Source organism: Apodemus sylvaticus, chromosome 5 (assembly GCF_947179515.1).
Source record: "Apodemus sylvaticus chromosome 5, mApoSyl1.1, whole genome shotgun sequence".
NCBI lineage: Eukaryota > Metazoa > Chordata > Mammalia > Rodentia > Muridae > Apodemus > Apodemus sylvaticus.
The window spans coordinates 146,118,689-146,240,584 of record NC_067476.1 but is presented as its reverse complement, the minus strand read 5'-3'; the positions used below and the strand labels follow the sequence as shown (position 1 = coordinate 146,240,584).

At 40.5% G+C, this 121,896-nt stretch overlaps 1 protein-coding gene and 1 long non-coding RNA gene across 2 annotated transcripts; one reads left to right on the top strand and one right to left on the bottom strand.

Moving 5' to 3' along the window:
* Positions 1 to 2,190: 2,190 nt before the first annotated feature.
* Top1 (DNA topoisomerase I) lies at positions 2,191 to 82,938 on the bottom strand. Its single transcript, XM_052184172.1, has 21 exons — positions 82,532 to 82,938; positions 82,181 to 82,205; positions 57,023 to 57,125; positions 47,259 to 47,382; positions 45,747 to 45,802; positions 42,967 to 43,062; positions 40,320 to 40,395; positions 33,165 to 33,271; positions 28,109 to 28,224; positions 23,733 to 23,854; positions 22,806 to 22,928; positions 21,539 to 21,726; positions 21,170 to 21,314; positions 13,272 to 13,415; positions 12,355 to 12,540; positions 11,523 to 11,591; positions 10,778 to 10,892; positions 9,032 to 9,159; positions 5,889 to 5,983; positions 5,448 to 5,597; positions 2,191 to 3,504 (listed from the first exon to the last, which is right to left on the bottom strand). Exons 1-21 carry the CDS (start codon positions 82,562 to 82,564, stop codon positions 3,402 to 3,404), a joined length of 2,304 nt encoding a protein of 767 aa, XP_052040132.1. The 5' UTR covers positions 82,565 to 82,938; the 3' UTR covers positions 2,191 to 3,401.
* A 16,699-nt stretch (positions 82,939 to 99,637) lies between these two features.
* LOC127686193 (uncharacterized) lies at positions 99,638 to 115,086 on the top strand. Its single transcript, XR_007978004.1, has 3 exons — positions 99,638 to 99,750; positions 111,200 to 111,374; positions 112,586 to 115,086. It is a non-coding gene; the product is annotated as an uncharacterized LOC127686193 (long non-coding RNA).
* The last annotated feature ends 6,810 nt before the right edge of the window (positions 115,087 to 121,896 follow it).

Here is a 121,896-nt window from a genome sequence, read left to right as displayed (position 1 = left end):
TCAAAGTTGACAGATTAGTAGACATGAGATTGGAAGACAGGAACCAAAGGCTGAGACTACCTGGTTCAGTAAATGTGGTGCTTTTCACACACAGGAAACCCAGGCCCCCACAGACTTAGAATAGCAAGTCCTGAGCTGTCCTCCAGGGGTTTCTGTGGATATCCTGCAGAAGTGTGTGGCTGACAGTGAAGCAGAGCTCAGGAGTGACTAACAACCAAAGCAGCTACAGACCTTACATTAAAGGTATCAGCAAATAGCCTGACAGAAATCAGAGTGAAACTGGGCAACATTATAGGAGCCAGAGAGGCATTTTTAGGAGTGGTCCTATACTGAGTCCTTTCAAATAAAATGTCCCTAAGACATGTTTAGAGAGTAAACCTTAGAGACTGGTGAAGAATACATATGGGAGTGCAGATTAACTGCAAATGAGTGTGAGGGATGAAAGGTGATCTAAAACTGACCCATGATGATGGATGAACGTGTCAGCAGTTACTAAAAATCACTTATTAGGATGCTGGGTTTATGGCATATAAAGATGCCATATACAGAAGCATCATTCAATCCCGCCTAAAGACGGCTTAAGCAAAATGGTTAATGAAGAACTGCACTTCTCTCCTTGTTGCTTGGTCATTGGTGACCAGGGTTAGGTCAGGGAGGGACTGAGGTAGACACTGGACGCAGAGGGTGGGGGAATGACAGTGCTGTGGGTGACTCATAGCAGGAACTTGATTGTGAAACTAGGGGAAGAGGGGGGGTGGCTGGAAAGGCTGGGGGTGTGAAGTGTCTCTTTTCATTGTTGGTTGTTAGGTCCCAGCTTTTGGAAAGGACGGTGCACTTGCTGCACAGATGCCAAGAGTGTGGGGGATGCAGAGCTTGGGTGCCACATACAAACCTCCCCTTTGCCCACAGAAAGGGATTTCTCAAATGCTGCCCATCTGGCTTCTGCTCTTGCATATGGATGGGACTGGGATGTGCCCGGTCAAGGATGACAGGTTTACTCCCATTCTCCAAGCACAAGCATCTTTTAGAGCATTATTTACTTCTACCACTCATCAGCTCCCCTACAGCCCACTGCTGCCCCAAGCTTGGCAGCCTCTTCTCAGTCCCAGTCAGGATCAGCTGAAATCCCTGCTCTGTAGCTTTCCTTAGTAGAGGCCTGACATCACTGCCTGGAATGCACTTTGCTATTTGCTGTGTTATCTTGAGCAACACATACTTGCTCTTATCAGAGAAGACCTGGCAGGTGGGGCTTACCAGAGGTAGGCACTATTTTCTGCTCTATATCTGCCTAGTGTTGGCAACCTAGTTGTTATCAGGTCCCAAAACCAAGGTTCATTTCTTACCAGCTAGAGTATCGGTTGGTTACCAAAGACGTACTGTTTTAACATTCCATCTGGCTAACGCAGCACTATAGAATTCAGAAACACCTAGCTAGAATGTTCTTGGTTCCAAACAGTGATGGATATACTGTTTTTATTCTCAGGAGTAAGTGCTGCCTTCAATGGCCAATGAAGTTCAAGCTTCAAGGAACCAAGAGTTTGCTGCTGTGGTCCCAGCATCAGCGACAGCTGAGACCATTAAGGAAGGTGGTTCTAAATAGACTGCTTATGCCAGCAAGCTCAGGTGTAGGCTCTTCAATTGGTGACCCATTCATACCTGTAGTTCACCTTTTCATCTTGAATTTCAGATTTAGGGTAACAGAAGGAACACTTGGTAGGGATTGTGGCTACTTTGGGGTATCCAGAGGTCTGAGCTGGTTATGGTTAACAGTTTACTCCTTCAACCAATCAATGTAGAGTCTTCATTCCATCTAAGAGGCTTCTGAGATCTGGTACAGACTGGAGGCTTCACCACGAAAGAAAGCTCTGCTTCTGTTCAGTACACATGGAAAGCCCTCTACAATTGTTTCCCAAATAAACGAGGCCGTCCTGCTGCCAACACTGGGCTTAGGCAGCTCTTACAGGGTTAATATACATCCCTCACTTTCCGGGACTATCTTTAGGGATGGAGACTCTGATACTCTATTTCACATCAGGACAGATGTACTTCCAGGTCAAGCCTATACCATCTCCCCACTGGGAGGGACCGACTCTTGCTGACCTAAATGAACAGACCATGAACTGCACTAAATCTCAGTAGCGAGCCTTTACTCTGGCCTGGGGCCTCATTCACAAACAGGCAGACGCTAAGTTTCCGTTAAGTTGTAGGAGTTTATTTTAAATAACCTACAGTTGATTAAAAGGGAATTCATGATAAAAATAGAAGATACTTGAGGAAAGATGTGGGAATGGACTCTGCACACACACTAAACTAACAATGCCTCTAAAACTAATGATTATAGCAAAAAAAAAGTCTTCACATTAAAATTTTCCTTTTTATGTTTTTTTCCCATTTTTTACACAATTACAAAAGAAAAAATAAAAGCCCTAAAAATCTTGATTATTTTTCCTTTTTGTTTTGTTTTGTTTTTGTTTTTCTTGGACCAAATGCTCATTTTCCTCTAAATTTATTGACCTGTGGAAGTTTTTATACAATAAAATCTTTCAAATGAAAGACTGGGGTTTCCAAAGAAAAAGATGGATCTCTTAAAGGGTACAAAGAATGGTCAGAACAAAGGATGATGGGAAAATGGTTTCAGTCACTGATTATTTCATTATCCTCAGACTCACTCGCCCTTCATCCCTCCCCAACCCCAAGCTACACGATCTTTAAGATCAAGAAGAAGGCTTAAATATTTTAAAATAATTAAAACGAAATAAAAATTCACATTTAAAAAGGAACACTCAAGTCAGGAAATATTTTCCCATCATGCTTTTCTGTGAATAGGTGTCTGAACCAAAACACTGCCGATGTCACAACTGCTTCAAGTTTAATGAAAACTGATTCCCATGACGATAGAATGACAGCTGTAATAGGTGCGCTGGGTTTTTGTTTTGTTCTACTTAATTTTAAATTCCTGAAATAGGGGAGAGGAGGGAGTTTAGGAATTTGTTTCTATTAAAATATAGAAGTTATTGCAAAACCCTAACTGTAAAAACGCACCAATATAATCAGACTTCCGCATACAGTAGCTGAGAGAATCCAAACATTGCAGCAAAACTGAATTTGCCTGGCAGGATGCTGACAAATTCCCATCCACTTGCTCTCTTGAAAATAAAAACAAAATTCAAAACAAATCATACAGCTAGAATTTTGATATCTGAAATATTTTTAAATAAGTTGTCCATAGGACAACTGGCTCAGCTCTCCCTTATAGTATCTCCAGGTCTATCTTTTTGCAAAGATGTTGGTTTGTTAAGACTTGCGGCCTCTCCCTCGGTGTGAGGGCAAGTGAGGCTCAGTTTATCTCCATCTTTCCCAAACCACACTGTTCCTTTTCACAGAAGCCCTGCCGAGACCGGTCAAAACTCATAGTCCTCATCAGTCATATCAATGGCCCAAGCAAACTTCTCCCTCTGGGTTTTGTTGTAAATCTTCTCAATTGGGACCCCCCATTTTTTGCACCTGCAAAAAATAAAAAAAATAAACAAATAAGTAAATATGGAGACAACAAAGGAGATTAGTCTAGCTCAGTGATAACCCAGAAGGGGTCCAGAGTTTTCTGATGCACCAAAATATTCAAAGGACTTTTTTTATCACCTCATTTTTTATCTCAACAGAGATCTCTAAAGGAGGCATTACTACTTTGATATACAAACAAGGTAGACTTTAGGTGACAACCATGCAGAGATGGTAAAAAGCAGTGGCCTTGTGCCACTAGAAAGTGCAGCTGGAATTTTACACTATGCAGTTTGGTCTGAAGCCCATACTTTTGACCACCCCCATCACACTGCTTCTCAAATCTAGGGAATGGTAAGATGCCTCTGTAGGTGACCTGCTGTTGTTCAACTTGACACAGCTACAGTTATTGGGGAAAGGGAATCTCAGTCTAGAAAATGCCTATATTAAATTGCCTGTGAGAAGGTCAACAGAGCATTTTCTTGACTAACTGATGTGAGAAGTTCCAACCCAGCAAGCCAGTAACCAATATTCCTTTGTGGTGGTCAATTTCATTTCTTGACTCCATATACATGTTTTAAGTTCCTACCCTGACTCCCCTCAGTAACCAGAGAGTTGTAAGCTGAAACAAACACCTTCTTCCCAAAGTTGCTTTTAGGTCATGGTTTTTTATCACAGCAATAGAAACACCAACCAGAACAGCAAGCTTTACTACCAAGACTGAAGACCAAGTATGATCCTCAGGACCCACATGATGGAAGGAGAAAATCTACTAACTCTTGCCAAACTGTCTGCAAATGCCTCATATACACTGTGGTATGAATAAGTGTACACACACACATACACTCTAGTGAAAAAGCAACACAAGCACAAAGGTAGGTCTCTGGTCTAGAATTCAATGACTTGAGCTAATTAAACCTCTTTAGAAATGATCCACTTGCTTGGATGCTACTGTGTGGGGCCATGGAAAGCAAGCCTGGAGCAAGAGTAGGGTTGAGGTGTGTCCAAACCCTGAATTCTCATCCTGAGATTGACAATGCTATTTCACTCCCCCATCCTTCCCCTTTGCTTCACCAGATGTGGTTATGTAACTGGTAGCCATGTTAAACTTTTTTTCCCCTTAAAAGGTCATGTTCAGTAGCATCTGGATTTCTTCTTCATACAACGAATCACCCTGGCACTGGCCAGTGATGTACACTCTTTGATAGCCCCTACTTACCCACCAAAGGTTTAAATAACCTCTGTTCTCCCCAATGAACTGAACCAGTTCTCTAAAGCTGTCCCCAGGTGTGTGTAAGCTTCCCTTCCTTTAGTCCAGCCTGATGATGTGCAATGGGACCTGCTACATGGAGAGGGAGAAGCAGAAATAGGGAGGATATATGTGTATGTGTGTATGTGTGTGTGTGTGTGTATGTGTGTGTGTGTGTGTGTGTGTGTGTGTGTGTGTGTGTGTGTGTGTGTGTGAAAGAAAAAGGGAGTGAGGGAACTTTGTATCTATGCACAATAGAGAATCTACGTGCCTTTGTAGATGCCTTTCTTCCTTCTTTGTGTTTTTTGGAACTTGTTCTTATTTTATTTATTTCTGAACAGAGTCTTTTAATTTAAACTTAGCTTCAAACTTGCATTGATAATCTTGCTTTTGCCTCCTAAGTACTGGGTTATAGGCATGCACTACCAAGACCAGGTTACTTTGTGATTAGACATGTGACTTAGGAGAGTACCAGATGTACTCCTCTGGCTTCTGCAGGCATGGGCTCCTACACTAATGTGTCCATGAGGCACCTAGGACATTTCATTGTACCTGTAGACAGGGCTCAGCAACCAGAGCTACAGGCTCTCCTAGAAGAAATGTGAACTTAGACATGGCCTGAGGGAGCTGGCAATACTCCCAAAGACTTTCTGCTTTTCCTTAACCAACAGTAGGAACTCTACACAGGCCTAATGCTTACCAAGCCACTGTGATCCTAGGGTCCAGGTAATTGAGTTTGGAGGTCCCCAAGGCAATTTGTTTGTTCTCCTCACGATCTGTGGCTTGAACCTCCAGCTTCATCAGCTGCTCTTCTAGTCTCTGTACAGCCTTCTTTTTTGACTCTACTACCCTGGAAGAATGGCAGAATCATTATACATTAAGACTGACCTATGGATAAGAAGAAACAAGTATCTTCATATACTGCTTAAAGGAAAAAAAATCATGGAAAATTTCCTCAAGAAATCTTTGAAAAACAGCTGAGTATGGTGGTTTATCCTGGAGTCAAGAGGACCGTAACATCAAAGATAGCCAAGGCTACATAATGAGACCATGTGAGCTAGGCCACCCACTCAGGCCTCTGAGCGATGATACCAACTGCTCTCTTTCTTACCCAGCCCTTGGTACAGTATCAGATACATACTTCTTGGTCTTTGCATCCTTCATGACTTTGGCATCAGCCTTAGCACTTTTTAGGTCCCTTCGAGCATCTGCTAGCTGATCTTTCTTGGCATCAATCTAGACAGAGAAAAACGGCAGTACAGTTAGGAATAAAATGAGCTGGAGAGGGAAAAGGGCTCTGGGAACCGTCAGTGTTTTCTAGTACAAAAAGGCTTTATGAAAACAACGATGGATAGTGACTGCAGAAAACAATCCAGCTGCTGTCTGCTGCTCATTTACGTTCTTCAGTGAACTTTAAACAATATAAGGTTCTGTAAGAGTAACCTGGAAATCTGGTTGTAACCTCTCAGGAAAACACTCTGGCTTTAGAGTCTAAACAGAGAGGAGGACCCAGATGACAGCTGTTTTCAAATGAATCCTATGCCAGGCTTTAGTATTTGTTAGTTAGCTAGTTAGTTTGGAAGAGACAGGGTAGCCAGGAGGTGGTGGCGCACGCCTATAATCCCAGCACTCTGGGAAGCAGAGGCAGGTGGATTTCTGAGTTCGAGGCCAGCCTGGTCTACAGAGTGAGTTCCAGGACAGTCAGGGCTACACAGAGAAACCCTGTCTCAAAAAAACAAAACAAAAACAAAAAACAAAACAAAACAAAAAACATTAAAGAGACAGGGTCTGACTATGTAGCCTTGCTAGACTAGAACTCACTCTGTAGACCAATCTGGCCTTAAACTCACAGAGATCTGCCTGCCCCTGACTCTCAAATGCTGAAATTATAGGCATGGACACCACTCTGGGCCCTTAGCATTCCTTCTGAGACTATTATAAGAGATACACATATTTGCTAAGCAAGCCCAGATCATTTCCCACAGTCTGCCAAATCTGTCTGGGAAAGAATTGCCAGCTTTGGGAAAGGATATACGAAAGAGGATATCCCAGTAAATTAAAAACTGGCAAGTAGGCATCAATTAAGAATTGCCTCAACATGGCTTACTATTTTAGAAAGTAGAGAAATCTAAAGTGAGAAGAAAATTAGTCATCATTCAATAAGAGCATCAATTGAAGTTTTTTCCCTCCCCAAAGGAAATCTTATGGAATCCATAGCTACAAGAAAGAGATAGAACACTTCCATCATCCTTCCTGCTTGTTGAAGCCTTGAAAACCTAAGTTCTGCTTTGGGTGTGGCTTAAAAACAGCAATATGATAATCCTGGAGCTAATTAATACTGGTGAGTTTGTGCTGCTGGATTCTAAAGAATCCCATCCTTGTCAGTGCCCTGATGACCTATGAGTTCAAGAGAATATGCCAGAGTAAATAGATGTTGACTTACACACATTGGGACTTTGTTGACTAAGCCTAAAAATTGTTAGACAAACACCACACCCATTGCCACCCTCTACCCTGCCAGGGGAAAAAAAAAACAAAACACATAAAATGCAGCCCAAGATTAGAAACAATTCACCATTGTGAGAGAATCATGAAATGTTTACTGTTAGTGGCTTCCTTCCAATATCTGTGTTGTTCAAAATTACTGGAACTGGCTTTTCACACAAAAGTACTGGAGCCCCCACAGGCAGATGCTTCTTAGGCCAGAAATGCAGCACATCATGGTCTCAACCATTTCTGTGAATGCTAAACTGGCAAGCTCTGTCAAATTCTCTCAAAGACTCCATTGACTGATTAGGCAACTGGGCGTGTGTTGACTTTGTGGACACCCAGGAGAAGGCTCCTACACGTGGAGGGCTTCTTTGGCAGGCAGCCTGAGCTGTTCAAACAGTGGTTCCAGAACAAGCACAACAATGACCTCCTCATTCTCCAGGATGGGTCTCCTGAACTGGGTAAACAGAACCTGGTACTCAAATTTATTTATTCTGGGCTTGGAATGACAACACATGAAGAAAGTAAACAGTATCAGGATCTCCATCCATCAGGGGAAAGCAAGGGCACATGCTAAAGTGGGCATTCTGTGGTGTGTTCTCAGCTTGCTGACTCTGCACAGATTAGAGAGGTCTGTGATCGACATTCACTCACTGTGGATCTGGAGATCCTTTCAGGCCGGGTAAATCAAAGCCTCTAGGTTGTAGCTATAGGTTAATATATATTATGCCTGTGTTCTCATCTTGTAGAAATCTCAAAAGGAGAATATTCTGAGCCTGAAAATATGTGTTAAGTTTCACTGCAAAGCAGTTTCTAAAAGTAAATGTCCAAGTATAGAGTTCCATAAATTTGGATTAAAAAATATATCTGTACTTTGGTCACTCTCTAGTTGACAATTATTATTTCCTCTTTAATTAACTGTGGGCAAGAACCCGAACCCAAAGAAATATAACTTATCCTGTGACTATTGCCAACAGATGTTGAATACTTTCTTGTTATGCATTACAGTGTTGTAGAACTCTTGAAATGAGACTTTTATTATCACTGTCTTAAACTTCATAATTATTAGGACCATCTCAAGATCTTAAATGAGGATACTTATACCCATGCCACAGACTGTCTTTAAATATAAATGTTTTGCATTGTAACCCTGTGTGCCTGTTTTAACATGAATATGTGCACTGTGCTGAGTGAGGAAGAAGAGTTGCACAGCAGTGAACAACATCAACTTGTTCTTGTATCAGTCTCTCCCAATAGGGCACGACCCTGACACAGTCAGATATGACACACATCAACAGAGGTAAACAGTTGCTCTAGGATCAGGAGACTGGGAATGTCACTGCTTCACCATCTTTTAAACATTAAACATAATACACCACTGAGGTGTATCTTCCTGTCATGCTTTTTAGCCAGATCACTGAGACTATTTTTGTCATGCTAGGGATAGAGCCGGAGCATGCTGTACACAAGGCAAACATTCTACCATGAAGCTGCACTCTTATTTCCATTTCGTCAAGTATAACAGGGACAACAATTAGCAATTCAGTGGTACATGGAAGTTAGCACTTCAAAACAGAAACTGGTTCATACAGAACTTGTGTCTCCAGCACAAATATTTTGGGATAAAACAACAAACACTATGATACTATCAAATTATTTCCATCCGTTACTTGTAGAAAAAAAAATTCTTTCTTTCCAAACAGACCCAGATTAGCCTGCTGTTTTCTCAGGCCACACTAAGTCAGATTCCAGAAGCCTCTCATTTTCAGAAGATATCACACATGACCACCATACCTTAGACTGCAAGTTCATCATTGACTTCTCAAAGGTCTTTGGTGGCGCCCTCTGGTGGTTACAAAGAATTGCAACAGCTCGATTGGCACGGTTATAAGACAGAATTTTCGCTGGTACATTCTCATCAGCTACAAAGAAATATGATAGTAACAGGGTCAATTTGTATACCAAGAATATACACATGAAATGTCTTCTAAGGACTTCATCTCTGTGATGTTTATACAGACCTTTAGCTTATCAAAATCAAGTTTCTCTGAAGGCAGAAGGTCAACATTTGAGTCAAAGGCAGTAAATTCTACATAAGCCTGAATGAGTTTCTGTCACAAGAGGAATTCTGAGCCTCTTTTTTTTTCTTTAACCTTACTGGATTTTGTGTCCAGGTCTCATTATGAAGTCCAGGTGGTCTCTAAACTACTAGGTTCCTAAATATCTATAACTACTGTACCCAGTTTGTCTATAACATTACAGGGAAATCTACATTTTTGGTTGTTTCTTAAAAACCTCGTAAGTAGGGGGCTGGAGAGATGGTTCAGCTGTTAAGAGCATTGACTACTTTCCAGAAGGTTGTAAGTTCAATTCCCAGCAACCACACAGTGCCTCATAATCATCTGTAATGGGATCCAATACCCTCTTCTGGTGTGTCTGAAGACAGCGACAGTGTATTCACACAAAACAAATAAATCTTAAAAATATCAAAAACAAAAAACCAAACCTCAGACCCTTATGGTGCTTTCCTTATTCCCTGTCTTCCACTTACCTGCAAGGTGTAGCCTACAGAAAAAAGCTGTACTAGAAGAAATGACTATAGGAGAATGAGATGAAGGGTTCCTAAGCTATATTGCAGGGGCTGCAGAGAAGGCTCAGTGGTTAAAAATACCTGCTGCTCATGCCGAGGCCCTGTGTCTGGTTTCTACTACTCGTGTATTGGCTCACAACCACCTATAACTCTAGTTCTAGGGATCTGACTTTTTTTTTATTGGAAGGCAGGTCGAGGGAGACAGGGTCCTGGAACTTGCTCTATAGTCCAGGCAAGCTTCAAACTTAAGAGATTTGCTTGCCTCTGCTTCCCAAGCGCTGGGCTGCCTCCACCTCATACAGGCTTTTTAGCCACTATTTAAACCAATCCTAAATTACTGAACTCCAGCATACCATCTCTGGCTCTTCTAAGACTATTTGATATATTTGCAGAAGACAGTGGAAATTCAGGTGGCAGGAGCCAGGAAGGGTGGCTCTTGCCTATAATCTCAGCTATGGGGAGGTTGAAGCAGAAGGTTCACTAGCTTGGACAACATAATGAATTATGGCCAGCCTTTAGCTACAGTGTGAGAATTTGTTTTAAATGGAGAGGAAAAGAAGTCCTAAGGTCCCAGAGGTAATTAGTACATACTTTTATGAAGACAAAAAACAAAACAAACAAAAAACAAAAAGAAAACAAAACAAAAAACCCAACAACGACAACTTGGAAAAAGATTTACTACTACATTTTTCTGGTAACCATGACAAGTTTACCCTCCCCAATTTAACAGCACTGTCTATACCCTGTGAGCTTGTAAGTAACACAGATAAAACACAAACATTTTTATAGCAGATGCAAAGCTGGTCAGTATCCTATGAGATTAATCTAGAATCTGCGGCTGCAGTGGGAAGAAAAGCCTTAGTTTTTCTTAGATAGCTAAGCCTCTACAAAAGAATGAAGAGAAGGACTCTGGCACCACCCTAAGGACAGCCCTACAGAGTATTACTTACGGGCCGTGAGCTCTTTAAGCTGCTGCTGTAGCGTGATAGAGGCATTGTAGGTACGGAACACCTTGGCAGTCAAGCCCTCCATGAGATCCTGAAGATGCTTATTTAGAATACCAGTCTGCAAAAAACCAAGGCAACAAAGAGGATATTGGAACTGAGGTAAACGCCAAATCACCTTTTTCCTTACAGTGAGCACTAGGAGTCACTGTGCCAGTGCTGCCACCATCTGTCAGTTACTGTTCTATCGTTCAAGGAGGAACTTAGCAAAGAGGGAAAATAGTTCCAGAATACAGGACTGTACAGTGCCTTTCTATAAAGTACTTTAATCTTAAGTTCAAAACAACAAATTTGTTCTTTCTTATAAATATCTCTCCTAGTAAAGAAAGCAAGTGAAAGTCTTAGGTCTGTAGCAGAGGCAATGAAGCATTTCACGAAAGGAAGGAAGAAAGAGGGAAAGGTACATGGAAAGCTCAAGTCTCTCTGGCTTTGGTAGTAATCCACAGCACTGCCCACAGGGGGCAGGGCAGGGAGGGGAGAGGAGGGAGGGAGTAAGGGAGGGAGGGAGGGAAAGAGGGAGGGAGGGTCTGCTTCTGGTTACAGGTGTCTGAGTGCCCCAAGGGAGGAAGGATATATAGAATGTCACAGGACAAGCTGGACTGAATGGACAATCCAAATATCCTTTGACAGCTCTTAACACCAGGAGCTTGAGATTGACTTGGACTCAGCCTAGTGCCCTGTGTTTACTCACATTAAGTCGATCGAAAAGATCATCCTCAGGCTGCTTGTTCTCCATAAATAGTTGTAAGTTTTTAAAAACCTAAAAAGTCAAATTATTATTTTAAAAAATTTTAGAAATAATTTCAAACTCATAGTAACTTTTAAAATAGAGAAAAGGCATAAAGGCAACCTATATGTATTATACCCAAATTCTTGCTCTGTATGTGTAAATTTACATAAATACCTAAGTATCAGTTCTGAGCCATTTATGGTACATATTGTAGCCCTTCAGCACCAAATATCCTGGCATCTACTTCCTAAGAACAAAAACACTCCCTTATAGCCAACCTATACTTCCTCTAGTTGCTCAATTTAACTGGTACCCACTGTTATCTAATGGGCTAAAGTAGTAAGTACCTATATGCGCATCTCATGGGCCTACAGAGATGGGCTCAGAGACTGAGAACTGAAAGATTACCATTTTATTCAGTTGGGAAATGGCCTGGGGCTAAGAAAATGCACAAGATGACAAGTGCACAACATAACCAGCAGCTGTTGTGATGTGCTTAAGTCACTAAAGTGGCTGGGTTCAATCTTAACATTGAGTTTGATGTAAAGGCTAACTCTCTGCAGACTCTCTGTTTCCAGAGATGGCCACACATTCCCAGCAATGTAGCAGAGGTTGCCGGGCAGTGCCAAAATGAGGCACACAATACACCAAGCAGTATCTCTCTTCTTTCTTTGAGATCAATTTTACTAGAACCCATCAAAATGCAGAGCATACAAAAGCCCTCAATAAATATTTGCTGAACAAACAAACAAGTAAAAAGAGCCAGCCAGAAGCACAGGCCACATGAACTTACTCGTTTCTCAACTGGGACTTTGTTATAGTATCTGATTGAGTCCTTCCCAGGAAAGTCAAATTCCACCACATACTCCTGTCCATCCAACTCTGGGTGTAGATTGATGTGCTCCACCCTAAGTGAACAGCAACCCACAGTGTCTGCTGTCTCTCCTTCCTCCTTCTCATTGCCTGCTCTCAGAGCGAGCTGTGTAGGAAAGGGAATAGGGATGTTCAGAAAGAGATGAGCATCAGTGAAGAAACATAGACCACATATATGATCTTAAGGAAACCCTAAGCCAGAAGCCTTTAATTCTGTGGATGGAGCATCAGTCTATATAACCTAGAAACTCAGATTCTACAATGTTAGTCCAAGTTCCTCTACTCTATCCTTACAGTAGAGCTATAAAGAAAAAAAAAATTATAACAAGGCAACAAATGAGAACATGTTTTCATGAGAACAGTCAGATTAAAAACTATTATCAATTTTGTGTGAATTCAAACCCTAGTTAAAATATGTGTAAAATGAAAAAAAAAAATCTTTGAGCACTAAAAAACTGACCTCTATAGCAATTTTTCAAACTGCAATTGTCATAAACCACACTTTTGTGCAACTTCTGACTTAATTTTATATAAATTAATCTGTTATGCTGGATTTTACATAAAATAAGTACTTTTGCAGTATAGACTCTGGTCAAAAAGCTTGAGCATCACAGTTATTTAAAAAAAGAACAAACAAACCAATAATGTTCAGTTTATGCAGATCCTCCTGTTACAGAGACTGCTCAATAGCAAACATGCCTCTTTCTTTGTATCCACATCTACTTTTCTTACTGGGCTAAATTTGATTATAAGTCACACAGCACCTATACACTCCTGATCTCTACCCTACACCTGTAAACAGAACTATCCAATGTGGATAAAGAAACCTGTCCCCACCTTATCAATGAAGTACAATGCTACAGCTCTCTGCCGAACTTTCATCTCTTTGGACTTCCAGTCTTCACGATACTGATTTCGGATCTTGTCCACACACTTCTTCAGACGCCGAGCAGTCTCATACTTCTGCCAGTCTTTCTCGCCCTGCAGTGAAGCAACACAATGAATATTCAGAGCTCTGAACCCAAGAACAGGAACCTAAACTTAACCAAAGCTGGAAAAGCATAGAACTAAGAGAAAGTCTAGGGCAGTTAGATAGATAAGAATACGTGCTATTCTACTTTCACATAACTGATTCCTTCCTAATTGCTAAGAAAGCTTTCCAATCTAAAAAGAGGTTCACACTATTGTGAGAATCCCACCAAACATGCCCTAAAACTGACTTCTATCAACATAAAGGATGTAAGCATCCCCATTGCTTCATGAGCACCAGAGCCTTGCTGTGTAATGTATGCTCCATTACCAGTTTTCTGCTATCACAAATACCAGTTTCTGCAAGCACTGAATTCCATTAAATTCAAGACAACCATAGAGTTTCATGGACTTATCAAAGAAACAGAACCCAAGACTACAACATGTAATTACCAAGGAACAGAAAAGCTTCCATGAGTAGGTGTAATTATTCACCATTTTCTCACTTCTGCATTTAAAAATTATCTCTGATTTGACAGAGGGGGAAAATGTTTCTGGGAACACCTTTCTTCCTTTTCTTCTCTTTGGTTTTTCAGGACAGGGGGTTCTCTGTGTAGCCCTAACTGTCCTAGAGCTAACTCCGTAGATTAAGCTGCCTTGAACTGAGAGATCTGCTGGCCTCTGCCTCTAAATGTTGGGATTAAAGGTGTACAAGACATGGTTTCTTTAAAAACAAAACAAAACAAAACGGCTTTTGGCATAAAGTTTGAGCTCTAATCCTAAAGCCCATGAAGTGTCATGAAAATGTTACACATTCTTGGTCTTATAAACCTAACTGAGAACCTAGAGCTGGAGAGCTCACAGGTCTGATGGGTAAAAGAAAGCACTAATGTGATGCTAAGTGGACACAGCATCAGGCCACATATCTCTACACCCCAGACACGGTCCTCATCAGCAGAGTTGTGCAATAGATACCAAGGCTGCAACTGGTTGAAGTACAGAGAACAGAATGTCTGTGAAATATTCAGGCATGAATGGGATCTCTACATCACACAGTCTGACCTCAAGGTTCAGGAAAAGCATGTGATGGAAAGACTTAAAGAGGTACAAGCAGGAAGGACTGGGGTCAAGGTATCTTCTGAACATGGTAAAGCCATTGTACTCAGAACTGCTCTAGTTGCCTGCACAGTATCAAACCAGTCAACATTCCATCATGAAGTGGGGAGGGATACACAAGCCCCAACTCCTAGCTGAGGAGCTATTAACATTTGGGGGCTGCTAGTATGTATTTGTAGTGTTTTCTTTTGAAGTGTGGTACCTGGTAGCTTTCCTATGCCCCATTGGACAGCCCCCACCTATGCATATATGGACACCATGAATTCAACTTAGTGGGTTACTAAAAAGTAAAGACACAAAGTTGAGAAAATGATATGTGTGTGCAGGGAATCTGGTAGTACAGATCTGGAAGGCAGGGAATTGTACATTGAAGGAAATTTAGAAAGACTAAATAAAAAATATTATTAAAACAAAGACAGAAGATCCGGGCGGTGGTGGTGCACGCCTGTAATTCCAGCACTCTGGGAGGCAGAGGCAGGCAGATTACTGAGTTCGAGGCCAGCCTGGTCTATAGAGTGAGCTCTAGGACAGCCAGGGCTATACAGAGAAACCCTGTCTCGGGGAAAAAAAAATACAAAACAAACAACAACAACAACAACAACAACAACAAAAAAAAAAACAAAACAGAAGATTTCTGTTACCACCCTGAGTAGAAACAGACTCAAAAGCAAGGATTAATAATGTCAAGTGAGAGAGATCAGAAAATTCCTCAAGGTGCAAAACTGACCACATAAGAACCTAAAACTCTGGGGCTGGAGAGAGCTCCTGCTGCTCTCTTCTAGAAGATTTGAGCTCAATACCCATATCAGAAGTGACCTGTGACTCCAGCTCCAGGGGAATTTGATGCCTCTCACACTTCAGGACTCAATGCACATGCCACTACATAGACACATGGGATTTAAAGAAAGAGAAATAACCCAAGAATTTCTACTCTTAATTCTTTGATCCTACAACAAAGGATAGGAAGCGATAGTGATTTCTTTTTGTATATTCTTGGTTTCCACCTGAGAAAAAAGGACCTGACCCATGGGACCACATAAAGGCATGGGGGGGTGCATAGAACAAAAAGGCTTACCTCCAGATCTTAACAAATTCTCAGAAAGCAATACTTTTCTGGATGTGCTAAAAAGTTGTCAACATTTCCTCAGACTGTGTGTATACTATTTGTATGGGCTTGTTTGACTTTAAAACAAGAGGTTCAATAACTTATACTTGTCTCATTTTCCAGGAAGCTGGAAATTCTTCTCTAAGTACATCTTGACATTTAAGAGAACAAATCAGAAAAAGTACAATAAAAGCTATCCACCTGATACAAAACAATAATGCACCTCTATCACAATTTCGTACATAAACCACAGCCTCACCTGAAAGACTCACCAAAATACACTACCTAGCCAGTAGTAGACTCCTTTCCCTTCACATGATTGACCTCCTGGAACAAATCAAAGTTTTCTCTAGAACACTAGGATGGGAATCAAGAACAGAAGACACCCTGTGAAGAGCTAATAGGCAAGGGCTAGCCTCCAAATATACTTGTCCTAGTTGCTTTTCAGGGCTAATGAACAGAGCCTATAAAATGATAATAACTTAAAAGCTTTTTGGATTGCTTCTAAAAAATATCCACCTAGGTCTTCTAGGGTGTCACATCAAAACCATCATAGAAGGTCCTTTCCTAACACTGGCAGAGATGTGCTCCCTTAAATTCTATTACAACATCAACACATTACTAATGTGGAGTAGGAAATCAGTTTGGTAACACAAAGGCAGATACTGTAGGACTCCCTTTTCTCTTTCCCTAGTTGGCAACTTCTCCATAATGGAGAGAAAACTAGTTAGTGACAGTTATAAACCAGTGGCCACCATACTTCTTTGAAATGTAGATACTTTTCCACTCAATAATACGGGCAAATGGAGTCAGGGCTGCAGAGCAGCAGGAAATGAGAGTTGTCTTTTAACTCTTCTCAGGATCTGTACTGGGGAGGATACCATTTGCTTCTATACTTTCAATGCGTGAATTAAGACAAACTCAGGCTAGTTGCTCAGACTCACCACTTAGGCCAGACTGTAGGACAAGCCAGGCCCAGCGATCCCTCCTGTCTCCACCTTCCCAGTGCTGGATTTACTAGCAAGTACTACCATGCCCAGCTTTTTAAAAATAATTTGAATTGGCTAAGCAGTTAAAAGCACTAACTACTCTTCCAAAGGATCTAAGTTCAAACCCCAGCAACCACATTGTAGCTCACAATTATCTGTAAAAAGATCTGACACCCTCTTCTTTTAGTGTGTCTGAAGACAGCAACAGCGTACTTACATATAACAATGAACAACTCTTTGGGCCGGAGCAATCAGAGGTCCTGAGTTCAATTCACATGAAGGCTCACAACACTCTGTACAGCTACAGCGTACTTATATACATTCAATAAATCAATAAATCTTTAATAAAAAATAATTTGAATCCCTACATCTTTACTTTTAAATTTTCATACATTTATATAAAAAAAAAATCTATCTTCCATTTTTCCTCAAGCCCTCCCCACATACCTCACCACTTCAAGTTTTTGGTTTTATGATAACTCAGAACAGTTAGTGCCACCCATAAATCCTCCATGTGTGCACTGGCATGGTAGTACTCATTGGAGCATGTGAAATTTATCAGAATCTAGAAAGAAAACAAGGCCTGCAGAGTAGCTCTTGCTAGCTTGGAACTACACTCAGAGATTCTTCTGAGTGTAAAGGCTGTGCCCCCATAGTAGTATTTTAATTAAATGATTGAGTATATTGGACATAGTACTAAGATCTGACAATGCCAGACAAGAATTTATTATACATCTATTCTTATATATTTGAATTATTTCATTAAAATAAAACTCAGAGCTGGAAAAATTGTTCAGCGGTTAAGTGTACTTTCCGCCCTTACTGAGGAAAGAGTTTTGGTTCCTAGCACCCATAAACAGCTCACAACTGTCCCTAACTACCTCTGGTTCAGGGGATCTGAAACCTTTTATTGAACTCTGCAGATCCAAGGCACAAACAAAATATACATGCATTATGCAGGCAAATACAAATACACATAAAATAAAATAAACCTAAAACAACAATAGCACCAACAACCCCCTCCCCTCCAAATCCTACAGCTTGAACCTATGTCTTTATTTAAGAAAGGAATACTTCTCTGGGTAGCAGTACTACCCAGTATTCATGGTGCTGTCAGACTCTTCCCTCTGAAGCCACTGCTGTTCTGCTAGATAATGGAGCCTACAAGACTGCGAGCAACCAACCTCAAGAAGCCACAGGCACTGCCTTCACCACAGGTTGCCAGCAGTCTGACTTCCCAGACCTGTAATTACTACTCTTGGGATCTCATCCCAGTTGTCTCAAGTCAAGCATTCTATCATGAGGTGATTCTAAAGTTTTTCTACTCTATCTTGCAGAAACCTAGAAAAATCCTTACTATGCAGTTATCTAGTTACTGTCTACACTAAGACTGGCTGACAGCTCTGCTCTTGAGGTGCTGCCCTAGCTTGCCTAGCAGGGATCTATCTCACTCTTGTGAGAACTAGTTTCCTGTAATTTTTGCCTACAGGGGGACACCACAACCACATACTTAAAATCTACTCTTTCCTCCACTTTCACTGCCATCACCTACCTTGGTCACTATAGTTCTATAGAAGAACAGCTATCTAGAGGCCTTCTAACTTCCTATTTGTATCCAATACAGGCTGTACCAAGTAGTAGTCAAAACTATCAATTATGTCACCAGTCCAGTCTTGTTTTCTTCTTTACATCTAGGTCAGTAGCTTCCTTTTAGACTTATTTAAAAAAAAAAAAAGAAAGAAAAAGAAAAAAGTTGGAGCTGAAGTCCTGGCCTGTCTGCTTCCACAGGGCCTTTTTCATGTCTCTTACTGCTCAAAGCACTCTGTTTCCCAAACGTGTGAGTTCTTCCTCATGGCAGAAATTTCAAAAGGTCCCATTCTCTCTGTGGAATGCTAATTCCCTTTGTTTTTCTTTCTAGTGGCAAATGAGATTTCTATTCATCTCAGAAATCTAACCTTAAATATTATCTCTGTGGAAAAGCCTTCCTTGAAACTGAGCCAAGATTGAGCCCTGAGGTATACTCTTAAATAGCACTTATACTTCTGTGAAGCAGCATTTATCACTCTTTATATTTATTGGTGTGATAACTGTCATGCTTGCTAATCTTGCTGAAATTGGTAACCTATGTTTAAGACAGCCTTCTATTCAAAGTCCTTAAATGGTTCTCTTCTTGGAACAGAACACAGTCTTCTTTGGCATGTTATTTGAGACTGGCCACAATTTGACAGCAGGATGTCATGGGATTGCATGAGACTGGCAATCTAAATTACATTCTAAGAAGACTGATAGTGTTAACAGCAATCTGATATAGGACTTTTTTAAAAAAAAATTCCCACAGATTAAATTTATTCATGAATATATGCCTATACTGGTTATTAAATGCCAACTTACGTGAAAAAGCTTTTTAACACTAAAATAATACTCATCACAGATTGACAATATTCTGACTATGGTGAATATACAGAGCATATACCATTAATGTGACATTTAGTATATTAACAATATTTTAGAACCACCACTACTTATAAGTTGCCATGTATGTGGTACATGCACATTACAGGGTGTGGTGTGTGTGTGTGTGTGTGTGTGTGTAGGCACACATCTCTGTATAAGCATGAGGAGACTCTCTAGTTTTATTTATTTATTTATTTTTTCCGAGACAGGGTTTCTCTGTGTAGCCCAGGCTGTCCTGGAACTCACTCTGTAGACCAGACCTTGAACTCAGAAATCTGCCTGCCTCTGCCTCCCAAGTGCTGGGATTACAGGTGTGCGCCACCACTGCTCGGCTTCTAGCTTTATTTTTAAAAGATTTTTACTTTATGTTTATAGGTATTTTGCCTGGCTGTGTACCACATACATGCAGAGCCCAAGGACAGAAGAGGGCGTCAGATCCCTTTAGAACTGAGTTGTTCTATGTATGGGTGTTAAGAATATCAAACACTGGCCATCTGGAAAAACAGCCAGTACTCTTAACCATTAAGTCATCTCTTTAGCCCCTCCACCTGATTCAGAAGCTGAAGACCACAATCTCAGCTCAGCTGGCTGGCCAGGGGCTCCTAGTATCTGACTGTATATGTTCCCAACACTGAAGTCACAGGTACGCATGGCTACGTCTAGCTTCATGTCGGTGGAGTAGATAGATGTGAACTCAGGTCACATCTTCTTGCTTTTACAAAAAGTGTTCTTATTTATTAAGCCTCCTCCCCTAGTCTTATTTGACACTTTCTGTGTTACTTTTCACGTCCCTATACCCTCCTCTTTTGGCCATAAGCACCCAAGTCTATTGAGAAGACCTCTTTTAAGTGCTAATTTTAATTTGATTTCCTTTAAAAAAAAAAAAAGTCCATTATGGTGTTAAGAATAACTACTGTATTAAAGGAACAATTACCTTTCTTTTAACACAACTGGATCCTTACACAATTTGCCCACCAAACTACAGATCCATAAAGGAATAAAACCATGGTTTCTTTATCCAGTTCTGTAGTTCGGTAAATTACTCATGGAAGAAAGGAATAATATCTGGATGGTATTTTTATTAAGACACATACATGTCAGACCACAGGGTATAAGCTAGAAAGCATGCAAAATTTACATAGCTTTTTCATCTGTGACTCTCGGATCTTAACAGAAGCTAAATCCTTATAAACAAGGGTTTCAAAAGTCTTTAGCTTCAGACTCTAAAATGGAAAACAGTTCTATAGACTACACAGAGCCAATTTTCTTGGCTGTTTTTGTGAACCTAACGTCTCTTTTGGTTGTAGTTCACATATCCATAGAGTCTGATGGAAGAAGCTTATAAAACTCGTAAGAGCACAGAGTATATAGCTACCTGGATCCCAAGACAGTCCCTCTCAGTAAATGTAACAACTGAAAACAACTGAGTATGTAATATGCACATGGTGGGCTGGCAATATTTCAATCACAAAGTAAAGGAAGCTACTCTGATGAGACATCAGAAAACAAAGTATATAAAGCTCTAGGTTTTATAGTTTGTTTCTATATTTAGAGAAAAATAGTTTCTACATTTTTCACATAAGCCTACTAACCACGTCATCACATCCCGACCTCCAGATAGTAGCACTGACAGTGTAGGCAAGAGCTGCACCTGCGTAATCACTATTACCATATGCACTCACTCAGAACATAATGGGATATCAGAAAATTTCCACAGGTAAGATTACAATAGGACACAAACATAAAACATCTTTTTTTTTTTTTTTGAATTTGGGTTTTCCAAGACAGGGTTTCTCTGTGTAGCTCTGGCTGTCCTGGAACTCACTCTGTAGACCAGACTGGCCTCAAACTCAGAAATCCGCCTGCCTCTGCCTCCCAGAGTACTGGGATTACAGGCATGTGCCACCACTGCCCGGCCATAAAACATCTTTAAATATGAGTTTACCAACCAAGTAATGCTAACCATGAAAGCACTTGCCCTTTAAGGGAAAGGGAAGGCTTTTGATTTGGTAAAATGAGTCTAGAAAGCACATCACAATACAACCAAAGGAAAGATTATTATGTTAGCCCCACCAGTGGGCGTGGCCTATACTTATGCTCACCTTGATTCGTGAACTGGGATTCAGCATGATATATTTGATAGAACCTTGGATATTCTCTGTCCAGGAGACCAGCCAAGTAACCTTATTATCATGTCGGACTTCCTTCCATTTATGTCCAGAAGGAGGAGAAGGAACCTTTGCATCTCTATGAAAAATAATCATGCGAAAAGAAAAGTGAAATGAAAAGTGACAAACCATGTCCCCTCTCATCCTGTCCTCAATTCCGAACAAAAACTTGGGAGACCTACCCATGCAAGCACTACACTGCTCTCACAGATCACTCGTAACACTATGAATAGTCCAAACCACCAGCCACAAGGACACAGCCATGCACCCACTTCTCCCCTACAGATGAACTGTTGTGCTCACTTGCTACAGTTGATGATGATGTCCTCGGGCATGATCCTTCTCTTCAGCATACCCATCTTGGGGTGGTTACCTCGGCCTCGGAAAAGCCCTGGAGGCTCTATCTTGAAGTTGGCAATCCGCTCTCTATGATTATCCATTACACAAAAACCATATTCTTTCAATAATTTTTCATTTTCTTCTTTGATTTTCTAAAATAGACCAAAGAAGTATACAAAATGGATTCAAACTCCTGCATGCTAAGAATTGCATATTTTTATCTCTTACAGAAGAAAAGTCTACAGTAAAGTCTAAAAATCACTCAGAAATGAACTCAAATATAGGAAAAAGTCTAGTGGATTTTAAACATATAAAATAAATTGAAAAAAGATCTATCAAGAATAACTAACTTTAAATAATTAACAGATTCTAAACTTTTGTCTTTTGGAGAACTGCAAACAGAACTGTGAATACCAGTAAACTAAAGCTTCAAAACTTAATCTTCTATTATAAAGGGTATAGATTTATAAACATCATTTATTTTTAGCTTAGCTTAGTTTCAACGATTTAGTCTCATGGATCCCCAGATGTCTTCAAATTCTCTATGTAACTGAGAGTGCCACTGAATTTCTGACAAGAAGTTGTCTCCACTTCCCAAGGGCTGATATTCTAGACATGTACTACCATCACACATGGTTTTATGCAGTGCTGGGGGGTAAATTCATGGTCTCAAATACATTAGGAAAGCCCTGTACCAACTGAGCTACTGTAGCCCCAGTCCTACCTAGGTATTTTTAAATGTGAGCCTTATAAAGGAGAGAAGCCAGGCAGTGGTGGCTCACACCTTTAATCCTAGCACTTGGGAGGAACAGGCAGGCAGATTTCTGAGTTCAAGGCCAGCCTGGTCTACAGAGTGAGTCCCAGGACAGTCAGGACTATACAGAGAAACCCTATCTTGAAAAACAAACAAACAAACAAACAAAAAACCAAAAAAAGTCTAATGCAATATTTTTGTTTGTTTTGTGAAGACATCACAGTTCTTGCTTCCATCACAGAATGGAACTTAATTTGCAGTAATCTGCTTGCCTCATGTCTAGATGCTGAGATTACAGGCATGTACCAACAGATACCTGCCAGTTAGCATAACTCATAAACATATTTAGACTTTACTAAGTAAATCTTTAACACAGAAAAATATAAAATTAATGAATTCAATCTGTGTCACAAGAACCAAAATATTAGACAAAGAACCACTATCCAAGATTTTCTACTTCAGTAGATTCTATCATACCAATTTTTCTTCCTTGCTCATCTGTTTCCGAGCTTCTGATTGCGCTTTGAAATACTGGCTCATCTGTGTAAAGTCGCATTTGCTTAGGTTGGTAATTGTATTTTTTTCGTCATTAGTCATTTCCTAATTGAATGAAAAGGTAAAAAAAAATTAAATATATTAATAAGTCTTCCTATTTCTTCAAAATTAAATCTTTTTTTTCCCCTTTAATCAAAGGTATCTAGAAGATTAGCCAACCTCAGTGACCTTTTCTTCTGGGAAGAGGGGTTTTTCTGTTATAATATTATTTTAATATAAAAATATTTTTAGTGATTTATCATAGAGAAAAATTACTTTCCTTTTTTGGCAATCTTTGACAAAAATACACTCACAAGGATATAAATAAACACCAATGCAAGAGACATATATTAATCAATTACTTTAGCAATAAAGAGTAATACTTTACTATTCCCATGGAGAACAACTACTACTGCTCTTATTAAATCTGACTTTACAATGTCTTAGATGATGCATTTTGATTCAGCCTTTATTCACAACTATCCAAATGGAGAACAATGGTATTTTTTATATAGGCTAACATAGTATAGGTAGGTCACCAGGGATCAAGACAGAATAGGTGGTCAGACTAACCCTGTGCAAAGGCATCAGAGGACAATCCCTTCAGAAACAATGTTTCCTTTTCGCAACTGGAATTGAGGTTTTCTGTTTAACCTAATCTGATAAACTCCTTCCTGCAGTCACATGAAAGCTGAGAGAAAGGATATATTCTTGTTTAACAAAAACCCCACTAAAATATTAAGGGACAAAAGATATACATTAAATTATATTTTGCATTTTCTAAAACAATGAAGACATTAACAAATGGGCTACACCTCCCAGTTAGCACTTTTGTAAACTATTAAGATATGAACTCATGGACCACAATACCTTTCTCCAATCTTTAAAGAAATTTTTCCTGAATATTTCCTTAGTAGTATATTCATGGTCAAGCATTTTTGCAAAGAATGTAGCTACTTCTTCTGCTTTGGGACTCAGCTTCATAACTTTACCTGAAGGAAAAAAACGGTTCCAAGGAGTGAGGCACAATATTCACATTCTATGTGCATTGAATCCTGGAGAGGTCATTGCTGATGGCTTACCTTTCCAAGGTGTACAAAGGTCTGTTGACACACAGTTATAACAACAGAGTCACATACTGTTATATAACTACTTATAAAATTTCTCCTTCTCTTTAGTAGATATTTACCTGGGTCTTTTTTTGGAGACTATGCCAGTTAATTGTTCCCAGGTGCCTGCTCAGGACAGGGATGACCTGGGGAAGGCCCAGCCACTCTTCCTTTTCCTTTCAGCAAGCAGGGTCCTTTACACCTCTTCAATGGTTTTTAAAAATCAAATCCTCAGGACTCCTGCCACTGCTAAGCTAAGCAGCCTCTGTTCAAGAAGGGGAGGAAAGGATAGGGGCAGGGAGTGGAAGAAAGGAATTGTGGGGAAAAGAAATAGGCATCTTTCTTCTTCAAAGTTACGTGGGTGGAATATGAATAAAAATAAATATTCATAGCAGGCAAGCCCAGATTTCCCATATAAAAAGCCTAAATAAAACCTTCTCTAGAACCTTGCTACTCAAGAAGTGTACACACCAAAAGCATCACAAGCAAATTTGTTATAAATACCAAGTTTTGGGCCTCAATCCTATACCTAGAATCAAAAACTGCATTGTGTGTATATGTGTGGGGTTGTATGTGTGCAACAGTGCCCACGTAAGGTCAGATTCTTAGGTGGCAGTCCTTGCCTTCCATCTTATTTTAAGATAAGGTCTTTTTGTTCACTGCTATATATATATATAGTAGCTGGCACAGACTCATCCAATTCTCATTTCCACTTTCCCTCTCACCATAGGGACGGGCTACAACTACAGACAAGTATGCTACTTTAATGTGGTTCTAAGGAAACAACCTTAAGTCATCAGGCAGGTTCAGAAAGTACTTTACCCACTGAGCCATCTTCACAGCCAGAAAAAGCACTTTTGGAGCACTAGTGTATGCAGAGTGAAATACAGGTACACATAAGAGTGCATCCGAAACAATGGAAACAGCACCAGGAACTCACTTCTTTCAGGAAAGTCCAATCAGTCCACAGCATGAAGTGAGAGTGGATCTGTCTGGACAGCATGTACATATATGTAAAGACTGCTCTAAAAAAACCATTCACAAGGAAAGCCACTAAACTGATTTAATAAATCCTTGGAGGTGATCTTGTGTTCCTCAGACAGATCATAACTGGCAGTGAAAAGTACTTAATATACCAAATATTCAAAGAGAATATTGCATTCCTAGGGGCTATTCCTATCTTTTCTCAAAAAACCAACTTTACAATATTATACGGAAAACAATTTATGCCATAATAGCATTTAGCTGTATTCTAAATGAGATTAATATAATCTCACAGCACAATTATGTAAGTACTAATAGTAATTCAAAAGGATTCACATTTATTACAGAAATCTAAAATTTAACCAGAAGCCTACTCATTGTAAAATGGCATCTTATCTTATAATGGGTAGTATTGCTCAACCAGACTGTATAAAACATAGGGAATTCCTCACAAAACTGACACTTGTGCTATAGGCAGATAATCAGCCTGGAAGACACAACTGGTGGTGTAGCTCTTCCTCAGCCCATTCAAGATTCTAAGTAAGATGTTTCCTGCTTCTCCCCATCCCCACTCAGGTCTGGACAAGAGTTGCCAGCAAAACAGCAACATGATTCAAATATAATGGAGAATATAATCAAACAAACAAAGGGACAAGGTAGAACTAGCTTATAATTATAGCATTCAGAAAGCTGAGAAAGGATTGTGCATTTGAAGCTATAGGCTACAAAATCAGCATCTCAAAACCAAACAAAAAATAAAAATAGATAAGGAAATTTAAATGAATGTGTTCCCTGGTATATTTCACATCAACTGAATATTCAGTAGTGTTCTTATTTGGGGTGGGATGCCTCCAGACTGCAGTGGCTTTACCCCACCCAGTAAAGCTACTTGATTTGTTTTAAATGGGCTGTGGAAGGATGAAGTAACAGCTCCTACAGCAGGAGTGGAGGAGGGTTCCCAGCAATAGTAGTACTTTATGGAAAAGGCTGAGCTCCTAGAAATGGAAAGAAACTGTTGAGTCAGAGTTGAAATGGCAGGTCCTTAGCAGAGGCTGCAATTCTGTGTTTCAGCCAACTCGTGTCCTATGCAGAGGTGGCCGGAGGGGGGAACTCCAGGGCAAGGCCTGCCTACAGGTACTTACTTACCAGTTTGCACTAGTAAGTCAAACACTATTGACTTATTGTGCCTGAATTTTATAATCAAAGGGAGTAAATCCCAGGAGGAACAACAGAGAAAAGAAAATAAAGGAAGGGACCACAGTCAACAATAAACTCTTTTCCAGGCATTAGTTTCCTATACTGAAAAATAACAGAATCCCCATGATAAAAAAATCTACTTTCTATTATCACCTTGACTTTCACAGTGAGGCTTTTCCACAAAGTGCTCTAAAGTTAATGAGACCAGATCAGGCTACAGAATACAGCAGTTGTCTTTTTCAGGGTCTTAGGCCTCTTCTCTTCACCAGGAAGTTTAAATTCAGTATTTTCATAAGTCTCCAGAAATGGCCCAGTATGTAAGGTGTCTTATACTTTCTGATCAAACTGCTTAGCTAATCTAAACATTTGCCAGTCAGACCACCAAGTGGTTTAAGTCACTTCCTATTTAAGTGGTTTAAGACTTCCTAAATAGATTAAATCAGTAGTCTCTATCTGTCTGGGACTTGGGTGTCTAAACACAAGCATATTCAATATAAACACATTTTCCTGACTTACAGAATGAGCCTTTTGGAAAATACTAGTTGAACATCACTTTTCCAAACATGTGAAACCAAAAGTGCTTAGATTTTCATTTTTTTCACCTGAAGATCTTGGAGAAAACTACATGTGTGTGCATGTTCATCTGTGTGTGTGTATGTGTAAAAACAATGTATCAGGTTGGATATGATTAATAAGGTAATCAGTGCCCCATCACTCAGGAGGCAGAGACAAGTGGATCTCTGAGTTCAAAGCCAGCTAAGACTATATGATGAGACCTTATCTCAAAAAAAAAAAAAAAAAAAAAGAGAGAGAGAGAGAAAGAGAAAGAAAATATCTTAAAGGATGAGACCCAGGTCAAAATTCATTTGTTTCATATACATATTTCAATTATTAGATGCTAATAAACCTATCTCATCCTAAACCCACAGATATCTATGCTCCTAAAGCCATTGCTAGTGGTCAAAGAGATGCACCAAATAGCTCTGAATGGTTGCTACCAGCTACTTCCCAGTAGCTTTGCTGTACAGTGTTAGTTCCTGTTAGAAAATACATTCATTTGATTCAGAAGCACCCAGTCCTACTTCTCATCTATTAAACTGCTGGATCTTAAATACATATAGGGTTTGAGAAACAACTCTAGCATCTCTGGACAGAACTCTAGGAATAAAGGAATTAGTTGGACATTACTACTTGATACACTGTCAGTCAAAGAATTGTGAGAGACTACTCTCAAATCCCTCAACCCAAGGACAAAAACACAGATGTGTAACTCTCAGACATTTTGGAAAGTTCCAAGAGACTCAGGGAGGCCAGATAAGGTGACATATGCCTCAGGAGCAGACAGGTACATCTACTGAATTCAAGGACAGCTGATCTACATTATCAAGTTACAGGCCAGGCAGGGCTACACAGTTAAAAATATCTCAAAAAATAAAAATAAGAGACCTAGGCAGAGCAATTCTTTAAAATTCACCTATTACAGGAACAGTTACACTACATACAGTGACACAGCTTATGATTCCTGCCTAGAGGCTGAATGACGGCAGCTAATCCTTTGCTAATAGTGATCTAATGATAAGCAGCTTGCTGGCATATGGTATTATCACTAAGTGCTACTGTTTGAATGAGAACAACCCCACAGAACAGAACAGAACAGCTTCCTACTGAGTGCAGATAAAAACCTTCGGTGTGTAGGCTATAGGCAGCTGTGAGCCACATAAAGTAACCTTTTTAGGACTATAGATAAGACATTAACATCCACCTTTTTCATATTTTTCAAGCAGCAAAGGGGTCCTTTATGATTTAAACACGAGATTCCTTTTCCCAAACCACACATAGACAATAAAATAAAGTAACTAGATAGGACTGTACAATACAGGCAGTGTCCTCATTTTCTATCCCTGAATAGAAACAAACCTTTCTTAGCCAAAATTCAAACAACCTGAAACAACTCACCATCATAGTAAAACTTGACACCCTCTGGCAGAGGCTCATATGGTGGAGCAAAGACAGGTCCTTTATGTTCTAGGAATTTCCATTTGATGCCTTCTGGATAGCGTTCTTCTTCCCACCTTTCAAAAACAAGGCACAAGCTCATTAAGAGATCACCTTGCTTAATAAAAAGATCCTCACTTATTAAATGCCAAAATAATTAACTAGCCAATTGGTGGTACGCATTCAAAGGCTGTGTTTCACTGAAAAAGGGAGCAATTTCAAGCAAGATGAAAGAATATGGTAACTAAAAAGAATTTCCTTTCAACAGTTTCAGTTTAGAGATACTAAGTATTAAAAGAACATGGCAATAACTATGGAATATAAAAATTGGGATAATTGTTCTACTTTGGTACGCTAACAATATGCCATAGTGGTACACGTGAAAGAGGCATTACTAAACTGATGGCATGAGGGTAAAAATTAAGGAGAAAGCAGCCCTATTTGAAAGTACAAAGCACAACCAGACAGGGCTCCTTTAGTTCCAGCATTCAGAAGTCAGAGGCCAGCAAAAGCCCGAGTTCTAGAACAGCCAAGGCTACATAGTAAGACCTTGTCTCAAGAAAACAAGACAAAGACAAACAAGCAAACAAAAGAATTGCAAAAGGACTGAGAATAGTCTGAGATACACTAAGTTTAAGGCACTTCTGAAATACACAGATCTAGTAGACATTTGACAAAAATCTAAATAAACTGCAGAGTAAATAGCTTTCTAAAACATTTTATTTAAAAAAACTGAGCATAAAAAAACATTTAACTGCAGAGATATATATATTTATTATATTTCTATTTCTACTCATCACTTCAAAGTTGTGGATGTGAAAGTTCAATACATATTTCAGCAATTATCTTTATAAAATTGATTTTATATGTAACTATAACACATTATCAGTTCTAAAAAAACCTAATTTTTAGTGTCATTTTAGTATTTACTCTGATTATAACTTCACCAATGAGATCCAGTATTTTACAGGTACAGATCTACTGAAGGATTGGTCATTGCATTTGGATGTTTCTAACACACCCTTTACACTGATAAACAGACCTTAACACCCCCTCAGAGTTTGAACTGAATCCATTTGATATACAAACTACTTTTATATTTCTCAAACTCTATCTTTACTGCTACTTCTAAACAAAGGGAATTTTATGGATTCCTGTTCTGGTTTGGGTTTGTAGTTGTCTTATGAGACAGGGTTTCTCTATGTAGCCCTGGCTGTCCTGGAAATAACTCTGTAGACCACACTGGCCTTGAACTCAAGAGATCTGACTGCCTCGGCCTGAGTGCTGGGATTGTTGTGATATGTTCTGCTATTAATTAGTTCCATTAATTCCATGTCCCATATTTTAAACATTCAGAATCAGAATAAGAATTAAATGAATCCTTTAAACTGTAACAATACTGTTATATAAAACTATAGTCAACATATATTGGCAAGTCATTTTTAACAAGAATTATGATCATTTTATGGTTAGAGATGACAGATTTTCAGCCCTGGAGTTTGCAGAAAATGATAATGGGCAAGTCCTTTATACTATTTACAAAAGTTAACTCAATATGAACCAGAAAATTAAAATTCTAAATATAAAAGCTAAAGCTCATTTGGACATTAGGAGAAAATAAAGGGGAACAGGTTCATAACATTGAATTTGGCAGTGATTCCTTGGATACAATAAATATAAAACAGCAGCAAAACCACATATAAGTTGGGCTAAATAAAAATTTTAAAAAATACCTGTGGATCAAATAGAATATTCAAGAAATAAGAGAGAATAAACTCATGAAGAAAGAAAATAGCTCAAAGTTAAAAATCTTATAAAGGGCTAATATAATACACAAAGAATTTCTTATTGGGCATAATGGAATTGGCTTACAGTTCCAGTAACTTGGGAGGCTAAAGAAACAAACAAACAAAAAAACTTGAGCCAGGAACCCAAGGCCAGCCTGCAGTAAGGACAAACAAACAGAAGAAAGCTGAGTATTGGCAGAGGCACCTTCCTGTCTTCTACAAGGGATATACCATTCTCTTCAAGTATACAAAGATTCCAATTTCTCTATTTCTGCCCCCACCAACACTTCTTTTTGTTGCCATCTTAATGGATGTGTATCTCATTACAGCTTATTTATTAATAAGACGACAATTTTTATGTATATTTTAAATATATATTTAAATTACATTGTAAGTACTTAATATTTTCTTTTTTTTTAGGTAAAGATTTTATAAAGTCTGAGACCTAGGGGGAACAATAAAACTTTCTATAATCAACAACCACTTTACAGATAGAACGTTACTATACTAGCTAATGACAAAGGCCCAGATGCAGAAACTACCTGATCATCAAATCTACTACTCTCCAATCAGAGAAAATGTTTGCAAGCATGTGAAAGCCTCTGCAAGTGACCCATCTGTTTTAACAGTCACAGCATAACTGTGGAGGAGTCAAAATACCATGTTTCCCCTTATATTCTTGCCATCAACTCCATTGTTTTGAAATTAAGATTTCAAACCATGTCTTAACAATTTCTTCAAATTCAACATGGTTTTTCTTCAGGACAAATAACAACTTCCTTACCATTTAAGCCAATTAAAAGATTCAATGACTCACTAAACATAAAACTTCAGTTTAAACAGAAAAATGTAAACTATCCAAATATATTAGTATTATTGGAGTCACAGGTATTACCATACAAATAAAATTGTAGTGTTAGCCTTCTAACACTCCAACACCAGCACCAATTAAGAGGGCTAGGCTTATAAAGTTAGGTTGTTTTATTTTTAAAAAAAAAAACAAAAACAAAAACAAAAAAAAAAAAACCATTTCCTTGGAGAAAGTTCAACAGTCTAAAAATGAATATAAGCAGAAAAGTAGGCCTACATGCTTTCTCAAGTCAAGGTCTCCTGGTATTAGCAGGTATCTTACAATAGACTATAAGATTTATGAAAAATAATGATTTGTAGATAAAAATCTAAAAATCTGGAAGCTGTCTAGAATGAAGATTAAACTCTGATTTTTTGGTTTGGTTTTATTTTTGAGGCAGGGAGTAGTCTTAGCTGTCTGGAAACTAACTATGTAGAGCAGAATGGCCTCTAACTCACAAAGATCCTCCTACCTTACTCAATATTGACTCTCCACCTAGTTTTTGAGACAGTTTTTCTCATTGGAAGCTGGAATCCAATGACTGATATAAACAGGAGTCAGGGAGCCCTAAAAATGTACCCTTCTCAGCCTTCCCAGCACAAGAATTTTGAGCACACAGGTGACAGGAATCAAGCTCAAGATCTTGAGCAAGTACTTTATCAACTGACTCCTAGCCTGAATTTTATAAGAATTTATTATCTATTTGTCTGTGCAAGTATGGGAAGGAGAGGGGCAAGAGTGTCCACAAAGGCCAGAAACACTGGATCCCCTTAAACTGGAGTCACAGGAGACTGTTGTGTGTCTGATGTGGCTGAGAACTGATCTCTTCTCTGTAAGAACAGCATTATTCATCTGAGCCATCTATCCAGCCCTAGTTTATTTTTTAATTGCATAAAACTGTCTTGTGTAGAGCACTTTAGGTTTCAAACACAAACATTTATCAGCTTGTGTGTGTGCATGCACAGAGCCACAGTACACAAGAGGCAGTCAGAAGACAATTTGCAGGAGTTGGTTCCCTTTCTACCATATGTAGATCACTCAGGTGATCTGGCCTGGCAACAGGTGCCCTTAACCATTGAACCAATGAGCAATCTCACTGCCTTAAAATTTCCAACTTAAAAAAAAAAAAAAAAAATCAAATTAACAAAAACTGTCTGGGACATGTTAATGGCCCAGAAACTAAAGGTAATTTTTTGTTGATGTTGTTGTTTGGTAAACCTGGCAACCAGAGTTTGATCTCTAGCATCTACATATAGGGGGTAGGAAGGAGAAGAACAATTCCAAAAAAGGTTGTCCTGTGACCTTCACACACTCAACCCACATACATTATTGTTTTTTTACCCCCTCAATAAAATTTTAACTGTTTACAGATATGTTTTTGGGAAAGTATGGGATCACATGCGTGTATTCTCATGGTAGTGCACATGCTTGTGCACCCACACGTGTTTATGTGTGTCTATGCAAGAGATAGATGGTTAAGGGTCTTCCTCATTGCTGTCTACCTTATTTTTAATAATAAACAGGTTCTTTAACTGAACACAGGATTCATGAATCTAGCTAGGCTGTCTGGCCAGCAAAGCTTCAGAAATCTGGCTGTCTCTGCCTCCTCAGCACAAGGATTACAGATGTGTCCTGCTGTGCTCTGCTTTTTACTTGGGTGCTGGGGATCTTAACTCAAGACCTCATACATGTACAGCAAGCAACTGGTCTGTTACTCCAGCCTAAAATTTTCAATTTTGACATGTCAAGTTAGTCTTTTCATTATATTTGTTATATTTTGCTTCAAAAGATCCCTGCTTTTTTTTTTACAATTACACAAGCATTCACCAAGAATGTACCTTTGCTGTTGCTTTAACAAATTGGCAGTTTTATGAACATGATTTATAGAAAAAGAAAAATAGAACTCCTTATGTAGTAAATACATTTTTAACAGCAATAATGAACTGAGCACTTCAAAAAAACATAGGGAAGTATGCTGGTAATTCTCAACATAAGGACAGAATGTATGATGAAGATAGGTACACTTAGCCTGATTTAAACATTACATAGAGTATATATACATTGATATACATACTACTACTACATTGATATTATACTACTACTAGGTACAATTTGAATTGAATGAATGAATGCATTTAAGTCCCTTCTATATATAGGCTAATTCTACATCAATTCTATTCAAGGAGAAGAAACTAGTTTTGAGATCCACTAGACTTAGAGCTAGTAAATTACTAGAATCTGAAAACTTATCTGCTCTTCTAAAGAGTCTGTAAGTACTTCTCCATCAAATGTCAGGCAATTAACCTTAATATTTCAACTCTTGTTTAATTGGGCTGCACAATGAAAGTGCTGCTATCTTAACCCAGTGCTGAGATGTTACCATTTCCACTTCTGTTCCTCTTCCTTTTTCGGCTTCTTTTTCTTATTATCTGGCTCAGCAACTTTTTTATCTTTATCTTTAATCTTGGGCTTTTTAAGTTTGCCATCCTACAAAGAAACAGACAGAAAGCACTTAAGTCAGAACTGATTACACACCTGGATGCTGTTTTTGAAAGCCGCTAGGAAGAAAAACTATTAACAAAAAAGGCTGGAACTGGAGAAAATCTCATATCTAATTCCTCCTCGCCATCAAGGAAAAAATTTATAAATTTTACAATTGAGTCAATACTCCCCCCAATCCCTCTAGCAAACAATTCTTCAGGAATACCACATGGGGAAAGCCTGGGGAACTAACAGTAATCCCAGGGTATTTTCCTCATTTACTTTAATATGTGTACATCTTTAATCTCTACAAATCTAATAAAGTATAGAAGACATGCAATAAAGTTTTAGTATTTGATCTGAAAGGGAATTCTGTGACTCAGTTACTATTGCTTATATACACAAAGAGAGTATTCTCAACTGGGAACTGTTCACAGTGGCAAGATGAAAGAACACCAGTCAAGCATGATGGTGCACAACTATTGATTCTAGCACTAAGGAAGCTGTAGCAGGACTGTCACCATGCATAGAAAGAGCATACAAAAAAAAAAAAAAAAAAAAGCCAGGCATAGTGGTGACTCACACCTTTAATCCCAGTAACAGGGAGGCAGAGGCAGGTGGACCTCTTGAATTTGAGGTCAGCCTGATCTACAGAGTGCCAGGACAGCCAGGGCTAACACAGAGAAACCCTGTCTTAAAAAAAAAAATCAAAAGAAACAAACTTTACTTTGATTATTTTACTTTACTGTTAGATTAGAGTCTGTTTACTTCAAGGATTCAGGTCCTGAGAGGCTAAATATGCTCCACACCCACAGTCATGCTCTAAGGAAATACTAAAATGACTCAGTGGATTAAAGCAACAATATATGAGAGGCAAGGCTAGGAGAGAGGTAGGACAGGAATTGGTAGAAAGGGAACAAGGGATGAAGTTTGAGGTTGAGAGTACCCTGTCTTTGTGTGTCTAAACAGCAGTAACTTAGTGACAGGAGTTCAAGGCCAGACTGCGTCACAAAGTGAGATTCCATCTTAAAAATACAAAATAGGCTGGGGGTAGCATATACCTTCACTCTTAGTATCAGGAGACAGAGGCAGAGGGATTGTTTTGAGTTTGAGATCAACCGTGGGTATGTTATGTGTATATGTATGAAACTCTAAAACAAACTAACAAAAAAGCTTCAAACCTAAGATTAAAATTTACCATCAAAAAAGACAAATCCAAAACACACATCCCAGGAAAAAATGTGACTCAACACATGAAGAGCCAGACTCAACAGAATCTAATTTCTTCTAGAGAATTTCTACTTTGATCTACATTTTCAGCATCGCATGAGGCTTTACTTGGTAAGTTTTATATAGCAATGAAAGATGACTTATGGAATGGCACAGCTAGAAACTATTTGGTTTCCTCTCTTCCAGCCATAATCAAGATAGTTCTGAAATCAGTTTGACATTTGATCAAGGTTATATAGCTGTTGCTGAGCATAATGAAACCCTAATATGATACCCTAAGTATATTTTGAAATCAATCAAACAAACAAAAACCAACAGAATAAGATGAGTGAAAATAGCTAGAGAACAACATCCTGTGAGCCTGTAATAATATAGTAATCAAAGCAAAGATAAACAGGTCTTTAAGCTACAATTTTAAGGACAAAATGCAAATGCTATACTATTAGATTATAAGTAGCTATGAGGAATACAAGTGTGCAAGCAGAAGAACAGCAGTGGTGGCTTCTGTCTAAAAATCCCTGTAGTCAAGGGTGAGGTAGGAAGAAGGCTTGCCAGGAGGCTGGCAAGGCCAGCCTGTGTCACAGAGTAAAGCCTACAAAAGTAGGCTGGGGGTAGTATACACCTTTAATCTTGATTGGGTGGCAGAGGCGCAGAGATCTTTTTGAGTCTGAAACCAATCTGGTCTACACAGGAATCTCCAATTTTGCCAGGACTACACAGAGTGACCCATCTCAAACAAAACAAAAATAAGAAACTAGAGAGGTGGCTCAGCACTTAAGAGCACTGACTCTTCTTGCAGAGGCTATTTGGTTTGGTTTGCCGCATTCATAGTAGTTCACAATCATCTGAAACTCTAATTTCAGAGAGCTGATGTTCTCTTCTAAGTTCTGCAGGCACCCAACACACACATGGTACACGTGGGCAAAATCTCATTCACAAAGTTTTAAAATCTTAACAAAAAGAAAAGAAAAAGGGGGGGGGGCAGATGTTAATAGCACTTGTTATTGCAGAGGGGACTAGGTTTGGTTCCCAGAATCTATATGGTGGCTTAAAACCAACTAATTCCAGTTCCAGGGGATTGATGCCCTCTTTCTGGTTCATGTGAGCCATGCATGTGGTGAACACACATATTCATAGGAAAAATACATACATAAAATAAAAATAAATCTGTAATAAAAGTAAAAGTAAATAAAAATGTTTCATATGCTTTGATGGTTAATCTTCATACTCAACTGCAAAGGCTTGTGGAACCACAGGAACACAGCTCTGAGCCATGATGGTAGAATGCATTTTGCTAGAAATGCTTAACTGAAGATGGACAATCTGGAAACTCAGACTGAATTGGGGAGGGGGGTTAATAGAATAAGAGCAATTCACTACTCTATTCCCTAAGACCATCTACGTCATAATCTTGATACCATACATGTATACCCTGAAAGATTATAGCCTCAAACCGTAGTCAAAAAAATGAGCCTTTTTCCTAGAAGTTGATTTTGTTACAAAATTTGTCACAACAATAAGTAACTACTACAAGAAATTTGTACTGAGAAGTGGAGCTGCTGCTCCACCCAGCCAGGTGGTTTGTAAAACTGTTGAACAGCTTTATGGATCCATTTGAATATAGAAGTTTCAGGCCTGTGAAATGGACAAGCCCTAGAATGCTGTAAATAAAGATTGATGGGCCATACTGGTGGGAATGCGGAAGACAAATGCTGACAGAAATACAACTTGTGAGGGGCATAAGATTACATGAGGGACTAGATAAGCATCTGTTACTATCATATTTAGGAAAATAATCTGGCTATATTCTGCCTGCCTTCTGAAAACATCAGTAAGGTCAAGTAAAAAATAATAGGATAGGGTTTTGGTAGAAGAAATTTCAAAACAGTATAAAAAGAAACTACGGCATCATTCCCACTTACTGCTTAGTCAGCAGGGAAAAAAAATGTGTAATTTCACCCACAAAGTAGAATGATCAAAAATGTTAAGTTGCAGCTAGAGGAGGTGCAGTCAAAGTAACTAACCAGTAAGAAGATGACACCATATAGGAGAAATCTACTACTTTGCACAGGAACAGTATCAGTTTCCCTCTTAAAAACAACTGTACCAGACTCAGCAACACAGAGGCCTAACAAATGTGTAGAAGGGTCCAGATTCTACAGTTTGAAGCAGAGCCTGCCAATTTTGTGGGAGTGCAAAAATCCAAGTCACAACATCATAAAGGCTTACACCAAGGGCCCAGAAACTAAGGCCAATATATAGCAGGGTTGGATTCCTTAGAAAGCTCTAAAAAACATTAAGTGAAACCATAAAAGTAAAGCCCAAGACTTAATGCAGCCTTAGGATATTGGAGATGCTAGAATCATAGGGCCTCCACTGAAAAAGGTGCAGGCACAGAGTAGGTAGCCAAGAGACAGTCTATATGTGCTGCAGGTTACAGTACAAGAGAGATGAGGGTACCCAAGCCTACTGGAGTCTGCTTGCTACTAAAAACGGCGGATGACAGACATGGAGCTGTATATGCTTTGGTGTTTGCTTTGCTATACTTCACTCTTGCTTCCATCTGATCTTTCCTTGCTCTGTCCTATTTCTCTATTTTGAAAAGGTACTGTTTACTTTGTGCGCTTGTAATTTGAGTGTAATTTATTTTTGATTTCACAGGAACTCAGAATTAGATTTCCTTGAATCATAGCAGAGACAAGACTTTCAGTGTTGAAACTGTTGAGATAATCAGGACTTTGAATTAGAGTAAATGTATTTTGCAAAATGAGATGGCCATAAGCCAATGAAGACACAGATGAAATATTAGGAGGAAAGTTCTGTGTTTTTGTATCAAATTAAGGAGGGTGAACTTGTGACAGTTAATCTTCACAGTCTACTTGGCTAAAATCTAAGAAGACATCTGTCATGCCTGTGAGACTATTACCAAAGAAATATTTCAAAGGTTAACTGTAGGCAGCAGCATCCCAGAGACTGAAGACCCAGATGAATCAAGTCTTTCCTGGCTGTTTGTGCAGCATGACCAGACACTTCACTCCTCCCACCATAATAGAATATATTTCTTCAAGCTGTAAGCCAAAATAAGCTTGTCCTAAAATTGCTTTTGCCAGGTATGTCCCAGGAAACAAAATAACATTTACAAAAAAAACAAAAACAAAAACCCAAAAACTAAAACAAAAAAACTTACTACCTCACTAATATGTAAAACATTCCTATTTTTATATTATCATTTTAAAATGATCCATCAGGGAAACTACTATCCACAAAACAATCCCAGAGACAAATTAAAAATAAGAAGCAAATGCTAGTGAGTGAAGTTTTAATGATTACTTCTAACACCTGGGGCCCCTACCATAAGAAAACTGTGCATCAATATTTAGTCTTTCAGACTATATTTTTCTACAGGGAGAAGGATGCTACACAAAAACATTAAAAATAAAGTCAAAAGCTGTCCCTTTTCCAATCTGTTTAACATAAAGTGGAGCCATTTTACATAAAGACAAAGCAATGGACTGCAAGAAGAACTTGACTTCTACTAGTCTGTAATGATTATGAGTGGCTGCGTTACTGTAACAGCTATTCAACATTTCACTATCAGTTCCATAAACTAGTTCTCATTAACTTGAACTTCTGCTAAGCAGACACCAATGATCTGAAAAGCTACATCCTTCTAACAGCAGAACTTGATTTAGCTCACCATGCCCAAGAACATTTTAAAACATGATCTCATTAAAAACCTTTCTTCCTTCTTGTGAAATAAAGGACCAGCCTACTCTCACAGTAGGAGGTAGGATAAGATAGATAGCAGCTAGTATGCTGGCTCTAGACCCAATGTTTGAGAACAAATTCTAGTTATACAATTCAGTAGCTATATAACCTCTAATAGCCAATCCCTCTAAACCCCAAGTTTAGGCATCTGCCAATAAAAGGGGAGTCATATTACTTTTTGTGGCTATCATAAGAATTAAAAAACAGATTATGTAGAAAACTGATTAGATGAAGTAACTATCTAAAGTTAATGCTCATTTAAATATGGATATCAAGTTTTGTTTTGTTTTTAATGTAATGAGCTGTCTTCAGACAGCTACCAGAAGAGGGCATCAGATCCCTTTATGAATGATTGTGAGCCACCATGTGGTTGTTGGGAATAGAACTCTGAATCTCTGAAAGAGCAAGCAGTCAATGCTCTTAACTACTGAGCCATCTCTCCAGCCTGCATATCAAGTTCTTAACACTGTGATAAATGGTATTTTTAGTAGTCACTGTGTAGCCCAGGCTAGACTTTAATCTCATAATTCTCCCACCCCAGTCTTCAAAGTGCTGCGATTACAATTTTGCAGTCACCATACACCATACACAATCAAATTACTTTCTCTGTGCCCCCTGAATGCAAGGTCTCACTATGTATCTATCCCCAGGTAGCCTCACACTCTGTATATATTCCCGTCTCTGCCTCCTGAGTGCTGGGGTTAAAGCTTCATGCCACCATCCTCAACCTTAGATAACAATCTTAAAAGCCCCCTCCTCCCTGCCCCCACTATTACTATCATTACTGCTGGTACTTTTTAACCTATCCACATTTAAGCCCATTTTGTCCACAACATTGACTAACCTCACAGAAAGAGCATTAAAGTTAAGAACTCTACTTAAGAGCCTAAGGAACTGCTGACATCTTTCTTAAAAAGTTCTTGCTAACAACTCTTTAGTACAAGAAATTAAAAAGAAAAAGGAAAGAAAAGAACTACATTACTCTATTTATATCTACCACAAGCACCAAATAGGATCCTTAGAAAAAGCACTTGAACTAAAGTTAAAAAATTAAGGAAGATTATAAAACAGTAGAAAGGAGGAAATAATGTGTGTTCCAGACAGAAGAACAGCATGTACTACACACAGAACTCTGAAGTACACAATCTGTGTGAAAAACAAACAGAGGTAGCCAGTATGGTCAGAGCAAGGTAAGCTCAGGAGGAACAAAATGAAGCAAGGCACAAGATGCAGAGGCCAGACTGAGGAGTGGTGCTCCAGAGCTTACATTTCATCCTACAACCAAGAGGGCACTCATTAAAAGGACTTTAAATTGGGGCAGTTATTTAAAATTAGGAAAAGAGTATGTTTTACTACACAAAAAAGGATATGAAATATTAAGACAGAATCTTCAAAGGTCTTTTTCTTTTTAAGAAATTGTTTTTATTTATTTTATGTATACACTGTAGCTGTCAGACACAACAGAAGAGGGTGTCAGATCCCATTACAGATGGTTGTTAGCCACCATGTGTCTACTGGAATTTGAACTCAGAACCTTTGGAAGAGCAGTAAGTGAGTGCTCTTAAACACTGAGCCATCTCTTCAGCCCCGGTTGTTTCTTATGTATGTTTTTCTGCATACCTACAGGTAGCTTACTTTATCACTATCAGCACAAGCTATGAATAGACAAAGAGTAGACTCAAGGGTGGCTGATACACTGGATATCTCAAAATCTTGGCACACTCAGTGTCACAGCCACAACTTGTTTGCAAAACTTTCCCCCACTCTTACTACTATAACAAACCAAAAAATTTCTAAAGTTTATTTGACCTCAAGAGCTATTTTAAGACCCATGAGATGATGACCTAGCAGTTAAAGGTACTTGCTGTCAAACCTAATAACCCCAGTTCAATTTCCAGGAGAATCGTCTTCTCGAAGTTGTCATCTGAGTTTCATATGTGCATCACACACACACACACACACACACACACACACACACACACACTCTTTAAAAAAAAAACCACAAGTTTTTTAAGGCTGTTTTATACAAATGTAAGCCTCAAAAACTTTTACTAACCTCTTCTTCTTCTAGTTTTCTTTTCTTCTCCTTCTTGATATCTTCTGTCTTAATTTTCTTAGGTTTATAATCAGCACTAGAAAGGGGAACGTGAATATGCAGTTAATGCAGCTATGACTCAAGAGTTCTCACCTACAGGACTAGGATCACCCAACTCTGAAAAAAGTGTCCATGGCAGGTATGATTGCTGTAATTCTTGATGGGCATTCTACAGTAGTAAAGACAAGATTAAGGTCTGGAGAAATGCTCAAGATGCTAAGACTACTGGCTGTTCTTGCAGAACCTCGGCTAACTTACCAGCACCCACATGGGACAGCTCACAACAATCTGTAACTCCAGTTCTAGAGGATCTGATAAAGAACACTTTAGGCTTCTATGGATAGCAGGCATGCATGTGGTACACATATAAATGCTCAGGATCATGACATAAGATAAAAAATGAAATAAATCTAAAAGACAGAAACAGAATAGAGGCCAATAGTAACGCTATAGAGCTGCTTGATATGGATGCTGGCAAACAAACTGTTCTCCCGAATAGCAAGCACTCTTAACCACTGAACTATAGTTGTAGCAAATATACTTGATTTCTAAATGTTATATGCACGTATGTCTAAGTGCTCATATTCATGTGGAGGCCAGTGGACAACTTGTACTGTCCTCCTAAAGAACACTCTCAATCTCCTTTGAGACATGGTTTCTCAGGATCATGGAGCTTAGGAATTAAGCTAAACTAAATGACCAGCAAGTCCTAGGAATTCTCCTGTCTCCGCCTTTCCCAGCCTTAGCATGCTCCACCACACCTGAAATTTATATATGTGCTCTGGACCAATTCAGATCCTCATGCTTGCAAGGTAAGCACTTTATCAACTGTGCTACAGGCTCAGCCATTCTATCTTAAATCCTGTGACTATTCATAGAATATAGTAAACTATATACTCAAACTAGTAAAGCAGAATACATTATCATTGGATCAATCTAGGAAAGAGGTAAATGCAAGCCTTAAATCACAATATCAACTTCACTATCTCTGTACACTAAAGGTTCCCTTATATATCAAAAGGCATAAATCCTAGAAGAAAAAAGAACTGAAGTAGAGCCTCATGTAGCCCAAGCTAGCCTCAAATACACTATATAGTCAGGAATGACTGAGTTTCTGATCTTCTTGCCTCCTCTTCCCAAATGGTGGTATATGAGGTGTGTACCATACCCAGTTTTATGAGGTGCTGGGATCAACCTATGACTTTCTGTGTGGTAGACAAGCACACTACCAACTGAGCTATATCCCAAACCCAATATTTCTCAATTTACTTGTTCAAAATTGAAAAACTTCCAAGGGACTAAAATAATTTACCCTTCACTAATTGTGTATGTTCTGAAATGTCTATACTAAATATGCATTATTTTTAATAAGAAAAATCACATTACATATAACCCATAAATTAATTTGCTTAGCAAACCCACTTCTTATAGATCAGTCTATTAACCACAAATACCAATTAATATATTTTTATTCATTATATATACATATTTATTCTTAAAACAGCCTTTTCCTTTTGTTTTTCTTTTTTTGTTTTTTTTTTTTTTAAAGACAGGATTTCTGTGAGTAGCCCTGGCTGTCTTGAATTTAAGAGACCCACCTGCCTCTGCCTCTTGAGTACTAGGATTAAAGGTGGTTACCATCATGCCTGGCTTTGGCCTTTTCTCTTAAAAATTGTTGAAGTATCTCTACTCTCTTATAATTCATTTTTTAATGTTTTATAAACTTTATATATATAAACTATTCCAAATTACCAGACTAAAACTAACCAGATCTAGCTCAATGAACATCTATATTTAGAATAGGCACTCAGAATAAAGTTGTACAACTTTGTTCAATTTTACATTTTCAGTACTGAATGTAGTTTATGCCCTTATTTACCACCAAAAGGGGGAGTGGGGGAAAAAGAAAAAAGAGAATCCACAATAAGTCAGAAGTAGAAAAACAATTAGCTTTGTATTCTCTTTCATAATGTATTCAATACTTTCACATCCCTTTCAATTATTTAGCCTTTCCTATTCTCTTCCTCTGAAGTATTAGTATATTACAGGAGAGAATGTGGGTTTTTTTTTTCTTTCTGAGATTATATGACCTTGCTTAGTATCATGTATTTTAAATCTATCCATATTACTACAGAACTATTAATTTGATTTTTCTTTAGAGCTAAGTAGTACATATCAAATGTTCATTATCCATTCATTTGTTGATGAACAAGGTTGATTCCAATTTTTGTGACTGTTAATAAGGCAGCAACTTCCATGATAATCTTCAATTCTGATGTTTTTCTACATTTTTCTATAATTTTATCAGAAATATTTTCCACGTAAATCTTCAACTCTATCATAAAATGTTTCTATTCCATATTTCAATTAATTTAGCAATGTTTTACATGTCTACCACTTTACTCTTTAATTTTCCATGAATATTTTCAATTTTAATGTGTTTATCTGAAATATTTTCCATGTAAATCTTTAATTTTATCATAAAGTGTTTTTACTTCCCTTTTTAATAAAAAAAAAAAAACAGGAAAAATAATAAGCAACAAACACTCTTTTCAAGTTGAAATTTCTTTAAATGTTCCACTTTAATCTAAAAGGAAGAAATACTTACTCATCTTCATCTCGAGGCCTCTTCAGTGGCTTTATATCCTCTTTTGGAGGAACAAAATAACCATCATCTTCAGGTTCATCTTTAATTCGTGGTGGACTAAAGAGAAAACAAAACAGCTAGTTAATGATTACTAGAATGTTAGAATTGTGTTAAATAACAAAGTAGGAACCCTGCCTAATTTTATGTCCACATGAATGACACAAGCTACATCTGAAAGGAGGGGACCTCAACTGAGAAAATGCCTCCCTAAAGACACAATTGTAGGGCATTTACTTAATTACTGGTTGATGTGGGACGGCTCAGTCCATTATATGTAGGACCACCCCTGGGCTGCTGGTCCTGAGTACTATAAGAGCGCAGGCTGAGCAAGCCATGACAGGCAAGCCAGTAAGCAGCACCCTTCCATGACCACTGCACCAGCTCTTAGCTCCAGGTTCCTGCCATGAATTCCTTTAGTGATAAACAATAATGTGAAAAAATGCTAATGAGGATATAAACTAGTACAGCCACTATGAATATCCTATAAAGGACTATACCTAAGAACAGATCATGATATGACCCAGTTATACCACTCGTGGGTGCATACCTAAGAGAAGCTTCGCCAGTATACCATACAACATGGATCTCTGTAAATCCACAATAGTCTAAATCCAGAACCAGTGTGGATGCTAATCAGTAGATGAATGCATAAAGAAAATATGGTATATGCACAATGGAATTATATTCAGGCATAAATAATAAAATTGCATTATTTGCAAGGAAAAACAGAAAAACAAATACCATGTTTTCTCTCTTATGCAAAAAAACAAAAAAACAAAAACAAAAAAGTAAAAAACACCTCAATTTTTAAAAATCTGGCATGAAAGGGAATGGAGAGATGGCACAATGGTTAGGAATACTTGTTAATCTTCCAGAAAGCATGAGTTCAATAGCATGAGTTCAATTATTAGCACCCACATGGTAGTTCACAACCATCTGTTAACTCAAGTTCCAGGAGAGCCAATGTTCTCTTCAGACTTCTATAGTGACTAGGGACAGGCATGGTGTATAGAAAAACATGAGGGTAATATGCTCATATACATAAAATAAAAAAAAACAAAAGATCTTAAAATTTTCATGAAAATAGAGTATGAAGGAGAGAAATTTAAGGCAAGGGAGAAAAAAGAATGTTACATTCTGTTTCCATATATATATATATAAAATTTATGAGCAAAGTACAATGACATTATGAAACCTGTACTAACTAGAAAGAGTAAGCTGGGGATCTGGAGAGATGTCTCAGAACTTATAAAGAGCACTTGTTCTTGTAAGAGACCCAGATTTATCTAACACTCACGAGGAAGCTCACAACCATCTATAACTCAAGTTCCAGGAAATCCAACATCTTATATTACCTCCATGGAAATCAGGCATGCACATAGTGCACAGATATGAACAAAACATTCATTCATAAACATTGAATTTAAAACTTTTTTTAAAATTAAGTTGGGTACAGTTGCACACATCTGTAATTTCAACACTTCCAACAATTAAGGAACAAGAATCAAGGTCAGTCTTGGTTATATATAATGGTTCAAGCCACTCTGAACTTCAGAAGACTCCGCATTCACAAATGATGAGATAGGGGATCATATAGGTCAACTATCTTATAATGATGATGATGTGGTGGTGGTGGTGGTGGTGGTGGTAGTGAAGATGATGATGAAGAAAGGGGAGAAGGAGGGAGATGAGGAGGGGAATCGCTGACGACAGGGTCACAACACTCAGGAATCTTAGAATGTTCTTTTCCTAGCCTGGCTTGGTACATCTCTTCAAATTAGACCTTACTGACTCAGTAAAGAAAATGGTCTCCCAAAATAAACCGGCCATTTATGAAGTGGTGGAACTGAAGAATAAGTATCTAGTCTCAACTGTAAAATATATTCACAGCATGAAGTATAGAAAATGTATCCTCCTTTCTTTCTAAAAGCATTACATCCATTTTGCTTACAACAAAATCTGAATGTTTAAAGATATTAGCTCTCCTTATTCCAGCACATTTCCCCCAATCTCCAAATGTCACTACTACAGCTGTTTCTCCTTCTATTCCCAATCAATTATAAAGCCCTGGAGATCCAGAAAAGACACAACATCCACTGGTTCAAAGTTAATGCTCCATCCTAAGTGTCACGTGTGAAAGCAAGTAGTGAGTTACCACACTTCAAAGATGTTCATTAAAAACAAAAACAAAAAACAAAGATGAAGTTTTCTGGGAGGCAGAGGCAGGAGGATTTCTGAGTTCAAGGCCAGCCTGGTCTACAGAGTGAGTTCCAGGACAGCCAGGGCTATACAGAGAAACCCTGTCTCTAAAATAACCAAATCCAAAAAAAAAAAAAAAAACAAAAAAACAAAAAAACAAAAAAACAAAAAAACAAAAAAACAAAAAGAAATATTGGGGAATAGTAAGATGAATACTATAAAAGCCCATAAGCTATATAATATATATTCTAAGATGTCAAATTTTGTGGTATGTAAATACCTCAACTTTAAAAAATCTTATTCTGTTAGCCTTCTCCATTTCTAGTAAATTTCTGGATAAATGCTATTCAGCCTCACTAACTAGAACTATTTAAAAACAAAACAAAACAAAACAAAGTTGGCCTAGGTCAAGTACTCAATACTGACTTTTTTTGAACAGTCAAGGTGGCTAGTTCAGTTCATGTTGGAAAAGCTTAGACATCACCATGCAGAGTCACCCTCCTCCCCCTCAAACAAAAAGCTACCATAGCAAAAGGTCTTACCTAGAGAAGCCATTTTCTTTTTCCTTCTTTATTTTTGCATCCCCAGCAGCTCTAATCTGCAAGGTAAAACCACAGACACTTAGTAAGTGCTTCGAAAGTATTTAACACTAAAACAAAACAAAAATCTCTTATTCAAGAATATTATCATCAATTTTGGAGACTTTAAATTTATTAGCATACACTGATGAGGTTCTCTGATCTACCTGCTACTCATCTCCCATTCCTAATGATCCCCTACCTAATCAGTCTCTTCCACTGCCATGACTTGTCTTTTTGGATGTCCCACTGATTTGAATCAGAATTGCTTATAGGAGTATGGATAGGCACCTTACCAGTGATTGTACCACTTGGGGAACTCACTCCTTCCTCTAATAACCATTAATGGATGGTAGTCTTAAAGGAAGAGACCTCTGAGTCTCTACCCTTCTCCAAAACAGAATGTTGACAGGCTCAATACTGTTCATGTCTTGTGCTGATTATCAATTCCTCAAAACAGCAACTCTTAACAGTATATTTCATCTCCCCAATAAATATATCCATTACTCAAAAATGTGCCGCTAGCAGCAGAAGGGAAAAAAAAAACATAAAATAGACTAGTCTATTTCCTGCCCTCTCCTCTGTGTGTGTGTGTGTGTGTGTGTGTGTGTGTGTGTGTGTTTCCCCATCTATAACTTTCTAGAAAAAACAAATCATTAAAAAACCTTAACATGTACATACAAAGGGCTGTACCCAACTCCCTATCTATGGGGTCTCTGAAAAGACACAAAATGATCAGTGCATTGGCTAACTCAGAGAAAGAAGGGGACTGCAAGTCAAAAGTATAAACAAGATGTCTTGTTCCACAGTCTCTATTCCCCAGTGTCTGAGTTTTTCATTCAAGAATCTTCTTTCTTTCTTGAAGATAGGGTAAACATCCCATATTGGGGATTAGCTTGAACTCACTTTGTAGCCCAAGATGACCTTGAGTTTCTACTCCTCCTATCTCTTCACCTCCCAAGTGTTGGGGTAACAGGCATGCACAAACACAACTGGTTTAGGTAGTGCTGGAAATTATAAGACTTCCTGCATGCTAATCAAACTTAGTCTATCAACTAAGTGCAGACCTAGCCCCAGAATCTTCAATCTTTTCATCAAAAGAGACCCAGTAAAGCTTTAGGCCTTCTTCCAAAACCAAAACTTTCCCTAAAACAGAAAAGATGTTTCCAGAAACATTATAATCACATTGTTGTATAAAATAAACAGACTTACTGTATTGTGAAAGACATGGTGTTAAATAATTTGGTTACCATAGTTTCAGACAGGTTGAATCTCAAGTCTTTTTTGATGGAGGAATGGGGAGTTTTTGTTTTAGCCTGCTTTGTACTGCCTGCTAACTCTGAAGTCTTCTACAGACCTTTTTACTTCCAAGGCCGAGGGTAGATATAACAAAGTTACTTTCATTATGCTTCTAAAGTAATCAAAATAAAAGCACATCTTAACTCTTTTGTTCCCCCTTAAGGGAAAGTTCCTTACCTTTTCCTCCTTTCGTTTTTCCTTGTCTCTGTCTTTATGTTTGTCTTTATGTTTTTCTGAGCTTCCATCTTTGTGTTTGTTTTTTTCTTTCTCTTTGTGTTTCTTTTCAGAATCTTTATGCTCACTATTAAAAATAAGACATTAAAAAGTTAGCTAAGAGTAAGAACCACAAGATTAACTAAAAAAGACATACACCATGAAAACTTATAATGCTTACACAGTCCTGACAAAAGGTTCAAAAACTGCAGGCTGTATCAGAGGGGACCTCCTGGGTTAAATTCACCAAGGGTAACCAGAAAATACCAAAAGTCATCAGGATTCTGTTTTGATGTCCCTTTAGCTCTTAAGTACAGCTGATGCTGGGACAGGAGCCCATGTTGAATCAGGAGCAACAAGGGAATGTACCCAGTGTGTAACTGCACTGCTGTATTAGGTACACAAGAACAACTAGAAATAGAAAATATTCTGTGGCATAACCTTGCTTCATGACCCTTAATGAGGGTGTCACAAGCCAAATGAGACCCAGGGGAAAGTGGCCCTTTAAGTGTTTGTTGATTCAACAGTCAATCAAGTCCATTAGAGATAAAGTTGCTAAAGTCCTGAACATGGTCACTTGTTTCCTATCCTAACAGGAGCTTCTTCAGGATGCCTTCATAGTTGCCTAATTATTACATGGGAATTTGGAGTTCCCACTTTGGAGTTCTTACTCTCATTATCAAAAGAACTTAGAAAGAGATTCAGATGGAAGTTTAGGGCACACAGGTGGAAATCTTAGTACCTGCCCGAGGAAAAGAGAGAGAAAAGAGGAAGACAAAAAAATAAAATAAAATAAAATAAAAATCCATGCTGTTGAATTAGGCCAGCATGTTCAGCAATGGAGGTCCCCAAATAGCCACTTAGCAAACAAGCAGCTACATGGCAGAAGGGATATTGAGAGCTGTCTTAGAGAACAGTGAGAAGGCAAGTGTTAGACAAAGTATATCCATGCTTTTTGGCCCTCATATCAAAAGAAAAAGAGATAAAAAAAAATAAAAAAGAACAAGTTAAGCTTCCAGATTAGGTCTCACAGAAGCAGGTAGATAAGCAGATAAACTCTACAGCACTACATAATGGAAGCTCTGCAGTGACTGACTCCAGAACATTCTTTAAAGGTAACAGAATATACAGCAGGCCTAGTTTGATTGCTGCCACTTTTTTTTTTCTTTGTAGCCCTGGCTGTCCTGGAACTCACTCTGTAGTTGGCCTCGAATTCAGAAATCTGCCTGCCTCTGCCTCCTAAGTGCTGGGATTAAAACCATGCGTCACCACTGCCCTGAATTTCTGTAACTTTCTAACTTTCTAACAATAAAAAATACAGTGAATGTTCTATCTCCAATAGTCACAACTGATGTAAGAGGATTCAATCCAACTGACCTCAAAAAGTATTTGTTGGCTGTGCCAGACTCAAGACAAAACATTGTAAAGTGAATGGCCCAACAAACTAAAAGCTTTCCCACTAACTTTAACTAGAAAGAAATAGTTACTTCTAGATGAAGTTTGTAGATCCTGCAGGCTTCTTCCTCAAAATAAGAAAAGACTCACCTAGAAGCAAGGACAAGGTCTGTGTTCACTATTTCTAAGTCTTACTTTGAAAGAGGTATGTGATCATATTAATAGCCCTGTAAAAGTACATTTCTTATTTTGGAAAGCAAAATATTACATCACAAGGCAAGAATCATTAAAATGATCATACATGTTCATATAAGATTTTCTAGAAATTTATCATAGGGAAGCAACGTTACACACTAAGTTGTTTATTTTGGTACTTACCATAATACCCAAAAGGAAAAAGAAAATGAGAAAATGGAAACAATCTAAATGATTACCCAGAGAGGAAATTGTGTTATATCAAATCATGTAACTATTAAGGAATATTTATTATTTTAAGTACACATTCATAATACTCCTGACAGTGCCAACAAGACTATGTAAAATGCCTTTACTGTAAATGTAGACAAAGACAAGAAACTAGCAGCAAAAGCCACATACTGCAGAACAATGTGGATAGTTCTTTTTTTGGTGGATAGGGCTAAACAGTTAAAGCACTTGCTCCCTGCTGGACTATTCCACAGCTAAGCAAAACAGAACTCAAGCTTAAGTGGTCTGAATTAGGGGTTTATCCTAGGAGCAGGAGTGCTAACTGTAAGCCCAACTAATAGAGACAGTCAGGACTTTTAAGATTAATCAGCTCATTTGCCACTTGTTTTACTCAGGGCAGAAAAAAAAGCAGGCCTCACTGGCAATGATCTCAAGAGACCCAAGAAGTCTCCCCTAAACACTGTTTCCTAAAACGGTGTTTGTCTATAAAGAAGATAAAAACAAGACAAAAAGTAATGGCATTTAATTAAGCCAAGCCACAGAACACAAGTCAAATAAACTATTTTTACACTTGCCTCTATGTACAAAAGTAGCCATAACTAAGACAGGCATCTGGATTATAAGTACAAACTCTAAGAAAATTAACCAGAAGGTAAAGACTAGTAGATACAGGACTACAGGTTTAGGAGGATGCAGGCACAATCACAGATGGGAGGAAATGCCCATTTTGCATTGCTTACATACTCCCTCATTTCCATTCTCCTCCAGCACTCATTAGCTGTTTTTTACATGAGCCATACATTAAAGGGCAAGCTTCCACAGCAGGCCTTTCAGCTCATTGAGGCTGAATGGCACATGGAATGCTAATGGCACACACAGAGACCACATTTCACGAACAGTACATCACTCTACTCATTGTTTTCTCATGATGTGCTTCTATTCAAATACAATGTTTTATCAAAAACCTTATCATATAACTAGTATAAAAGAATCAATCCTTTATATAGTGCAAAGACTAAAACTAGACTCAGTATGTATCATACATATAATAATATGCATAGTTTTGATATTACTATGTTCAGATTCTTTTATAAAAGTACTTAAAAAAAGTAATTAAAAAGGAACCTATAACAAACAAAAAAAACCTTAGTCTTCTACACAAATTTTACATAAAATAAACTGAGCCGGGCATGGTGGCACATGCCTGTAATCCCAGCACTTTGGGAGGCAGAGGCAGGTGGATTTCTGAGTTTGAGGCCAGCCTGGTCTACAGAGTGAGTTCCAGAACAGCCAGGGCTATAGAGAGAAACCCTGTCTCGAAAAAAAAACCCAAAAAATCCAAAAAAACAAACAAAAACCTCTGTAAACAATCACAGGCATCTTAATGATGAACATATCTTCTCCCTACATCATCCTCTAACCAAGTGTTACACTTGGTTTTTGATACACAAAGTGTTATGTATGGGCTAGCATGTGTAGCGTATGCATTTGCATGTGCTTTGGTTTCTTTGCTTGTCTTTGAGATGGGGGTCTTAATATGTAGCCCTGACTAGCCTGTAACTCACTATATAGACCAGGCTATCTTTAAGCTCACAGGGATCTGCTGGCCACTGCTGGGATTAAAGGTGTGAGTGACACCTGGCTGGCTATACTTAGTTTTACAACCCTTATTTTGCTCAATTCTGTAATAATTCTGAAAGGTTTTATTTTTTTTTAGACTAATTTATATACAGAGGAAATGGGCATTTAAAAAACTAATGCAAATTCTGTTACAGAGGAGCAATGCTAGGATTAAATTTAGTATTTCCATTTAGAAGTTTGGAGCACCTGTTCATTGTTATAACATTTCCACTTAAATCATTTTTAAAACATTTGTTTACTTATTTGTTTATTGTGTATGGGTGTTTTGCCTGCATGTATGTATGCACTGGGTATCTGAGGAAGACAGAGGGTGCCAGATCCCCTGGGGCTAGGGTTACAGAAAGTTGTGAGCTGGCATGTGGGTGCAAGTAATTGAAATGGGGTACTCTTGAAGAGTAGCAAGTACTCTTATTAACTGCTAAACTATCTCTTGAACCCAAGATATAACATTTTCAATTAAGGAAGACTGGTGTTGTATTGAAAGTCTAAGATTTGACATATTTAAGGTCATTAATATCTTGCCACCAAGTAGATATTTTCTAAATATTTGAAAAGATAAAACGTTTGTGATTACTTCCTATGAAAATATAAATGGCTAATTAAAAAATACCTCAGACTCTGGTTTCCTTTAGATATTATACCACTTTTCTCAATTCTCTTTCTTAAAGTTATTAGAAAACTAAGCTGCCTCAGTGGAAAAAAATCACCTTTTGGCAATCAGAGGATGGGAACCTATGAGTCTCTAGATTTCAGTTTTGTTATTCATTAGGACATCAAACTAGAAGAAAGTGGTAATGGCATATCAAGACCACTCTGGGAAGTCGGGCAGTGGTGGCACACGCCTTTAATTCCAGCACTTTGGAGGCAGAAGCAGATGGATTTCTGAGTTTGAGGCCAGCCTGGACTGCAGAGCGAGTTCCAGGACAGTCAGGGCTATACAGAGAAACCCTGTCTTGAAAAACAAACAAACAAACAAACACACACACAAAAGATAAACACATATATTTAAAAAAAAAAAATGCTGAAGACCTAGATAGATATTCTGTGATAGTTACACTTTTGGATGAAATATAAAATTACCCCCACAGCTATGAGGCATTCTGAGAGGAAAAAAAAATTCCTAATGGCTATGAACAGAGGTTGACTCCTTGATTCACTCATGTTCCTCTGTAAGATTGTACCACACGAGCTGAATAAGCAAAGCCATGTTTAAGAAAGTAAACAGATGGGCTGGAGAGATAGCTCAATGGTTAAGAGCACTGGCTGCTCTTCCAGAGGTCCTGAGTTCAAATCCCAGCAACCACATGGTAGCTCATAACCATCTGTAATGAGATCTGATGCCCTCTTTTGGGTGTCTAAAAACAGCTACAGTGTACAGTTTTTTAAAAAAAGAAAGAAAGTAAATAGATAGCACACCTAGCCCTAAATGGAATGAACACACACACACACACTGCATCCCCTCCTTTTAAAATCTCAGGGTCACTTTCAGAAGAGAGGACAGAAAAGAGGTAGGGTGGTAGATGATGTCTTCTAAAAAGCAAATCCTGTAAGAATAATTTTAAAAAAGATAATGAAAAGACTTAAAGCCTTTTCATAATGTGCATGCTTGTCTTATGCTTCAAACAACCGAATTCCAATGATGATGATCATGAAGGAGGAAGAGGAAAAGGAAGAGGAAGTAAAGGAAGAGGAGGAGGAAAAGAAGGAGGAAAAGGAAGGGGAGGAAGAAGAGTTAGAAGAAGAGAAGAAGTAGAGGGGAAGGGGAGGAGAAGAAGGAGGAAGAGAAGAAGAAACAACTAATGATGAAGAGGAGGAGGAAGAGAAGAAACAACAACTAATGATAACGATGAGGAGGAGGAAGAGGAGGAGGAAGGAAGAGGAAGAAGAAGAGGAGGAAGAAGAAGAAATAACAACAACAACTAATAAAAATGAAGATGATGTCATGGGAGAAAATAGCCCTGCTATTTCTAAGGTGACAATTATGAGACCTCTGAGAAAATTGACCAGGGTTTCTTTAAAGACCTTAGATTAACAGAAGGAAAACAAGAGAAAGGACAAGCAAGGGAGGGCAATAAACTGGGAAGGTAAAGCATTTCTGTTTTTCCCACGGAAAATGATGAAAAGAGGGTAGTAGAACTCCTGCAAAACCCAGAGTCTGATATTCTGGGAGGATAGATGTTGGCTATGGGAAACCATCAAAATCTATACTTTATTTTATGGCCAATTAAAGTATTTAGCAAATAGCAAAGATATTACCATCTAATTTTAGCTATATCTTACTTCAACAAAACCCTGAAATGAGTACTGGTATCTAAACTTTGCACATTTGGAAATTAAAGCACTTGCTCAGAGAGAATCATTTAATGAGAAGGAATGAGGATTTCAACACAGGCAGTTTGTCTCCAGTCATGAAATTAGCCATTCTATTACTTCCCAAACAAAGCAAACAAAAACAAAACATTATTAGATTGAAAGAAATCTGCTCATCTTCTGAGAAGATGACTACGCCACTAATATTTGCCAACTATGCAAAGCAGCAGACACTGAAGGTGACAGACAATGGAATCTTGGGCACTCCTATAAGAGAATGAATAGGCTTCAAAGATACAGAAGGAAAGAAATTAATGGCTTTACAAGGAAAGCAGGCATCAAAATAAAGCTTAAATGTTTTAAATAAAAGAATTCCAGGTAACTTTAAATTGTCTCCCAGAATCGCTTCTCGGCCTTTTGGCTAAGATCAAGTGTAAATTGTCTCCCAGAAAATAGTACAGCAGCTAGTTATAAAAAGGCTCTAAAGCACAGTGGCTGCTGAATGTCCATCATCATTAGGTTACTAAGCAAAATCACAAGGACTCTGCTCTATTGAATTACCACAGTTGCCCACCTTGAATGAGTACCCAACACCAGATAGTACCCAATTCTATATACAAGGGCGGAGTGGGGGTCAGTGTTCCTTATACCAGCATACCTACTCTAAAATTCGATCTATAAATTAGTTATAAGGGATTAATACCAACAGTCATCATTTTTCTGTAGCTCTCAACACAATCATTCATCCTCTCCTTAGAGAACTTTTGCTTTCCACTTACAAAGAAACACTTTGCTGCTTGCTTTGGTACATCCTAATTGCTACATCACCACCCTCATACTTTGAAGGTATTAATAAAGGTAAAATGTCCACAACTTTCAAACTCAATTATGACTGACAAACAGGATGAAAATGTTAAGTATTGTGAATATACTAGACAGAGAGATGAAATCATGTCTCAGGGGTGTATTTCCTGAGGGTGCTCAGGAAGTCATAAAATTTGAAACTTATATCCATGCATATATAATCCCAACAAGAAGATCTCCTTTTATTAAAGCCAGCCTGGGTAACCATCTCACTAGCAATTTTCCATTAGGTTAGTTTGGACTTGCTGTCTGAAGAAAATCATTGCAACTTGTGCCAAGGAAGGAATACTGTATGCAATTACAGAAAATTCATGTAGAATAGATATTCCTTTGTTTGCAGGCTGGAGAAAATAAAAGGATGTTCCCAAAGATGCCCAAATCAATGTACCTTCTAAACTTCTATTCCTCCTCCATTTAAGTTCTTTATCCATTTCATTCTGGTTTACAGCTTAGCCTTTACCTATATTAATAAAGAGCTGTCCAATTATCCAAAACAAGAACTTTTTCTGTATTATAAATTCCCCTTTCTAAACTGTTTCCAGTAGCTTCCTCCTCCCTTTAAATCAAGTTCTTCTTTAAATTAAAGAAATTTCTTTAAACAGTTTTCAGCAGGTAATTTATCTCAAGACAACATTTTGGACCTCATTTCTGTCCTACCCTTTGTAACTAAAGTATCCACCTAATTGGATCCCTTCTGGAACAAAATACATGCTACAACAGTAACATGGCTTGTTTATGTTTTGTTCCTTGTGAAATATTCTGTTTCAATAAACAAACAAATATGAAAAACAAATGAGTAGCCAGGCGGTGATGGCGCACGCCTATAATCCCAGCACTCTGGGAGGCAGAGGCAGGCATATTTCTGAGTTCCAGGCCAGCCTGGTCTACAGAGTGAGTTCCAGGACAGCCAGGGCTATACAGAGAAACCCTGTCTCGGGAAAAAAAAAAAAAATCCAAAAAACAAACAAACAAAAAAAAAAGCAAAAAAAAAGAGAAAAAAACCAAACAAACAAAAAAATTAACTACTGAGATTCCACTACAAAAACTGACAGCTGTAATTTATCTACATGATCTTGTATTAGGTTTTGTAGTAATTGCCATCATCACCATTATTATCTAAATTACTTAGCACGAAGTCAAATAAAAATGAAAAGGAAACAAAGAAGGTAAGATGCTTAGATCAGAATACAGCTTGTAAATGGCAGAACTTGACCTTTTGTTTTATAGAGCCTTTCCATATTACACCTAAAATTAAAGAAAATCTGATTAAGAATGATTAAGAGAGCTGCTTGGTCACACTAAAAGCCCAGTAATTCCTGCAGAGATAGAAAAACAGTCCTTTTGTTTCAAAGTGTTTTTTAAAAAAATCTCATCTGTCAAATGTTACTGCTCAAGATGGGCGGTGGTGGCGCATGCCTGTAATCCCAGCACTTGGGAGGCAGAGGCAGGAGAATTTCTGAGTCTGAGGCCAGCCTAGTCTACAGAGTGAGTTCCAGGACAGCCAGGGCTATACAGAGAAACCCTGTCTTAGGGGTGGGGGGAGGTACTGCTCTGTCCTAATTTACTTTCCATTGTTCTGATAAAACACTGATCAAAAGGAACATGGGGAATCTCTAGTAGGAGAAAGGGAATAGGAAGTGGAGAGCAAGAGAGTATTCTACAAACAGCCATAGGATATTTTAAGGCCTAGTGCTATCAGAAACATGTTGTATCTAAGAAATTTAAAAGAAGTTTACAAGTCTTAATAAGCAGTGTAAGGTAAAGGCAAATGACAAGGGAAATGCAGCAGAGGAAGGCACCCAAAGCCTGCTGGAGAAGCACTATGCACATCAGAAGGAAATGAAATAGTGGCAAAGAAAGATGAAGCAGCATGGAGGAGTGAACAGGATGATTTTAAAAGAGGCAAGCTAAGAACATGATTTATCTCAGCAACCACTTGAACACAGGTCTAAGGTTTCAGTGTCACCATTCTGCAAATGTCAATTAAGTCAAGTTGTGCAACACTGCACTTTATTATTTTTATTTTTGTTTGTGTAAGTTAGTGTCTTGCACCACTTAGCCTAGATATGGCCTCAATCTTCTGGTTATCCAACCTTAGCACTCAGAATGCTAAGGTTACAGGTGTGAGGCAACCATGCTCAGCTACTGTTTGATGTTATTTAACCCTCCCTTAGCCTTGGAGATTTTTAACAAGCACTAATAACAATTATTGAAAACAAAAGAATAAAATCATTAGCTACAATTATGAATTCTCTTCACAATTCTAATAGTTTCTGTGTGCGCATATGTTGAGGCTCTGATAAACACATATTTAATGTCCTTTGTATTATCATGAAATGAGTTTATTGTTGGCAGTGTTCTTTGCTCTTGTCTATTTTGGTAGATAATACTATTAGCTAGACAAATGTAAATTGAGGAAGACAAGGTGCACAAAAAGCAAAACTTGACTCAAGTGCTGAGATTAATATTAAGAATAAATAAAATGGAAACTAAGTTGTAAGAAATGACTATCTGATAGAAAAAACAGGAGGGGTACAAGATTTGAGAAGAAATGTCCTAAGAGAAAATTAAACCGGATAGTGGTAGCACACACCTTTAATCCTAGCATTCAAAAGGCAGAGGCAACTGATCTACAGAGCTAGTTCCAGGACAGCCAAGGCTATATGCAAAGAAACCAGGTCTCAAAAAACCAATGAAACAAAACAGCAAGCACAATTATTACAAAAGGATAGAAAATTTCTCTTTAATTTGTCTGCTGACAAAATATAGCTTTAAAATCTAAGAAACAATGGCATCAAATCACTTTTTACCAAGGTAAGCTCTGCATGTTTGATTAGGCAGCCTGTTAAAATAGATCTATACTTTAGTTATTATGAAATGCTTATTAAAAGAAAACTCACTGTGTTTGCTCTGTACATCTAAATCTAAACAATAACTTCCTAAGTGAGACCTGAATTCTCAAAGCATTCTCTTCCATAACTACAGCAGATACAATCTCTTACTTTGCTACTTACCTCAAGCAGATACCTATCCATGGAAGCCAAGAATGCCAACTCCCTGTTGAATGAGGAACCCTGTTGGTCAATCCTTACCTGTTGCTATGCTTAGACTTTTCCCGGTCCTTATCCTTATCCTTCTTGTGCTCCTTATGCCGATGTTCTCGATCCTTGTGTTTATCTTTGTGTTTGTGAGAATCTGCAATCACAAGAGACAAGTCAGTCACAAGGAATCATAAGTTATCTTTTGCCTGCCTACCGTAACAAATACCTTTAGAAGCAGAAGTCAAATGGCAAAGTGGCCATAAAATCATATCCTACTGGTAGAAAGACTTCATAAAGAACACCCCATTGCCTACCTCAAATCCAGTAACTTATAAATAAGCAAGCACTGTTCCAGTAAGCTTCCTCCTTCACAGCTCACATGTTGATGAACCTTTGCTTCTAAATGAAGTAAAACTGCTAGTTCATATAAAAAATGCAACTCTATATTCCTAAGTAGCATGTTGACATATATTTCCATGAATAATTACTTACTCTGAGCTACTACAAATCATTAACAACATCTAGAATTACCAGTCTTGGCCTTTTTTGCTTGTTTTTCTTTAAGGCAAACTCCTGCTATAAAGCTCTGGCAGGCATGGGATTTTGTATGTCCATCAGACTGGCCTCAAACTGAGAGTCCCACCCACCTCTGCCTCCTGAGTACATTACAATGCTGTCTAACAGCATTTACTGTCTTAATTTTTGCTACTCTAAAAGGTATATTATGGTGGTTTGAGTAAAAATGACCCCCCCCAATAGTATCATATATGAATGCTTAGTCATCAAGTAGTGGCATTGTTTCAAAGTTAGGAGTTGTGGCCTTATTAGAGAAAGTATGTCACTGGGAGTGGGCTTTGAGGTTTCAAAACCCAAAACCAGGCCTAGGGGCCTCTTGGACAGTGAATTGGAATCAGGATGTAGCTCTTAGCTACTTCTCCAGCACCGTGCCTGCTTCCTGCTGCCATGCTCCTAAACATGATAATGGACTAAACTCTGCTGAAACTGTAAGTAAGCCCCCAGTTAAATGCTTTCCTTTATAAGAGTTGCTTTGGCTGGGCGGTGGTGGTGCGTGCCTATAATCCCAGCACTCTGGGAGGCAGAGGCAGGCGGATTTCTGAGTTCGAGGCCAGCCTGGTCTACAGAGTGAGTTCCAGGACAGCCAGGGCTACACAGAGAAACCCTGTCTCAGAAAAACCAAATCCAAAAAAAAAAAAAAAAAAAAAAGAGTTGCTTTGGTCCTGATGTCTCTTTACAGCAATAGTGACTAATACATATATAATGCACACATATATATTATGCACATTATATATATATATATATAAATGCACACTAGCCAGCTTTTTTTGTTGTTGTTTTTAAGAATTTTTAAACCTTTATACATGAGTGTTTTGTGTGTTTCTGTGTGCTGGGTTCCAGTGGAGGCCATAAGAGTATTGGATCCTTTGGAACTGGAGTTGCAGATAAGCCACTATGAGTGCTGGTAGCCAAATCTAGGTCCTCTACAAGAGCAAGGGCTCTTAAACACTGAGCCAGCCATCTCACTGTGGATAAAATTCTTGATTTTCTAATGATTAAATGATGATCATTGAAGACTATTTGTGCTTATTGACTATTCACATACTTTAAGTATCTATTGCAATTTCTCCCTCTACAGTATTTGTGTGTTTGTGTATACACCATATAACTGAGTTATATAAGTCCTTCCTCCTAACCCCTGGTTTTTTTGGGACAAGGTTTCTCTGTCCTTGAACTCAGAGATCCACCTCCCTCTATAAGATCTTTATATATTTCTGGGTTGTAATTTTTTTGGCCACATATATTATGATACTATGAATCTGTTCTTTTAGTCACTGACTAGCTATATACCCTTCAAACAGATACCCAAGTATTAGGAATTACAAAAGTGAACAAACAGGCTTTTTACAAAAACAATGATTTCATTTATGTATATGGGTATTTTGTTTGTCTTTGCTATTATTATGAATGTCTGTGTACCATGTGTATGCAATGGCTTGGAAGCCAGAAGAGGACATCAGATTCTCTAGAACTGGAACTGTAGATGGTTGTGAGCCTCCAAGTGGGTGTTGAGAGTCAAACCCCATTCTCTGGAAGAACAACAGCCAGTGCTCCTAACTGCTAAGTTATCTCTACAGACACCATGACCAGGCATGCATAAATAAATAAATAAATAAACAAACAAACAAATAAATAAATTCTTAAAGGTGTTTTCAAAGAGTCTAAGTTTTAAAATTTAGTAATTTATTTAATAAATTTTTCTCTTGATTTGAGCTTTGCTTACCAAAACATCAGTTGATCTCCCCCATCCTCACCCCCACCCAGTTATCTTAGAGGAAAGGGTCAGGATTCTTTGTTCTGATATTCTGATATTGTTCAATGTGATATATTGATTTTATTAAATAGTGGGTTCCATTAATACATTGTCTCCTCCCCACTTTTTGCTAGTACTAGGAAAACTACCACAGAGCTACATCCTAGGCCTTATTAACATTTAATAGCCGGGTAGTGGTGGCGTACGCCTCTAATCCCAGCACTCTGGGAGGCAGAGGCAGGCAGATTTCTGAGTTCGAGGCCAGCCTGGTCTACAGAGTGAGTTCCAGGACAGCCAACGCTATACCGAGAAACCCTGTCTGGAAAAAAACCAAAATCTAAAAAACAAACAAACAAAACATTTAATATACATATAAATGTACTTTAATAATATCCCCTCTATTACTCAGACTTATCCCACTCTCACTGACTCCCTATTCTCATTTACTGTGGTGCCATTTTAAGAACACAGGAGTGAAACACAGTGCTATAAGAATCTCTGATTCTTGCTTATTGTTGTGTACCTATATGCCAGCTCTGGGGAGACAGAGACAGACTTCTGGAACTCCCAGTTCAGTAAGAGATTCTATCTACAAAAAGGGAAAGAAAAAAAAGGAAAGAAAAGTGAAAAGAGGCTGGAGAAAAGTTTCAGTAGTTAAAAAAAGTACTTGCTGCTCTTTCGGATAGATAACGTAAATTCAGTTCACAGCATCCACGTTAGGGGCAACTCACAACCTGTCATACCTCAAGATCTAATACCCTCTCCTAGCCTCCAGGGGCATCTATACTCATACATACCCATGAACAAGTAATAAAATAAATCTTTAAAAAATAAGGCAGAAAGAGCCTGAAGACTTCTGATGCTGCCTGGCAAATGCACACGCACCTTCTCTTGCACTTCTACAAGTAAATATCAGTACAGCACCCAACACTCACTCATAAAGGCACTGGGACTTCCCATTTGCTCTCTCCTTGTTCTAGTTAAAAAAAAAAAAAAATCAGCTAACACACTAGCAGCACACTCAAGATACATGTGTTGAGAAACAGATACTTCCTTCTAACAGCCAAGTGAAAAAATTATCTTGGAAGCGAATACCCCACAGCCCAATTTAGCCCAATTTAGCTTCAGATGACTGTAATTCTGGGTGACATGCAATTTTTTTATGAAAGACTTTGGTTTTTTAATGAATTCTTACATTCAACTAGTCTCCTAAGAACTTGTGACTAAAACGAATGTGACACTTGTACCCAACTTAAATCAACTAAATTTGAAGTAGCATGTTTCACAGTAAAAAGATTACATATAAATTAAATATTGCTGACCTGCAGCAACGGAAGTAATACTAGGTATAACTGAGTGTCTATTCTAGACCAGACCACAAGGATATTTGTAAGATCATGCTCCTGGTTCTAAGAAATTTCCATCCCACAGAGAATAATAAAGCACATAGTGTTGGAAGACTGAACTCAGATATTTCATGCACTGTACAGAACCCACTGACTTCTAAGTCTCCAGTCTAAAGTCTTGATTGCTAAGTCAATCAGGATAAAGCTGGTGACCTTTACTTCATGTCATAAAAATGACAATGCATGCACCAAGACTACAACCTGAAATAAAGCATGTGTTATTTTGTTTATAGTTAGAAATCAGCAAATGAGCTTCAGAATGTTTAACATTAATATTTACTGTTATGGTTCAAAGGCATGACAAGGAAATAATATCTGAGAGAGGGGAGAAAAAGAGCACCACTATATGTAATTCAACAAATCCATGACCACATATAAAAAAAAAGACTGGCAGACATACATTTAAAAAGAAAAAAAAAATTAATCCCAGCACTTGGAAGGCAGAGGCAGGTTGATTTCTGAGTTCGAAGCCAGCCTGGTCTACAGAGTGAGTTTCAGGACATCCAGGACTACACAGAGAAACCCTGTCTCAGAAAAAAAAAAAAATTAGTAATTTTAAAATTTAGAAATTTTATGATTTGAGTTTTAGAATGTGTTTCATCTTATTTTCCATAATGAACTACTTTACAATATAGTTAAAAATTAGCAAACTTTAAAATTCATTTTGAATCCAGACCTGTTAGTACATACCTTTAATCTCAACACTCAGGAGGCAAAGGCAGACAGATCTCGAGTTCAAGGCCAGCCTGGTCTACACAAAGAGATCCAGGACAGCCAGGGTTATAGAGAGATCCAGTCTAAATAAACAAATTTATTTTTGTCAAATACACGTAAAAGTCACTAAAAAGCACTAAACTTTAAAAAACTGAAATACAAATTCAGAGTAGTTCCTATTAGATTTCACATATATTATCTTCCTGAAATATATAAATTTTCAAAATGAAATTTAAAACCAGGTCCCAAGACTTTGAAAACAAATGGTATCTAAAAAAGTAAAAATTCAACTATCCAGACAGAAATTAGGGCTAAATTAGGTAAATAATTCCAGAGACACAAGATCTTGGCCAATAATATGAACTCAAAGACCTTACCTGTCTAGTACATTCTCAAACTGTGCTACAAATGCCGTGACAGATTTTAAATTATAAATAAGTAAATAAATAAATGACAAAGTTCTTAATTAAAATCTCTATGGCTGGCGAGGTAGCTCAGGCTGTAAGTACCTGATGCCAAACTGGACAATTATATACAATCTCCAGAAATCTACATGGCAGAGAAATGACTTCCACAGGTTGTCTTCTGACCAGAACATGTGTTTCATAACCTTGTATGCCCACCAACCTCTACATACAATTTAATTTAAGTGTAATAGGAGATATGAATATCTGTTGAATTCTGTAAATCTATACAGTTCTACACGGCAGGCTTCTATATCTGAGGAAAAATGATACAGTTAAATCACTATACAAGTTGCCCATAAAGAAATCGTTTAACATTTAAAAAACTTAATAATCTACTAACTTAACTGTACAGGTATCCTGTATACTAGTAGGTAAACTGATAGATTAAAACCTTTACCCAGCAGTGGTAGCACACACAACTGCCCAGCCTAAAGATTAATACTTAAAAAAATATTTGAGTAAATTAGTGTTGGAATCAAGAATTATTGCCAGGCAGTGGTGGTGCATGCCTTTAGTCCCAGCACTTGGGAAGAAGGCAGATTTCTGAGTTCGAGGTCAGCCTGGTCTACAGAATGAGTTCCAGGATAGCCAGGGCTATACAGAGAAACCCTGTCTCAAAAACCCAAAAGAATTATAAAGACAGATAAAACAACACTAGCAAAAAAAGTTGCCAGTTACTACTGTTACACACATGCATCCTTGAAACTTTTTACATTTACAAAATGAACATGATCTCTAAGCATCTTCCTTCCCAATTATTTTTTATTATGTAAAAGAAAAAATAAGCATAATTCAAAAAGAATATGTATGAAGGAGACAAAAAATAAAAAACAATTTGGACTTTTGGATCAAATCCTAAGTCCTGTTCTACAGTAGAAACCAGTTTCTTAGTGAATATTCCCAGCCCTTGGGTTTTGAAACAAGAGCTTGTTAAGCTGTCTATAGAACTCAATATCCCCCTGCCTCTACCTCCTAAGTACTGGGATAACAGACCTTTGCCACCACAGTAGGTGCCAAAAGATAAATTTTAATAGATAAAGTTAGCCCTGGGTCAGAGTGTTCTACTCTAGGATGACAGCTACTTACATCTGAAAAAGATCAAAAATCATATTTAAGGGGAGGGGAAAAAAACCCCAGAAGACAATGACAGCAAAAAGACTAAGAACAATGGGGAAAAATTCAAGAAAATAGAAGCGAAACCCAGTTCTAGGAACTCATTGTGAAAAAGTGTATAGAGGAAGACAGAAGCGTAAAGGATTGTCTTGAGATCCTAGTAGCTGGAAGAACCAAGAGTCCCTAGTAAAACAAAAGCTGTACACAAATACTAAGACTTTATTTGTCTAACTGAAGCCAAGTATATAAGCCAGTAGGGGGGGCACCTGATCTAGACAGTACAAAGGAAGAGGCAGTAAGCAAAAGGTAAAACCCACTAAAAGCACACAGAACTCTATCATGCATGCTGAAAATGCTTGTTTCTAGAGAATATATCAGTGGCTTTAAAGATTAAGTATACCTCCTGGAATTTGTCAAAACGTAGATATTGTTAAAATATTTGTAAAAACAATTGTGACACTGCAAGAATCTATCAAACGCAAAAAGAACTGTAAAAAACTTGACTGTTGGCAAAGAAATGAAGTGTGCAAACCACTGTGTACTATATCACCATACTATCACTGAATATCTGATGGCTCTTAGACTTTCTGCTTGAGCCCATGCACTATCTCACACAGAAAGACACACACACACAAACAATAATTGTTTCAATTCTTAACATTTGAACTCTAGATGGGGGCTGGGAAGATGGCTCAGTAGTGGTTAAGTGTACATGACAGCTTTTAATTGTCAGTAACTCTGTGATCTAACACTCTCACATAGACATTCACCCAGGCAAAACATCAATGCAAATATATACATTTACATATAAATATATAATATACATTTATAAATACTATATATTTTATATATAAATATATATTATTTGTATATACATATTTTTAAATATATACATGTATTTAAAAAAAAAAAACTCTAGATGAGACCACAGGAAGAATGCTAAAGTCTTTGAAAAGACAAGTAGAGCTGGGCGGTGGTGGCTCAGGCCTGTAATCCCAGCACTCTGGGAGGCAGAGGCAGGTGGATTTCTGAGTTCAAGGCCAGCCTGGTCTACAGAGTGAGTAGAGTGAGTTCCAGGACAGCCAGGGACATACAGAGAAACCCTGTCTGGAAAAAAACAAATACAAAAACACAAAAACAAAAACAAAAAAAAAAATAGGCAACAAACTTTTGAGTGTCATTTAAATAAAATTACTTCAGAAACATACATAAGTAAATGAATAAATAGAAAATACCAGAAATCAACATCTTTTTGTTATTATTACCCAAAGTATTCTTCCTTAAAGTTAAAAGGGCTTTTAAATAAAGAAATCTCCAGGTCCTGAGTTCAGTTCCTAACACTTAATGTTGGGTGAACTCACAAATACCTATAACTCCATCTCTGGATTCCAAGGGCACAGACATACACACATTTAAAAACAAAGCAGAAAAAAAACTTTCAAATTATGAAGCGCCTCCATCTTTTTCTCTCACTGTAGGAGCAATTTCTAGTTAGCATTACACAGGATCTGATGGTTAACAGGCGCAAGAAAAGGCATCCCTATATTAGCAAATACAGGATTATACTCTGAGGGCTATTTAATTTAGAACCATTATATCACTCAGGTCCCAAGCACCTTACTAAAGACAGGTCAGACAAGGACTCTGTCCTTTAAAATCAAATCATATAAATTAATAAATGAACCTGAACAGCCATTACACAGGCGCACTAGAGAATGGACATTAAAATAGGAGCCAGCAACATGTAGACTCTTAACATGTGGCCATTTTAATGAAAAGGAAATATACACAATTCAAAGATAACAGCTATTCTTTACTCAATGTGCAGTTTGTTTTATATTTTTTTAAAATAAGATATACCTAGTTGAAAATATAATTCTTATTATTATTATTATTATTATTATTATTATTATTATTATTATTGGTTTTTTCGAGACAGGGTTTCTCTGTGTAGCCCTGGCTGTCTTGGAACTCACTCTGTACACTAGACTAGACTTGAACTCAGAAATCCACCTGCCTCTGCCTCCCAAGTGCTGGGATTAAAGGCATGCACCACCAATGCTGGGTGAAAAATATAATTCTTGAGGCAGGAGAATTCCACAATGTCTAATCAAGTAACTAAATCTTGTGTTCAATCTCTCCTCTGACCCACCAGTGCTACACCTAGGAATTTACCCTGAAGACAAACCTCCAAGGTGTCTCTAGAGTCTAGAAACAGGATGAATAGAAGAGGAAAAACTTCTGAACAAGTGACAGATAAAGGATTAAGAAAAACAATGAGGAAATTAAGACTATTCTGAAAAATTATAACAGAATTGCTATATTACCAACCTTCAAAGAATAATTGTATTAATGCTATTGTTTAAATGTTGTGCTACTATTATTTTTCTACATTTATTTATTTTATGTTTATAAAATACTTCTATCTTACGAAATGAGTCTCAGAGATTGGACTCAGGTGAAAAAAGCAGTTTGGGCTACTTTTACTAGGAGCTGAGGAAATTAAGAATCTCTGGCAGATGGACTACCTACTGCAAGAAATAATCAACAGCCTAGGTAGTGGTGGTGCATGCCTTTAATCTCAGGAGTCAGAGCCTGGTCTACAGAAGGAGCTCCAAGACAGTCAGGGCTACACAGAGACACCCTGTCTTGCGTTTACTGGGTGTGTGGGGAGCGTGTGGGAGGAAGGGGAGGGAGGGAAGGAGTAGGAGGAAGAGGCGGTGAGCAACAGCAGCTAGCCACTACTATCATTGCTGAAAATTTCATCCTCATGACTGATCAAAATTAAGTAAAATGTACTTTTTGACAGCGAGGAAATGATGAAGTTGATTCTCATCAGGTATAGATTAAAAAATAAAGTTTAATATATGATCCAGAACCTAGGTTCAAAACCTAGCACTACAAATTAATTATTTTTGTTTATCTCTCTAAAGCTATTTGGTCCCCAGATATTTCTTTTTTAAAAAGTTATAGAAGGGTTGGAGAGATGGCTCCAAGAGCAAGAGCACTGACTGCTCTTCCAGAGGTCCTGAGGTCAATTCCCAGCAAACACATGGTGGCTCACAACCATCTGTAATGTGATACGATGCCCTCCTCTGGTGTGTCTGAAGACACCTACAGTGTACTCATATATATATATATAAATCTTTTTTTTTAAGTTATAGAAATACTCATTTTTCTTGTAGTTCTAGAGTCCTCTTCTTAAAAAGTAAACAAAGTATCTAGAAATAAATATCTGCAACAAACAAGTCTGACAAAATTTAGTCTGTTGAAAAAGAAAATCTCTCAGTCTGGTCCTGAGTTCAATTCCCAGCAAACACATGGTGGCTCACAATCATTTATAGTGGAATATGATGCCCTCTTCTGTCTGATGCTCTCCTGTCATGCAGGCATACAGGTAAACAGAGTGCTCATATACATAAGTAAATACATATTTAAAAAAAAGAAAAATCTCTCAAAACTGACCTACTCTCAAGAATAACAATGGAGGTGGGGTCTCTTGTATCTGCTGCTAACTCCTCATGCAGTGCATGTCTGCATTATTTAGTAGGTGGCCACCTAACAAAGTAGACAAGTCTATTCCTCTTTAAATGCAGTCAAAAGACAATCCAAACACAAACATTTACACTTTCTAAGAGGAAACATGGGCTGGGGCTGTGATATGGGCTCAATGGTATTGCATTTGCCTAGCAAAACAATTCCATCTTGTGGAGGAGAGACACTAAAGAATCAACAAACACTAACAATTATAAAACAGTTTCACAATCTTCAAGATTTAAAGTAATCAAATCAAGGCATGAGAAAGAGTCCTTTGCTTCCATAAAAAAAACAAAGGCAAAAAGAACTTTCTGGTACAAAAAGGGAGCTCTGAGTTTGGAGTCAGATTCTTTTTTTTTTTGTTATTGTTGTTTTTGTTTTTGTATTTGGTTTTTTTCAAGACAGGGTTTCTCTGTATAGCCCTGGTTATCCTGAAACACTCTCTGTAGACCAGGCTGGCCTCAAACTCAGAAATCCAATAGAGTACTCACAGATATAGTATTCACAAGTTATACTATGCTTAGCTGCCTTCCAAGATACGCACACACAGTACAACTTTCGTCAAAGAAAATCTCTATTCCTCTCTGACTTACAAATACATAACCAGTTCACAAAATGGATATTGGAACCACTTGTGATGGCCCTTAAGTGTAATCTCAGGAGGCAGAGACAAGTGGACTGGGCACTGGAGGCCAGCTTGTGATATTTAACAATACCTTGTCTCAAAAAAAGACAATACACTGTGCTTGGTGGCATATACCTTTAAAACAAGGGGATCTCTGTGTTGGAAACTAGCTTCATCTACATAATGAATTCCATGCTAGTTGGGGCTAGATAGCAAGAACTTTTCTCCAAAAAAATTCATCATAAAATAAAAACAAAGGCTATAGCAGTAGTTTTCAATCTGTGTGTACAATCCTTGTACAGGGGTTACATATCAGATATTTATTTTACAATAAATTATAAATTTGAAGAAGCAAAATTACAATTATGAAGGAACAGACAGTGGTGGCACATGCCTTTGATCCCAGCACTTGGGAGGCAGAGGCAGGAGGATTTCTGAGTTTGAGGCCAGCGTGGTCTATAGAGTGAGTTCCAGGACAGCCAGGGCTACACAGAGAAACCCTGTCTGGGGGGGGGGGGGAGATTTATGGTTGGGGTCATCACAACCTGAGGAACTGTATTAAAGTGTCCCAGCAATAGACCTGGCTTAGAATGCAGCTCAGTGGCACAGAATTTGCCTCCCACGTACAAGGCCTTAAGTTTGCTTTCCAGAACCACAAAATAACATAATAAACCATCAGACAGAATGGACTAATTAACATAATTTTTGTTTTGTTTTGTTTTTTGTTAGTTTGTTTTTTGAGACAGGGTTTCTCTGTGTAGCCCTGGCATGCACCACCATGCCCGGACAGAAAACCTCATTATTATAAAGCTTACTGACACCTTGCATCTTGGTGCAATAGAACCACATTCCCAAAACTGGAATTTACACAAAATCAACATTATACTTAATACTATGCTCTTATATTTTCTAATGTTTTAAAAGGCTGCTTTTGTTTAGGACAGATAATGAACTGGTCTCTAGTGATAAAGTTCAACATCCAAGTGTACCCATGTACTAGGAACATGTGAATCTCTCCAGCAACTAAACAAGCCTGAAAGCTTACTGTCATTAAAAGTAAAGAACAGTGAAAAAATTCCATTCCCTCTTTCCAGCTGTTTAAATTCATACTTTTATTATTAAAAGTATTAAAAGTATAAAAGTATTAAATGTGTTAATTTACTCTCAGTCTAGGTCCATTTTAATGGTGGCTTCTATACAAAAGTAGTTATTTTACAATAATTCCCATTGAGAATGTTTTTAAAATTTTAAAACATAATTAATAAATCTTTCAAAGTCAGGAGATACAAGGAGTTCCTAGCTGAAAGCTCTTAAGAATTCTGAAATTGAAAAAGATAGGAAAAAAGTTGTAAGAATTCACTCTAAAGCAAATCATGGGCTGGGGTTGTGGTTCAACGGCAGAGCACTTGTGTAGCAAATATGGGTAAAAGCCCTGGAGGTTCAATCCTTAGCACTATAAAATAAACAAAGAATCCAGGAGTAGTGGTGCAAGCCTTTAATAACAGCAAAGGCAGACAGTGCTGTTATTTCCCAGAGAGGCTGGTCTACATAGTGAGTTCCACATAGCAAGAAGCCCTGTCTTAAAAAAAAAAAGAAGGTGGAGCTGAAGCTGAAGAGATGACTGGTAAGAGATGGCTGCTCTTTCAGGGGACCACCGCCACCACCACTCCCCAACCCACCCCAATTCAATTCCTAGCAGCTCGCACCAGTCGGTAACACCAGTTCCAGGGCTTTTGACACTCTTACACAGACATAAATGCAAATAAAACATCAATCAACATTAAAAAGCCCAGTATCAATCTACTTAAGATCCATCACAAATAGTACCACAGTCTGGTAGATATTTAACTACTCCCATGATATCCTGGGGTGTCACTCAGGCTCCCCTTCACCTTGTTCTGTTTAACTCAGTCTGTGGCATCAATCAAACAGTGGATTAAACTCCTTGCTTTATAGTTTAGTTAAAAATTACACAACTGTGAGCTAATTAACATCTGAGCCTAAATTTCTAAAGTGAAAATAGTGACAGGTGAAATTACAGAGCCTTTTAGACATTGCTAGAACAATAGTAATGGATTAAATTTCTGCTATTCTTTTCACCTCTAAGCATTTCCTTCGCTACTCTCTAGAAACTTGATTATATTCAAAGCTCAACCTAGAGGAAACTGGTTCTATTTCTAATCTCTACATAATTTACTCAAGTTGTTAAGATCTTAAATATCTATTGTCAGTGTTCCCAGAAGCCAAGGCTATAATACCATTTTGTCTCAGATTAATTAATGTCTTAGATCATTGTGAACGCAATTATTTATAAGCTGCAGCATACACTCAACATAGGCATGCAAGTGAGAAAACAAGCCTGACAGGGATGGGAAAGAATAGTTCTAATCTGCTTTCACTAAAAGTTAATGTACCAGATTCTCTATAATTTATTAACTGTAACTTAATTAAAGTAAACTTGATATAGGTAACATGCTAGAAACCTGGAATTTCAAATGAAGTTTTAAGCAAACAGTAACCATTTTAAAGGATACTGATCCATGAAATTGTGTAAATTTAAGCCAACCTACTTTGCCAAATATAGACATAAACTACTTCATAGAGGCATTGAGATAAAATAAGAACTCATTCTATTCAAAGGACTTTAACTTTTCTCTTGTTTAGCACTAGAGAGGTCAAGTAAAACAGAGCCTACCTGAACTTCTAAGTGGTAAGTTCTATTAGCACTTTATCTAGAATAAAGCAATGTAAACATATAGGTGGAAAATTCATTCAAACTTGCAACACACTATCCACACAAGAGCCCCAAACATCTATTCCAACCCAAATATAAACCTTAATCTCTTCGGGTTGTATCTACATTTTAAAGTTATGCTGTCTAGTAAGAAAGCAATCAGTCACAAGTGACAAAAAAAAAAAATTCAGTAAAATTGGCTGTAGTTGTTGGGGGATGGTTCTGTGCAATGTATTCAGATGCTGATGGATCTGCCAGCAGTCTGGAGGTTGGCATTGTCATGATATTTGGAGCATCTCCTGTCTCAATGATGTGTAAAAATTCTTTTCTATCACCTCTGATTGGATAATAAAAGCTGATTCAGCCTATAGCTGGACAGAAGAGAATAGGGTGGAACTTCTGATGAGAGAGAGAGAGAGAGAGAGAGAGAGAGAGAGAGAGAGAGAGAAAGAGAAGAAGAAGAAGAAGAGGAAGAGGAGGAGGAGGAGGAGGAGGAGGAGGAGGAGGAGGAGGAGGAGGAGGAAGAGAGCAACCTGGGGAAGGACCAAGAGGATTGGCTGGGAGCAAGCAGATCAGCAGGGAGTTGCCAAGAGGACATGGCGTGGAAAAGAGCACGAGGCAGGGTAAGAAGACTCAGACTGCAGGTAAAGAACCACGTGGCTGGGAAGTAGGCAGCCAGCGGGCTAGAATTGGAAGAGTATCTGGCCAGAATAGTGTCTGCAGTTTGTTAATAACTTTATTAGTTCCCAGTGTCATTTACTCAGGAACTAAAATGGACTATAGTCATACAAATGCCCTGTTGTTAACTGGGAACAAAACAGGCAAAGAAAAGCCCTCAGAATTCCAGTTACAGAAGGTAGGGTTGGGGAGGGAGGTAGCACTACCTTTCATGTTGGTGTCTTGCAACACTGTAGCTGTTCCTTCCTGGGCATCTGCTGTACCAGTTAACAGCTGCCATGAGCCAGTCTGGTAGGCTACACTAGCCAAATTCTGAGCATGAACTATGAGCAGCTCCATGCCAGTGAAATCCAGGTGCCCAGGCACAGATGGAGTTCTCACAAGCTCTGACATGACACACTATTCAGTATAAATATTTTTTACCACAATAAAGCAGCAGGTACAGCTGCTGCACTTGAGCTCTGCTAGATGTCTTTGTGCACTTAGGGAGCACAACTGTGTGGAGCCTAATGGTGTCATGGCCCTGGGGCCTCCCATTATAGTGCATGACCATGATGGTCCAAGGAGTCCTGTTGAAAATAGTGTCATCTACTAGGATGGACAAAGGGATGCATTAGATGGCACAATGTCCCATGTCACAGTTGGGACTAGTTATCATGTAACAAAAGGTGAGAGGGCTCAAGAAAATTACTCATGCTGGGAAAATAAAGAATTTGGCTAATGACTAGAGAAGAGACTAAAGAAACCTGTGGCTGTAGACAAGCTGATAAGAAGCCAAAAATCCCCTTAGGAAAACAACCCCCAAATCACTGTGACAAACTAGGACCCCAAGGAAGAGGTGCTCATCTCAGCTGATCATCTAAAGATACCTCAAAAAAAAAAAAAATCTACTCTGGTTCTAAGGGATAATCCATACCGGTGCCCTTTACTCCTCAAAACTATTGATCAAGGTAGTTATATTTGGGGTATATTTTCTACCTCTTATAAGCTATGGCAAAGAGCTACCATAGTGGACATACAGAATTGGATTTTGCTAATCTAGAAACTTGGGATCAAAACATTCTACTATATTATATGACCTCCTCTGCATAGCAGCAATCCTGAGAATCCCTTTGTCCTGACTCCATACCTAGCATTCTGACCCACCCATGAAACTGAAACATTTCCCACATGGCATGCTCTACAGAAGTGGGCCATCATAAGTAGACTGCTTCTAAACAATGTCCCTAGAAAGTCAAAGCCCGAGTTTGCAGAGGATATTCAACAGAAGCATTCATTCAGGAGGAAGAGAAACAAGTCTTATTTGTACTAACTCATCTTTTAAGGACAATACTTAAAAGTTAGAATGCTTTATTCTTGCCTACATAAGTCTCTGTAGTACTCATTTTCACAAGGACATCCCATAGCTGCAATGCTTCTTTCCCAGGAGGTAGACTAACCTAAACCTGAACATGTACCTTCTCAGGTCTTTTCAATTAGATTAAGACCATTCCTGCAGTCTTGTCCTCTTTCACTTCCATTAACCGAGCTCTTAAGGCCTGAGTAACAGAGAAGTAAATTCCAACCTGCCTATATTATACAGGTGTTCACAGGTCAGTCCAATGGTCAGGGGCCTCAAAAGACCACAAATTTGTATTATGTCTGGCCATAAAGGTATGTTAATGTGATTCAGGGTGTTAATGTGATTCTTCATTTATCCCATTGCCGATTCTACCAAGAGGTCTTTCTTTGAGGAATTATGACTGACCATTCTATGGACCACTAATGAATTATAGCAAGAAACTGGAACACATTCCTGAAATTCTTTGTGTTCTAGAGAGCCCCCTCCTTATTAGGAATTATTCAATATCACAACCTTAAGGAATCACAAACACTGCCCAAGTAATAAGCCCCAACCTTGGAGCTTTTTGGGGTTGGGGGAAGAGAAAATATAGCCTTACCCTGCCAAGTTACCCCAAAAATAAAACTAGGCTTTGTACAAATAAATGTCAGGATTATAGTACCAGCACCTACTTTAATTCTGTAGTCTTTGCCTATTGTAATGACCTTCTTGATCAATGGTGTAAGATTTATTCTAAGATTTATTAGGTTTAGTCTAATGGACACCAGTGAAGCATTCCTAAGTGGCTTTTATTTTCTTCAAGTGATAGTTTAAAGATAACAAATTCAAGACAATTGAATATTTAGCATTAACTAGACTTATGAGCCCCTGAGGAAGTTTCTAACTACATACTTCTTTTCACTGTCTCACAAATACCTATCCTCTCATACAACTATTAACATGCACTTTGCTACCAATTTTTAATATAAGCTTTAATTTAGGGATTGCTTTTGTAGTACTACCGATCAAACCTAGAGCACTACATATAGTTAAGTACTCTACTCTGAGTTGTATTGACCACCATTTTTAATAGACAGGAAGCAACTTTGGAATGAAAATTACAAGACCAGCTAACAGTGTACAGGGAACACTGTAAGGTGAGTGGAATATTTATAGCACGTAGTAGCACAAGATTACCTTATGAGGAACAAGGTATGTTTCTCTCCAAATCATGTGGGGATAAAGGGAGTGAATGAGCAGAGAAAGGAAATCTGGAAGAATGAAAGAAGGAACAGCTGCTACCACCATGTGATATTCTGAGCCATGAGGCTTAAATCCTTATATCTGAGCAATGTGGTTGTCTCTGACCACAGAGGTATTCTGACTAAAGACCACAGGAGAATGGCTAGAGGTAATTTGCATGTAGAGGTGCCCTCATCCTTATTGGTGAAACTGACTGAGAAGACCTTGATGTGCTTGTTGGTGAGGCTGGTCTGGAAGTGGTATATGTGCTTGAGCAACCCCACAGCGCAAATAGAGAACATGCATCTTTGTCTTGTATGTCAGACTGAACACATACTAGATCAGACAAAGGTTCTTTATCACCAAGTAGGCACCTTTTCCCCTTCAGCATACCACCAAAACTGCCGGCAGAACAGCAAAGCTGATGGCTTGATTGGTGTTGATCATCCTCTTGCCTCAGCCTTCTACGAGGCTAGGAATACAGGCCTGAGCTTACCTGGATACTCTCCTTTCCCTAAATTACTATTTCACAGGAGGCTGTTGGCCTCCTCAAGAAAGATGTAGAATTAATAAGGATTAAGTAATTCTCTGGTGTCTTTAGTCTTCCAATTTAAAAATGTTTTGGGGCCTTTGAAAAAACATGCTGATAAGACGTTGACTTTCATGGTTTTAAAAAAAACACTCTGGCCTTTTATTTATTAAATGTATCCAAAAGATGGGCATCTTTAATTGAAAACCCACAATTCGGGACTGGAGAGATGGCTCAGCGGTTAAGAGCACTGACTGCTTTTCCAGAGGTCTTGAGTTCAAATCCCAGCAACCATATGGTAGCTCACAACCATCCATAACAAGATCTGTCGCCCTCTTCTGGAGTGTCTGGAGACAGCTACAGTGTACTTAAACATAATAAATAAATCTTTTTTTTAAAAAAAAAAACACAGTTCTAGTAAAGACTAGGAAATTAGTTGCATTGATAGTCTTCGTTTTTAAGTCTTCTCAATTGCTAAGAAACTAATTAGGTCTTAAACTTATTCTTAGAAAAGTAGTAATCGGTGGGTAGAAAGATGATTCAGTAGTTAAAAGCATAGACTGCTCTTGCAGAGAAGACCTGAGTTTGAATCCTGGTACCCACATCAGGTGACTTACTAGCTCAGGGAGGATGCAATGCTTCTGGATTCCACTGGCACCTGCACTCATATGCACACACCAACACACAAATATACACATAATCAGAAATTTAAAATACTTTAAAGGAAAAAAAGAAAAGTAGGAACACAATAAATACATACTTGGGTCCTGTTTAGTCCAAACCTTGATATGGAGACCCTTTTATTTTATAGTGAGTGACTGCTTTTACAATAAGAAGATAGGAATAGAACAGGCAGCTCAATTAAGAAAAAAGACAAAACCAATTCTAGTTATAAGCTACAATTTATTGTGTAAATGTTAGGAAGATTTAAAGCATTAACAGGAAATACTAGTGAGGGATAATCCCAATACCAGCACTACTTCAAATCTAACATCAATAAAGATCTGCTTGAGTGTGGTGGCACATGCCATTAATCACAGCACTCAAGAGGAAGAGGCAACGCAACCTGTTCTACATGGTGAGTTCTGAGTCAGCCAGGGCTACATAGTGAGACCCTATCTCAAACAAAAACAAAAGAAGAAAATAAAGATCCATTTTAGAATACATGCAGTCTCACTGAAATTTAAATATTATGTGGACAGAGAGGAACCTTCACATACTCATATAATCCTTAATAGTTTATGAAACAAAAAATGTTGGGCTGGAGAGATGGCTCAGTGGTCACTGAATGCTCTTCCGAAGGTCCTGAGTTCAAATCCCAGCAACTACATAGTGGCTCACAATCATCTGTAATGAGATCTGATGCCCTCTTCTGGAATGTCAGGAGACAGTTACAGTGTACTTACATATAATAAATAAATCTTAAAAAAAAAAAAAAAAAAAGAAAGAAACAAAATGTCTAAGCCAGGCAGTAGTGGCACATACCTTTAATCCTAGCACTTAGGAGGCAGAGGCAGGCAAATTTCTGAGTTTGAGGCCAGCCTGGTCTACACAATGAGTTCCAGGACAGCCAAGGCTACACAGAGAAAGAAAAACCAAAAAAGAAGAAAATGTCTAGCTGAGAAAATCAGAGGCCAGGACAAGTTTCAGAGTGAGAACAAGTTCCTAGTAAACTTCTGAATTCTCCAATCTCTTTCTATGGCAGCTCCCTATTCACCAACCCAATACCTAAGTCTGATTCCAGCCTTAGTACTAAAGAATCTCTTATATACCTAACAGTCCAACTGCATGGGTTCCAGGCTACATATTTACCAGCAGATAGTAAACAACAGTCTGTGACATGTACTAGGAAGCTTACTGATTACAACCTAAATTTCTAGAATCTGCACCAAGGCAATATGATATCAAAATGGGGAGGAGAGAATGGAAAAAGTAGAAATTAAGTTTTTTTCCTGGCCTCCAGTTCACCATAAACCTACATAATCTCCAATACTCCCATTCAATTCAGATTTAATAAAAAGTGTTTGGTAAGAATTTTAAATTAGTTCCCCTCCCACTTCTACTTCTGCCACTAATCAAGAGCAACTAGCCAACTACAAAGAAATATGGGAACTACCAGAGAGATGGGTAAATTTAGTTGTTTTATTGTTGGTGGTATTTGAGACAGGGTTTCTCTGTGGAGATCTGACTGTCCTGGAACTCACTCTGTAAACCAGTCTGACCTCAAATTCAGAGATCCACCTGCCTCTGCCAACAAGTGCTGGGATTAAAGGCATGTGCTACCATGCCTGGCTAAATTAAATGGTCTTAAGCAGTTGACACAAATCTGCCAGATAAGTCTCCTGCCAATCAGTAACACTCCTATAAAGTATTACTGGGTATTTCAAAGATGGTAAGCAATTGCTACCAAGTCTCAAAAAGGTGTGTTAGTCTAGTGTAGTTCAAGTGTGGTAAAGACAGGAGAATCTTAGTTTAAGGCCAGCTGTGCAGCCAAGCTTCACAACTGAGTCCACATGGTGGAAGAACTGCGTCTGGCAAGTTGTTGTCTTCTGACTACATGTCACATTATGACTGTGAGCTCTACACACACCACTCATGTATGCAAGAACCCACTCAAAGCAAATAAATAATTATAAAAACAAAGACAAGATTAGGAAGCTGTCATATCTAAAAGTATTTTGTTCTTACGTATATAACAAAAGCAGATAACACTGTCTGTTTTAACACCATTCCTTGTATTTGTCTACATGAATCTCTGGTTGCTTCCATCCACAAAATATTAATTTAAAATGGGAGGGGCAGGGTGGTACACAACAAAAATAAATAGGGATTGATATCCTGGCAGAAAAGCTATGAGAAATACTCTGTTTCAGAAAGTGTCAGGGATGGTATATAGAGGTGAAATGGTAGAAAAGTGAATGTATCTAAAAACAGGGCAACAAATTAAAAATGAGTACCTACTAAAAAAGAAATAAAAACTAAAGTTGCCACTTTACCAAAATTTTGAGACAGTAACAGACAAGTTAACTCACATTTGAAATGGGCAATCCAAGTCAGTACTATTATAATCTGTCCACACTCCAGAATTACCAGAACTATTACCCCAAATAAGTGATACTGCTATTAGAAAACACATGGAACAGATGTCATGTTAAATAATGCCTACTTGCAAACTATGAAACATTTTCTCTAGCATCACCAAAATACTATAATATCTAAACAGATTTCTGCTTTAGACGTTTGCTTTCCTTTATTTTTTAGGGGGGTGGGGGGGTGGGGGGTGGGAGGGGTGGGGGGATGGGGATGTGGGGGTTGGGGGGGGTCAGGGTAGGTTCTCTGTGTAGCCCTGGCTGTCCTGGAACTCACTCTGTAGACCAAGCTGGCCTCAAACTCAGAAATCCGCCTGCCTCTGCCTCCCAAGTGCTGGGATTAAAGGCGCGCACCGCAGCCCAGCAGAATTGCTTTCCTAATCATGCCTATGCCACAGTGCTGGTGCCCTCCACCCTTCTTTCTTTGTTCCCTTCTAAAGTGCCCAGGCCCACACTTATCAGCACAGCACACTGCCAGCACCTAGATAGTCAAGGAGGTATGAGAAGAAGGCGTTTGAAAAAAAAGCTAATTCTTCCAAACTGATGTATTTGGTTTTAGAATCCCTATTTTAGCTATACCTGAAGCCACAAAAATAGAAAGGTGTTTCTCAAACTTCAAACTTACAAAGAATGAAAAAGAGACAACACCCCCACTTACTACATAAGGTGAATACCACATAAAATATAATCTGAAATCTTCCCTTAAAAACAGTACTCCTTGACCAAGTCTGGAACTTCTATCCTAAACTCTATACCTTAAGAAGGTGAATTCTCAATTGTTTGCCCAAATAACTTTGATTTGTAAATTCTGTAGATTAAAAGCAATCAAGGGATAATCATATAATTTAAACCACAGGAAAAAAAATTTCACTCAAAGACTCCCACTTCTAAACACCATTCCTTTAAGCTGTTTGATTCTTTTAAAACAAACAAAAACCTTCTGGGTTTAACACCAAATATCACTAGCATTTTGCAGTCTCAAGATAAACTACACCTACATTCAAAGTATTTACACTTGGAATTAATTTCAAAGTGAACTTTAAAATTTGAATTCATCATAGTTTCATAGGAGAAAACTTAATCCCTCACACAACATATTTCTGGGGAAATGACTGGGTTTGGGTTTGAAGAAAGCCAATTTTACTCAGCATCAGATAAAAGTTATTGAAGATCTGTAATATATGCTATACACTCATGCCCAAATATGAATAATATGGTCTTCTAAAATGACACATATTCAGAAGTGACAAAAATTATTTTCCATGTCACAATCAACATAAAACAACTGTTGCTATAATATAGTTTTTCTAACATATTTACAAATTTAAAAAGCAGACTTTTTTAAACTTTCCTATGTCACACACACTGAAAAGAAAAAAATCTTAAATTCTAATTTTGGTAAATTATCCTTAAAATAGGTTAACTATAAAGATTCCTGACACTCATAAAAAAATGGCTATTATACTTCACTATACCCTGAATAAATCAGTATCTTTCAAACTCTCAAAATCCATAATTTTTATGCTGACAGGAAAAAGACTCTTACTTTCCTGCCCCTATGCTACTGGTTGACATAAGATTTGGGAACTAGCTGGGCAGTGGTGGTGCATGCCTTTAATCCCAGCACTTGGGAGGCAGAGGCAGGCAGATTTCTGAGTTCGAGGCCAGCCTGGTCTACAGAGTGAGTTCCAGGACAGCCAGGACTACACAGAGAAACCCTGTCTCGAAAAACAAAAACAAACAAAGATTTGGGAACCAACTCAAGGTCCCACACTACCTGCTTACCAAAGAAAAATCAACGTTAAAGGCTTAGAAATATTACCCCATTTGTCTTTTAAAATATGAGGGTTTTTTTTTTTTCTGATTTCTTTAGTAAATCCTAGATTTTGTTTTACTAGAAATAGCCAGGCTGAAATCCGTTTGAGAGATCTGATATGCTCCAAGGTATCAGCAATTTACTAATTTCAAAAAGTCCATCAAGGAGTCTGCCTCTAAAGGGTAAAAAGAGACTCCACTGGAATATAATACTACTTACATTCGTCCAGACTAAATCTAAAGATTTCCATATTTCCTTTGGAGAGACCACCAGTTTTCAGGTTTAAAGCCACATCATGTCTATCTCTGTGCCTATCACAACTCACATAAACAGCCTGCAAGCACAAAAGCACAACCATTACAGTCATAACAATTCCTGTCATCCAAACTAAATCCATTAAACCTACCCATAATCTACACATTGTCAAAGTATAATATAATGAAGTTGAGTGTTCTACTTTGCTGTGGGAGAGGAGGAAGCTCTATAATTACAGTAGAACAGATAGTAACTTAAAAGTTCTTGAAACAGAAAAGGATTACCAGCACCTTAAACTGATGTTCTCAACTGTACAGCTAGGCATCCTGAGCACTACTGTAATAATCATTCTGCCTCACTATGGTTAGTGCTACTGACAAAGGGAATCTTATTCAGGCGAAAGGGATGTATGAAGTATGGGCCATGTTTCTGAAATGACTAGCGCATTGCTAATATCTTAAATATAAATATACCATACAAAAAATATTTTCACAGCAGTTGAGTATGACCCATAATGTTCTAAATTTCACATAAAAGACTGTAAATGTTAAGTACTAATAAAAAAATTTTTAAAAAAGCTCCACAGTTGGGAATCTTTTACATCTTAGAGGATTTGAGCAAGTGAACTCAGGGATATTTGGTTTTACTTCGTGAATGTGATTGTTCAGGCTCACTTAAAACCATGTTTAAGAAATTATCTTCTCACTATAAAGATCAATTAAGAAGCCTGGGTATTAAAACTAGTTTTAATTTTTAAAATTGTTTTTTATACTTTATCAATCACTAGTTAACAGTGTATACTTGATAGAACTGTTACTGATACTAATATTTAGACAATAACCACAAAGACAATCACTACAGCATCAAAACCTTAAGGTAGTAGGTACACAAAACTGCTTTTCTCTTCAAGATTGTGGTAAATAGTAACTGGCATGCCATCACTCACTATTTCCCTCTCCCTCGAAACTGCCCTACAGAAAACAGGAAACATCATTTCTTCATACCAGCATCATCCTTTTGCACAGAGGTTAGGTTCCTAGCTTTAGAGTACACTCGGTTTCATCACAAATGGAAGTAACAGTAACTAACTCCTAAGGGTTCTTCCAAAGAGTAAATCAGGTGAGTTGAGATTCAAGCCTGACAAACAGGTGCTCAATAAATACTAAATATCATTGTTGGAAAATGGAAATACAGTCTAAAAGTTAACACAGGCAGTTTAATTCACTCTATAAAAAGGCAAAGATAACATAGCCAGCCCATAATTATGCATATATTCAATAGCTCCTTTGTATTTAGATGAGAACAATAGAAGTTAAACTTAAGAGGAAAAAAGACTCAATTTTGTTTCATTGCTAAATACATCACGTACTAGGCCCAACTAAGAAGCAAATACTTTTTCTATATTAAATCCCTACCTTCCTTCAGAGAGCTTAAAACCATTTTACATCCACACCTACCACATCCTTTCATTATCCCCTTTCCAAAGAAGCATATCTACATGCTTGATGGTCTCATCTCCCTCTTTTAAAAGCCTGATAGGATGGACAAATACTCCTAAATAATCCCACCTGACAATTCTCAGCACCTAGTCTTATACAACACCCTGTTCAGTCACCTCTGAGAAATTTCCCCACCCCCAGATAAAATTAAGCCCTTTATGCTCCCAAAGCATTTTGGGTACACATATACTCCAACACCTACCTTGTAATTAACTAATATGACTCCCCCAATAGGCTGAGTTGAACAAAGACAGATGTGGTGACAAGTTCAATTCTAGCACTAAGCAGAGTATCTGGCATATATAAGGTACTCAAGAAAAGCTAAGCTTTACCTAGATAGATTCTCTAACTCAGTGTCAGCTCTCTTTGGATAACCCATTTCAAAATATAAGCGTGCTCTCAGTTAGCTGGGCAGGCCAGTACCATGGACTGCTGCACCAGAAAACCTACTCAATGGCTTCTCTCACTCAGTTAGTTCCCCAGAACCCAAATTCAACTGAACTCGATCATATACCATAAGAATCTGTGGAATTTCCATGCACTACAATGGGATTGCAGGAAAATCCATAAATGTGAGCTTCTTACTGGGGTGGTGGGAGACACCCACCAACATTCTTCTCTAGGTAACTTTAGTGGAAATATTTAAAAAAGCAAATGACTAGAAAGAGCTCAAAAGCCTAAGGATGTGGGGAAAGCTAGTTAACTCTTGATTCCTGAAAAAAGAGCAGCTCCTGAGAAGAATGAGGAAGAAGACAGGAGTCAGGGCTGGCCATTCTACTTCAATAAATAAAACCTTTTTTAAAACTCCCTATGGCCCCAAAAGGCCAGCACATCATGTCCAAATGAGTAGCTCAGAACCTTTCCTCAGGACAAGCACACTACACTGTGTCTCAAAAAACAAAAACAACAACAACAAAAACCCCCAAAAACAACAACAACAACAAAAACCCCAAAAAACAGCCTGGGGAACTCTAGCCACAAGAAGATGTTCTAGTCATTAATACTTCTAATTTTTTAAAAGAAAATATGCTCAAGTCCAACACTCACACTAGGTGACACACAACTTGAAAACTTTTTTAAAGGAGTTATCTTTGCAAAGAACACAACTTGGGAAAACAGTCCCAAAATACAAAGAACTCCACGAAAGATAGCTTTAGTTTTAAGAACTGTAATTGCTATCATAAACATCTCACCATTTAAAAAAATAAATTGAAAAGACGAAATAAAAAAACATAAAACCCAACAGCTGCCTAAGGGAATCTTTCACTCTGGAAGCCCCCAAAAAAAGGGGGAGGAGGGAAAAAAGGAAAGAAAAAAAAAGCAAATATGAAGCAGAAAGCAAGTAACTTCCAAAATAAAGTTCTATTAAGAAAAAATAAAAGAGAATCCCGTCTCTAAGCCTTCCTTCTCTGGTGAAGTCTGTGATTTATATGGCTCTGCTCTGCAGAAAGCTTTCTGGACAGCTCAAGGAAGGAGCCGAGGGAGGGAGAGAAAGACACAGGCACAGAAAGGAGAGGAGAGAGAAAAAGAAAATGGCGCAGAGACTAAGTCCCGACCGTCGACAAGGCGACTTTCCCGGGAAGAATTCCGGCGGAGAAAGGCCACCCGAGACCCAGCGACGGCCGACGCGGGGTCTCCGGTGCCCCCTCTGGGGAAGGCCGTGATCTGGGGATGCTGGGACCCCGGGAAAGGGGGTCCAGAGGCGGCCCGATGGGAACAATGGGGCCGGTGAGCGAGGAGCCGGGACTTAGTCTCTGGGACGCCATGTCTGTCCTCTGCCCGGCTCCGGCCCGGCGCGGGGGAGGCAGCCAGCAGCGTGTGGGGACACTTGGGGCGGGGCGGGGGGCACACTCACCATTCAATCGGAAATCCGCTTCGATCTGAGAAAAGAAAAGGAGGGAAGATGAAACAACCGGCACATGAAGCCCCGGGGCGGCGGGCGAGAGCGCGCAGCCGGGGGCCGGGGCTGGGGCCCACCCGGCGCCCCGGAACCCAGAGGCCCGCGAATGGCCTACCCGGGGCTGCCATCCCCCCCAAACTCCAACTTGACGGCTCCGCCCGGGGCCCGGCCATCCAAGCGACTCCAGCCGGCCGCCCCTCACCGCGGACTCGGGCCTGTCAACCCGGCGCGGCCGGCCGGGGCCGGGGCCGGGGCTAGGGCCGGAACCCGGCGGCCGGGGGCGAGGCGGGGGCCGGCGGGTCGCACCTGGGAGTCGTTGTGGAGATGGTCTCCGCTCATGTCGGCTGGCGTGCGAACACTGCGGGCTCAGAAGCAGCGCGGGGGAGAAAGGCGGACGGTAGGGACGGCCTGAACAGGCGGACGGAGCTCCTGGGAGGCACGAACAGACGGCGACAGCAACCACAGGCCCGAGACTCCCGGGACAGCTGAGGAGGCAGCGGCGGCAGGGACGCTGCTGACAGACTGCCGGGCGGGCGGGCGGGCGGGCAGAGAGAACAGACCCCAGCAGTTGTGTAACAGCCTAAGTTCGCATTTCCCCTCACTGCGCCTGCGCGGCCGCTTTTAAATGGGACGTCGTCTACGTCAGCGCTCGTGGAAAGAGGCTGAGGGTTGCTGCGGGTCTCTTAGAGGTCCGGGAGACAGAGCTGGTTTTGCCTTGCAAGTTCCGCCCTTTTATTAGCATACGGGCTCGACTCCGCCCATCCTATGCTTTCTGCCTTGCTGCAGGGCTGGTGTTCTCAGAGGTGGTACACCGGCTCTAGGCAGTGCGCAGGCGCAGCTTGGACACCGCCTCTGGACCCTGGACACCCGTGCGGCCACGTGGTAGGCCTTTAAAGGCCGCGGCGGGACCCAGCTAGGCTGGGCAGGGACCTAGTCTCCAGCTTCTGCATCTCTAGAGCCAGACAAGTTTGATCCGCGCATACCTTGGCTGCCGGGATCTTAGTTCACCAGCAGCCCTAAGGCATTTAGCTGGCTGGAGTCTTCTCACAGCCTTTGTCCAGATCTCAGACTTCTGGAATACTTCACATCCATTTTTTTTTAATTATTTTAGTTTTTCGGTCAGGTTTAGCTCCAGTTTACAGACATGTAGCCCTGTGTCACAGAACCCTACTGCATTTGTTCTTTTTACAAATATTTATTAAGCACCTACTGTGAACCAGGAGTTATGTTGATGTGAGAAGAGGCTGATGTTTCAGATCAGAGGGAATTGGACCCTCGGTAAATGGGTCCTGGTTCTATCCAGGACTGAACCCGGAGAGAACTATTATTTAGGGAGCACCATACTACTATAAGGTCTGCCCTGAATCTTCACGGTACTAGGTCCTAGGTGTGGACCATCTACCACTATCGAGCTCTCTTGAGGGATTAATGACATCAGCACTTGGATTCGCAAGAACATCCCAGGCTGGAATTCATCTCCACTCTGGTCCAATCCCACCCCATCCCCCATAAGTTAAAATATAAATAAATTCAGAAAATGTTCATAAACATATTAAGTGATAAACACTGGGGATTAATTCTTGTCAATCCTTCAAAACTCAATCCAAATATCACTTTCTGGAAGTGCTGCACACCCCTTTCCACATGCTGATCCCTTGTGCCTCTCTCTTTTATAAAAGTTACCACAATCCATAAGTTACCCATAAGGGAGCTAGTGACTTCTTGTCTGACTCCTCAATGTAATTCGAGGTCAGTGAGGATGAGGACTTCTCCATCTTGTCCAGCACTTAGACCCCATGGTTTCATCAACAGGTCCTCCGACAGAAGAGTTCAAAAAACTAAGGCAAACACAGCAATGTAGTGGCTAAGGCTTGGAAGTTGGCTTCCACATTTGGAAGTTGGCTTCCACACTTGGAGGTCAACTTTTTAAATTCTGCTTTCCTATGCAGAATTTTCCTATTCTGTATGTCCTTGGACAAGTTGTTTAACCACTCTGAGTCCCAGTTTCTTCTTCTGGACAACGTGATAATTGTGTTTAATAGACTATCCCAAACAAACAAAAAGACTTTGTTTGAGGGCCCGTAGATAATATGTATCATCTAATGTTTAGGTCTGCCTGACTCCAATGTTCCTTCTCTGCAGCCAAAAGCCAGAGCCAGTTTTGCCTGGTTTAGTGTCTCTCTTCAAGAGCCTTCCCGTGTCAAAAGCAATCCCAGGCCAGCAGGTGAAGCATCTGGCTCCCAGCCGTTTACTGCAGGTAGGCTGAAATAACTCGGCCTTCAAGAAAAATAGTTACTCCGGGCGGTGGTGTCGCACGCCTTTAATCCCAGCGCTTGGGAGGCAGAGGCAGGCAGATTTCTGAGTTCGAGGCCAGCCTGGTCTACAGAGTGAGTTCCAGGACAGCCAGGGCTACACAGAGAAACCCTGTCTCGAAAAAACCAAAATAAATAAATAAATACAAAGAAAAATAGTGCCATCTTCCTCTGCTTTAACTTCAGGCCCCTGGTGACTTGGGATAGTCATCATTTGCTTTCCTGGTCGCTCCCAGGAAGACCAGCCAGACAAGGAAACAGAATGCAGGCCCCAGAATGATATCTCAAATGTGGCATTCTAGGCTCAACCATGGTCACCCATCACCCAGACTTAGACTAAACGCCTCTGGCTCTGTGTTTGGCTTGCCATGTCTACCTGGTCATGCTGTCTTCTCCAACCAAAGATCCCACACATAGTCATAAGCTCTTGAGAGGACTTTTGGTCCTACACAGACAGACTTTTATATATATATATATTTTTACTTCTGTGTATCTATTTCAATGTGTATGATGGAAAAATTTTAACTACTGCATAAAACCCATGGTAATAACTGTTTAAGTTAAAGGTTTTTTTTAGATGTTGGGTGATTAATTTTAAATAAAAATATTCAGCTGGGTGTGGTAGCCCATATAAGTCACTACTCCACAGGCAGAAACAAGAGAATCTTTGTGAGTTTGAGGACAGCCTAGCATAGTGAGTTTCAGGCTAACCAGGGTTACATAATAAGACCGCTTTTACTGAAAAAAAAAAATCCAGGAATAGTACAGAAAGGGAATAGAAGACATACTCCAGGAAGGTCAAAAGCAAATATATCAGGTATGTAAAATACTATTTTAACTCAAGACTATTCACTGCTGGACCATCTCAGCCTTTACAAAAGTAACTAGATGATGATGGATGCCTGTCTCCAAAGCACGACTGGTAAAAGGTGGATATATGTAGTTGTTACACAAAAAGGAGCACTCCACACACAAATACATACATCACTATGATTTAAAGTTAAACAGAGCTTTTCTTGGAGTCCTGTTTAGAATCTTCAATATGCTGATACTTGTACGATGGGTTTCCGTTATCTTTCTCATCCTGCCTTAACCTCCCAAAGTACTGAGATTACAGGCCAACCCCTCTGTTGTCTTCCTTCCACAAGACACCCCTGTTGTGATAAGAATATTTACTCATTCAACCATTATTCCCCACGGAATGTGAGAATAGTTGATACCATGGGGTAGATAGGTCCCATGCTAAGCCAAGTAAATACAGATACAAACAAGATCTAATCTTCATTTTGGAAAAATTCTCAATCTAATAATGAGAAAGTCACATTCCTCAACTGTTACCCTAAGATACAAGGAACAATAAGGGGAGAGGTGACAAAGTACCAATTACTATGGAAACTCTGCAATGGAGGCATATCCGACTCATGGGGAAATTTTAGAGGGACAATATCAGTGGAGACAAAACCATCTAGGTCCACATCATTTTTGAAAGATGAGGAATGGAATGTCTGAGGAAGAGAAGATAGTACAAGAAAAGCTGGAAGGTGGAAAAAGAAGAGAGTTATGGGCATAAATGACTGTAGAGCATGATGGTAGATAAAGTCTGTGTAAGCCTGTGGCCTACTAGATTGAGGCTGGGAAGGTGAGAAGGCCCTTCCCATAAAGATGGAGCTACAGCAAGGTAAGCTAGATTTAAATGATATCTGAAAACCACTGAGTACCAGAGAAGGGACAGAGGCCAGTTCATGGTGGGCTGACAATGGAGAAGGGGAGGTTTGCTAAGAGGTCATCACACTAACCACAGCGGGCTGGTTGGAATGGGGATGGAGATGTGAGTTATAAAAGAGACAAGAGGATTTTAACCCATCTAGAGTGGAGCAGAGGGGACTGGTGTGACAGCAGCTTTTGCTGACTCTCCTCAAAGGGTGTGGCATCCCAGTGGTGCTGTTTGAGTCTTAACTGCTTCTGACTAGAGAAGCAGCAGGCACCTGGATTCCAGAAAAACACCCAAAGATCCTGGGAACTAGGGAAGCCCTGAGCTGACTCAGTGTTACTCCTTAGGAACAAAGGAGGAGAGAGAGTGAGAGAGAGACAGAGAGATAGAGAGACAGAGAGACAGAGAGACAGAGACAGAGAGACAGAGAGACAGAGACAGAGAGACATCCTCACTGAACCAGATGGAGACAGCTAAGCCAGGGTCAGGTTTTGAAAGTATCACCCTTTCCCATTTCCCTGCTACAAACCCCTGAGTTTTCTATTATCCTTCCTCTGCCCTGCCAGGAGCTTGGTTACTATGAGGGACATCTTTTCCTGCAGAAGTCCCTGTAGCATGGGCTTCACATGCTCTCCTCTCCCTGGTGCCCTCATGGCTTCTTTAAAAACAAGTTTTCAGAAACCAGGCATGGGGGTGCGGGCCTTTAATCTCAGCATTTGGCAGGTAGACGCAGGTAGAGCTCTGTTAGTTCTAGGTCAGCCTGGTCTACATAGGGAATGCTAGGCCAGTCAATGTTACAAAGTAAATCTCTGTCTTAACAACAAGCAAAACAAACCCCGAAACTGCCTGCTTGCAGCTCTTTCCTGTGCTATGTGCTTCTGAGAGTTTGTCTTCTTTAATCCTTTTAATCGTTGGGAATAGTCACTAGTGCTCCCTTTGTTTTATGGGCAAGGATGGCTAAGTAAGTTAAGCCAGCCATGATGCCAGGCACCGAATACCTTCCCTGATCTCCCAAGTTGTCTTTTGATGCTAGATGGGAAGCAGAGGCAGGCTCTGGTATTCTAAGTCTTCCCCCAGGTCCAGCATTTCTGTGGGTTCTGGGCATCCAAATTCAGGTCTTCACGCATATGGGGCACCATCCTACCAGCTGGGTCATCTTCCCAGCTTCCCAGAAGCACTCTCTTCTCTGGATTTCCCTCTTTGTAGCTTTATAGTTCCCAAGTTGACTCCCACAGACAGCCTCTCAAATGCACGTCTCTAATCCCCATTCCTTTTGAAATGGTTACTCATATGTCACGTGCCTTTCTCTCATTCTCTCGAGTCCATTTGATGATACCACAGCCCTCAGGTTCTGAGGTCAGCTTTCTCCCAGAGCTTCTTTATCCCTTCTGTTGACCCTGCCCAGTGCTCAGGCTCAAACCCTTAGATCCTCTTGAGTTAAACCTTGGCCCTGCTCTCCACATCCTATTTGTAGCTATTACTTCTGTGGAATTTACCAAGGTCTCTGAACTCGAGGCTAGCCTGGTCTACAAGTTCCAGGACAAACCAGGGTTACATAGAGAAAACCTGTCTCAAAAGAAAAAGTGCAGCAGTGGCAGCACAGACGTTTAGTCCCTTTGGGCTTGTGTGTCCTCACACACACACACACACACACACTTTTTTTTTTTTTTCAATATAGGGTTTCTCTGTGTAGCCCTGGCTGTCCTGGAACTCACTCTGTAGACCAGGCTAGCCTTGAACTCAGAAATCCACCTCCTTCTGCTCTGCCTCCAGAGTGCTGGAATTAAAGGTGTGCACTACCTCTGCCCAGCTTTTTTCTTTGTTTCTTTTTTCTTTTTGGTTGAGACATTTTCTCAGTTGAATGAAGATCAAGTTGACGTAAAACTAGCCAGGACATTTGAGAAAAAAGATGACGAATTCAGCTCCTACTGTACAGAGCCTAAAGTGTTTGTGTTTTAGCTGAGTCAGGGTGTCTGGTAGGCAATGGGGCACATAGCTTTGGAGCTTAGGGAAAGGACTAGAAGTTGTCAGAGGTGAAGTAATACCTGAAGTAATTCGAGTAGATGAGGTCATTGGGAGGGCCTGGACGCAAGGCCTCATTTTAGGGATGGGCCTGGGTTGGTAAGTTAGTAGAAGATCAGGAAGTAGAGGTAGCAAGTTTAAACAAGTAGTTCAGAGGTTTCACTATAAACAGGGAGGAATGTAATGCAACTGGAGTAGCCTGAGGCTAAGAGAGGGTGTGTGTGATGTTGTTGATGATGATGGTGGCAGTGCTGGTGGTGACAATAGAGGGGACACACTCATGTCTAATAATAAACAGGGTCTACCGACTTCTAGTTCAGGGTTATTGGATCATCCCAACCTCCTTGACAAAGTGCTAGTCCAGTAAATATCAGGAATTCTGGGTCAGACAGAGACATAGTCTTTTGGAGGAGACAGACTTCTTTGTCGATAAAAAGCCACAGGCTGCTCCCAGCCACTCATGGTGACTCTGCGCCTCTGCCCCCAGGAAATCACTTAAGGACTGACTCAGAGGACAAGTTTTTCAGGGTGGCTTATCTTTTAGGGCCCTAAAGATATTTTTCTCCCAATGGGCCTGCAGGAGCCCTCTCTCTCTCTCTCTCTCTCTCTCTCTCTCTCTCTCTCTCTCTCTCTCTCTCTCTTTCTCTTTTTCTTCAGGACTCTGCTGTGATTACCTGAAAGGGGCTCTGGCAGGGAAGCTGGAGAAACACTCAGAACCCAAGAAGACAGAGACAGATGTTCCTCATCAGCTTCTGCAATGCAGTTAAGTTACGCTGACATTGCTCCATGCCTGTTTGATGTCCGGCCCTGCTAGAACAACTGTGGGTCAGAGTTCACCACTGTCTCCCTCCACCTGGAGACAGAGAAGATAGAAGGAATGACCTACCAATGACAACACAGACTTCTGGAATCATGTAAGAGAGGCCCCAGGACAGGGAATCCAGGAGAACTTTAGGGGAGCCCCGCATTACATACTTAATGGAAAAGAAAAAGATAATGCTATGATTTCCAGACACCCTCAATCACCCCTAATGATTCTGGGCATAGGTCTTCTGCTCTTTCTTTCTTTCTTTCTGTCTTTCTTTCTTCCTTCCTTCCTTCCTTCCTTCCTTCCTTCCTTCCTTCCTTTTTAATGGAAACACAATTTATTTAAAATGAATTTCTTTTCTTAAGCATTTGTTTCAGAATCAGGAGACAGAATGCTAGGAGTATATTTGCACAAATCTTTGCAGAATGTCTACTTCTGGGAGCAAATTAAAAACAAATGTGGCTGGAGAGATGACTCAGTGGTTAAGAGCACTGACTGCTCTTCCAGAGGTCCTGAGTTCAAATCCCAGCATCCACATGGTGGCTCACAACCATCTGTAATGGGATCTGATGCCCTCTCCTGGTGTGCCTGAAGACAGTGACACTGTACTCATAAAAGAGAGAGAGAGAGAGAGAGAGAGAGAGAGAGAGAGAGAGAGAGAGAGAGATAAATAAAAAACAAACAAACAAAAAAACAAATGTGGCTTCCTCTCAAAACCTAGAGCTAGCCGCAGTGCTTGCTGATAACACATCCATCGGCAAAGTGCGTTCATCTCGCCCTCAAATGCTCAGCACCTCTCGGCACTGCCTTTGCTTCCACACTAACCTAACTCCCCATCACCTTCACCTGATGTAACTAACCCAGGAGCCTTTGGTGATGTACTACAGTGCTTCTGTCTTTCCTCCCACTGGGCCATGCCACACCCAGAACAAGCGGTCCTTTGAATCAGAGCGATTTTTTCTGAATGCAGCTATGCCAAGTGCCAAGTACTGCTATGCCAAGTACTGCCAGTGGTTCCGTCTCACTTAGAGCAAGGTCAAAGTCTTTATGGCAGTCTTCCAGACCCACTCTGCTTGCTTCCCTCTCTGCCTTCTTTGACACTGCTCATCTGCTGACACTGTCTGCTAGCCACCCGGATCTCTGTGGGATGCTCTCCAACACGCTCGTCCACTAGCCCAGACCCTTTGTATTTGAGGATACTTCCCCCCATCCCCAGCTTCTTTCCCTCAGCTGTCTCCACCACCCAGTCCCCTTTCTCTTTCATCTCCCTCTCAGTACTCTGAGATTATAACCCCTCCAATTAGCTCTTCCCACCCATCGCTCCTTTGTTGTCTCTCCAAGTACTTAAATAGATCTATTTTTCAGTTATTACTTTTCAGACGCTCTCCCATTCTGTTTGTTTTTGAGACACAGTCTCACTATGTAGCCCTAGCTGATTTAGAACTCACTAAGTTTAACCAGATTGGCCTGAGGCTCACAGAGATCAGCCGGTCTCTAGCTCTGCCTCTCTAGAGCCCTAGGCTTAAAAGTGGATCTGCCCTGCTTGGCTATAGGATGTTATCTTGATGAAGACAGAGGTTTTGTTTTCCAGGCTGGCCTCAAACACAAGAGATCTGCCTGCCTCTGCCAATGGAGTGCTGGGATTTGTTGCCATTGAATTGCACTTATTTAGTCTGTGACTGGCTTCTTTCTCTGAGCATAGTGTGCCACCTTTAATCGTTTCCTGTGTGTGCTTTCTGATGTGTCAAGGGCAGAAAGAGAAACACAGCCAGGGTCTTTATTACCATTCCTGCCTTAGTTCTCCAGCTTCGTACCTGTCCACTAACTCACTCAAATTTTAGTCAAAAGCCCCTCCAGCCCCTTCCCCTGCCGTGAACCTTCTCTGGGCTCCATGACAGCTGAGCTAACTCCTATCCCATCCCCCTGTAAGCTTGCTTGTTTCTCTAAGCCTTCTGTTTCCCTTGTCCTGGGTTCTCAGACTTAGCTATTTCCATCCATGCTTGAGTGTGGGCCTCTTGTCTCATCTGCTTCCCTTTTTTTTTTTTTTTTTTTTTTTTTTGGCTAAGTAATTTTAAGGTGTGTACATATACGCGTACCATCAGGTTCTCTGATAATGTGATATGCTATGGGCCATCTTCCTCCCAGATCATGATATGCCTAACCATAGCACTTTGCATACACATACATGTGCTTTTGGAGTCAGAGGCCCTTCTCTGAGATGGGGGTGTCTCTCCTGTTTCTCTCCTGGCTGGATTTCTGGTTGTTGCTGGCTCTCCAGATAGTCTTCCTCCGCTCCTTTCAGAAGCCAAAAGTTTCTTCTTCTCATATTATCAACATTTATTTGCAAGCAAACTATAATGGTTTTTTTTGTGATGGGCTTCTCGCTCTGCCAATCAAGCTGGCTGTGCGATTCTCCTGTTTCAGGCTCCTTAGTAGCCGTGCACCTGGCTACACTCAGCTGTACATATTTTATGCATCAGTTAACTTGACCCCAAGAGGAAGGAACTATTACAGACCCAATCTTACAGATGAGAGAACTATGGGCTACTTGCTTTGCTGGTACCTACTAGTTCCAATCAACAGTTTCTTTCCTCTGAACAATGGATGTGACCTATTAACGGTTGTTTTCTGAGACCTCTCAATTCTACCTCTTGAAACCTGCCTTCTCCCTGCCCTAGCCCCTCACCCTATGAGGTCATCCTCATTATTTTTAACTGTTATTTGTGATTGCTCCTGTGTCCACCACCTGAAATCTATGGTCTTTACCCACCCCACCCCCATTGTTCTAGCATCCTCTCTTTACCCAAGCCACGTCAGTCAACTGACCACAGGTGGCTTTTTTGCTTGAGCACGTATGAGCTGCAGCAGGGTTTCATTTCCCCTTCCATTCTCAGCCCAGCTTTGCTGGCCTTTGTGATTCTTGCTGGCCCTAACTGGGACATAGTCGACCTTCTCATCATGGGCCTAGGCATTTCTGGTTCTCAGATCACAACTGAAGTCCAAGAAGGAAGAAGACTGCTAACCAAATGCCTTATTCTGTTCTAGAGCCTATGATAGTCATAGTGACACAGAACAGAATTCCTTCCCCCCCCCCCCCCGCCGAAGATTTATTTATTTATTTATTTATTATATGTAAGTACACTACAGCTGTCTTCAGATACTCCAGAAGAGGGTGTCAGATCTCGTGACGGATGGTTGTGAGGCACCACGTGGTTGCTGGAATTTGAACTCAGGACCTTATTGACCTGTCTTTTCTGGTCAATGCTCTTAACCACCGAGCCATCTCTCCAGCCCCCATAGAAGGCAATTCTGAAAGAGCTCAGCTTCTAGGCGCATCCCAGTGCCCTTCTTATGGGCTCCTGGTGTTGTAAGGTAACTGGTTTAATTCCTTCCTCTCTCTGGATTTTGATGATTGAGGACCTTTCTGCAGAAAAACTGACCTTTAGCTGCCCTTTGGCCAGCAGCATACTGCTCAGACTCTGTATGGGAACAACACCTGCCCTGCGATTAACCACGTCTTCCCCAGCTCAAATCTCAGACTAGCCTGAAAAGTTTTATTTGGGTTTATCACCCACGATTTTTTTCCTCTTAGCTGGATAGTGCCGTATATCAGCGCAAAAGCAATTTATGAAAGTCTATCAACACATAATATGAAAAATGCAAATAAAAGTGGGATCCAGATGGGGAGATGATCTGGTGGCCTTAACTCAATCCCTGCTGCTCACACAAAAAAGCCAGATGAGACCTTTTAATCCCAGCACTCTGTAGAGACAGGAGAATCTCTATGATTTTGAGGGAGCCTGGTCTATATAGCGAATTCTAGGACAGCCAGGACTATACAGAGAGACCCAGTCTCAACAAAAGAAAAATAACAAAGCCAGATGTAATGGTCCACATAGGTTATGCCCACTGTAAGTGGGAGAATCAAACAGCTCTCAGGCCAGTGTGCAGCCCGGAGTCAGAAATAATCAAGAGAGACCCTGCCTTAAAAGCAAAGTAGATGGGTGGTGATGGCTCACATCTTTAATCCAGCACTTGGGAGGCAGAGGCAAATGGATCTTGGAGTTTGAGGCCATCAAGATCTACAGAGTGAATTCCAGACAGCCAGGGCTATACAAAGAAACCCTGTCTCAAAAAAATAAATAAATAAATAAATAAATAAATAAATAAAGGAAAGAACTAAGACCCTGAAAGCTGATCTCTGACCTCTACATGGATGCTGGGTCACACATGTCTATACCTACACACACGCACACACATATAATGTCTGATAAATTCAACAAACTGAATACTCCTGTATGACCTTAACATAATCAAAAAGTTAAACATTGCCAGCACTTAGAACCCTGCCCCCAACCCCACCCCACCCCCACTTCCTCCTACAACAAAACTCCAAAGGTGGACACTCTTCTGATGATTCCCAAGGTAAAGATGATTTGGTCCCACCAATGCAATTTCAAGAGAAACATCATCTTGACCACCAGCCTCTTGGTGTATTGCTTTGTTTTTGTTTTTGTTTTTTTAGGCAAGGCTCTATATAACTCTGACTGTCCTGGAACTCAGTCTGTAGACCTGGCTGCCTCAAAAATCTATCTGCTTCTGTTTTCTGAGTGCGCAGATTAAAGACATGTACCTCCACACCCAACACATACTGTGTTCTTAAGAAAGGATCCAGGTTCGAGGCCAGCCTGGTTTACAGAGTGAGTTCCAGGACAGCCAGGGGTATACAAAGAAACCTTGTCTCGAAAACACACACACACACACACACACACACACACACCAGAAAGGTCCCAGGCTACCTCTGATCACTTCCTCTGATGTTGAAGCTCTTCCCACTACTGCTTTTATTCCCCACCCAAGAGAAACTAGAGACTCTGGGAAGAACTTCCTACCTACCTGACCGGGCACTTAGGCCTTGACTACTCTTTTTTTTTTTTTTTTTTTTTTAATGTGTATGAGTACATTGTATCTGTACTGATGGTTGTGAGCCATCATGTGGTTGCTGGGAATGAAGGTTGCTTGCTCCAGTCAGCCCCTCTTGCTCTGGTCTTTATTTATTATTATATCTAAGTACACTGTAGCTGTCTTCAGACACCCCAGAAGAGGGCATCAGATCTCATTATGGATGGTTGTAAGCCACCATGTGGTTGCTGGGATTTGAACTCAGGACCTTCAGAAGAGTAGTCAGTGCTCTTAACCACTGAGCCACCTCTCCAGCCCCAGGCCTTGACTACTCTTTTTTTTTTTTCTCTCACACTTATGCAGTCAGCCCTTTATCCCTTTTACTTTAAAATATCCTATCACTAGGGCTGTCTCCTTAGCCTCTCATTTTAGTTTTAAACAATTTAAATGTGCGCGCGCACGCGCACACACACCCACACACACCAGTAGCAACAGCACATGCACCCCTTTCTTGTCCTTGTTGTTGTTGGTTTATTTGTTGTTTGTTTGTTTGTTTCAGGCACAGAGTTTCTCTGTATACAACCCGAGCTGTTCAGGAACTCATTCTGTAGACTAGATTGGCCTCAAACTCACAGAGATCTAAGTGCTGTAATTAGAGTGATTAAAAGCATGCTACCACACCTGGACCTCTCTCTCCCTCCCTCTCCTCCCCCTCTCCTCTCCCCTTTCTTTTTTTCTCTTTCTTTTTTTCCCCTTTTCTTCTTCTTCTTTTTTTTATATTTATATATATATATATATTTTGAGACAGGTTTCTCTGTATAGCCCTGCCTGGCTGTCCTGGAACTCACTGGGTAGACCAGGCTGGCCTCGAACTCAGAAATCCGCCTGCCTCTGCCTCCCAGAGTGCTGGGATTACAGGCGTGTGCCACCACCGCCCGGCTTATTTTGTTTTTTTGAGACATGGTTTCTCTGTATAGCCCTGACTGTCCTGGAACTCACTCTGTAGACCAGGCTGGCCTGGAACTCAGAAATCCGTCTGCCTCTGCCTCCTAAGTGCTGGGATTAAAGGCGTGTACCACCACCGCAGGCTTCTTCCTTCCTTCCTTCCTTCCTTCCTTCCTTCCTTCCTTCCTTCCTTCCTTCCTTCCTTCCTCCCTCCCTCCCTCCCTCCCTCCCTCCCTCCCTCCCTCCCTCTCTCTCTCTCTCTCTCTCTCTCTCTCTCTCTCTCTCTTTCTCTCTTTCTTTCTTTCTTTCTGCTATCCAGTTCCAATCCTGTCCTCTTTATCTTCCCAGAGTATGTCAATGCAGTAGCCATGTTTCAAGTACTGAGATACAGAGGTTTCCGAGTCCCAAGTTCTTACTGTGGGGATCCTCAGACCTTCTGTGAGAAGGATGTGTCCCAAACATTTGCAACAGTGTGTTCCTCTGGACACCAGTTGTTTTCTGAAAGCTGAGCTCTGAGCTCAGATAAGTTGAGGGAAATGCTACATTATTTCCATCCTGTTTCTAGTATCACGTTGTACATGAGCACAGAGCGGACTCTGGGAGAGCCTTAAAGTAAAACAAACTTAGTTTCACTTTACTATTTTCAATACTTATTTGACTTAAGCTACTTTTTCTCCCTGCAGAATATCTAGAATTTTTCTCAGATTTACAGTCCCAAGAACAGGAAAGAGCTTTAAATATTCTTTAAAGATGCATTGTTAAATCTGGGGGCCATTGACTCCTGGTGTTTGTTACTAGATTGTCCGAATCAAAATGGGCTATGAATATAAGGTACACACTAGATTTCCATGTCTTAGTATAAAAATAAAGTGTCAATAATGTTTAAAAGATTTATTTGTTTTTATTGTATGTATGTGGCTGATTTGCCTGCATATGACTATGTTCTATGTACGTGCAGTCTCTGAAGAGGCTGGAAGAGAGTATAGCATCCTTTGGAACTGGGGGAGTTATAGACGGTTGTGATCTGTCATGCGGGTTCTAGAAATTAAACCCAAGTCCTTTGTAAGAACAGCATGTCTCCAGCCCCAAAATGTCAACTTTTGCATTCATTACATGTTGAAATAATAACATTTTTTTGAAATTTTGGGTTTAAATGTTATTAAAATTAATTTCACTAACATGAATAATGAGTTATACCACAAATCTTAGAGCAAAGAAAGGCCAGTGGCTGGGAGAGAGTCAGAGGTTGGACTTGTGGTCCAGGCTGTTACGTGGAGATGGGCAGATGAAGGCTGATGATCTTGGCTCTGAATCTGAAAGCTGTGATTAGGAACCAAAAATTTAGCAGGGCGGTGGTGGTGCACACCTTTAATCCAAGCACTTGGGAGGCAGAAGTTGGTGGGTTTCTGAGTTCAAGGCCAGCCTCCGGTCTACAGAGTGAGTTCCAGGACCGCCAAGGCTGCACAGAGAAACCCTGTCTTGAAAAAACAAAACAACAAAACAAAACAAAAAGGACCAAAAATCTGTGGGAGGAGAAGATGCTAAGTTCTGGACAGCTCAGAGTTTCAGAAATATGAGGGCCCTCAAATAGGCATGCCCAAGATAAAGTGGCTAGCCTGGTCTGGGGCTTGGGAGACAGTTATGGGTAGAGTTGAAAAGGAAACTGTTTCCTCCAGATGACTCATCTATAAAATGGGGGTGTAATCTTCTTGGGGTTAGTGAGATGATAGGGTGACATTACAGGTTAAAAGTGTCTGGCACTGCACAGACATGCAGTAGGTGCTTGGGAGGTGTTAATTCTCAGATAGTCTCCTCACTGTGATGGTTAATTTCAGTTGTTATCTTGATTCGATCTAGAATTCATTTAGAGACAGGCCTCTGGGCACGCTTGGGAGGGATTATCTTGATTTGGTTAACTGAGTGGGGAGGTACCGTGGTCGGGAATGGGATCCTGGACAATATTAAAAGGAGAAAGAGAAAAACAGAAGCATTCATCTCTGCCTTTCGACTGCCGATACAATGTATCCAGCTGCCTTACTCTTCTGCTATAGGATTTTCCCTGATACTATGGACTGTGTACCCTCAAACTGTGAGCCCCCAACAAAGCAAACCCTTTCTTCTTTAAGTTGGTTTTTTCAGGATCTATTATCATAACAGGAAATAAAAGAAGGGGAAAAAACCAGCTGAAGTCTTTGTACTAATGTCTTTACAGCCACGGTGTCCTCTTCCAGTGCCTCTGGGATCCATCCATACCTGTGCTCTAAAGTCCCCAGTGCAGGCAAGGGCAGTTGTTTCTGGAAGAATTTGTGGGGGCTGAGGAGAGAAGGCTGCTCTGTCCTGAAGAGAGGGTGAGCAGCTAAGTATATGCAGTCCACAGTCCCCCAGTACTACTACACCCCCCAGCCCTGCCAGGGAGGCCATCAGTAAACCTTGCTTCATTCTAAACCTCAGCTTCTGTGCTAGCTGGGCTCTTGTCTGTTTTTGTTTTTGCCATCTTCTCCCTTCCAGAAAACTGCTTGCTTTCTCTTGACCCACAAAAGACATCACTTCCTTGAAGACTTGGCTCATGATAAGCCTCCTGGCGGCTCCTTCCTGGGGCAGAGGGCCAAAGTCCTGACAAGACTAAGATGAGGTTTTGGAACCAGGCCAAGCTGGAAAAACAGGAAAGATGACGAACCAAGCCGCCTCCTTTCTGGGGACTGTTTATCCCACTGTTCCTTCAATTGAGTTTTGTGGGCATTTTTCAACCCTTGACATTTCTCCTAGTGCATGTCTCTGGCCTTTTCCTGCCCCTACCCGACCTACCCCAGCACCTCACTAGTTATAGAGACTGTTGAATGGATCCACTCCCGGAACCCACTTGGCCGGCTGCACCCAGTTCCTAGAAACCAGGAAGCACACACAGACATATCTTAAATGACTGCCTATCATGTTTAGGAGGAGGAGCCATTTTCTAAAACAAGCCCCTCTATAACTTCTTAGGGTAAGGAATGTTCCTCTTTGATGCCATGAAAACGGAAGGCTCAGAGTGGCTTCCCCCCAAGTCACCAGCATGCAAGTGTAGCCTCCAGAAATGAGGAAGGCTGGCAGAGAGAAGGGGTGACTATGTATTCAGGGCAGAGTCTTGTGTGGTCATAGGCATTTCTGCTGTGATTTCTCACTCCACCACTTCCTGGTCCAGGAATGTGGGTAAGTTCCTAACAGCAGGCAGTGTAGGGAAGCAGTTTAAAGCACAGGCCTGGGAGTCCAATGTCAGCGCTGCCATCTGCTAGAGATGTGACCTTGGGCAACTTCCTTTGCCTCTCTGCACTTTGGTTTCCACAGCTAGAAAGCAGGGTAATAATAGCACCTACCTCATCAACTTGTTGCATGGATTAAACGCGATAATCCACAGGGAGCACTTAGCACGCTGTCTGGCTCATGGTCCGGTGCCATCTATGTCAACTATGGGATGAATGTGAGCCTAGCCAACTTTGGCCACCACCTGTCACCCTGGGTGGCTCTTGCACAGCACTTGGCACAGGGTAGGCACTTGCTGCCTTAGCCACTGAAGGAGCGGTTAGAAATTGACTCAGTGTTTCTGAAAACAGGCCTCGGGCAAATGTGTAGGAGGAGATTCTGGAGGAGGAGGATTTTCAAGAGTTTCCCAACCAACTAGCAAGTAATTGCTCTTTGCACGCTAGTATAAACTTGAAAATATTTCCAGATGGGAAATACCCATTGGATCCATCCGTCACACCCATTTCCAATGGCAGCCCGAGCGAGCAGAAACATTCCTGTATTCACACCTATAGAAGCAAGCTATATTCACTTAGCTATTCACACGACATGCAAACCCAAAGGCGGTTTAAAGTCTTAAGTAACCCCACTTCAAAAGAGTTGCTGATTGCTGCTTTGAAGCATGCCCTTTTAAACACCCCCATGCCTCTGCCTCTCATTTTTTAGCTCACTGTGTGTTTGATACTTTGGGTTCACTAATGTCTGTACCTTAGGGGTAGGCCCAGGTGGGATAGGCCACAGAATTCTCAGAACACTTAAAAGGTAGTAAGAATCTCACAGTGCTGTGACTCACTCATCCAACATATTCTTAGCATTTGGGACTTGGAAAACTGGAAATGATGAATCAAAGAGTCACCTGGAGTGAGAAGACCTGAGACTGAGTCAGCAGATGACTTTAACTTGCTGAGTGGGTCCATACCTTCTCACTAAGCCACAGTGAGAGGACAAGGTGAGTAATATGGCCGTGATTACCGCAAAAGTGACATTTTTGCTGCATAATTCCTTCTCTGTAGGGAAGAGAGCAGAAGGAGCCAGACAGGCTGGTTTCCATGGCCTTGGGGCTAGTCACTTCCCTTCTGTGATTCCCACGTTCCTCATTTGAAGCGTGAAGAGAATCATCTTGCCTTGAAAGGCACATTTTTCTCTATCCGTCCATCCATTCACTCACGCATTCATAAAAGACGGTGTTTCCTAAGGGATACATTGCTTTATGTAGTGGCTATCTAGGGGGGTGGGGAATGGGGTCATTTGGTAGATTATACTATTGCTTAGTAAATATTTACTTCACCAGCACTCCCCACTTTGAGAGGAATATCATTTCCTCACTCTGTTGGTACTGGATTTAGTCACATGACTTGCCTGAGCCAGAAGACTATGCACGGAAGCAGCAACAGTGTTTCCTTTTCCACCTCTTGAGCAATTGTCCTTGGCCATGAGAATAGCAGATAGCTAGCAGGGAGTCCTTCAGCTGGACAAAGAAGCAGACGCAGGAGACAGCTGTGTGTGACCCAAAACTTGGAGGCCAGCCTGACCCAGCTAACCGCGGGTGAGAAATGAATGTTCACTGTTATGTGCGATGAATTTCTGGAAGCTTTAAGATTTTTTAAAAATATTTATTTATTTATTTATTTATTTATTTATTTATTTATTTATTTATTTGGTGATTGATGCTTGCAATGGTATATATTCTATGATCCAATCATGGTAATTAGAAAATCCCTTCAAAACTTTTTTTTAAATGAGAATATTAAAAATCTTTTCTTCTCCTGCTTTTTGTCTTCCTCTTTCTTATCCCTTCCTCCTGCTGCCCCACCCCACCCGCATGTGTGTGCGTGTCTCTCTGTGTGTGTGTGGGTAGGCCAGATATCAACCTTGTGTTGCTATCAGTCAGTACTCAGGAGCCCTCCTCTTCGTTTTTTATCTTTTAATTAAATTATGTATCTATTATTATAGCGTGCATGTGTGTGATACGAGTGTGGGCATGTGTGCCGCAGCATGTGTGGAGTCTGAGTACAACTTTGTGGAGTCAGCTCTCCCCTTTCATGTTTGTATAGGTTCTAAGAGAGGAATTCAGGTCTCCAAGTGTGTACACAAACTCCTTACCTTGAAATATTTGAGTTATTGTTATAGTAATCTTCCCTTCTAACTCCAGTGTTGTGTCTATTAACCAATGTTCCTTCCTTCCCTCTGGAAGTTGATTTTATATAATACATCAAGACGAAATCAGACCAATGTGAATCTTTACCTGTCCTGACACTGACTGTAGCTTGTATCCTGGGGAAGGATTTTTCTGTTTAGGTGACATTTGGCCTGAGATCCAAACATCTAAAAAGGACTGGTCATGTGGCTAACTTTGGGAGTGGTGGGGTGATATGGTCTAATCAAAGGGAGGAACTATATATACATTGGCTTCTGAGTTGGGAGAAACTCCGTCCTGATTTTGGTGGATGAGCAGAAAAGAGGTCTGAGCCCTAGACGTTGCTCAGGCCCTCCCTCACAACCTCAGCTCCAAAGTCGAACTTTCCAGACCTGTTTTTCTTCTTCTTTTCCCTTCTCAGCCAGTGAAAGACATCACCATCTGCTCTACTTAATTGCCCAAACTAGAAAGCCGCACCCCTTTCTTCCCCCCACCCCCCACTTTCTCCTCTCCTTCCTTCAGCCCTGCATCATCAGTCTTTGAGTTGTGTCAACACACCCCGTCCTTCTTTTTAAGTACCTGAGTTGAAAGCATTGCCCTTCTTGCTTGGACACAGAAGGAACCAGGGCCCTGACCCCTGGCCTTTGATCCTTTGTCTTTTTGTTGATTGGTTGTTGTTTTGTTTGTTGTTTGTATTTTCAAGACAGTGCTTCTCTGGGTAGCCCTGGCTGTCCCCAGATTTGCTCTGTAGACCAAGCTGGCCTCAAACTCACAGAGATCCAACTGCCTCTGCCTCCCTGGTGCCTAGCTACTGTTTTGTTATTAAGAAAGGATCTTACATACTTAACTCTGGCCTCAAACTAGGCCTGTACTGAGGATGCTCTAGAACCTTTGATCTTCCCGGTAGAGTCCTCCCAAGGGCTTGGATTATAGGTGTGTACCCTCATCTAACCAGTGGGTTTGTTTTAAAACCATTCATCCTTACTTGGTGAGTGGGTACAGAAACTGTACACCCATACCATGGAAGTGTTCAGCAACAATAAGTTTTGGCAATAAAAAGGAGAGTTTGGGCACTGAAGGGATGTCTCAGTGGTTAACACCATTCGCTGCTCTTCCAGAGAACCTGAATTCAGTTCCTAGTACCCTTATCAGGCAGCTTACAACTACCCAGAACTTCAGCTCCAGGGGCTCTGACGCCTTCTTCTTGTCCCCACATTCACATGCATTTGTGGACAATTTTTCACCTTCCCCTGCCACATATATACATATAGAAATGTGTCTAAATAAAATAAAAATAAAATAAAATAAGAACTAGGCTTAGTGGTGAACATCTTTATTCCCAGCACACAAGAGGTAGAGAGGCAAGCAGATCTTTGTGAGTTCAAAGCCAACCTGGTCTACAAGGTGAGTTCCAGGACAGCCAGGGATGGTACATAGAGAAACCCTGTTTCAAAACAACAAAGGTGGATGTGGTGGTGCATGCCTTTAATTCCAGCACTTGGAGGATGTATCTCTGTGAGTTTGAGGCCAGCCTGGTCTACCGAGCTAGTTCTAGGCTATCCAGAGCTCCATAGAGACTGTCTTGAAAAACAAAAAATAAATAAATGAAATGAATTTTTATCCTCTTTCATTGGGTAGAGCATGAGAAATTGTTACCAATTCCGAATCTGTAATTGGTATCTTAACATTTTTGATTTGTTTCTTGCTTTCTTTTTGCAGTACTGAGATGGAATTCAGGGGCCTTATCCTTCTGGTGTGTCTGATCTCCATCCCTGTCACTAGCTCTTGTTGTTTTATAGCTGGTCTCATTCAGGTGCACAGGCCGGACTGGATCCTTTTCTTGCAGCTTGCTGAGTAGCTGAGATGAAGGCCTATCCCATCAGCCGGGCCTTTGGTTTTACTTTTATGTTTCTTTTCTCTTGGGCCCAGAACCTGATTTTTTTTTTTATTATTATTATTATTTTTTTTTTTTTTTTTTGGTTTTTTGGATTTGGTTTTTTCGAGACAGGGTTTCTCTGTATAGCCCTGGCTGTCCTGGAACTCAGAAATCTGACTCTGTAGACCAGGCTGGCCTCGAACTCAGAAATCTGCCTGCCTCTGCCTCCCAGAGTTCTGGGATTACAGGCGTGTGCCACCACCGCCCGGCTTCAGAACCTGATTTTTTAAAAAGTATATATTTCAGGCTAGGTGTGGTGGTGGCAGCGGCAGCGGCAACACACACCTTTAATCTCTGTGTTCAGGGAGCAGAGGCAGGCAGATCTCTGAATTCAAGGTTTATGTGTAGAATTGCAGACCAGATAGGGTTACATAGTGAGATCTCTCTTCTACACCCCCTTCCAAACTCTACAGCCTTTTTTGTTTTAACACCTACTGATTCTAATTAGGAGCACCCACACATGCCAGGGTGTGGAGTTGTTTACTGGAGGATACCTAATTTACCTGGGGCCAGACCACTAATAAAAACAAAAACAAAAATCTGGCTTTCCAATGAGCCACATTGCTGGCCCCAAACCTGTTTTTTTGATGGTACCATTAGATTCATTCACTTCATCTTATGATATCTATAAAAACAATATTGTTAATGATATCATTGCTGCAGACATTTATGATTAGAAACATTTTTTTTTGTTCTTGCCTTTTGGCTATACTCTGGTGGGAATATATAATCAAATCACTCTGTTTAAAAGTAATTTGAAATAATTCCTCTGTAAACACTTCCACCATCAATTTAATTTACAGTTTGGTATCTTGCTTCATTTTGCTTTCAAGTTCTAGGGATTACTTAAAAATCAATTTTGTTTTTAATAATGACGTGGAACATTTGTAATATCCCAGAGCCCAGTCTAAAAAAAAAGTACACTCGACTAAGTTTAGCTTTCATATCTGATTTCTCCACATGAATCTCTCCTTCTCTCACCGGAAATTTTATTTATTTACAGAGATGTATTTTTACTTACACATGTGTATGTGTTATCCATGCGCAGACACCCAAGGAGTCTAGGGGAGAGTGTTGGATCCCCTGGAACCGAACTTACTGATTGTTGTGAGCCACCAAGTGGATGCTGGGATTCAAACCAGAGATCTCTGAAAGAGCAGCAAGCATTCTTTACCACTGAGCCTCTCTCCAGCCCCAAATAAGTAAATCTGTGTGCGTGTGTGTGTGTGTGTGTGTGTGTGTGTGTGTGTGCGTGTGTGTGTGTGTGTGTGTGTGTGTGTGTGTGTGTGTGAGAGAGAGAGAGAGAGAGACAGAGACAGAGACAGAGCCAGAGAGAGAAAGAGAGAGGGGAGAGGAGGGGGGAGAGAGGGGATGGGGGACAGAGATGGAGAGAGAGGGAAGAGGAGGAGGAGGAGGAGAGAAAGAAAGAGAAAAAGAGAGAGAGAGAGAGAAGAATATATTTTCTGTTTGAGCTTTTCTGTCTCAGTTTCTCAAAATCAGAAAGCATAACAAAATGCACATCCCTGTAGGTGGACAAGACTAACTGGGCTTAAAATACTACACTGGAACATAAGCAATATTTGATAAATATTAGCTGCCTTTATTATACCTACTGGGGGGCAGGGGTATAGAGAGAAACATGTGAGCAGGGGGCCAGTTGAGTTGAATGGCGTGGGCCTCTAAGGAGCTCCACTGCCCCTATAGGGGTGGTAGGAATCCTATAACCCAGAAACGAGATAGACTCAGAGATGAAAGCATGGATCCGAGCTGGATACCAGCACAGACAGTGGCCTCTAAGGTCCTACATACCTCCCTTCCCAAGAACATGGGTGTTGGCCACATACCTGAAACTCCTGAGACTCAGATGAACTCTGGAATAAGGAAGGGGAAGCTCCCATGTGACTATCTATATTTAACCTTCATTTATTTAGAGTACATATTTACCACAGGGCAGCATGGGCCCTCGAGATAGAAATTATATCTAATCACGGAGTGTAGGGGGGCATCTTATTTTATTCTGAGACAGTATGTTAGGTAGCCTAGGCTGGCATTAAACAGACTGTGTAGCCAAAGATAATTTTGAACTTCTGATCTTCTTGCTTCTGGTCTCTGAATGTTAGAATTACAGGCCTTTTATGTTGTGCCAGGGGTCAAATCCTAGGATCCATGCGTGGTAGTTAAGGATTGTGCCAACTGAGCTACATCCCCAGCCCCAAAAGGCATCTTACAGATTTGTCTTATATGAGTTTCTGGCCACTGGGCCGCGGTGGCGCACACCTTTAATCCCAGCACTTGGAAGGCAGAGGCAGGTGGATTTCTGAGTTTGAGGCCAGCCTGGACTACAGAGTGAGTTCCAGGACAGCCAGGGCTACAGGAAAACCCTGTCTTGAAAAAAACCAGAAACCAAAAAAAAAAAAAAAAAAGTTTCTGGCCTATAAAAGTCAAGCCCATCACAACGTTGTTCAATGGCACAGTAAGAGATGAGGTCACTGTGTGAGAGAATGGGAGGTCAGGAAGGAATACAGAAATACCTGCTGAAAGGAAGTTTTGTTCACTGCATGCGTGCATGTGTGTGTGTGTCTGTCTGTCAGTCTGTCCGTGTATGTCCGCGTGTCTGTCTGTGTCTGTTCTGTTCGATATGGAAGGTAGGAACTCTGTGTGGATCCCGGTTGCCATATTGGAAAATCCATCTCTAGAAACAACACGTCATTGAAGAAAGATCTATTGGATAATACTGTTCTGCTCTAGTGAGACAGCACACGTAGGAATGTTGATTGATGTGAATGGGGTGACAGCATGTAGCACTGCTCTTGAAGGCCCGCCTGAGTGGTCTCATTTCTGTGACCCATAAAATAAGCCCAGAAAGATCGTCTGAGGGTCTTTGGCTTCAGCTGCCTATGTCTGTCTATCCAAGTCTGTCTCTCAGGCTCTTTGTCCCTCCTCCTGTCTCTAAGAAACACCTGCCTGCAGTTTTGGCTCTTCCATCCTGATTCCTTGTCTTTCTTAGGATCTCAGAAAGCCTCAGGTCAGATTGATTCTCCATCATCTATTGATGGAGGTGGCTGGGACCATGCCTGGAGGTGGAGACCAGAAAGGGCAGCCCAAGATGGTTCCTACTGTATTGCTGCTGGTTTGTATTTCCTGTTTTCCCAAGCCAGGTCCTTGGGCCTATCAAAGGGTGATATGGAAGCCTGCCCCTTCCTTTCGACATGCTGTTTACTTTTGAATAAAAAGAAATGGAACTGCCCAAGAGTCCGGTCCATTAGCTAAGTTACCAACACTTTCTACCCTCTGAGACCTTTAGCTCGCAATTCCATTCAGGTGCCTGTGCCCACCCCATCAGGGCTTCCTCCAGCATCAGAAGGAACAATTGCGATTGTTCTTTGAAACTGATGCCCCAGACTCAGTGGAAGTCCCCCACCCATCTCTATTGTGCAAGGATGATGTGAATACTGTGTTGTTGACCAAGTTTCACTCAACAGATGCTGGTAGTGTGTTCTGAGCCAGGCCTGAGGGATACTAGGCTCTACAAGACAAATGAAGCCCTTGAGTCTTGCTTGTCCATCCTAGAGGTAGAGGCAGACAACAAAAAGGAAAGGGGATTCTGGCCAGCAGATTCCTTCTGGGTGGGGCAGAACTGTGTGGGCTAGGTGAGTGTCTAAATCAGATTACCTTTGTGGACCCATGGCTACCCCTGTTCTATGGGGATTGAATCTCAGCTTCCTACCAGATAGCTCTGCCACCACCCAAAATTCAGTTGCCGGTATTGCTCAGTATTTCTCTGAGCTGAGACCTCTGATCTATTCCACTTCAGGACAAGGGGTGGATTTGGGCAGCATGGCTGAGTGAGCTCTGGAGACAGTTGAGCAGTTTGTCAAGTGGAGACACCGAGTGGTCAGACTCTGGAACAGCAATGGTCAAGCTGAGTTATGCGGTGTCAGCTACTGACTGAGCCCTGATCCAGACTCAGTTAACTGTTGCCTTTGAACCCACAAGAAACCTTGTCTTGGCTAAGTCCTGCTCCAGTTGCTGATGGGGCGCTAACCCTAGTCTAGGCAGAGAGTCTGCCTTCCTAAACAGCATGTCTTTTGTTTTGTTTTTTAAGACAAGGTTTCTCTGTATAATCCTGGCTTTCTTGGAATTCACTTTGTAGAGCAGGGTAGCCTTGAACTCAGAGAGCTGCCTGTGCTGCCTTCCAAGTGCTGGGAAATTCTCAACCTTCCTTATGCTGCTACTCTTTAATACAGTTCCACATGTTGTTGTGACCCCCCAACCATACAATTATTTTCATTGCTGCTTCATAACTGTAATTTTGCTACTGTTATGAATTGTAATGTACATATCTGATATGCAAGATATCAGATATCTTGAGAGGGTCACTTGACCCTCAAAAGGATCTCAATTTACAAGTTGAGGACCAATGATAAGGATATGTAAGATATGTACCACTACACGCAGCATCGTATTTTATTGTATATATTAATTTGTTTATTTGAGACAGGGTCTAGGCTGGCCTTGAACTTATGATCTTCTAACATCAGCTTCCAAGCTAGTAGAATTATAGTTGTGTACCACCATACCTGGTCAACGGCTTTTATTTAAAAATCTGTAATATTGGAGCTGGAGAGATGGCTGAGTGCTTAAGAGACCTGGCTGTTTGTTCTTCAAGAGCTGCTATGTGGGAGCTGGAAATTGAACTTGGGTCCTCTTGAAGAACAGCCAGGTCTCTTAACTGTACCTATGTCTGTAATACCTGTTACAAAGGATCAAACATCCTCATACAGACATACATACAGTAATGTACATACACTAATGTACATAAAATAAAAATAAACTCTTAAAAATCTGTAATATATCTGGTATTACTTTTTTAAGGGATTTATTTATTTTATGTATATGAGTATACTGTAGCTGTCTTCAGACACACCAGAAGAGGGCATCCATTACAGATGACTGTGAGCCACCATGTGGTTGCTGGGAATCGAACTTAGGCCCTCTGGAAGAGCAGTCAGTGCTCTTAAATACTGAACCATCTCTCCAGCTCCTGGTATTACTTTTTAAGTCATTATTTTCATATATATATACATACATGTATACATACATACACACATACACACACACACACACACACACACACACACACACACACACACACACACATATATATATATATATATATATATATATATATATATATATATATATATATATATATATATATATGGATTTGGTTTTTTTGAGACAGGGTTTCTCTGTGTAGCCCTGGCTGTCCTGGAACTCACTCTATAGACCAGGCTGGCCTCGAACTCAGAAATCTGCCTGCCTCTGCTACAGACGTGCACCACCACCGCCCTGCTTATATTTTTCATTCAGTGTATCTTGATCATATTCTTTCTTCTCCCTTAGCTCCTCCAATATTTTCCCCACCACCTCTTTACCCATACAACTCCATGTTCTCTCCCTCAAAAAGACCCCTACAAAAAATGAAAATCAAAACAAACAAACCAATAAAACAAAGAAAAAACACAAAACCAAAATAAATAATACACAAAAACATGGAGTAAAAAACAAAACAAAACAAAACAAAAAACCCAGGTATTACAGACAGGTGTTATGTAGGCCAACAACTTCTGGGCATGGGGCCTGCCCCAGAATGTGATTGATATACCTAGTGTTGCTCTTTTGGAAACAAACAAATAAACTGATTTTTTTTTTCTAACCAGTAAGTAGAGACATTGCATCTACCTTCCCAGATGTAACACTCTCTGTGAGTTCATACGCTCGCCTTGGTCATGTTGTGTCTGGAAGATGCTGTTTCCTTGGAGTCAGCCACCACCTTTGGCTCTTTAAGTTTTTCCACTTCTTTTTCCCCCTGAGTCTCGTTTGGTAAAGACATCTCATTTAGGGTTGAGTGCACCCCAAAAGTCTCACTCTCTGCACATTGTCCAGTCGAGAGTTTCAATGTTAATCACTGTCCACCGTAAGCAGAGGCTGCTCTGATGAGCACTGAGCCAGGCTCTGATCTCTTGGCTTTTTGTTTGACTTCTCAAGTTTTTCATTTCAAATTTTGTCTCAGTTTTGCTTTTCTTTAGTGGTCCTAGTCTTTGTTAAATTCTGGTTTCAGCTCTTAAATTGTTTTCATTACTTCATTCAATTGTTTAGGTTTTGGAGGTCTTTATGAAAGCATTTATTCATATCCTCCCCAAGGTCTTTGAACAAATGAATAATTGCTGTTTTGAAGTTTCTATTATGTACTTCAACTACATTGGCTTCCCCGGGGCATATTACAACAGGGCCTCCAGCTTCTGGAGGAGTCACAGTGTTTTGGTTATTCATGTTTGTGTTTTGTACTGGGATCTAGGTATGGGAAGTCACTACATTTGTGGTCTTTCTCGGTGTAGGTATCTAGTCTTGCCTTCATGGGGTGGGTGTTCCAGGCTTCAGATGCCATTGCCCAATCTGGGTCCCAGCCAAAGGTGGCAGCTGTGGAGTCCCTGCTAGAAGCAGTTCTGCAGGTTGGTGGGAGTCACAAAGGAATGTAGATGGGCTACAAGAAATGGCTGGGTCTCAGCCAAGTGTGCAGGCTGTGGGGTCCCTGGCAGAGAGCGATTCTGGGCCACAGCCAAGTGTGGCAGTTGTGGGTCCCTGGTAGAGAGCTGTTCTGTGGGTTTGTGGGATGTTACAAAGGAATGGCTGAAAGGGGCAATGGGAAAGAATGAGGGGGCCCCTGGGTCATGAGTCCAAGTCCAAAGGTTATGGAGATGGACTTGGAGGAGGAGCCCCTGATATCACTTTCATAAACACGACTTTATATGCTGGGTAGTGGTGGCAGATGCCTTTAATCACAGCACTCAGGAGGCAGAGGCAGGCAGGATTTCTGAGTTCAAGGCCAGCCTGATCTACAGAGTGAGTTCCAGGATAGCCAGAGCTATACAGAGAAACCCTGTCTCCAAAAAGCCAAAAAAAAACCCCACAACTTTTTATAAAGCATCCATATAACTTACACACATGGCCAGCATCCCAGAAGACCTCTCAGGATCCCTTATTTTAGTAACTTATCTTTTGGCTGTGGCAGGATACAGGACAAAAGAGAGGTAGAAGAGGAAGGATTTCTTTTGGCTCACGGTTTGAGGGGATACAGTCTATTAGAGCCAGGAAAGCAGGACAGTGTGGTATGCAGCTGGGACTCCTTACCCGGGCACATCTTGGCTGAGGAGGAAATGGAGAGGGAGTACTGAGGCTGTCTAGGCTTTTCCTTTTTCCTCTCTTAGTCTGTGTGGGTGTCCAGTGTGTGACATGATGCCATCCATGCACAGGGTGCGTCTTCTGTCTTCAGTCATCTTACAAAGTGTGACTCCTAAGTCCCAACTGCTTCATTAGTAGGTCGTGACTCCATGTGGAGTTGTATAATGGAATGTGGGGCTGGGAACAGTATTTTGGCAATGGTATTTTGGAACTTGCAACAACCAAACCGTTATTCAAGATCAAATGCACAGTGATTCGATGTTTCCTGGCAGTGCTTGCCCATGTTGTATTGTGTGGCTTCCCTGTAGTCTTGGCTCTGAGGACAGCGTGGGACAGTGCTTTGCGTGCTGGAACCATGAGATGCCAGCCAGAGCTGCCTGAAACACAGCAGCTCAGAAACTACTGTTTATTCTGTGTTTATTCTGTGTTAGAACTTGCAGTGTTTTTTTTTTTTTTGCAGCACATGCAAAGTTTTCTGCTTTTATAGAAACATGATTTAATTGTAAAAAACAATGACTTTTATTCTTTTCCTATTGTCATGCCTCAGAATGTTAACTATCAATTTAACATTTCTTTTTCTCTTTCTTTCTTTCTTTCTTTCTTTCTTTCTTTCTTTCTTTCTTTCTTTCTTTCTTTCTTTCTTCCTTCCTTCCTTCCTTCCTTCCTTCCTTCCTTCCTTTCTTCTTTCTTTCTCTTTCTTTCTTTCTTTCTTTCTTTCTTTCTTTCTTTCTTTCTTTCTTTCTTTCTTTCTTTCTTTCTTTCTTCCTTCCTTCCTTCCTTCCTTCCTTCCTTCCTTCCTTTCTTTCTTTCTTTCTTTCTTTCTTTCTTCCTTTCTTTCTAAGATTTATTTATTGGGGGCTGGAGAGATGACTCAGCGGTTAAGAACACTGACTGCTCTTTCGAAGGTCCTGTGTTCAAATCCCAGCAACTACGTGATGACTCACAACCATCCATAATGAGATCTGAGGCCCTCTTCTGGAGTGTCTGAAGACAGCTACAGTGTACTTAGATATAATAATAAATAAATCTTTAAAAAAAATTATTTTTTTATGTATGTGAGTACACTGTTCCTTTCTTCAGACACAGAAGAAGGCATTGAATCCCATTACAGATGGTTGTGAGCTACCATATACTGCTGGGAATTGAACTCAGGACTTCTGGAAGAGCAGTCAGTGCTCTTAACTGCTACCCTAACGTATCTTTCTTTATCACTATTTTTCTATTTTATTGTATGTGTATGCATGTTTTGTTAGCATATATATCTATGCATTATATGTGTGCCTGGTGCCAAAGGAGGCAAGAGGAGGGCACCGGATGCCCTGGGACCAGAGTTACAGATGATTGTGACCAGCTATGTGAGTGCCTGGAATCGCTTTGGGCCTCCAGAACAACGGCAAATGCTCCTGGCCCCAAATTAGCCTAGCTTTGTATTATATTGTGTCAGAGCAGTTAAAATTGCTGTTTAAGTGATTGGCTCTAGTTTCATTAAAAAAAAATTGCTAAATAAATTTTGGTTTGGGATCAGGAGATAATTTCTAGCAATGTCTGAAACAATCCAAAGGCACCCTTGTACCAGGTGGTATTCTCAGTATTGGTGATTATAAAATCAAATCATCGATGACTCTGAAAAATGTTAACTACGCTCTGTGTTCTGCCACATCCAATATTTGGCCAAAGGAAAGACAGCTCGATGGATAAAATCAATGTTGTACATTGATGACCTGCGTTCACTTCCTGGATCCCGTCGTGGAAGGAGAGAACCAACTTTTGAAAGTTGTCCTTTGACCTCCACATGTGCGTCATGGCACTCGAACACATGTACACATGTGTATACAAGAAGAATAAATATTAAGTAAGTATGATGGTTTGTATATGCTCAGTCCAGGGAGTGGCACTGTTAGTGGTCTTGTTGGAGTAAGTGTGTCACTGTGGGCGTGGGTTTTAAGAGCCTCATCCTAGCTGCCTGGAAGCCAGTATTCTGCTAGCAGCCGTCAGATGAAGATGTAGAACTCTCAGCTCCTCCTGCACCATGCCTGCCTGGACACTGCCATGCCCCCATCTTGATGATACTAGACTGAACCTCTGAACCTGCAAGGCAGCCCTGATTAAATGTTGTCCTTAGAAGAGTTGCCTTGGTTATGGTGTCTGTTTATAGCAGTAAAACCCTAAGACAGTAAGATAAATATAAACAAATAATATAATTTTAAAATATTAAAATAAAATATCCAGTCAAAATTTAATTATGCAGAAATAAACATGTCTATCCCATTAGTATGCAAATTTGCTTTTATTTTTAAGAAATAATAAAATTGGGGGCCAGAGAGATGGCCTGCTAGTTAAGAGCACTGGCTACTCTCACAGAGGACTCTGGTTCAATTCCCAGCACCCACAGGGCTACTCACAACTGTTTGCAACTCCAGTTCCGGTGCATCAGGCACCTTATTCTGACCTCCTGGGACACCAAGCACATACATGGTGTACTTGAATATATGCAGGCAAAAAAACTTGTATAAGTGCATTAAAAAAAATTCTTAAAGATATTAGAAAGCCCAAATCAATCAACTACTTTTTAGAAACCTGTATCTGTACCTGCAGTGCTTAGCCTTGGAGAATTTCCCAGAGATTCACTGTTTCTGCTAAGCTGGGCCATAGCATTGTATTCAGGGTTTTATTGAGGGGACCTAGGGAAGCCAGTCCAGGAGGTTGACAGCTCAGTGTTGATGAGGACTACGCTGGCTCATTCTGCACATGTGGGCTTGGAGACCGCAGAAGCACTGTCTTCCTATAGGGAAGGACATGCTCCTAGAGAATGGCTTTCTTCTCTAGCCAGATTTCATGGTTTATTTTCCTTTTCACGATGACTGTTAGGAAGCCAATTCCTACTTGTGGCCTATGGTATCCACGTACCTGGGATTCCGTGACTGTCTCTGTTTGTGCTGACCTCACTCTGGATGGCTCTTAGCTTTCGTTACTCATTTCCTCCTTTCTTTCTATTTTTTTCTTCACGTTTTTAACCCTAAAATTGGTTCCTTTCCTTTTTAAAATTGATTATCATTTCTTGAGGTGGCCACTTCAGGAACATGGAGATAAGCGTATCCGAGCTGCCCTGGGGAATGGATGTGAGGTCACCTCAGTGTGTGCGGAGCAGAGAAGACCTGGATCTTCCAGTTTGTGGACGCCAGCCTTCTGGGATCACCTAGGATGGATGGGGTCTACCGCCATCTTGGTCCCTGGCCTGACCTTCTCCTCATTCCAGTGATGAATGGACTGGGCTGTGATCTTGCTGTTTGACCCACATCCCCCTTTAACCTGTGATGGATGGACACTTGCTAGGCACATATCCCCTCAAAGCAGAGGCAACAACCAACTTGTCATTTAAAAGGGGAGATTTATGACGGTTAGCTAGAAGAAGTGTTTTTACAGAGGGATAATTGGTTGCTGGGGTGACAGTCACACCGCAGCTGGTGAGACGCTCAAGCTGGTGAGAGGCCTACTCCCTCCTTCCTTCATGGTTTTCATGGTGGGGGAGGTGAGGCCCATAGCCAGAAGCCAGGGGAAACTGGCAATTGTTAGCCTGAAGAACACGTGTTCTTTCTTTGAATCTGTTTTGCGCATTCTTTTGAGTTAGCCCCCAAATAATGGTCTCAGATGTGTACCTTCTTTGGATCATGTCAGAAAGTGAAGAAATAATCTCTCTCTCTCTCTCTCTCTCTCTCTCTCTCTCTCTCTCTCTGTGTGTGTGTGTGTGTCTTTATCTCTCTCTCTCTCTCTCTCTCTCTCTCTTAGGCAAGGTCTCATGCAGTCCAGGCTGGCCTTGAACTCCTGATCCTCCTGCCTTTGCTTCCCAAGTGCTAGAATGCCAAGAGTATACCCCCAGGCCTGATTTATGCAACGAGAACCCAGGGCTCCAAGCACCTTCAAGTGAGAAAGTGTTTATTCTGTCTCACAGTTTTAGCCAACAAAGTGAGGAAGACTTGGCTTCAGGCCTAGGAGGCATGGTAGGGCAAGCTGGTTACATTTCTTAAGTGGCCAGGAAGGAGGGGGGGTGCACAGAGACAATGAGACAGAAGGAGACAGACAGGGAGAAAAACAGAAAGACATAGGCACAGAGAGAGAATGCTGTAATTTGTAAAGGCTCCACCAGCTCCCCACACAGCACCACCACCAGCTGGCAACCACATGTTTAAACACATGAATCTATGAGGCATGTAAAAAAATACCCCAAAACTATATTTCTTTATTTATTGGGTTGGGTATGTGGAGGTTAGAGAACAACTGTAGAAAGACCACAGAGAAGTAATCACAATCCTCTGTTTAGACACGGCAAGGACCTGCAGAGATGGACCACACTGGGAACGTTGTATTAGTTACTTTGGTGTTACTGTGACAGAATGCCAAACACAGCCACCTGAGGGAAGAAGAAAAGTTGTTGTTGTTGTATTGTTGTTGTTTTGCTTATAGTCGTGGGCTTCAGACCATCATAATAGGGAAGGCTCAGCAGAGTGGCTCTATCCTGATGACAGACATGCGTGAAACTGTTTCATCATGGTAGACCAGGAAGCTAAGAATGGGCAGAAGCAAGGGCTGAGCTGGACTATGACTTCTACCAACCCATGTCTTAAAGACTTCACAGCTGTCTGCCATGAGTGCCCACCAGGGGACAAACATTCAAGACAGGAACCAGAGGAGGCATTTCTGGTGTTTCCCACAGTTTCTTTGAGAAACAAGGGTGTTGGCCCCATTGCGGCACAAGTTATATTTTTGCCATTCTTACTTTTCTGTAATTAGTGTTTCTGAGAGTTACCTGAGTCCTTCTGGAACAGCATGGGTATAAGTAAATGATATTTTATTTTATTTTATGTTCATTGATGTTCTGCTTGCATGTATGTCTGTATGAGGGCATCAGATTCCCTAGAACTGGAATTACAGACAGCTATGAACTGCTGTGTGGGTGCTGGGAATCGAACCTCCGTCCTTTGTAAGAGTAGCTGGTGATCTTAACGGCTGAGCCACCTCTCTATTCCCAAATTGTTTTTTTAAACACACACACACACACACACACAGAGAATGTTGATAGGAATAGGAATGGAGACATAAACCTGTAATCCTTGCACTTAAGAGGCTGAGGCTAAAGCTGGGCGGTGGTGGCACACGCCTGTAATCCCAGCACTTTGGGAGGCAGAGGCAGGCAGATTTCTGAGTTCGAGGCCAGCCTGGTCTACAGAATGAATTCCAGGACAGCCAGGGCTATACAGAGAAACCCTGGCTCAAAAAAAGGGGGGGGGAGGGTTGAGGCTAGAGGATTGTGAAGTTATAAAGTTAGGGTTGGCCTGGGCTACACAGCAAGACACGTGTGTCCAAAAGAAAATGAAATGCTTGAAAGCCCCATTGCCTGGCTACACCCCTGCCGTAAGCTCCGCTGTAGTCCTGATGTAGTACTAAGCGTTTGCTATATTTTCTCCCTCTGAGCTCCTGTCGTAGTGGGAAAGAGGGTGTATTTTAAAGTTTGAATTGAGATCAAGACTCTACATGAGATCAAAATAATTTATTAAATTCATACATTCTCTCGGTTCAACAAATGCATATTCTGTTCCTATTTTCTTCCAAGGCTGCTTGCCAAGCGCTGAGGTAGCAGGAGACAAAACAGTTCAGCTGGGGCTGCAGCCCGGAGCGCAGTTGGCACAGGTTAGCCTCTCTACAGTCGCCAGCTCATCTGCGCCTCTCTACCCAGGAAGGGTGTTGAGGTCGGTCAAACTGACTTCTCAGTTTCAGGCAGAGACCCTTTCTCAGGCCCCTCCACCTCTCCAAGGAACAGAAGAATCAGGGAGGTGCTGAGAACCAGAAGTGAAACTTGAGGACAGCCTTGACAACTTACGCCCTGTCATCTCTGGAGCCGGAGACAAACGTGAACTCGGCAGCTTCCAGAGCGCGCTGAGGCTCTGCACAGCAGGCGGGACCTGGGCCCCGCAGATGCTTTACCCAGCTGGGCAGCAAGACCAGAAACAGCAAATGATCCAGACCCCGACATAGAACAGGTGGCCAGGAAGCCGGGCTAGTTTCACTCCCGTGTGTCAGCCACTGCGCACTGAACCAGCAGGCGACCTCATTCACGTGGGTCTGGGCCCTGCCAGGCAGCTTAGCTGTTGTGTGGCCCTAGGCAAACTTCTGTCACCTCTGAGTTTTCCTTAGTCATCTATCAGGAGAGGCCAGGAACGTCTTGTGGGGTGGTCTGGTAGGTGAGGCATCTTTGTGGTTCCCTCATTTTCTGACCTCAATCGGGGCTTCTTAAGGCTTGCTACTTGTAACCTCCTTTTTAACCATGACATTTTTATTAGCATTTCTCTTTATATAGGCATATAAAATAGCTATGCAAATCAAGAATCTACTAGAACTACATCATGAGGACATTTATATTAAAACAGTGCTTTGGTATACCCATGATTTTACCATTTACTGAAGGTAAAAAACAAATTTACATTCACTAGGAATGAATGTTCCTGCCCTTCCCTGCACTCCCCCGCCCCCCTTTTCTCAGAAAGAACTAAATCTTGGTTTGAGGAGATGGGTTTGTTGGTAAAGTGCTGGGGTCTTGTATTTGATCCCTCAGAACTCACGTGAAAAAGCAATCTGGCGTGTCAAGCACAGCGTCTCTCACACACTTTTTTTTTTTTTTTTTTTTTTTTTTTTTGTATTTTCGAGACAGGGTTTCTCTGTATAGCCCTGGCTGTCCTGGAACTCACTCTGTAGACCAGGCTGGCCTTGAACTCAGAAATCCGCCTGCCTCTGCCTCCCAAGCGCTGGGATTAAAGGCATGCACCACCACTGCCCGGCTAGAGTCACACACTTTTAACCAGAGCACTTGGGAGGCAGAGGCAGGCAGGTCACTGAGTTCAAGGCCAGCCCCATCTACAGAATGAGTTCCAGGACAGCCAGGGCTACACAGAGAGACCCTCTTTCAAACAAAACAAAATAAAAACCAGAATCACCCTCTCCCAAATCTCATAAAAAAGCCAGGTATGGGGGTGCCTTCTTGTCATGTCAGTGTCGGGGAGGGGAAGGCAGATGAACCCCTGGGGTTCCCTGACCAGCCCGTCTAGCCTACACAGCAAGCCCCAGGACCCAGTGAAACCCTGTCTCAAACATCTCACACAAATCAATCAACAAAGGCAGACAGTGCCCCGGGCACCCAGGGCTGTCCTCTGGCCTTCTGCTGTACTTCCACGTGAGCGCGCATGCGCACGTGCATGCCCCAATCAGCTCTTGAATGCATATTTGATACCTTAGGTCATCTTCAGTGTCACTCGGGAGATGACGTTTTTTATTTTGTAATTGTCAATTACATGAGAAGAACGTGTCGCATAAATACATGGTGCAAAATGTCAAAAGTATCTTCTGAGCCATTTCAGAAATTCTTGTGAATCCTGTCCTAATTCCAAATCATTTTAACAATTTATGGTGTGTGTGTGTGTGTAGTGTGTGTTTGTTCCACGAATCTCCTTGTGAGAACCCATGAGTCTGGACTTATCTGGAGGCCAGAGCAGAGCATTGAGTGTGTTTTCCTCTGTTGTCTCCTCCTTACTGGTTTGAGATGAGGGTCACTGGCTGGCCAGCTGGCCAGCTGTTCTAGAGCTCCATCTGTCTTTATACCTCGGTACTGCAGTTATAGGCATCTACAGGCAGGCCTTGCACTTTTTAAATTTTTTTAATTAATTAATTTACATCCCAAATGCTGGTCCCCTTCCTGGTCCCCCCTCACAGAGTTCCCCCCCATTTCCCCCTTCACCTCTGAGAGAGTGCCCAGGTATTCCCCCACTCTGGTACATTGAGTCACTTTTTCTTTATCTTTTCTTTTTTTTTAAAAATACAGTGACAGGCTCTCACTGTAGTGTTGTCTGGCCTGGAACTTGCCTGGTAGACCAGGATGGCTTTGAATTCACAAGGATCCACTTGCCTCTTTCTCCCGAGTGCTGGGATTAAGGTAGTGTACCACCAAGTCTGGCTGCTGTACCTCCCCGCACCCCTGCCCAGAGTTTCTCTGTGTAGCCCTGGCTGTCCTAGAACTCACTCTGTAGACCAGGCCGGGCTTGAACTCATAGAGCTCTGCCTGCCTCTGCTTCCTGGGTGCTGGGATTAAAAGCATGAGCCACTGACAGCATGGTGCTCCAGTTTCTTTTTAAGATTTGTTTGTTTTATATGAGTGCATTGTAGGTGTCTTCGGACACACCAGAAGAGGGCATTAGAACCCATGACAGATGGTTGTGAGTCACCAATATGGTTGCTGGGCGTTGAACTCAGGACCGCTGGAAGAGCAGTCAGTGGTCTTAACCGCTGAACCATTTCTCCAACCCAGTGCTCCATTTTTTTTGTTTTTGGTTTTGGTTTTTTGTTTTTTTGGATTTTTTTTTTTTCTGAGACAGGGTTTCTCTGTATAGCCCTGGCTGTCCTGGAACTCACTCTGTAGACCAGGCTGGCCTCGAACTCAGAAATCTGCCTGCCTCTGCCAGAGTGCTGGGATTACAGGCGTGCGCCACCACCGCCCGGCTTAGTGCTCCATTTTTTAATGTGGGTGTCAGAGATTCACATACCATGTGCATGCCTGGTCCACTTGGAAGCCAGAAGAAGGACTTGGGTCTCCTGGAACTGGAGTTACAGATGATTAGGTTTGCCATGGTAATGCCAGCCAAATCACTAAGCCAAATCAGTAACCACTGAGCCAACCCTCCAGTGAAATGAACAGCAGTTTTTATAATCAAACTTTCTGTCAGGTGTGGCACTCTACATAATTTTAATCCCAGCACTCTGGAAGGGGAAGCAGGCAGATCTCAGTTTGAGTCTACCCTGGTCTCCTTGTGAGTTTCAGACCAGCTGGGGGATACAAAGATTCTGCCTCAAAAACAATGAAAGAGAAATCAAACCCTGTAACAGAGTTTAAAGATACACTAATTTGTTACAGACTGAGGAATGGCAGTTGGGAACTATGAATTTACTTTTTGTCTTCTATGTCTAGTCCACTGTATTCCTATTAGAGCAGAAAGCTATGTGTGTAATAGAAGGCATTGCAGTTCAAAACATGTGGAGTTGCAGATCTGACCCAAGGTGTTTAGGCAGTGTTGGTTGGCAGTTTAGGCAGTTTAGGTGTGTCAATGTGTCTGTTGTGACCCAAACCTAGACTGCAGTGAAGCTATGCTGTGCAAGACAAGCGAACGCTGCTGGAACTCCTTGCATTTGTTGCAAGTCTGATTTTAAATATACATATTGTTTGTTTGCTTGGTTTTTTTTTTTGTTTTTGTTTTTTTTTTTTTTTGTTTTTTTGTTTTTTGAGACAGGTTTCTCTGTTTAGTTTTGGCTGTCCTAGAACTCATTCTGTAGACCAGGCTGGCCTTGAACTCAGAAATCTGCCTGCCTCTGCCTCCCAAGTGCTGGGATTAAAGGTGTGTGCCACCACTGCCCGGCTTAATATTTTTTTGTTGAGTGGTTAGAACCTTTTACTGTTGATAATTCTTTTTTTGTTGTTGTTCAACTTCCATAACCAGTTCTATGACTGAGTCGGGAGGGACTGTGATCCTAATTTGAGAAGTTTTAAGCCAGGGTCTTTATTCTCTTCAGGGAGACTTATTTTTAGGTGAAAAATGGGATTTCAAGACAGTGTCTTGCTGGGCTTTAATCCCAGCCTTTGGGAGGCAGAGGCAAGTGGATTTCTGAGTTCGAGGCCAGCTTGGTCTAAGAGTGAGCTCCAGGACAGCCAGGGCTACACAGAGAAACCCTGTCTCAAAAAACAAACAAACAAACAAACAAACAAACAAAGACAGTGTCTCAATACAAAAGGTGCACATTCCTGCTGCTTTGGCCATCAGGGATTTGCTTTATCAGATTTCGGGCAGCAATGAGGAGCACTGAACCCTGTGACTGAACTTCCAGTGCACAGATGTTACTGGGGTATGACTTTTGCCACTTTTATCTCTCCATGTGTGTGATATAGGAAAAGAAAAAAAAATCAAATAAATAGCATTGGGCCCTCTGTCATTAGCTCGGTCCTTTTCTCTAGTAGGTCTCAGGAGGGACGGCGAGAGCATCCTCTTCTTTCACTCAGTCCCCGCCCACGACTGGTGTCAGTCAGCTCTTTGCAACTATGGTAAATATGGACGAAACTGACTTATAAAGAGAAGCGGTTGGCCCTGCTGCTCTGGGTTTATCTCAGACAGCGTGTCACAACAGGAGAAGATAGTGGTGTTAAACCACTCACAGAATTCCCCAGAATCCTTTCCAGGGACATTGTTCCTGAGTCCTAAAGGTTTCCAAGAGGTCCTGCCTCTTAAAGGTCCCACCCCCTCCATCTCAGGAACTCCGCCTGGGAAGCAAGCCTTAACACATGGGCCTTCAAAGAGTGCTTAACATTCAAATCATAGTAAGAACTTGCCTGCACCTGTTGTATTTTCAAGTTAGTTTTGCTGGGCAAAGAGTTATTAGCATATCCTTCATTACTGACTATTTTTAAAACATTACTTCATTTTCTTGTGGCATAAAGCATTGCTAAATAATATTTGGATTTATTTTCTCATGCCATTTATTTATTTATTTTATTTATTATTCTGCCTAGACCCATGAAGGATTTTCCCCTTTTCCCTGATTGTTTGGGATTGTTATTTCAGGTATATTTATTGTATGCCCACTTTTTTAAAAAGCATGGTCTCGTTGTGTAGTCCTGGCTTTCCTAGAACTCACAGTGATCCACCTGCCTCTGCCTCCCAAATCTGGGGAAAGAGACATGTGCTAGCACACCCAACTTCATATGTTATGATCTTTTCAATAACTTTTCTGTCGACTTAAAAACCTTTGACCTCTTTGTCTGAAGGCATTATCTTGAGGTGGGGCTGATTCTGTCTTCTGTGTCTTCATGTCTAGAATGATCTTTTCCCGAGTTCCATGCGTTTTTCACAGGACTTTCTAATTCTGATGTGCGTTGCTCTTCCATGACTTTGCATGATTTTACGTCATTTTGAAATAGGTTACAGTTCCCTTCTGTTCTGAGACTGTCTCTCTGGTGTGGATTTCCTGTTGGTGGGAATGCTGGGCTTTGTTGCTCGTTTTTTTTCTTCTCTCTCTCTCTCTCTCTCTCTCTCTCTCTCTTCCCCTTGATTTAACTTCTTATGAGATTGGCCTCAAGATTTTCCTACAGTTTGCTTTTTGTGAAAGTGCTTTTCCTGAACCGAAGGAACGAACCATGAAAGGCTGACGTTCCTAACTGGAAGGGCACCCACTCTCTCGTGCGGTTTTAACGAGGTGAGGTGTACAAAACATGGCGACCTTTTGCGGGGGTGGGGGAGGGGGTGGGTGTTCTTGGCTCAGTTTTTGGCCTCCGGTTGTATTGGCCCTTTCCCCTCCTTTTTGAGTGTTCTGCTCCCACTCATTTTCATGTGGGATTTGGAGAGATTAATAAACTCCGCGGGCATAGTCTTCCCCACAAGGTGTAGTGCATTTATTTGCAAAACGGGAGGAGGCTATGACAGCATTCTCTTATATATTTGGGGTTGACCTTGAACTCCTGTTTCTCAGTGGGAGACCCTGTTTCAGATTGTAGCATTACAGGCACGCACTACTGCACTCAGCCTCAGATCAGTTTGTCTGACGTCAAGCTGCTTATTGAGCCACAGGCAAGCAGAGATCTTAAATGCCTGAGAGCTGATTGCTTCCGTGTTAGTTGCCAGGCTTCCAGTTCTGCTTCTCCCATTCAGTTCCCGCAGGCTTAACCTCTGCTCCTTGTACCTGGCTCAGGAGAAGGTTGCATGTGGTGCGCTTCCCACTCCTGGGGTTTGCTGCCCCACTCCGGGTGGGCAGGACATTTCTTCCTAAGGCAGGTTCTGGAGAACAAGAGGAAGGTACTACTGACTCCACCACCTAAGAAAAAAACGGATGAGCCTGGGTTGTGAAGCGCCTGCTGCGAGCCTGCACCGCCACCTGCTGGCCATATGTTTAATTACATAGCAGAGAGGTCGCAGTTCCCCCTGAGTGGATTCTTTAACCTAGTCTTTTATCCCTAAAAGCATATTTATGTTAATATAATGATGATAATAATAATAAAGAAAGAAATTTTCTATTGTTTAGACGGTTACACCTTTGTTTTTGGTTTTAATGATCAGAGTCTCTCTACATAGCTCTGGCTGTCCTGGAACTTGTTTATGTAGGTCAGACAGGCCACGAACTCACAGAGATCCATCTGCTTCTGTCTCCTGAGTGCTGGGGATTTAAAGGTGTGTTCCGCCACGCCTAGTCACACCTTTTTCTTTTTAGAAAACGTAAATAATATATATTTTTTCTTATAGCTCTAGAGATTGTGGCTATTCATTGGCAGGGATGGGGGCGGGGTGAGATTCAGG

Excerpts from the sequence above, each read along its gene's own strand:
- Top1 (XM_052184172.1), bottom strand. The coding sequence starts at position 82,564 with ATGAGCGGAGACCATCTCCACAACGACTCCCAG. Across the intron at positions 40,396-42,966 it reads AGGCCTCGAGATGAAGATGA|TGCTGATTATAAACCTAAGA; the intron begins GTAAGTATTTCT and ends TCCCCTTTCTAG. Across the intron at positions 28,225-33,164 it reads GAGGAACAGAAGTGGAAATG|GTGGGAAGAAGAACGCTATC; the intron begins GTAACATCTCAG and ends TGTTTTTGAAAG.